Source organism: Temnothorax americanus, unplaced genomic scaffold (assembly GCF_048541705.1).
Source record: "Temnothorax americanus isolate GAGA-0224 unplaced genomic scaffold, ASM4854170v1 Scaffold38, whole genome shotgun sequence".
Taxonomy (NCBI): Eukaryota; Metazoa; Arthropoda; class Insecta; order Hymenoptera; family Formicidae; genus Temnothorax; species Temnothorax americanus.
In genome coordinates, this window is record NW_027509526.1 from 1,510,285 (window position 1) to 1,641,230 (window position 130,946).

Consider the following 130,946-nt stretch of genomic DNA (forward strand, 5'->3'; position numbering starts at 1 on the left):
GTACTCCACGCACGTGGAGTAGCAATAGAACAAGACTATAATTCCCGAAGATTATTTCAAAGAATGTTGCAAGACCTTGGAGAATTTTGCATCGACAAACTACGCAGTGCGCTATTTACTTAGTCTTACCCATTGTACGCCGCCTAGCAGCGTCGTTACGAACAAGGCCCCCGCGACCCGACGAACCCCGCGGCGCAACCGCGGACTTCCACGCGGCCCCCCGCGGACTCCCGCAGACCCCCACGCGGACCCGCGGCGCGATCGCGAACGCGAACGCGGACTCCTTCCCCCCCGCGCGGACCAGCGGCGCGGACCAGCGGCGCGGACCAGCGGCGCGGACCAGCGGCGCGGACCAGCGGCGCGGATGAGTCATCCTGGTGAGTCATCCCGGTGAATCATCTAGGTGAGTCATCCCGGTGGTATGCCAAGGTCACCCCTCCCCTCTCTTCTTCCCCTCGTAATCAGATACCCTTGTGTAACCCGATACCCCCCCTCCCCCTCACCCCCTGCGAAATCCGATACCCCTGTGTAACTCGACACCCCCCCTCCCTCTCACCCCCGCAAAATTCGACACTCCTGTGTAATCCGACACCCCCCCCCCTTCTTCTCATCTCCGCGAAATTTGATACCTCCCTTCCTCACCCCCCCTCGTAATCCGATACCCCCCTTCTTCACCCCCTGACCCTTCCCTCCGCGTAATCCGATACTTTCCTCTCTCATTCCCTGACCCCCCCCCCGCGTAATCCGATACCCCCCTCCCTTACCCCCTCACCTTTCGCGTAATCCGATACCCCCCTCCCTCACCCCTCCTCGGAGCCCCCGGAGTGGAACTCCTTTATATACACTACTGCTCTATACGTTTAACATTTTCGAGCCTATCTTCCTCTTTTAATAATACGGTCGAACTTTTTAGGAACCGTATAAACAACGTCGAATCTTTTGTTTTTCAGGGCCTTACAAATGGTTTCGCTACAATCCTTAATATACGGGATGGTGATAGGATGTCTCTCGATGCGTACCTTGTCACTTACAGAATCACCGCGTTTTAAGAGCCTTAGTCTTCGTTTTATGTGTTTGTTACAAAAATTGGTCGGGTAACAATTGTCCGAAAGGATCTCTTTAACTACACATATTCGACTCATGAAAACGCTCGGCAGATAGTAAAATCGCGCGGTCTACCAAATTGGATACGACATTGACTTTATAATTAATTGGGTGACTTGAATAGAAGTTAAGGGGCTACCTCACCCCAGTTTGGTTGAAGAAAAGGATTTTGCTTGATAATAAGACTTATCTTAGATTATTATGTACAATTATCAGACATGCCCATAAGAGGCTTTACTTCCTTGAAACCTTTTAATTAGAGGTGCGGAGTGGGGAATACATGCTTCACTGCAGCTGCACGCACTAAACTTTTTTGACGATTTGTGCTACTTCGGCTTGTGAAAATCGGCAGATTATATTTTTTTCGTTATTCTTGAATTATTTCCTTCAAAAAAAAAAAAAATTTGACCGCTCTCTAGAATGTCAAGGTGACGTTTTTTTTTTAAGTTTGTGACCTTCCCATTTCCTTACGTCACGCTCAAATTGTCAGATTATTGAAATGCACACTTTTCAGCATGTTTTAACCTACCTTACCTTAATTTGACGCGCTCGAGAATTTCTAACAATCGATTTTTTTTACTATTCTGATCGGCTGCCCTAGACGCGTGATCCTATATTAAGGGCTTATATATAGTGGAGGTACTCAACAGGGTGCAAGGTATCCCCCTATATGTTAATCTATCGCGCTTGAGTAAATCCCAAAATCCCCTATTGAGCTCACTTACTATTACAGATCGTAATGGTTTTCATGTTCTATTTATTACACTTAATTACTATTATACCATGCGCGCATAATTATATATATATATATATATATATATATATATATATATAATTATGCGCGCGCATGGTATAATAGTAATTAAATGTAATAAATAGAACATGAAAACCATTACGATATATATATATATATATATATATATATATATATATATATAATTATTTCTTTTCAAACTTTGTCCGCTCGGTAGTCGAACATTTATATACGATTTTCTACATAAGGAATAAAATGTTTCATTTCAATATATTATAAATCTACGTATATACGTACCACGCTTTTAAATAAATATATTTTAATGAAAACATTATGTTCCTTTCGTTACATTTTCAACACGTTGTAAATTTTATTACGTCATAAAAAAGACCCTAATTACTATTTAAAATTATATCCGAATTTATATACAACTATACTTGTGTTGGAAATACAACCACGCCTGCGCACGCGATACTACTAGGGATTTGCGCTTAATTTCCTTCGGGCGCTTTCGCCGAGCGTCGGGCCCTTTCGGTTCTGGAGCGGGCGCCGGTTACCCCGCGCAATCACTGGCCATCCAGCGTGCTACCGCGGCGTGTAAGAGTCGCGGATTCTAACTCTCATTGTTACTTCGACGTAATAAATATACATATCCGAAATTGAAAGGAATAATTATTTCTTGACCACAACCGCGAAGCAATCGTTCCGTGGACAAGTGGTGGCAACAACCAGACGTCACAAGAAGTCAAAATTAATCATAAATTTGGTCCTTCAAGCCGGATTCCGGCAGATTTCCGCCATTACGTCGAGGAACGTTCGAGAAGTTTTTGCACGAAGCAAGTCAACCCCACGACAAACCCCACGACACACATAGACGGGGCTGCAGGCTTCCACTAGGGAAGACTAGCTGCACGATCTGGCACGTCACGAAATCGTGCACAGATATGAGCACGGATTTCGAGCAACCACGAGAGAAACGTCGCGAGTCATCACGGCATTCACGAGAGACGACGCGAGCCGCCGAGACATCTACGAGACGACGCAAGCTGCAGAAACATCCCCTGCCAAAAATGACCGATTAAATCCGATTAAAAATTTTGAATCCGCATGAATCTGGATTCTTGATCCGGAAATCACGGATTTATAACGATTACACCGATCAAAACCGATTTAAACGGATTGGTATTCAACAATGTAATTTCAATCGGTTCCTATCGGTTTGAATCGTTACACGCAGAAAATTTTTCTGGAAAATACCAGTATACACGAACAAAATAAATACCATACTAATCTTGCACGACTAAAATATAGTCATAATATGCAAAAAATTTCAAGAAAATATAGGAAATTTAGAAAGCAAAGAATAAAAATATGGCTGATGGACAGAAAACGAGATGTCTGTTGCAGTCATGGCAAAAACACAAGTTGCTGTTATGGGCTGTGGCGGTCAGCTGTCTGCCACGAGCGAACTTGAGAACGCTGTAGAAACCCTGCCGAGCTACCCTAGATATAGAGGTCGATGTTGAATCTTAATCACGCGAGAATATACCGGCGATGCGCCGCGTAGCGGGCGCAAGCCGAACCCTCTCGCCGCGCGAGCCCGCGTTGCCGCTCGCGCCGCGCGCCTTCCGTCGTCTATAAACATATCAGTATAGAACTTTTTTTACTTTTCTCATATTTCCTTGTTAGTATGGCAAACTTATTTACCTTTAGGTTACAATTAAGATGTATCTGATCAAACTATTACTTTTCTTTGTCATATATTAATTTCCGGTTGAATAAGCGTATATTCTACCGGTGTGATGTAATTCTAGTACATTTTATTATGAGTATTCTACATTATTCGAGAAAAATTTTCTGCGTGTATGATATTTCATAACGATTATACCGATTGGAAACGATTGAAACGGATTCGTACTCAAAGATGTAATTTCACTCGTTTTCTATCGGTTTGAATCAGTCTAAATTGTTATGATTTCGTGAACTCCAAAATCACGAAATTATAATGATTTAAACGGATTGACTGAGACCGATTCAAACTGATAAAATCCGTGACCTCCGGATATATAAACAGGATTATTTACTACTTTATTATAATTCCATTCTTTGTACTACAAATTTATTACAATGTGCAGTATTTATTTAACCTTTCGAAAACACACTTTTTTTTCATTTACGGAGAATCTGACTCTACACACACTTTGATCGTCCACCATTTTAAATTGACGAGTGCAATCAGCTTTAAAAAATTCCCAGATGTACTTGAAAAATTGTTAAATCAATTAATATAAATAAAAAGTGCCATTGGAATTATTTACATATTTTAAAAAATTAAAAAAAAATTTGTTTTTTTTTTAAATTTTTTAAAATATGTAAATAATTCTAAGGGCATTTTTTATTTATATCAATTAATTTAACAATTTTTTAAGTACATCTGGGAATTTTTTAAAGCTGATCGCACTTGTCAATTTAAAATGGTGGACGATCAAAATGTGTGTAGAGTCAGATTAACAATGTTCTTTAAAAAAAAAAAAAGTTTTTTACAAAAAAAAATTAATTTTTTTGTTTAATATTTTTGGTTAAAAATTTTTTTGGCAAAAAAAAAGAAAAAAAGAGTCAAATTAACCCTGTGTGTTCTCGAAGGGTTAATCATAACATAAGAATAATATAATAATAATCATAATATATAATGAGACAATAACTATAAAGTAACATTCTAATGATATTACTGACGACTTACTATAATTAATACAAAAATATAAGAAATATATAATTAGAAAATATAAGAAAACCTGGTCATTTCAATATAAAAATTTTTTATTTCTTTTATACAAAGAATATGCAGCTAACAGTTAAATCCTAGTTGTAGTGGACATTTATTTACTTTTACTTGATCGATCTTTTCTTGCACGGTTATTTAAATAAAGAAACAAAAGAATTTTGAGTCACATATTTTCTACAAGTACGCTTATGTCTGACAATAAAGAAATTATTTGGATTTATAGTATTCACAAAGATATTGAACATTCCATAATTACATGTTATAATTTTATATACACATACGTTTAGTAGTAGTACATTAAGACACCTGCTGCTTGTGCTATATCGAAATTCATTGATCTAGAGAATTTAGTACGATTGGATATAATTCGCTTTATGCTCCCACTAATAATATCAATAATCGCTAATGATGTTAATTCAATAACTTACGTGTAACGTAGAAAGAAAGTGGCAAAAGAGTAGCTTCGCACTTACCTGAAACAAGAAAATCAAGATATTATGAATGGGAATGTTCAAATTAAGCAATAAAAAAATAGTAATATAATAGCACATACAAATAAAACATCTACAAACTTTTATAAAAAGTAATAAATATATATCTATAAATTAATTTCTCTTCCATGACAAACTTTTTAGCTTCAAGATTCGGTAAATGATAACAATAGGAATAAATAAAACAGCAATCAATTTAAATGCTGTTAACAACATGTGTTAATCAAATATTATTTTCGGTAATTATGCAGTATAGGGGAAGCACCTCCGATGACCTTGACCTTGACATATGTTGTCAAGGTCACCCTTCTGAGTGACCTTCAGAAGGTTTTAGCCGTCGCTCGTTTTTATTAAAAAATTATAAACAAAAAAAGTTTCGAAAATATAGCAGTTATTTTAAGTACTGAGATGCATAAACGACTAATATTACGTTTTTCTTTAAAGCAGAGAATACTTTATTTCGCGAGAAAGTCGCTGCTTTAACCAAAACACAACATTTAAAGCAGTAAATTGTTGATAAATTGAAATTTTTTTGTTAAAGCAGAGAATACTTTATTTTGCGAAAAAATCGCTGCTTTACCAAAACACAACATTTAAAGCAGTAAATCGTACCTATGTAGGTTAGTGACGCGCTTTAAAAGTATTTAAGTGTTTAAATACTTTTAAATGTGTCAACCTAACCTATATATGCACCTATATATGCTATATTTTCCAAATTTTTTTGTTAATAACTTTTTAACGAATAACGAGCGACGGTTAAAACCTTCTGAAAGTCACTCGGGGTCATGACCTTGACAACATATACCAAGATCATTGAAATCAGTAAAATCGCCAAACTTTTTTTGGTTAATAACTTTATAATATAAAACGACCCCCGACTAAAATCTTCTGAAGGTCACTCAGGAGGATGACCATGACATATGTCAAGGTCAAGGTCATCGGAGGTGCCTCCCCTATACTGCATAATTACCTTATTTTCAAATATTATTTTTAAATGTTGTTTACATATAGTTATAATTTCATTTTTTACAACCTTATTTTTATTATTATATTACCCAGGAAAAAAATTTTTATATATAAAAATATATATACCTAAATCTAAAATAAAATAATATATAAAATATGTCCAAATATGTATTTTTTCTTTTGCATAATATCTATTCGTATAAATAAAAAAATAATTTTAAATATAATTAACAAATAATTAGAAAATTGTTTATTTTTGTATTGTTTTTTTACAAAAAGTAAAATTGCAATTGGATTATACAATATTGTATATATAATTTAAAACAACCTGTCTTCGAAGCGCGGATCTAGCTCGCGGCCGGTCTGGGTTCGAAGGAGGCGCGGAGGAGCAGAAGCGTGACAGGGTCGACAGAATAAAGCGTATTACCTCGGTTTAATGCAAGTAACAAGTAACAAGACTTTATTCGGTAACAAAAGTGCTCGCGGTATTTACAATGGGTTTATGTACAGAATTACAATGGTTCGCGATATTCGCAACGAGTAAATCGGAGTGTGGTAACACGTGTTCGCGAGATACAATGAGCGGTGTGTCGCGGGCGGCGCGCGGTAACGCGCGGTTACGGGGCGAAGCCGGTACTTTCGGTGGTCTTGCGGCCGAATCGCGTTACAAAGGGTATTGGCGCGGGCGGCGCCGGTTTTTCCGGGCGGTGCAATAGATATATCAATAACAGATCTACCCCGGGAGCTCCGAGGGGGGAGCGGGGCGGGGGAGGAAGGACTAGAGGGCGAGGGGTCTGCCGAGGGGGGGGCGGCTGGGTGGCGGGGGGGGGCGGGGCGGGGGGGGAAGGACTTGGTGGCGAGGAGTCTGCGGGGGGGGGACGACTTGGTGGCGAGGGGTCTGCCGGGGAGGACGACTTGAAGGCGAGGGGTCAGCCGGGGGGGGAGGACGACTTGGTGGCGAGGGGTCTGCCGGGGGGGAGGGGGACGACTCGTTGGTAAGGGGGAGCGGGGGGGACGACTCGTTGGTGAGGGGGAGCGGGGGGGGGTCGGCAAGCGAGACATGTTTATTAAATATTAATAAACATATCGTATTGACAAGGGGTACCGCCGAGGGTGATCCGCGGAGGGGGGGGTTGTCGTCACTTTATTGGCGCGGGGGTATTACAAAGGCGCCGTTCGGCTGCTGGAATTTTATCGGCGAATATAAACAAAACAGCGAATTAGACACTTGACTCTGCAATGATCTCACCCTTCTAGAACATGCGAGCCGCCATTCGGTTACGGCGTCTCACTACAAAAGCGAGCGTCGATGGCCAGACGACGGTTTGAAGATAAAATAACCGAGGTAAACAATTGATAAAATTTGTCACCGATGACGATTTAACCGTTGCGGAGTCCTCTTCATGTTTTTTTTCTAGGAAGAGCCGCTGCCGATTACGATTTAACCGTCGCGGTGGTATTCGGTTATGGCGCGGCATATTACAAAATGCAAGCGCCGATATCCGGCTGCTGGAATGTATAAACAAAATATGTCTAACGATAATTATACGAACGCATAGCATCCGTTGTCGCCAGGATGATTATGGATCCACATCTTGTGGATCAGTCTTCGGCTAGTTTTCGCGACGCGAACGTTCATATTCGAGGGTGAAGTTTTTTGTGTCAAGTATTCAATAAAGAAGAATATTTTTTTTCACGATAAAGGAGATGACAATAATTCCGATATGGATCGCGAGTTAACGGACGACAGTGACTACTTCAGTGATGAAGACAACAATCATGAAGAAGTCATCGATAGAATAGTGCTAAATTTACGTGAAAGACATTGCGTAATATATTTTTATTATTCAACGGGTGGTGCACTTGCACTATGTGCTCCGTGTATGGTTGCTCTATGGGACCTTGATTTCGGCATGTACGCTCGCCTAAAATACTTCGTTGAGAGACGCGGAACGACGCATGGCCGGTATTGTTCAAGATGTCGTGAATCATTGTTTATGATATTTCCGCATAATATGTGCCCGATTTGCACACGATAAGAAAAAAACATTATCGCGGTTCTTAAAAGTTGATACTTGGAGCTAAAGTTCTTGTGGCGAGTAAGCGGTATAAAAAAACATTTTTTTCAAAAAAACAGTGAACAATAATTTTGAGGCAACAATGGATGTAGATTCGTCCGACGAGGATCGTCCGTTGTCGCCGGACAGCACCTATAACAGCGATGAAGACAATAACCGTAGAGAAGTTATGAAAAAAATAGTGTTGCGTCCCGAATTTTTAGCGTTGGATGGACGTACAAAGTGTTGCACAATTTATTTTTATTTTGAATACGGCTCAGATAACTTGTGTTATTCGTGTATGATTGCTTCACCAGACACTGGTGAGCACATACGTGAACGTCGAGAGCATGTAACCGAGCCGTACGACGTAATGACCATTCAATTTTGCACATATTGTCGTAATACTCCATTGTTTCAAATATATCCATGCAACATGTGCCCGATTTGCATGAAGTAATAAAAAACATTATCGCGAATGGGACATTATACATAACGTGCACAACATGGTGTGGATAATTGAAGAGGAATCTGTGGAGCCTCCAAAATCTGACGATGATTTAATAATGGAATGTATTACAACAGATATCACCGATGGTTTGCGTGAAGAAGATCAAGGAGTGAAATTGACGGATGTGCAACGAATATCGCCGGTGCAGTTTCTTCGCGATCGCGAACTCGGTATACGCGGAACCGGTCAACGCTTCGCTAGACAAAGAGTCGTTATCAATACCGATTCTCCTTATAAGTGGGATTCTAACGTTAGACGAAAAGTGTATCGACGGCTGCGGGACGAGTGCGTTAGCGAGGAAGAATCACGTGCAGCTCGCCGTGCTGACGTTGTGCCGTATCATATTAGACCTATTGTTGACTATCGCTATTGGGCGTCTAAATTTTGTTAACAGCTCTATGATTGTGAAGCAACATACATTAAGATTCATACAGGTATTGGAAAATACGTCGAATTGGTGGTGATGAACAATTTGATACGTATGTATATGTACCCTGACCGTCTCAATAATCCTAATCATCTATTGATGTTTCAAAGAACCTATGAACGTGATTTTGATGATATTGATAATTGGGAGAATAATCATGGATTTAATGTCCCCTACTTCAGTTCTGGTTCTTTTATGTCTGCGCACTATTGCATTCAAAGTGGCAAACGATATTGTTCAGCGTGCAATCGAATCACGTGCAAGTGCTCCATCGAAGAATGTGACGTGATTTAAAAAAAAGGCAGTATTAAAAAAAAACATGGAACATCTCGATAAAACGGAACGCGACCTGGTGGAAGGATCCAACCAAATCGCTACCTTGGACGAATATCTCGCATGTGAACAGCGATGCGAGAAGTTTATTGAGCAGCTCGAAGAAGACTGTCGTTCCAAACGTCCGCGGGTCTCAGACGGCTCTCAGACTGACGGAAACAGGTCATCTTTAGTGGCAAGAATCGCGCGACTCGATGGTGCGAAAACTCTATTACAGAGACGGTTCGTACATATCGGTGGTGAGCACGCGGCGGGCAGTAGTAGCGGTAACAAAAACGCGGAAAGACTCGTTTGGCGAGAGATCGATGCCGCATTCGAATGGCGTGTATTGACCGGTGCGGTGATAAATATCAATTACATCGAACCGCGAAAATTTCTCGAAGACGCCGAAGTCATCGTGCTCGATCGTGTGCGGAACGTCGTGCAAAGACACGCAAGTGTAAAGATAAACACCGTGTTCAACGGCGAGTTTGTGACGGGTGACAAACGTGCGAACAAAAGTGTCAGCACGGGAAACCGTGAACTCTTTCGTGCGTCCGATCTGCGCGAGTGGTACGAGCTACACGTTATCGAGTCTACTTTATCGCGTCTCAAAGAGTTTCAGGAACGCGATAGCGGATGGGCGTTGTCGCGTATACTCAATTTGACAGTGAACGTGAACAAGTACAATCCTTTGCGCGCGGGATGTTACATCAATTTACCGCAAAAAATTAAATCGAAAAAAGCGGTGATCAACGTGCAATCGATGGACAATGCGTGCTTCGCGTGGTCAGTGGTGGCTGCTTTACATCCAGCCGAAAAACATTCAGAACGGGAATCCTCGTACCCTGATTACACAACAGTATTAAATTTACAAGGCATTGAGTTTCCAATGACTTTGAAACAGATTAAAAAGTTCGAACGACTCAACGATATATCCATCAATGTGTATACCATCGAGGGAGAAAAGACGCCGAACGTTCTCCCGATACGGCTCACCGACCTGAAGAGAGAAAAGCACGTCAATTTGCTGTACGTGCAGGACCCGCGAGACGACAACGTGGGACATTTCGCGTGGATAAAAAATCTATCGCGTCTCGTTAGCTCGCAATTGAGCAGGTACGATGGTCGGAAATATTTTTGCGATCGGTGAGTACTTATACACTCCTTTTAATAAAATTATAAAATATTTTATTTTTTATTTAATAATTTTAAAAATTGTGTTTTTTCTTTTTGCAGATGTTTACATTATTTTCATTCGAGCGAGAAATTGGAAGCCCACGGAGTAGACTGCCGAGAGATAAACAATTGTGCCATCCGACTACCGAGCGAGGACGACAAGTGGCTGAGATTCAAAAATCACAGCAGGAAGGAACGACTTCCGTTCGTCGTGTACGCCGACCTGGAATGTACCCTCGAGAAGACGGATGCGGATCCGACAACGTCCACATACACGTCTCAACATCATCGGATATTTAGCATAGGATATTACGTGCGGTGCTCGTACGACGACTCGTTATCCGCGTATCGATTTCGTCGCGATAAGGATTGCGTCGCGTGGTTTGCCGAGGAACTAAAACGTTTAGCACACGACGTAAAAAACATCTTGTCCGATAATATACCCATGACGGATTTTACGCGAGACGAGTGGAAAAAATTTAACAGCGCAACGCACTGTCACGTGTGCGAAAAACCGTTCGAGCCAGACGACGTGCGCGTACGCGATCACTGTCACTTGACCGGTCGTTATAAAGGTCCCGCGCATTTCAGCTGTAATCTAAATTACACAGATTCGCATTACATTCCCATAGTATTTCATAATTTATCGGGTTACGACGCGCATTTTATTATCAAGGAAATAGCTACAGCCTACGAAGGACGCGTAGACTTACTTCCAATCACGAAGAAAAAATACATTTTATTTACGAAAAACGTCAAAAGCACTGAGGATAAAAACTACCAAAATTGTATCAAATTAAAATTCATCGACTCGTACAAATTTCTTAGCGCGAGTCTCGAAAAATTAGCATCCTTCCTCGATAAGGATAAGTTAAAAATTATACGTTCAAAATTTTCCGCGTTATCCGACCAAGATTTCGAATTATTGACGCGAAAAGGTGTCTTTCCGTACGAGTACATTGACTGCGTCGAAAAGTTGGAGGATGCGTGTTTACCATCGCGCTACTCGTTTTACAGTTCATTGACAGGCGACACCGTATCCGAGAGCGATTACGCGCACGCCGTCAACGTCTGGCAGCGGTTTTCCATTCAAACGCTCGGTGACTACAGCGATCTGTATCTAAAGATCGATGTCTTGCTGTTGGCCGATATCTTTGAAAATTTTCGCGATAGCTGCGTCGCGAGTTATGGACTCGATCCGGCGTATTATTACACTCTACCGGGGTTTACGTGGGACGCTATGTTGAAGCATACGGGTATCAATTTCGAACTGCTCACGGACATTGACATGGTCATGTTCATCGAACGCGGTATACGCGGTGGTTTGAGTCAATGTTCCGGCAGATACGCGCAGGCCAATAACAGGTACATGCAATCTTACGATACATCGAAACCATTGTCATACTTGATGTATTTCGACGTAAACAACTTGTACGGCTGGGCAATGTGTCAACCATTGCCTTATGCAGACTTTTGATGGGTCGAAGACGTCTCGAATTTCGAGTTTGGCGCGATCGCTTTGGATGGTTACATTCTCGAAGTCGATCTAGAGTATCCGCAGAATAAACACGACGCGCACGCTGACCTACCGTTCTGTTTGACGCGCGATAAACCACCCGGCAAACGGCAGGACAAACTTCTCGCCACGCTGTACGATAAGAAGCGTTATGTCACACACTACCGCAACCTACAGCAATGCACGTGCCACGGTCTTTGCGTCACAAAAATTCATCGCGTATTGCAATTCGCTCAATCTCCATGGCTTTGCAATTACATCGAACTCAATACAAAATTTAGAACACTGGCCAAAAACGATTTCGAGAAAAATCTGTATAAATTGATGAACAACGCGGTTTTCGGGAAAACGATGGAGAACGTTCGAAATCACGTCGATGTAAAATTAGTGACAAATTGGAACGGTAGATACGGCGCGGAGGCACTAATCTCGAAACCAAATTTTCACAGCAGGAGCGTTTTTTCAGAAAATCTGATAGCCGTCGAACTGCGAAAACTCGAGGTTAAATTTGACAAACCTATTTACGTCGGCATGTGCATTCTCGACATATCGAAAGTCTGTTTGTACAAATTTCATCACGAGTACATGTCTCCCCTGTATCGCGACAAGTGTAGAATTATGTATACCGATACGGACAGTCTGATATACTACATCGAGTGCGAGGATGTGTACGAGAACGTGAAACGCGATATCGCTAGATTCGACACGAGCGATTACGCGATCGACAACGCGTACGGTATAACGCTCGAGAACAAAAAAGTGCCGGGCTTGATGAAGGACGAGAATAACGGTGCGATCGTGACTGAATTCGTCGGACTCAGGGCGAAAATGTATGCCTTGCGAGTGGATGGTAAAAAAGACTGTAAAAAAGCGAAAGGTGTCAAGAGCAACGTCGTAGCCAGGTCGATAACGTTCGACGATTACACGAAATGTCTGCGAGACAAAATTGAAATGAAGCGACAGCAGGCTTGCATAAGGTCCGAAAAACACGAGGTGTACACCGTATCCGAAACAAAAATCGCTCTGAGTCCGTACGACGACAAGCGATACATTATACCTAATTCGACCGATACGTTACCGTGGGGACATTATCGAATACCTGTGTAAGGTATGTATTGTATAACGTATGTATTGTATAACATATGTATTGTATAACGTATGTATAGTATAACGTATGAATAGTATATGTATGTAACGTAATATATAATGTAGTAGTAGTAGTATAACGTATGTATGTCGTATAACGTATGAATGTACGAATGTGTGTGAATGTAGTATAACGTAACGTATTGTGAGTATTATATTATAGTATTGGAAAGAATATTATAATAAAGATATTACACATGTGTATTTCATATTTTTTTTACGTACTTTATATGTATTTCATATTTCAAACATTTTACATGTATTATTTTTTATATTAAGAATAAAATACAGTTTGCACAAATTAAATAACATTGTTCTTGTGTATCCAAGAGTTGTGCGATCTATCGAATCCCAGCCATTTAACGTAAACCTCGTCGCCCCTCTTGCGCAGTACTTTCTCCACGAGATACACGTCTGGATAAGTCGCGCGGTGCAACTCGTGCTCGTAGAACCCTCCAGAGACGGATTTTCCACGATAGTCCTCGAGTAGATAAGTTACGGGATTGGTACGCTGCACTTTAACGATCTTAAACACCTCGGTGGTCCAATTTGGTGTGTAGCCCTTCTCAAAATTTGTTTTGAATTTGCTAACGCGCACCGAGTCACCCACTTTGAATTTTGCCGGACCCGCGATCTTTATCGCGCTGTACACCGTAGCCAAGAGTCTTTCGGCTTTCGCGGGGGTAACGTCGACGGGTTGCATGCCGATAGTTCGATGCTTGCGCGCGTTGTAATCCGACACGAGTCGCGGCAACGCGTCGACCCACTTGTAATTTCCGTTGAGCGTAAACATCTTCCACATGTTGTTCTTTAACGTACGATTGAATCGCTCGACGACCGACGCCTTCAACACCGAATACGTGGAATAATGATTGATGTCGTGTTTTCTCACGAGACGTTGCACGTCGGTGTTGTAAAAATCCTTCCCCATGTCGGTTTGTAGATTACTAGGGAACCTCCCGCTGCGTCGAATTATCTCAGCGATAGCGTCGGCTGTCTCGCTGCCGCCTTTACCCTTGAGCGGCACGGCCCACGCGTACTTGCTCAACACATCGATGACGGTGAGTATGTAGTGGTAGCCTCCGTTGAAACGCGAGTACGGACGCATCTCGACGATGTCAGCCTGCCACAGGTCGTCGTACCCTCGCACTATGACGTGTCTGCGGGGAAAATTTCTTCTCGCCGGAGCGTGCAGTTCCTCGAAGAGTCGTCACTTTTCGATATTTTTATCCGCATCGGTCGATTTTAACGGTCTCATGTTTCGTTGTCGCCGTTTCTGCTTCTAATGCATCGTTCGTAGCAGTTTCCAAACAGTTTGTACCCGCTTCTGAACAGTTCGTAACCGCTTCTGAACCATTCGTAACCGCTTCTGAACCATTCGTGAATCGTTCGTTGTCGCTCGTCGTCGTCGTCGTCAGTTAACTGCTTCTTACCACTCATCGTCGTCGTCGTCGACGTTCTCTAGCCGTTTGTAGCCTTTCCTGTTTCCGCGTAGTTCGCAGCTGTTTCTAAATTGCTCGTAATCGTTTTTAAGCTGTTTTTGAACCGTTCGACAACCGTCCGACAAGCGTTCTCGAACCGCTAGACAGCCGTCCGACAACCGTTCTCGAGTCGTTCGTTGCCGTTCCTCGCGGTCGTTGATGAACCGTTGCTTCTCTTCACTCGACGCCTTTCGATAGTCGTTTCTGCTGAACCGTTTGTCCATTCTTGTTTGTTGTAGCGTCCGATTCAACGGTAGTCAAATGGCGAAGCTTGTTTATCGCAGTCCGTAACGCTTGCAGATCTTTCTCGAACGCAGTCAGCTTCTCGTCTGATTCTTTTCGTTGATTGTTCAATATTTTAAAGAATTGATCAACGTACAATTTGTTAACCGCGTCACCGTCAGTCTCAGATTGCGCTACGCGACGAATCTTGCGCGACTTTGCGTCAAAGTCCGTGGCGGCGCGACACAGAACGTTATTGCGCACGAAATTTCTCATTAATCCGCTCCACCGATGGTACAAAATGGCGTTCGTCGCGTCTCCGCTGTGCTCGAACAATCCAAATTTGTTGATCGGCATTTCGATGCTGATTGAACGGATCGCCGTCGCATGGTTTAATTTATATTAAGCCCGGCTTCGCGAAGTTCTTCGATGATCGACATGATCTCGTTGTCGTGGGCATTGTTGCCAGCTTGACGCGAAGCGTCGAGCAATCGCAGACGATCCACCAGCTCGTTGGGGTCGTCCCAGTGCACGTAGTCGATCTTATTGTCGGTTAGCGTCATCGCGCGAGGCATGGATAATCCCTTTCCGGATTTTTTTTTCTTGGATTCGGTAGACATCAACGGTGAGATTACAAATCGATACTTGAATCCCACGTTGCCCTTTAGTCGCCCGAGAGGATCGTGCTTGTATTTATGAGCACTCGTTGCCAACAATATGCTCCTGTACTTGATCTTATCGTCCTCCGTGTAGATCGCGTCATCGGGTATTTTTTTAAAGATCATCTCGTAAATACCGGGTGTGCCGGCGTATCGTACGCCGTCGATATAAATGTTATCCGCTTTGTCCACGTCAAAACTTTTATTACCGAGCATCAATTTATTATTGCCGAGATAAACGCCGTACGCTATGTCCATCGATGGACAGGCGCCCAAAACATCTGCGATGTAAATTTGGCTCAGTGGACCCAAGTGATCTTCCAACGATTCTATAAACCATTTTCGACCCTCCGACGTTTGCAACCGATTATGAACGGTCGTCCTGATCGAGTCGTCCGTGGTTTTAAAAACATTCGCGGTTTCAAGAAATTCGGGACTTGTACGTTGCACGGTTCGCGTCGGTGTAGAGGTTATCGGTGTAGAGGTTATCGGTCGTTTCGATTGATCAGATTTACACGGTGTCGATGACAGATCCGGCTAGGAGTCTGATCGTTTCTTCTTTCTTTTCGGTGTAGCATCCTCCTCCTCCTCCCCGCGCTGTTGAACGGATAGCGGTTCGATTTTCGCGTCAGCGTCGCTCTCCGTCGGCTCCTCTTTTTTACCGCGATCAAGCTCAAGTTGTCAACGATCTTTTTCAACGGCCCGATGAGAGGTTTAAAGTGCGTGTCCAACTCAATGTCCTTCTCGATCTTACCGGTCTTCAAAGCGCGAAGTTTTTTGCGAATCGAATTACTCGTCTTTGAAATCTCTTTCACGACTTTCTCGCGTTCGCAAATATTCTCGCTTTCGTCGATCGCAGCCATCGCGGAACAAAAAAGCGGAGTGTCGATCTCTCTCTCTGTAATAACGCTAATGTTTCACCTCCGACGAGGTATCGGCAACGACTTATCGCTTTTACGGTATCGCAAACACGTTAAATCCTTTTCTGTTTCGAAAGCGCGCTGTCCTTGTCTATCACTACGAATCCGTACTTTTGTTGCCAACAATCGTGGCACAACGAGCAAAATTTATCGTACGACATGTCGGTATTATACACGTGTTTCAAATTGATACCATCCTGTTTGAACAGGATCAGCAGATTCGCGTTGTCCCGTATCAGATGTTTAGGTATTCTCGCGTACGTCTGACAGAGATAGAAGGAGTCGACGCTCGAGTGCCTGCCCATTGAGAAATACTCTCTCACAGCGTCTTGCTTATCGCACGCCACGTCATCGAAGACGAAGATCGAGTTTGGACGTGCGTCGCTCGGTGGAATGACGTCACTGTTATTGGAGAACGTAAAATAGCCGATTTCGTCAATCGATGTCAACAAATTCTCCAAATATCGATATTTCGGCTGTTGCAGCAATTTCGAGTACACGTACACGTTTTCGAAACGTACACCGTGCGGACTTTCCAGCAAGCTGATCAGAACGTTGGTTTTACCGCAATTCGAAGGGCCGCAAATGATCGCGCGTATAGTAGTCGGTAACATCGTACCGTGCTTGCGTTTCTCCACGTTGCCCCTCATCGACCGTGATCTGTCGTCGCAATTCGTCACGCGAATCGCCAACGGTTGTCGCACGAATCTCATTTCTTTCCACACTGCCGACTTTCTGGCTGACTCGAACGCCTATTTATAGGCAAGCGGAACCGCGAATCGCTCAGTAGTAAAAATGTTCGTCCTACTGTCGAGATCTTCCGATATTCGCGACTTGAGCGCCGAACAGCTGCAATTTGTGCCGAAAGCCGTTCTGCTGCAAACGTGCGGCGATCACGTCCACTACGTGTGGGACAAGCTTCCGGAACATTTAAAGGCGGATTTGGAGGTTCAGACATATCGTCGCTGTTACGAACATTACAATGGACCGTGGCAGCGAACGCACATCGACGGTCCCGCGCCAATGATAAAGCATTGCGGCGAATGTCAACGAAAAAAAATGGTGGAGGCCTGTTAAATCGCGCGATGAACGCACTTCCGGTTGAATTACACATTCCCAGTTATCAATTTTGCGGTCCGGGAACTCGATTACAAGAACGATTGGCGAGAGGCGATCAAGGTATTAATCCATTGGACGCGGCGTGTCGCGAGCACGACATAGCCTATTCGCGTAACCGCGATCTCACCGAGAGACACGCGGCGGACGAGATACTCGCTGCGGAAGCGCAAAAACGCATTACCGCAAGAGATTCGACTCTCGGAGAAAGAGCTGCCGCTACAGCCGTCTGGGCGACCATGAAAGCTAAGACGAAGCTCGGAATGGGTTTGAAAACAAAAAAATCGAAAATTGCGAAGAAAAAAAATCTAACGAAAAAACGGATACTTCCGACTCCGACAGCGAAACGAGGCGGCGTATTGCCGATTCTACCGTTGTTGGGAGTTCTCGGCTCTCTGGCCGGCGGAGCGGCGGGAGTCGTAAAGGCCGTGAACGATAACAAAGCCGCGCGGCGTCAGCTGGAAGAGAGGCAACGTCACAATCGCGCCGCGGAAGGTCGCGGACTTTATCTCGCTCCGTACATATACGGACGAGGGTTGTATCTCGGCCCGCACAAACGCGGGCGAGGAGTAGCGTCGAAAATAAAAAAAAAACGTCAAAAAGACGTTAAATATGCCCGCGGGTATTACGACTAACGTACAATTGAATCGATTGGCAAGGCGTATGCGCGTACCGTTTTTCAGAGGTGTCTTCATGCGTGATTCGTTACCGATAGGCGGTGTACGTCGAAACGAGAGCGATATCGTGAATTTGGACGACGCAGCGGGTCCCGGTACTCATTGGGTAGCGTACGCGAAGAGGGAAGATCGAGTCGTATATTTCGACAGTTTCGGCAATCTTCGACCACCGAAAGAATTGGTGCGATATTTCGGGCCGAGCGTGACGAAGATCGAGTACAATTGCACGTCTTATTAGCGATACGATCAGAACATCTGTGGACAATTGTGCCTGCAATTTCTCCGGACGATCGACGCTAATTTAAAGCCCGACGGTGCGCCGTGGTGACTCAGTATTCGTTAACGGTTTCCGCCGACATGTCTATAACGTTCACGCTGACCGGGAAGAGCAGCATCTTCGCGGATCACTATTTTTCCGCCGTGGATCTGAGCGACGGTGACTACGAACTCGGTCTAACGTGCTTTGAGACTTATCACAGGATTCCAAACGTGAATTCTTCGAACAATAAATTTTATTTTGACGAGGATGACACGGAAATTACGATTCCCGAGGGATCGTACGAGATACGAGCTATAAATAAGTTTTTGAAACGCGAAATTTCACGAAAACGTCCGCGACGCGTAAATCGTTCCAACGATGATCGTACGTCGGTCGCGAATATCGCGCGAAAGGCGACCGCTCGCGCGAACGGCTACGAAGACGAGGCCGCGGAATACCCGATAATGCTCCGCGCAAATTACAATACGATGAAGAGCGAGATCAAATGCGTTTTCAGAGTGAACTTTAACAAACCAAACAACGTTGGATCGCTGCTGGGATTCTCGTCGAAGCGTATATTGAAGTCGAGACAATGGCACGAGTCGGACGCGTCGATTAATATTATCAACGTAAACATTACCGCGTGGAGTGTAACGTAACCGCGGGTGCGTACAGCAACGGCAAACGTGTTCACACGATACACGAATTTTCACCGAGCGTACCACCGGGATATAAGATATCGGAAACGCCGGCGCAGATCATTTATCTGCCGATCATCGCGCGAAGCGTTACGGATCTAACGATACGCGTCACGGATCAAGACGGACGATTGCTCGATTTTCGAGGAGAAGAGATCACCGTCAGATTGCACGTACGACGGCTACAGCGATAACGCGCGACGTGTGACATGCTCGTGTTGAACGACTCGGAGCACGCGACAAATAAGAATATTTTTACGACTGCGACGATCGACGATATCATCAAATCGACATTCGGTAGCGTTAAAACTGAGACGAAAACAGAGACGAGAAAGAAGCTCAACGCATCGAACGTTAAATTTTTACAATCTCTGGGATTCGCGGTACGAAACATCTGAACGATGACTGAAATTCTTAACATCGGAGGCGAGCCGGTCTTTGACGATCGCATCGTCAAGATCGAGACTCACACGTACAACCCGTACGCCAACACAACGTTCGAGTATAGCGACGAGATACGAATACCCATACAACAGCAGGATCTGTATACGTTGCCGTGCGAAAGTTTTCTCTACGTCGAAGGAACATTGACGGTGACTAGAGCAGCCGGCCAAGCCGATGACGTGGTATTGGGGAATAATTGCGTCGCGTTCATGTTCGATGAAATTCGATACGAGCTCGACGGTGTGGAGATTGATCATTGCAGAAACGTAGGAATAACCAGCACGCTCAAGAACTACGTAACGGTATCGTCCGACAGAAGCGTGATCCTGCAAAACGCGGGCTGGGAACCGCATAATAACGCGAACGGATACTTCAATTTCTGCGTACCGCTCAACCTGTTACTGGGATTTTGCGAGAATTACAAACGCGTGGTGATCAACGCTCATCACAAATTAATCTTGATACGATCGCGCACCGACAACAACTGTCTGATGGGAAGTCTCGTAAGTGAAAAATTTAAACAATTTGTAATCATTTTACGTCAAAATTGTATCACCGATAAATGTAACGCAGTTAGAATCTTGCGTGAATTTTATGATAAGAATTTAATTATTGATTGTGAACTGTTGGCGTATGCTGCAGATAATATTGTACACGATGCATTACATGAGAAATAAATGTATATATATATATATATATATATATATATATATATTAAAATGCATATCACTGTATCTAAAATTATCTTTCCTTCTCTCAATTATTTATTATAATGAAATGAAACGCGCGAACGGGGGAGCCGGGAGCGAGCGCGCGAGGAAGAGATAACGCGAACGGGAGCGAGAGAGAACGCGCGTGAGAGAGAACGCGAACGTGGGACGGGATCGAGAGAGAACGCGCGCGAGAGAGAACGCGAACGAGAAGACGGTCCTTTTTCGAGAGGAAAACGAAGAAAAGAAGGAAAAAAGAAATAACGCGCATCGTCATAATCGAATGGCGCCGCAAAAAAATGTGATCCAGTGAACCTGTGACCCACATGTTCACCAAAAAAACCTCAATAAATTGCCCTAAAAGACATGTCTGAAGAGGACATTGCGGCGGTATACATGCACAGCGGGGGTCTCCGAGAGACTCCCAGGCCAACTTTTTTTTTCCGGCGTTTTTCATTGTTTCTCTTTATTTTTTAGTGCGCTACCGTAGTACGTAAAAACAAAAAATATGTAAAAGAAGAAAAATAAAAAATGTATTTTTTTAAATATAAATCATGACTTAATTTCTTCACACGCATTTTCATTCGAGCAGTATATGCGACGTTCGACTCGAAACACTCGAGCCGCTTGGATATATCGTAAACTGCCATGCTCCGGCGACGCTCGCTTTTAAAGTGTGAAATGACATCTGTTTATAATACTATCCCCCTGAGATCCTCGCCTAGAACTCTTATTGACATCACTACTCACGACGGAAAAAAGTGGCATTCTGACTGCAGTCGCAGAGCAGTGCACGCGTTAGACGAGTCCGAATTTTTTGTGATTTTTAAAATTATTTTTGTGATGCCTCCGTACGATCTTCCTCCGTATAACGCGAAATACGTAAAAATCAGTGAAATTTTAAACGATTCTAATTTTAACGATTTCGATTTCGAGGACTTTGCTGGTGCTGGTGATCAGGAGGAGAGGCCCGCTGCTCTCCCGCGTCTCCCGCGTTTCCCGCGTATCCCGCGGACGCTCGGTGTTGGACGCGGCCGGCTTTTCCCACGCGGGCGGCCTGTGCTAAACGTTAGTATCGCGGAATTTTTTAAATTCCGATATTGATATTGACAATTTAGAGGATAGTAGTGATAGTGATAGTGAAATTGAAGAAGAGAGGTCCGCTGCTCCCCCGCGTCAGCCACCCGCGCCCCGGCTCCCAACAGCTCAGGTGGGCACGCCACCCGGGATCTCACGCGGGCGAGCGCTGAGGAACGCTCTCGGCCTCCCGGCTCTCGGACGCGGGCGGGCACAAATAAGTGACATTCGAGAGGAGAGGTCCGCTGCTCCCCCGCGTCAGCCACCCGCGCCTCTGCTCCCAACAGCTCAGGTGGGCACGCCACCCGGGATTTCACGCGGGCGAGCGCTGAGGAACGCTCTTGGCCTCCCGGCTCTCGGACGCGGGCAGGCGCAATCTTACGCCGATTCCCTCGCGCAGGGTCACGCGTATCGTCCAACGCCAGAGGACGAGAGATTGGCGGACGAGCTGGTGTTCGGCGTGGCTGAAATTGTGCACATCGCGGGTTCTCCTCCTCCTCCTCCCGTCAACCGCCCTGGCCGCCAAAATCCACGGGAGGCACTAGCGGCAGCATTGAGACGGATGTCGGTGGGCCGCGGCCATGGAGCCCCCCCTCGACAAAATTAAGGTATTTTTTTTCTTTTTTCTTTACCTAAAAATTGATAAAATGTAAGAGCGAGAGAGAGACCGCGCGCGAGGAAGAGATAGCGCGAACGGGGACCGGGAGCGAGCGCGCGAGGGAGAGATAACGCGAACGGGAGCGAGAGAGAACGCGCGCGAGAGAGAACGCGAACGAGAGGACGGCGCTTTTGTAATACCCCTGCGCCGATAAAGTGACGACCCTCCCTCCTCCTCCCCCCCCGGCGGTACCCCTTGTCAATACGATATGTTTATTAATATTTAATAAACATGTCCCGACATGCTCGCCGACCCCCCCCTGCTTCACCTCACCAGCGAGTCGTCCCCCCCGGCAGACCCCTCGCCACCAAGTCGTCCCCCCCCGGCAGACCCCTCGCCCTCGAGTCCTTCCCCCCCCCGCCCCGCTCCCCCCTCGGAGCTCACGGGGTAGATCTGTTATTGATATATCTACTCGGTACGGATCGGAGCGCGAGAAAATGGCGCGAGGCGGGGATCGCGAAGCGCAGGCAAGATCACGGTAATTATTAGGTGCGGTAGGCGACGGAGTCGAGCGTAGCGCGAGGTCGACCACCGAGAAGCGCTCGGCAGTGGCTACGAGCGGCTAGCTCGAGGAAAAACGGCGCGAGTACGGCCACCGAGAAGCGTTCGGTGGAGGCCGACTGCAAGCGTCGAGATGTGGAACGGTAAGTATTCGATCGAGAAGCGCTTGGTGGAGGCAGAGAAGCACTCTGCCCCCGTTCGGATATCCCCGGGGAGAAAATCGGTCGTTTGTCGAGACACGCTCGACGAAGACAGAGAATGCCAGAGGCGCTTTACCCTCTTTGCGGACGGGTTTTGGATAAGCAAAATGATCGAGGCAACTGGTCGTTTGCCGAGACACGCTCGGCGGAGACAGAGAATGCCGGAGGCGCTCTACCTTTTGTCGGACTGGCTTAGTATGGAAACTCAAGATCGGTGTGGTCGGTGAGACGGACGATCAGGAATCGCAAATTGTGCCAGCGACGCCGGGCTTATTCGCTCTGTGCGTTTGGTTGGAGGGGATAGCACGAGCTACGAAAGCGCTCGGGTGAGAGAATAGCGAACTCAGGGTGGAATATTTTCCTATTCAACTAGACGTATTATTATTAAAAATGGGTCATCGTAGTTGTTGCGTCATTTTTCACTTTTTTTACTACTGACATTTTTTAAAAATATTTAATTAACAGTAGTTATTATTTATTGTTTTCTGATATAAAAAATAGGAGTTCCAGTAATTAAAGTGACATAAATATCGCTGTGCAGTCAACCTCCAATTATATAGTAACAATCATAGATTATGCGCGTATAGCAATTTTTACTTACCGAAATTATTAACAGTAAAATGTAAAAAAATACACTGCATCTATTGCACAAGAAGCTTTGGTAATAATCAACATATAATAATAAACATATCTCATATCTCATCGTTGTTTCCACTTTTATTGCATGGCGATAGCGGTAGATGGCGCTGAAACGCACGGAGCGAATATACGCGTCGCGGCGGCGTTGCGGCGTGGTGGGGGTAGCGACGGCAATCGCGAGCGCCGGGACGGTGCGGCGGAACGATCGGTGATTACGGCGTCCCGACGCCGCGATCGCGCTCGGCGGTCTTCGGCCGCCTTCGGCACCGCTCGGCGCGGCGAGGCGGTTGCCGCGTGGCGTTAAGTCCGTTCGCGGATTTCCTACCAATACATGCTAGCGATTAAAATAATGTGGGCACACCGTACCCTGTCTTCGCCCTGCGGATGGTCGGCCGGGCGGTCTCGGCCGGGTGTTCGTGCCGGGACGATGCACTTTTGGGGGTGCATCGTTACAAATTATATTTTACATACAATTGTTACATTTATACACATATCATACTATTATATAAAACCCGACTGTTTATTATCTGTCCGTCCGTTTGTCCGCGAATTACTCATTCGTTAGTGGACCGAATTTTTACCAAAAGTATATAAAACAGGGGTAGATTTTTTCGGGGAGTGCATGATGTGTATAGTTTTTCGTTACCGATTTTCTGAAAACCGGTTTTTCTAATTTTTCTAATTTTTCGGGAAATAATTGACCAAATCTTAAAGAATTGTAGATCAAACAGGGGTAGAATTTTATAATTTTTTGTTACCGATTTTCTTGGAAGCCGGTATTAGAAATTTTTCCAATTTTTCGGGAATTAATTGACCAAATCTTAAAGAATTGTATATGAAGTAGGGGTAGAATTTTACGGGGAGCACCATGATGTGTTCAGTTTTTGTTACTGATCTTTTTGGAAACCGGTTTTTTTAATTTTTCCAATTTTTCGGGAAATAATTGATTGAATATCAAAGAATTATAAATGAAGTAGGGATAAAATTTTTCGGGGAGTGCTATAAAGTGTACTATTTTTTGTTACCGATCTTTTTGAAAACCGATTCCAAATGACTGAATGTCAAATAATTGTACATAAAGTAGGGGTTGACTTTCTTGGGGAGTGCTATAAAATATATAATTTTTTGTTACCGATTTTTTTGGAAACTGGTATCAGAAGTTTGATGAATTTTTCGGGAAATAATTGATCGAATTTTAAAGAATTGTATATAAAACAGGGGTAGAATTTCCCGGGGAGTGCTATAAACTGTATAGTTTTTCGTTACCGATCTTTTTGGAAACCGGTATCTTTTTGGAAATCGGTTACGAAATTTTCTCTCAGCAAGAAAAAGAGAGAGACTATTTGCGTGTCTTATTACATATGTCCTCCGGGGGGGGGAGTCCGGGTAACCAGCAAGCTGCCTCCACGAAATACCGGCCCGCGGGTCAACCGGAGGCACACCGGCCAGAACGAAGTCCAGTCCGCTGCCCAGGGACAAATTGAAGAAGTCGCTCCGCCGCCGAGGGACCGTTGCGGGCCCCCGAAGGATCCACCTTACGACGATCCTGCGTTAGAATATCGCGCGAGCTTCCAAGCTCGCTCTTGATTGGTTGGCACGCCCCTACGGAAGGGGGTGCCGCATCGATTCCGTTATCGAGCGAATCTAGGAAAACACTCTCTGGTCGTCCGTCGGCGAGTGCGAACGTTCTCCTTAAGATACGCGATAGCCGCCCCGAGTCGGGAAAATCTGTTACGCTGCGACGATCCTCCGTGCGAGGTGACGGCGAGGAATCCGAGGAGAAGGCATCGCATCGGTGAGGTTGCCCGCAAGTAATACTGATATGTATGCCACGACGCCGCCCTCCGGTGCACGCTCTCGTCCCTGGAGACCGCGTATCGAATGGCGATCGACAGCGAGAGCAAAGGGCCTCGGGATGGTATCGTGGCCGCGGAATTGAAATAAAGACGCGATTGCGAGCCTCTGGAGATCGCGATAGATTCGTGGCGAAATCCGTTACTGCGAGTCCGTTTCGTATAATGTCCGCGCTTGTGATTGTGTCTCGCGCCTTCCGTGTTCACGGCGTATCGGATTACCCCATTATTACTTAGGTTGCATTGTAGCCCGCGTCGGCACATTATTCGCGTTAATCGGCCGTCTGTGAGGGGCTAATTGCCTCAGAGAATCGTGCGTGTTAGGATAGTTATGTTCGGATGCGTTGTTCGGTGATTGCGTGTTATTATTGCTCGCGGTAATCCCGCACATTTTCCTCGCGTTTCTTCCAGTATTTCGCGCTACGCCGATTGCCTCGGCGTCTCGTTTTCGCGTTCGGAAATCACTGAGGACAGTGTATTGTATTCGCCCGAATGACTGGCGCTACCTTTGGTCATTTCTCGCGTTAGATTAAGTTTGTATTTTCGCGTTTGTTGTAGTATTCTGCGTCTCCTCGCGATCGCGCCGAAATTAATCTCGCATTATTGTGTTGCGTTCGGTCCTCATTACGTTGGGACGGGACGTGGCTTACGCCACGATCCATACTTGCGTTAGGTTTAAGATAATTGGCGACCGAATGCTCGTGCGACTCCCGGCGTTGCGTTCACGCGCTCCGAGCGTGAGGTATCGTCCTCTCGCGATCTTTCCTGCGAGATCTTATTTTCTATTTACGTGATTACTTCGTGTTTACTGTTGATGTTCCATATTAATTGTAAGTTTCATCATACTGTATCTCTCTGATCTAAGCGCCGCGCCTTCTACGCGTTACTATACAATAACGCAGTACTTCGTTCATTCTGGTGTCCGCGCTACCATTATTTTTTTTGTTTCATTTCTGACGCTCGCGCGATTGATTATATGATTTGTTTGATTGACCGAAGCCGAATCGGCCTTTATTGTTTTACGCGCGAATTTCTAATGAATAAATGTTATTTTGATTTATTAATTGCTTGAGTTCGGGACCTTATTTATGGCGTGTCACCCCGCCGAATATCGCGCCGCCCTCCATCACCACCGCCCCAGCTCTTAGGTCGAGCTAGCCGATTCCTCGCACATCCGCACGTCTCGCTTTGCGTCTCGTGTTGGTTTTCTTTCGCGATTTCGCGGACGCGCGTTGACGCGTCTGGCGCCCAACGGTAAATTCGTTTCGCGAAATGTCGGAGGTGCGATGGAATCGTCGGAGAGGCCCATCATCCCGCTCTCCTTACTCCTTTTGATCCGGCCACGGTCTTCTACTCAGGTCTGGAAACTCCAGTGGTGGGGGGTGTCCCGTTTTTCGACGATGAAATGAGTAGTTCTTGAATCTACCGATAGAGGCGCATGTTGAAAAAGATCAGAGTTTCGTAATAGCGGAATACGTTCAATCTTCGTGAACACGTGCGGGAGTATTAGAGCCACCGCACAAGACTCGTATGGTCTTGTAGCGTAACGTAACGTGAGCCCACACACAAGAAACATATCGAATAGAACCTCCGTTAGTGATTTAACAAATATGGTCAAGCCGTGTGCGGTGCCAAAGTGCAACAAAAACTCGAAGAGTTTGAACCTCAAGCGTTCACTTTTTAAAGTACCGGTGAATGAGATATTGCGCGATAAATGGAGAGCTGCGATCCCGGGATTAAAGGCAACGCAATTTGTGTGCGACAGACATTTCGATGCCGGTTGCATTGTAAGTAGTTAAACTAGGCGGGTTCCAATCCGGGAGCTCCGAGGGGGGTGAGGGAGGGGGGGTATCGAATTACGCGGGGGGTGAGAGGGTGAGGGAGGGGGGTATCGGGATTCCCCGGGGGTGAGGGGGAGGGGGGTATCGGGTTACACAGGGGTATTAGGTTACATGGTGATAACGCGGGGGTGAGGGATGGGGGGAAGGGGCGGGGTATCGGGTTACACAAGGATATCGGATTTTGCGGGGTGAGGGGAGGGGGGAGGGGCGTGGTATCGGGTTACACAAGGATATCGGGTTACCCAAAAATATCGGATTTTTCACGGGATGGGGGAAGGGGGGGTTGACCTTGACATACCACCGGGATGACTCACCGGGATGACTCACCCGCGCCGCTGATCCGCGCCGCTGGTCCGCGCGGGGGGGAGGGGGTCCGCGTTCGCGTTCGCTGTCGCGCCGCGGGTCCGCGTGGGGGTTCGCGGGGGTCCGCGGGGGCCGCGTGGAGGTCCGCGGTTGCGCCGCGGGGTCCGTCAAGTCGCGGGGGGGCCTCGTTCGCAACGACGCCGCTAGGCGGAGTACAATGGGTAAGACTAACTCGATAGCGCACTGCGTAGGAGCGTGTATTTTTGTCGATGACGCATCGAACCTGTCGGGACACGTTCGTCTTAAACAACATTTTTCTAGGAAAAAAGGGGGTGTTATCTTGTAGACTAAACAATTTCGCGCTATTTTTTTACGACGCAGTACGTAAAAAAACAAAAGAAGAAATGACGTCATCGGGACGATGATGGACCCGATAACGCATCGAACTTGTCGGGACACGTTCGTCGTAAACAACATTTTTCTAGGAAAAGGGGGTGTTATCGCGTAGACTAAACAATTTCGCGCTATTTTTTTACGACGCAGTACGTAAAAGACAAAGGAAGAAATGATCTTTCAAGATTCAATTGGAGCGAGAGAGAGGGCAAAGGGTATATAACGAGGGATGAAGCGCGTCGAGCCGCATTAGTATACGATTTGAGAGCGATACATCGGTCAAAGAGTATCGAGATTTATTGTGTGGTTAAACACGTTATCACGTACAAGTGCTGTGAAGTGATATAATAAAAGAACTGGTGCGAAAGTAATGAAACATGGATCAATTCGAGCAAACCGAACGCGATCTATTGGAGCTATCCGACCAAGTAGCTACCGTGGGTGAATATTTCACATGGACACTGCAATGCGCGGAATTCGTCGAGCAGCTCGAGACACGCTGTAGTGCCAAACGTCAGCGGCTCTCCGACAATCCAACGATCGGGCAGAGGCAATCGTTGGTTGCCCAAATCGCGCGACTCGAGGGTGTGAAGTCGCGATTGGAAAGACAATTTATCCATAGCGGTGGTAATTATGCGAATGCAGGAACCAGTGGCGACACGCGTGCGGCAGAACTCGTATGGCGAGAAATCGACGCCGGGTTCGAAACGCGAATAATGACCGGTGCGGTAAATTATACAGACCATATAGAACCGCGACAGTTTTTGGAAGACGCCTGCAGCGTAGTGTGCAAGCGAGTACGAGACATTATAAAAACACATAACTGTGTCAAAGTGAACACCGCGTTCAACGGGGAGTTTGTGGCGGGTGATAAACGTGCCAATAAGAGTATATCTACAAATAATATAGAACTCTGTGGTACATCGCACTTGCATGATTGGTACGAGCTGCACGTTATCGAGCCCACACTAGCGAAACTCGAGGAGTTCCAGGAACGCGAAAGTGGGTGGGCGTTGACTCGAATCCTCAATTTGACGGTGAGCGTCAACAAGTACAATCCTTTGCGCGCGGGGTGTCACTTGGAATTGCCTAAAGACATTAAAGTAAAGAACGCGGTAATCAATGTGCTGTCTATGGACAATGCGTGTTTTGCATGGTCACTGGTCGCCGCCTTACATCCAGCCGAAAGACATTCAGAACGGGAATCTTCATACCCACATTATTCAAGGGTACTGGATTTACGAGACATTGAGTTCCCAATGACGTTGAGTCAAATTAAACAGTTCGAACGACTCAACGATATATCCATCAACGTCTATATCATCGAGGGACAGAAGACGTCAAACGTGCTTCCAATACGGCTTACCGACCGCACGAGTGTTAAAAAACATGTTAATCTGCTGTACATGCAGGATCCGCGAGACAACAATGTTGGACATTTCGCGTGGATTAAAAATTTATCCCGTCTCGTGAACTCACAATTGAGCAAGAAGAAGAACAAAAAATACTTTTGCGATCGGTAAGTACTTATATTTTTTATTAATATATATATCATTTTTATATTTTGTGTATAAAAAAATTTATATTTTATGATTCTTTTTTTGCAGATATCTTCACTACTTTAGTTCGAGCAAAAAACTACAGTCTCACACTGTGGACTGCCGAAAGATAAACGACTGCGCTATCAAACTACCGAGTGAAGACAACAAGTGGCTGTGCTTCAAGAACCATAGCAGGAAAGAGCGACTTCCCTTCGTGGTGTACGCCGATCTGGAGTGTGTGCTGCAGAAGACACAACCGGAGACGGAACACGCGTCATACGCCTATCAACATCATCGAGTATGTAGTATAGCATACTACGTACAGTGCTCGTATGATGAAACATTATCAGCGTATCGATTTTGTCGCGATAACGACTGCGTCGCGTGGTTTGTCGAGGAACTCAAAGGATTGGCGCATCGCGTAAAGAACGTCTTGTCCGACATTGTATGCATGGTAGACCTAACGCGAGACGAGTGGGAGACATTTCACAGCGCGGCGCAATGTCACATATGTGAAAAACCGTTCGCGCCAAATGATAATCGTGTACGCGATCATTGCCACTTGACCGGGCGTTACAGAGGTCCAGCACACTCGACGTGCAATCTGAATTATAAGGATTCTCACTTCATCCCAGTAATATTCCACAATCTGTCAGGCTATGACGCGCACTTTATTATCAAGGAGATAGCTGTCGCGTTTGAAGGCTCAATCGATGTACTGCCTATAACAAAGAAAAAGTACATCTCATTTACTAAACACGTGAAAGACACCGCGGAAAGATCTGATTTGCGAAGCGATATAAAATTAAGATTTATCGATTCATACAAATTTCTGAGCGCGAGTCTCGCAAAATTGGCATCCTTCCTCGATAAGGATAAATTGAAAATTATACATTCCAAATTTTCCGCGTTATCCGACGACGATTTCGAATTATTGACGCGAAAAGGTGTCTTTCCATACGAATACGTGGACAGCGTCGAAAAGCTGGAGGATACATGTTTACCGCCGCGCGATTCATTTTACAGTTCCTTGACCGGTGACACCGTATCCGAGAGCGATTACGCGCACGCCGCGAACGTATGGCAGCGATTCTCCGTTCGAACTCTGGGCGAATACAGCGATCTATACCTGAAAACCGATGTCTTGCTGTTGGCCGACGTGTTTGAAAATTTCCGCGACAGCTGCGTCGCGAGTTACGGGCTTGATCCCGCATACTACTACACTTTACCAGGCTTTACGTGGGACGCGATGTTGAAACATACATGTATCAATTTTGAACTACTGACCGACGTTGACATGGTCATGTTTATCGAACGTGGTATACGCGGCGGCCTGAGTCAATGTTCCGGCAGATACGCGAAGGCCAACAACAAGTACATGGAGTCATACGATTTATCGAAACCGTCATCGTACCTAATGTACTTCGATGTCAACAACTTATACGGCTGGGCGATGTGTAAGCCACTGCCCTACGCGGAGTTTCGATGGGTCGAAGACGCGTCAAATTTCGACGTTAACGCGATCGCTTTGGATTCGCCTACGGGCTATATTCTCGAGGTCGATCTTGAGTATCCGCAGGATAAACACGACGCGCACGCTGACCTACCGTTCTGTCCGATGCGCGATAAACCACCCGGCAAACGGCAGGACAAACTTCTCGCCACGTTGCACGATAAGAAGCGTTATGTCATCCATTATCGCAATCTGCAACAGTGCACGCGCCATGGTCTTCGCATCACTAAAATACATCGCGTATTACAATTCGCTCAATCTGAGTGGCTCCGCTCTTACATCGAACTCAATACAAAATTCAGAACACAAGCCAAAAATGAGTTCGAAAAAACGTTATATAAATTAATGAATAACGCTGTTTTTGGGAAAACAATGGAGAATGTACGAAATCACGTCGATGTAAAATTAGTGACGAAGTGGAAGGGTAGATACGGTGCAGAGGCAATGATCGCGCGACCGAATTTTCACAGCAGTAGCGTGTTTTCAGAAAATCTGCTAGCCATCGAACTGCGCAAACTCGAGGTGAAATTCGACAAACCGATCTACGTCGGCATGTGCATCCTCGACTTGTCGAAGGTGTGCCTATACGAATTTCACCACGAATACATGTCTCCCTTGTACCGCGACTCGTGTAGAATCATGTATACCGACACGGACAGTTTGATTTATCATATCAAGTGCGACGACGCGTACGAGAACATGAAACATGATATAGTCAGGTTCGACAGTTTCGACACAAGTGACTATGCGGTAGATAACGCTTATGATATGCCTCTCGTCAATAAAAAAGTGCCAGGCCTGATGAAGGACGAAAACAACGGGGCCATTATGACCAAATTCGTTGGACTTAGGGCGAAAATGTACGCCTTGCGAGTCGATGGCAAAAAAGACTGTAAAAAAGGTGTAAAAAGCAACGTCATCGCGCGCACCATCACATTCGACGACTACACGCGGTGTTTGAACGATGAGATTGAAATGACTCGACCGCAGTCGTGTATAAGATCGAAAATGCATGAAGTGTACACTATTAGCGAGACGAAAATCGCTCTGAGTCCGTACGACGATAAGCGATATATCGTGCCGGATTCGACCGATACGTTGCCGTGGGGACATTATCGCATACCTTTATCATAGTAGTTATCAGAATAAGGAACAGTGAAGATTCATGTATGTATGTATGTATGGAATATAATGTATGTATGCATGTATGTATGTAATGTATGCAATACATGTAATAAAATGTATGTATGTATGTATGTACATATAAATGTATGTACGTAATGTATATATATGTAATATAATGTATATATGTAATGTATGTAAGAAATAGTCCTCAAGTAAATATCGTATTATATAAGAAAAAGGATATTAATAAGGATATCGCGCACATGTATTTAGTATTTAATATTTTTTATTATATACTGTATATGTATCACACACATATTTCAAACATTTTACATATATCATTTTTTATATTAAGAATAAAATACAGTTTGCACGAATTAAATAACATTGTTCTTGTGTATCCAAGAGTTTTGCGATCCATCGAATCCCAGCCATTTAACGTAAACCTCGTCGCCCCTCCTGCGCAGTACTTTCTCCATGAGATACACGTCTGGATAAGTCGCGCGATGCAACTCGTGCTCGTAGAACCCTCCAGAGACGGATTTTCCACGATAGTCCTCGAGTAGATAGGTTACGGGATTGGTACGCTGCACTTTAACGATCTTAAACACCTCGGTGGTCCAATTCGGCGTGTAACACTTCTCAAAAATTGTCTTGTATTTGCTGACGCGTACCGAGTCGCCCACTTTGAATTTTGCCGGGCCCGCGATCTTTATCGCGCTGTACACCGTAGCCAAAAGTCTTTCGGCGATCGCGGGGGTAACGTCGACTGCATCTGCAAAAAAAAAATCATAAAATATAAATTTTTTTATACACAAAATATAAAAATGATATATATATTAATAAAAAATATAAGTACTTACCGATCGCAAAAGTATTTTTTGTTCTTCTTCTTGCTCAATTGTGAGCTCACGAGACGGGATAGATTTTTAATCCACGCGAAATGTCCAACATTGTTGTCTCGCGGATCCTGCATGTACAGCAGATTAACATGTTTTTTAACACTCGTGCCTCGTGCGGTCGGTAAGCCCGAGTAAGCCGTATTGGAAGCACGTTTGACGTCTTCTGTCCCTCGATGATATAGACGTTGATGGATATATCGTTGAGTCGTTCGAACTGTTTAATTTGACTCAACGTCATTGGGAACTCAATGTCTCGTAAATCCAGTACCCTTGATAAATGTGGGTATGAAGATTCCCGTTCTGAATGTCTTTCGGCTGGATGTAAGGCGGCGACCACTGACCATGCAAAACACGCATTGTCCATAGACAGCACATTGATCACCGCGTTCTTTACTTTAACGTCTCTAGGCAATTTCAAGTGACACCCCGCGCGCAAAGGATTGTACTTGTTGACGCTCACCGTCAAATTGAGGATTCGAGTCAACGCCCACCCACTGTCGCGTTCCTGGAACTCCTCGAGTTTCGCTAGTGTGGGATCGATAACGTGCAGCTCGTACCAATCATGCAAGTGCGATGTACCACAGAGTTCTATATTATTTGTACATATACTCTTATTGGCACGTTTATCACCCGCCACAAACTCCCCGTTGAACGCGGTGTTCACTTTGACACAGTTATGTGTTTTTATAATGTCTTGTACTCGCTTGCACACTACGCTGCAGGCGTCTTCCAAAAACTGTCGCGGTTCTATATGGTCTGTATTAATTACCGCACCGGTCATTATTCGCGTTTCGAACCCGGCGTCGATTTCTCGCCATACGAGTTCTGCCGCGCGCGTGTCGCCACTGGTTCCTGCATTCGCATAATTACCACCGCTATGGATAAATTGTCTTTCCAATCGCGACTTCACACCCTCGAGTCGCGCGATTCGGGCAACCAACGATTGCCTCTGCCCGATCGTTGGATTGTCGGAGAGCCGCTGACGTTTGGCACTACAGCGTGACTCGAGTTGCTCGACAAATTCCGCGCATTACAGTGTCCATGTGAAATATTCACCCACGGTAGCTACTTGGTCGGATAGCTCCAATAGATCGCGTTCGGTTTGCTCGAATTGATCCATGTTTCATCACTTTCGCACCAGTTCTTTTATTATATCACTTCACAGCACTTGTACGTGATAACGTGTTTAACCACACAATAAATCTCGATATTCTTTGACCGATGTATCGCTCTCAAATCGTATACTAATGCGGCTCGACGCGCTTCATCCCTCGTTATATACCCTTTGCCCTCTCTCTCGCTCCAATTGAATCTTGAAAGATCATTTCTTCCTTTGCCTTTTACGTACTGCGTCGTAAAAAAATAGCGCGAAATTGTTTAGTCTACGCGATAACACCCTCTTTTCCTAGAAAAATGTTGTTTACGACGAACGTGTCCCGACAAGTTCGATGCGTTATCGGGTCCATCATCGTCCCGATGACGTCATTTCTTCTTTTGTTTTTTACGTACTGCGTCGTAAAAAAATAGCGCGAAATTGTTTAGTCTACGAGATAACACCCCCTTTTTTCCTAGAAAAATGTTGTTTACGACGAACGTGTCCCGACAGGTTTGATGCGTCATCGACAAAAATACACGCTCCTACGCAGTGCGCTATCGAGTTAGTTTTACCCATTGTACTCCGCCTAGCGGCGTCGTTGCGAACGAGGCCCCCCCGCGACCCGACGGACCCCGCGGCGCAACCGCGGACCTCCACGCGGCCCCCGCGGACCCCCGCGAACCTCCACGCGGACCCGCGGCGCGACAGCGAACGCGAACGCGGACCCCCTCCCCCTCGCGCGGACCAGCGGCGCGAACCGGCGGCGCGGACCAGCGGCGCGGGTGAGTCATCCCGGTGACTCATCCCGGTGACTCATCCCGGTGAGTCATCCCGGTGGTATGTCAAGGTCAACCCCCCCTTCCTCCCACCCGCGAAAAATCCGATATTTTTGTGTAACCCGAAATCCTTGTGTAACCCGATACCACGCCCCTCCCCCCACCCCTCACCCCGCGAAATCCGATATCCTTGTGTAACCCGATACCCCGCCCCCTCCCCCTACCCCTCACCCCCGCGTTATCACCATGTAACTTTATACCCCTGTGTAACCCGATACCCCCCTCCCCCTCACCCCCCCGGGGAATCCCGATACCCCCCCTCTCTCACCCCCTCACCCCCCGCGTAATCCGATACCCCCCCTCCCTCCCCCCCCTCGGAGCTCCCGGATTGGAACCCGCCTAGTTTAACTACTATTGTAAGAAAGTACGTGAGACGCGATGCAAATGGCCAGCTCCTCGCTGATGTAAATAAAATTCTAACATATTCTGTATTTTCGGAGCTGATGAGCAGTCGGCATTTGCGAATACTAATTGCATACGTGTTCTGATGCAGATTGCATATCAAAAACCTCACTTAACTTCCGATGCAGTTCCGACAATATTCCTCATGGAAGGTATTTTTTTATTCACCGATTTCATCTAAATAATATATAAATCTCAAGTTTCCGCTTGAATTAATGCTCCAATTATTATTGTAGGTGAATTTGACAAGTCGACTCTTCAGCAAAATAAAACAGAAAATGAGGCGTCGATGGACCTGGATTTATCACAGCAGGAACAGGAAGTTGCAATTACTAGTTGCGAGATGATAGCGCATGACCCATCGCAACAAGCTTCAAGTACACAAGATGTCAAAGCTAGTGAGATGATCCTCGACGCAACAATAGAATTGCAACAGCCATGCGTACCAATGCCAAGAGCATTTGTGATGGATGGAACAAGCAAGGACTCTGAAATGGAGCATGATCTTGCTTCAAACATCGAAGGTACGAAGGTACAAACAAAGAAATCAACGCTCTCCAATGTCAAGAAGTCGTCGCCGGCATCAACTGACCGTAAACTACGAGTTTTGACTGTTTCCAGTGAGTGTTATTTTAAAAAGTTGTTATTCGTCCGTTTTTCAATATTTTTCAATGTATTCTATTTTTACGAAGTCTTATTGTATACAGATATCAGCGATGAAAAAGACGTAATTACTTTGCCGCCAACATGGAGCATTAGTCAAGCACCTGTGAAGCTCAGAATAGAAATTATACTCTGTCAAATAAAGACGTTGATGGAAAACGATAAAAAAACTTAGCAGTTAAAAAGTATATTGTCATCGCGGATTGGAGCGGTTGCATGCAGTATTACGTTCACGGGAAAAAAGTACAGGCTAACGAAGCACCGTTACCGAACATCTTGAACGACGTATCTGAGCTACCAACCATTCTAGCCAAATTTGAAGAATGCGCGTATGCACTGGCCTCGGATCTGTAAATACTACGTTCGTAAAAACCGCAGAAGCATTTACAGATTATACTCATTCGTGACATCACAACGACTGCAGCCTAATAGTAAAAAGAAACAAATGTGATAGCTGCAAGAGATTTAAAAGCCTTGTATGGCAGCGGGAACATCGAGCCTCAAAAAACGTAAAGTCCAAACGTATTTCACGAGTCGTTGATGATCGAATTAAATTGAAAGTATTAAAGAAGAAGCTGCAGACACAAAAACGTTTGAACAACCGCGCAAAGTTGCGAATGAAAGTATTAACGAATGCGTTGAACGAAGCGCAAGTAGAAGTTGCAGCTCTGAAAATGGAATCAATCGAAGAAAAGTGCTTAAAGTTTAATATTCCAGATAAACAAAGAATCGCGATTAAAGAAATTTTTGTTGCCGCCAAAACGACAAAAACAGGTCGACGATACTCCGAAGATTGGCTTATGCAATGCATGCTAATGAATATCCGCTCACCGTCGTATTATCAGTTTTTACGGAACAACGATATTATTCCTCTGCCATGCACACGAACCATTCGAAAATACTACTCGATCATCGATACAAAATGCGGTTTCGACGCAAATTTCGCAAAGTTGATTAGTAAGCATCTCTCAGCCAAAAATCCAATGCAACGCCACGGCGTGTTGGCCCTCGATGAAATAAATCTTCGTAAATCGATAACGGTTTGCTCAAAAGATCTTACTTACTCGGGTCTCACCGATTTCGGAGATAACAGATCAAAATTGCAAGATATCAACGAACAGGCGAATCACGGTTTAACAATCATGTTCCAACCGTTAGCTGATAATTATTCCCAACCAATTACCGTGTTTGCCGCGAAAAACTCAGTGAACGGTGAGGAGCTTGCGAAAATCGTGATCAAAGCGATAACGTATATAGAAAATTGCGGAGCCAAAATTCATGGCATTATTTCGGATGGGGCCTCGACTAATAAAAGAATGCAGTCGCTACTGGGTGTTCAAAGTACGTTGGATTACACGAAAACGTGGTTCACTCATCCAAACGACGACGATCGACGAGTTTTTGTGTTTTCGGATGTACCACACGTAATTAAGTGTATTCGGAATCGACTGTACAGGAAAGGCCGTTTGAAGGTTGGTATCACAATAACAAATCATTGCGATACAGTTTTTTTACTTTTCATTTTGAATCTTGGTCCTAATGAATACTTTCATACATTTATTACAGTTGAGTGGCGAAAGTAATTATATTGCCTGGAAGTACTTCGTGGAGTTGTTTAACTTGGACAGCCAGCAGTTAGGGCATGCTCGAGCCTGTCCCAAACTCTCAATGCGACATATACAACTCGATAACACAGCGAAGATGCAAGTCCGCCTTGCCACACAAGTATGAGTAAAGCGATTTGTTCAGTTGCATGCTAAAACGAAGTTTCGGCCAAATTATAAAATCCGCGTCAAATCTAATGATGTTGAACAGATTTTCAGCAATTCCGTGGCTAATGGCTTGCAATTTTACTCGAGCTATTACCCTGAGGTACTCCGAGGCTATGAAGAAACGGCTAAGTTCTGTAAAAAGATAAACGACATGTTCGACGCTCTCAATCGAAAGATTCCTAATCAAGGTCTCGTCCCGGACAACGATGACTTCAAGGTTTATAACTGAATTCAGTACTTATATGTTATTCTACTTTTTAATAGCAGCTATCTTGTTTATTAATTGGTATATCTGATGATGAACAACATACTGTGTCATTTCTAGGTTTTAAATTCGTCATTGGATTTATTGAACGATTGGGAGCGAGCCGTGCGAAAGGGTGAAATCTCGGCTGACAAATTTTTAACTCCTGGAACAGCTCAAAGACTGCAACTGTCTTTACAATCAACGATGGATCTTTGCCGTTACTTAATCGATAATTGCGGCTTTAAATATTTACTCACTGGCAAAGTAAATCAAGACAATCTCGAGGTAGCTTCGCGGAAAACGATTATTTGAATCTGTGTGTAACGGCAGAATGTTGTCTATTTGAAATTCGGATATTCTTTTGTTAGAAATTTTTTGGAACGGTACGTCAGGCTGCCGGAAGTAACGAACATCCAGATTGTTCAACGTTTCTCCAGTTGTACAAAATACTGTCAGTATATTGTGTCATCAAACCGCCGAAAGCAGGCAATTGTACACACAACGATCTGACCTCGCCGAAAGTCTTGGTTTCTCTGAGCGAGCTGAAGGATATTTATGGCAGTAAGTCTTCGAGTCTCGTCGAGCGTCGGCAGCGTCTAAAAGAGAAGTTAGATGAGATTATTCGCAACGAAGACTGGGAAGCGGATGATATTATTCAACGCGATCATGATTATTCCCTTTCCCCTGCACTTGACTGCATCATATATTACGTCACAGGTTTCTATTTTCTATTATATTTCCAAAACGTTATCTCAAAAACATCATGGGCAAGCAATATTAGTGGGTGACAAGGTATAATTACGCTTCATCGCTTCGACTAACATCTTTTAGTATGCAGTTTAATATCAATTGCTTAAATCTTTGCTATCGCTTATTAATCTCTTTATATTAGTGGGTGACATAAGGTATAATTACGCTTCATCGCTTCGACTAACATCTTTTAGTATGCAGTTTAATATCAATTGCTTAAATCTTTGCTATCGCTTATTAATCTCTTTAATGCAGGCTTCAACATTTATATTCCGATGGGACACTTTTCAAAACGGTTCTCTCAATTCTCAGCGAAAATGATTTCAAGCATTTGCAAAACAATTATACTGATGTAATGTTTTGTAAACGCTATATGTTGTTCTCGCTGAAATACTCTTTTAATATATTATTTGATGGGATATTTCAGGATATCTGTGCAAGCAAGTCTTTCGTCGATTTAAGTCCTGTCCTATTTGCTCCGAGGCTATCCTTAAGCCCGATAAAAATCCCATACCTAAGTCAATGCTGGTAGACCTGCGATCTCGAGGAGGATTAATTCACTCAAACCTCAAATTTTTTAATTTGATTCGTTACGTCGAAGAGTGTTTCGCGAAGCATGCCTAATCGTCCGAAGTCTTCGATCTAACAATCGAGGAGGTTCTTTCAAATTATAATTTTACATTCCCGTGTAAAGATCATGCCTCGGAGATTCTCTCTTATGCACTCTGTTATTATGTAAGGTTGAGGATGCGCCAATTTACGTATCAAGAAAATCAAAAACTCAAAAAGAAATTTGTACCTTAAAGGAAATTGTCGAAATTGTGCAATCAATAAAAAAAGTTGAAAATTTAAACCATATCACCTGTCATTCAAACCATGTCACAACGGACAAGTACGCATGCGCATAGATGATCCTCCGATCGACACGACTAGTGCGGAGACGGAGCGAACTACCGAAAAAGGCTTTGTTTAGCGAGACACCCCCACCACCATCAAATGATGCGAGTTTCCAGACCTGAGTAGAAAACCGTGAACGCGACGCACCGAGTTCCGCTCACGCTAGCATCACGTGACAAGAAGGCGAGTGGAGGGGATGCGCAAGCACGAACGTGCAGAGAGACGATCCCAGCTATTTTCGACTATTTGGTCAAAAGTGAAACAGTTCGAGTCACGTACCGGGCATTCTGCCACGAGAATCTTTTATCGGGAACATGTTCAAGTTCCGTTTAATACTTATCGCTTATACCGTATTAATTATTCATGGTATATTATTGCCCTTGTCGTTGCTAGTGTCGTTTTCAATTCTAATGTCGTCTTCAACGCTCGTGTTGTATTAAGGTGCCTACTGATAGACGCGGCAAATGCCGCGCGCGGCAGCGCGGCAGTTCAGAAGGAACTAGCTTCTAGGGGCTTCTGATGCTGATGTCGCTTGCCGCGTCTGCCAGCGTCTGCCGCGTGAAATACCTCGGCAGGCGCGGTATAACCTGTATAACCTCAATTCCTTAGTACCTCAGTCGCAGTTATTAGAGTTGTCAGTTATCACGTTATCAGTTTAATCAGTAAATAATGTCTGCGAAAATGAAAATTCATGAGTGGTTGCAGTGCATTCATATAATTAACGAACAAAATGCAGAAGCAGACCGACGTGACAAGCTGCTCGGATCATTAGCTTTGTTATTAGCTAGAAAAAAGAAACGGATTAACAAAAAGAAGCGTTTCTGGGTTGCGCCAATTTTAAAAAAACGCTGTGAGTATGGTTTTTACCATGCCTTACTGCCAACACTAAAATTGGAAGATCTGTCGTTCCATAATTATTTTCAAATGTCAACCACGCAATTGGAAGAGTTGTTAGTCATTGTAGGCCCACATATGGAGAAACAATACGTCGTGCGAGAACCGATAGGTGCAGCAGAACGATTGACATTGACAATACGGTAAACATCTCTTGTTTTTACTTTAATTATATCAATGTGAATGTTGCATTACATCAATTATTATGTTTCAGATTTCTGGCAGCTGGTGACTCCATGTCTTCAATGATGTATCAATATTTGATAGGTTTGACGACTGTAAGCAATATTATTGCTACAACGTGCAAGACTATTTGGGAACACCTGTGTCCTTTGGTCCTTCCACCTCGACTATTCGAAGATGACTGGCGGAGGATCGCAGAAGATTTTGAAGATATATGGGACTTTCCGCATTGCATTGGGGCAATCGATGGAAAGCACGTAACCATTCAAGTAAGTTACACTTTTATAACGATTCTTTTGAGGCATTATTCAAATATCGAAAACTATCGGGAAATAAATAGAAAAAAACAATATGAGCGAACTCTAATTTTCTTGCAGTATGTAAAAAACGTGAAATAATCATTGTGTAATTTCAGTGTCCGGACAATGCTGGCTCCAATTTCTATAACTACAAACACAGTCACAGCATTGTGCTATTAGCTATTTGTAATGCCAATTACGTTTTCCGGTTCGTCGATATTGGTGCATATGGCAGATGAAGTGATGGAGGCATTTTTCGTGAAAGCCGAATGGGTCAACAACTTGATGCAGGGAAAATGAATATCCCAAAATCGGACAGTTTTTATAAAGGAGGACCGTCTTTGCCTTACTGCATTGTCGGGGATGAAGCCTTCCCACTAAAGTCATATTTGCTACGACCATTCTCTGGAAAGAATAACTTGTCTGCCGAACAGCACATTTATAATTATAGACTCAGCAGAGCCAGGCGAGTGATAGAGAACTCTTTTGGAATACTTGCTAGCTAGTGGCGAATTTACCGAAAACCCATCATTAGTAGCGTGGAAACTGCTATGAAGATTGTGCAAGCTACAATCTGCATTCATAACTAGCTCCGCAAGAGTGACATCGAGAACAGCTACATTTTACCAAATATGCTAGATAGAGAGACGGCAGAGGGTGATCACATGCAAGGTTCGTGGAGGATGATTATCGAAAATGGTTGTGCATTCGGGAACATCTCCAAATGTAGCACAAATACATTATACAAGTACTCAAGATGCTATGCTCATTAGAGATGAATTTTGTAAATATTTTAATAATGAAGGCTCAGTGGCATGGCAAAACGATCAATGATACTATATCTGAATATTACCTTGTTTCATTTGTAATATAATTCGTATATTATGTACTCCACAAAATGTTTTTTTTTACCACTAAATGCCCGTTTTCACCAACTCGGTTCAAAACTTAAATTCTAGTGACATTTGCTTAATCTTGATTTATCGCATATTTCCATTTCCACCATGTTTAGTTCAAAATTTAAACGGCAATAAACTGAGTTCATTTTGAACGCTCAATTTTAGCCGTTCAGCTACGATAAACGAAGTTTAAAAATATAACTAGTATGGAATATAGAGATTCAATGTGTGTATAGACATACAAAGAGGTTATAAACGTCGAAATAAATTATATTACAGTAAAATATTTTACGCGGTATCGTATATATCTTTTTATTTTCAGAAACTTATGCTAAATACCATAATTTATACCAATTGTAGAATTTGTTGTAATAACCATAATTTTACCATTAATGTTATTTTAACTTGTAACAGTATTTTACTTTGTTAACTTGTTTATATTTCTTGTTAAATATTCAAATATATAATATTATGATATAAAAAAATATAAATTTATATAAATAGAATAAATAAGATATATAAATTTACACATAAAAACATTTTACATAGTTACAAAAAAATATTTTTATTAATAGGAATGGCACATTACAATTATGCAGATATTTTATCTTCTTCCGATGATGAAGATATAATCAATATTTTATATCGAAGACCAAGAATTTTTAAAGAACGAGTCAATTATTTCATAGAATTAGATGACATTGAGTTTAAAATGAGATTTCGTTTAAACAAAGAAACTGTAATAACAATATTAAATCATATACACGGAGAATTAGTATTTAGGACTGAAAGGTATACGTAAGACGGAATATTTTATAAACGCAAGTGATTAACACATATACATATATTTTTGATTTTGCTAATGTTGCAAAATTTAATACCTTATCCGACATAGAGTAATTTTTTTTTGTTTGAGGAAATGTCTTTGCACAATCGCTATTGAATTGTACATTTTCTCCACGTATTTGAATTGGTTTATTCATCTTCTTTCTCAACACGTTCACAGCACTTTTTTCCTTTGTCTTTGTCCCTGTATTTACAATCTGTAATAATAATTAAAATAAAACTTTAATAATTAAAATATATAACTTTATATAATTTTATTTATATAATTTTTTTTAAGTATTTTTTTAAGTATTATAGTTATTATAAATATATAATATACTAACATAATAATAAATATAATGTTACCTTTCTTTGTGTAATACAAAATCATCCTTATCAGTAGGACATTCATTTTCTTCTGAGGATGTATCGCAATTAATTGCAATATCTTGTAACTGTAAAGTAATAATAAATAATAAATATAAGTATTAAAAGACACGGTAGTGTCTCGTGTCAAGTATGTGCGGAGCGAGACCGTCCCATGGCTCTATATATTATGTAAATGCTGCATTATTTAATTTCCAAATGTATAAATAATTTGTAATATATTGAAACCATTGTATATATATACAATGTATATGCATACAAAATGTCTCATAAAAAATAACCAATCTTTTTTATTGTTGTATCTAAAACAGACCTGGACAACTTCGAGCTCTGGAGCCACGACACTTCTCTCTTTCCATTCACGGAGAACGAGGGAAAGGGGTTTCTATGCTGGATGAAGATGCAGTGAAGAAGCTCCTTTCCCACTCTCTGTAGATGAGAAGTGTCATGGCTCTGGAGCTCAAAGTTCCCCAAGCCTGATCTAAAAAAAATACACACAATGACAAATAAATATTAAATATACATATAATTCAAACTATACTTTATATGGTTAGTACCATGATTATGTACTTTATAAAAGCTGCTAATAGAAAACCACAATGTTTAAAGTTTTCAAACAAATTAGTAGATTACAAAGATAAATGGGACCTTGAGAATATATATAATATATTTTAAATATTATATAATATACACACAAATTACCTGTTTACTTGAGTTTATAGTAGGTTTAGAAGGACCACTTTTTTCTTCAGATACATTACAATTTTTATTAAAATTGTTTGTATTTCGGAACTGGAAATAATAAGAATTTATGTTGTAACATCAAAACATATTAAAATAAAAGAATATGAAGAGAAACATATATTTTATTACTTATATTATGATTTTTAACATACCTGTAAATTGATGTTGTTTATTTTTTGCCCGCTTTGTTTAAATGGCATGTTTTTATTAGACATATCTCTTTTCATATCATCTAATTTCCTTTTTTTAATGCTTGCCAAGGCAGGAAATGATTTTGTGTATTCTGATGTCTCTTGGGTTGTACATACATACTAATTAAAAAAATATTTAATTATAAAATAAAATATATTATTCAACTGAAAAATTACAATTATAAACCTTTAGTACAGAATCTTCTGCATCAGATGAAGGTATCTCCTCAAATAAGTTTTCTAACGGTACAGTCGTATTACCTTGAGTATTACTGTCATCATTATTATCTTTCAATTCATTTTTACAATATGAATTTTGATTATTCTCTAAACAAAAAGATAATATACAAATAGTTTAAACAATTCTAAAGTTAATTTATAAATTATAATAATTTTTCATTAAAAACTTCTATTAGACGTATTTTTAACAACTTTTTTATAATTTTTTTTAAGAGACTAGCTGCGTTTAGTAAAAGTAGTATTTAATAAGTGCTTAGATCAAAAGCCTAGCTTGATTGATATTATCTGTGATTAGAATATTCTTCTGTACTTATTATGGATCTAAAAATTTACATCAATCATAAGCTATAATCATTAAGCACTACTAACAATACGTACTCCCTTTAAAATTTGATGAATGCAGCCTATAAACAACTTAATTACATAAAACTTCTATAGAATATAGTTATGGAACTTATAGAATAACTTTAAATATTTTCTCTATTACATAATCACTTCCTACTATAAATTTTATTAAAACTCACCTATATTATCATTATCAAATTCATTAGTCAAACCATCAACTGAAGGTTTTATTATAATATAAATCTTTTCCATTACAGGGTCATATTGACTTTCATGTGGTCCACCTCTTATAGTAAAACATATATTACTAATTTTACATTTTGTTATATAGATTTTTAGATAAAAAATTTTTCTTGATATAGTAATTTCTATAGTAATTTATAAAATTATAACATTAATCTGGTATGTAGCATGGTATTTATTAGGTTGACTCTCAAAAGGATATAGGTTATGATAGACAAACTTACCTGTTTTATATAATTTGCTTCTTTTTTCAGCATAGTATTTTCGAGTTCTCTTTTTTAGATTTTCCCAACAATTTTTCAATGTTACTGCATCACGAAATATATTTGATTCGCAATTAAATTTTTTACAAATCTCATCCCAACACTTTATTTTTTCGTTGGCGAATACTGCGTCAGTCTTTTTATTCTCTACTACATCTTTATATTTTGTTACTAATTCAATTAATAAGTATTTCTCATTATTTGAAAAATTTGTTCCTCTTTTTTTAGGATTACTCATTTTTAACTTCACGAAATTCTCAATTTTCACGATCTTCTTTACTGCTAGAAGGTTAGAACCGACGATCAACTTATGCATCATTTCATAAATTTACGCTCATAATCGACCAATCACAGGTTGTTAAAAAAGTTTTATCGCATAGAGTATAAGTTCACTTAAACGACGCCTCTCAAGAGTTGGTGGAATACAATTACATTTTAACTGAGCTCAAACCAACGTTCATTTTAATCGACGTTTAGGTGAACCTAGATTAATATCACTAATGGTGAAAACGGGCATAAGTAATCGTTATTTGTATACTACACGTGTAAAAATAATAAATTATAATTTTTAACAGTGCAAACTAATTTTCGACAATTTCTCTTTCCTACTTTCCCAAATAATCGTAACATGATATTTCTTGGTATCCCGGTTCAGTTAAATAATATTATTATACATTATTATTAACATCGTTGAGCAATAATTCAGTGTGTAATAACTGGTGAATTTTTAACATTATGTTGTGTTTGCGGACTTGCGACAACTCTCGTAACTGGCTGGCGACCATTGAAGTGAAGTTGTCAATTTCGTCAAGAACAAGAGTTGGCAATGGCATTGCTGGTCGTGGGGTCTGCAAGGCCACCGCTATCTGCTTCATCACGTCTTGTTCGCAGTCAGTATTTTTTCGTTTTCTTTTCAATTCTAAAAATGAAAGAATGATTTTATACATTCTGCATTATTAGGAAAAATTGATGTAGCCAGCTGTAATAGTACTAACAAGTGAAAGATAATACACCTTATGAGCAAAACATACCCTTCGATGCATCAACGGCATCGTTGACTTCTCCGTCCACATGGATTTCCACATCATCGTTGTTGAGGTTTTCATCACGACTCGGCATATTTGAAACTGTCCTGAAATGCAATAAAATGAGATATATTGATACTAAATACTAACTGTCTCCAATATTTCAGTGAATACTTTTGTGAAGTATACTAACTCTTTTTCCAAAAAAGTGTCCCGTAAGAAAGACAACATGTCGTAATACTGCCACTTCCTACGAGATGACTTACTTCCTGATCCACTTGGCAACTTCTCAAGGGAAATAATTTTCATGTAGCGATCCCTCAAGTGTTTCCATTTTTTCTTTACTTCATCGACAGAACATTCGCCTGTAATAATAAAATCGTACATTTTGTACTGTTAAATCATTTAAATTGTATTGTTTTTTTCTACATCGAGCATGCTAAAAGGAAGACCGTAACTGCCATGGACGTTGTCTACGCCCTGAAGCGCCAAGGAAGAACTCTCTACGGCTTCGGCGGTTAAATGTAGACGGAAGACGACAGTTTTTACTACGTATACAATCTCTCTCCTCCTCTACACACACACACACACACACGCGCGCGCGCGCGCGCGCGCACACGCACGTACCATTTGTCGCATCAGCCACTTGCTCCCAAAGCTGTTGTACAGTTCGTCTGTCACGTTTTGCTATATTTATTTTTTGGTTCCACAACAGCTCTCGTGCCGACACTTCTGCAATTATTAGTTCCTCAAGGTTTCGCCCCAGGCTCGATGTTAGCAGCTCTTCGCTTGTCGGAAGATGCGACTTTGTAACAAACAGTTCTGCTCCGTCAATCGCACTTCGACACACAATGTCTCCATTCTCTATAAGATATTAAAATTGTTACATTCGCTTAAATAATATTATATCATTCCTTTCATATTTTACTTACCACATTGGGGGTACAAATAGAGGGTGTTCTCGTCACAAACAATCCCTGGATAATTTGCCCAACATTCATGGGACGGTATTTCTTCTTCCTCGAGAATTGTCTCGCACATTCCGCATGTGTGTACTTTCTGCAATAAAAAAAATATCAATATCATCTGGTTTGTCATTCGAAAGTTCGGTTCCAAGTCATATATATAAATATTTATAAGAATTGAAATAGATAATTTGTTTGCACATGTTACGGTATGTTAGTTTTCCAAAACGTAAAAAAAAAATACTTAACCTCCAATCTTAATGATTATAAACAATCATATATATATATATATATATATATATATATATATATATTACTTTTATGATTGCTATCTTAACATTTTTTTATTAAAATCATTATACAAATATAAATATACACTAACCTTTGGAATCTCCACTCCGGCCATCGTTAAATTTCGCTCACTTGTGCGATGCCGCCGATGCCGCAAATGAAGTTGGATTGATCTAACTTCAATGCGGCAACGTAGGAGTAGTTCAGAAGCCCCTAGATTCTAGTTCCTTCTGAACTACCGCGCTGCCGCGCGCGGCATTTGCCGCGTCCATCAGTAGGCACCTTTAATCGTTCATGTTGTAAGGCATTTTGGTGCCATGAATTCACACACGTATCCGTAAAACTCAGTTATCATTCGAATCACGAATAACGTTAGTGAACTCGTAAAGGAAGAAAGACGAACGACGTATATATTCCGGGTTCAGCCAAGCCTTGACTTGACGATGGGCATTTGAGCGATATATAGATTGGAAGTCAAAAGCGGCCATCAATAACTTCGTTCCTCTCACGCAGCGAGACGGAATAGCCGCCATTATCCTGATTATCTGGCTCGCTTACAGCGAATGAGTTTCCCACTCTTAGTGGATGATTTTCCACATAAATAAATGTGGATTATCTATAAATAATTGGTGGATGCTGCAGATTTCACGATAAGGTAACATTTGGATTTATAATATCAACCATTCGGTTCTTTCGTCAGATATCTCCTTGATGAAAGTGATACTTTACAAGTAAGCACGTGCTAATTCAAATATTCGGTTACAGGATATAACGTTATTTTCTTATGATTATCTTCAAAGAAGGATTTTCATGATTAATTCTGATTAATAAGCAAAGGAGATAAATTCTTATCTCGGGATGTAAATTTAGTGGAATTCCAATTAATAATTCTTATTGATGCGCATACAAAGATTAAAGTTATCCTAAAGTTATATTCCTTGTGTTTCATATATATTAAAGACTTATATTTCGTTTACTTTATAAAACTCTCTAGCGCTTACTGTATATAACGAACGTTATGTTAATTCGATATATAATTACTGTTTAAGATAATACATTATAACTACTCGATACTTTTTAAAAGATATTATAAATTGATTAACGACTTATAACAATTCTAAACTGTGCGAACGAATAAGTTCTTTGCTCAATTACGTTATGTAAAATTACTCTATTGCAATCTTTCCGTATTTCTTTTGATTAATTATAAGGATGTATGCTTCAAATATTTACTGCTTTTAATAACGTATATGGAATAATTATATTTACTAATTGCAAGAAAGAAGTTTCAGAATTCATCAAAAGGACAATTACCAATAGACAGTTAACATATAACATTATCTAATTAGTTCTTGCATAATTCTTTCATTTATAATACTTCTTATTTTGAGATTTAATGTATTCAGAAATCTTTGGTTTCGTTATTCCATATTCGTTATCTCAACATGTATTAATTGTGTTATTCTCTTTATATGTGCCTTGTATTAATTATAATTGATATGTTTGCCTCGAAGATATTTCCTTGCAAAAGTTCTACAAAAGGAAGAGATCATTTCTTTCATATTTTAATTATTAAGAATATTTAATACATTGAATATCTGTTCATACTTTTTTTATCCTTGATTTTATTTTGAACCATTTCGTAAAGAGATCTCAGACTTAACTTATTATTGGTAATAAGGTTCTGTTAAACGAAGAGAATATTTTCTTTAAAATGTTTTGTATTGAAATAACATATTGATGATTACATTTATGTGTCTCGACCAAACGATACAATTAATCGTCTTACGAACTCATTACATCAACGATTCTATTTCTTAATTCGAACATCGTATCTCCTTCTCCATCATCCTTAGCTCACGCATTGTACGAGGCGTGTACAGAAGCAAAGTTATCTCTTTTATCTCAGTCCTTTTGGAAATCACTATGTATCATTTTATTGTAATGTGATTTAAAAACTAGATTTATATTAAAATACGATTTTTTAAAATTCTGTTATTGCTAAAAAACATTCAGATTTTTTTGTTGTACGTGACAGAATATATGTAGGTATATCAGAATTTTTCAGATTAATATCATTGTGTGTTATAATTGTCTAGCCATGGTTAGATCTCCTTGTACAGATCTTATAAATGTTTACACGATTTATCAACTGCCATGCCTACGAAATTTTATTGCACTGCTGTACGGTATTTACGTTGAATTTGTACCTATATCCTGACACTCAAAATACACTCATGGCTTTATTGCCCAACATAGCAATCACTATTGGTTTTCGATGAAATAACCACATGCACATTGTCAATATAACGATGATCGATAATCGAAAGTTTATTCTTTGTAAAGTAGCGATGCACTTACGAGATACAGCAGCTTGACACTTGCTCAATGAAAGAAAACTGATAATGATATTATTAACCTCTCCCACAATACTTTTAACATTCTTATTTAAACACATAGTCGAGCTTACTCGCTTAGTTTATCTACATATATCAAAACGGGTATCAAATAATAATTCAAATATGAAGAATAGGGCATATATAAAGCCGTAACAGGATGTTCGTGTTAAATTATTTTTATTTTTAATAAACAATATTTTTCCAACCATAATAAACTGCTCGCCGACATATCGTCAGACTTGCAACACAGTTCTGGTTGGCGTAATAAAATCCTCTCTTTCCCCCCTAATTAAATCGTTTCGATTTAATTTTAATGATAAGCATTTAAAACTGTAAAAAATTTATTGCGAAACATATTACCTCAGCCAAGATTCGAATCTGGAATTTCCCTTATTTCGTGAAGGGTGGATGTCATACCAATTCGACCACTGAGGCATGTGGTAATATTTATCGCAATAACCTGTTATTAAATAGTTCTTCAGTTCTTCAGTTTAATTTAATAATAGGTTACTGCGATACACAAACGAAAGATAAAAGTTAATTAGCCATGTAAATTAGATCCGCCAATTTATAAAGCCAATTCAACTCTCGGATCCTATACCTTTAGATAGGATCGCACTAATCTTGTATTAAAATTGCCTAATGAAACATAAGTCGCTAGTTTATGAAGTAGAATGAGTCGTGGCGGCTAGATCCGAGACAGAGACAAACGAACCTTTCATCCAATCTGAAGGACGACCTGGACAGGTCGCTCCATGCGCTCATGCTCCGACTGCGCCTCCTGCAAGACTGCTGCGGTGTCAGCAGTCTATTGCTGCTCCTTCGCCTAGTGGACGCCAGATTCTCTGCTTGAAAATACACTCTAGGCGTTTTCTGCTGGGATGCGTTCGGTGGCGTCGAGGTCGGCGTGACCGCTGTCGAGGTATAGAGTTCCGGCAAGGCCTCGTAGTCCCATGCTCTGGCGCCCATATCTAGCAGGGGCACCGACGAGGCTGCACTGGAACTACGGACCGGGTCCCGAGGCTTGCGGTGACGAAACAGGGCGAAGATCTTACAGCACCCCTCGTTCTCCTTCTCCTTCTTCTTTTTTTTCACTGCCGTCAGCTTCACTTTGAAATAATCGCAGGACGTGTGAGATCTACCGGCGACGTCCGGCCACATCGTTCCTTCGACCACATCGCCGTAAATATTCTCCAATTATTTAGCAGAATAGTTATAATTGGTTGACCAAGCACGATGAATGAATCCCAAGAAATATGTAATTGGTCGATAACACAGAGAAAAAGTTGACGAATCTCGTACGAACATCTTGAGAAAATAATACCTACTAACGCGCAATGATGCTGAATAGCTTATTATAAAAGATTTAAAGTTTGTCCGTCTTTTCTATTGTTTACAACATTCTTGCTTCATTTCGCGAAGCTATGTCGTAAATGCTTGTATAACTTTATAGCATTTCTGTGTTCATATTCTGAATAGTCCATTAATCTTGCATGAGCGTAGCTTCAATATATGTTATAAGTGTATTTCGTGCACTCATTGTTCCTTTAATCATTAAAATAAAATTTAAAAAGAAATCAATGTCGGTAGAAATCCGAAATTCTTACTCAAACATTGCAAAAAATAACCAAAGCTTTTCTGTTTCCAGTTTTTAAGAAGGCTTCAAAAAAAGATTCAATTAAAAAATGTTATTTTCTTGATATATATAGTAACAAAATTGTGGAGAAAATACGTTTACTTAAAGTTGTTTCGTTATTGTAAAAGTTGATTACGTTCTAGCCAAGAAGTATTATCTTTCTTAAAGGAGTAACTACAAATACTTGGAAAAAGTAAATTGATGAAGGAGAAACGAAGGTAATCTTTTGTGACCTATTCGTGATGAAAAAAACCCTGAAGCGATCTTGAGTAATTCCGATCTTGTACCCGATTCAACGAGTAAATTTATATTAGAAAGAATTTGTAAGTTCTGGTTCTTCAGAAGTGAAAGAAACGCTTGCTTCTCATTTTCTTTTTTGTCGAAATAAGATGGAAGACTTGCAGATGCAGTAATTTTGCGAGGTAGTTTCACATAACTAAAATATTCTCTGCCTTTTAACCGCTATAGTTGATATTATTCAACTAATAAGCTCTTAATATTATTAACAACATTCATAAAAATTCTGAAAAATGTCGTAACTCTAAGCATTAATTTCTCCGATGCTAATTTACATAATGATTCTAACAATAAACATTTACTTTTTAAAAGCAGTTTCTTAAAATTCTAACTTTCAACGAGTTTTAATAAATCTCATTAACTAACGTCTTAATATAATAAATACTATCAACAATATATACTTTTTTGTTAACTATGTGGATAACAATTTGCGTCGGCTACTTTTGATCATTAAAAATGCATCAAGAGCGTATAATAACAAACAAAGAAAAAGAGTAACTTGAGGTTTCGTTCTGTTCTTGCCTAAAACCGTTGTTGAATTTTAAAACAAAAATGAGAGTTTCATGAAGTTTACTTTTTCGTGCACCAGTACTTTTGACATCAAGTGACGCTCACATTGAAAATCATTATCGCAAGATAACAATAACGATTGATCGCAAATAACAATGGAACAGTGTAAAGTATTAACGCATCTTGCGTAACTACGGAAAAGTGTATTCGGCAATTCCCTTGGAATCGTTCAGTATTGATTCGCACTTCTCTCTCGCTCGCGAAATGAAAATACACTTACGTTAAAATATTTTGCGAGATGTTGAGTGTCACATTTTTTATCTTTTGAGCAAAAGTTAAAAGAGTTTTCTAGTACTCCGTTGGCGTGGTCACTTTTTATCAAAGTAAAGCAACGTTTATTTTAAACTTATGTTATTTTACATATTTTTTTATTAACGAGTTATTAACGATCGTAGTCACACGCACAGGAGCTGAACCATAAAAAGTATTAGAGTACCAAAACAAAATAATACACTGCTCATTTTTTTGGATAATCTCTCTTTTTACTACTATCTTTTTCACTGAACGAGAAATGCATGTTTTATATGATGAGAGTTTTGCTAGAGTCTCATTCTTCAAAATGATAAAATAATGTTTACTGAATGCACAACAGTCTGATTGATTGCTACTGTCGCCGCGACGGCGATCATAAAAGCATCTGGAGACGCATTCGTTTGCACGGCACCGTTTCCGTCTGACCTGAATGACGTCACATGATTGAAGGTCACGGTCAACAGATATAGCAACTATAACGACGAGAACGCGCACCTTTGCAAGTTGCGCGAGCTCAACTTTACTTATTAATATCTCGATGAAATTATATCATCTTACTTTAACGTCTTACTTAACGAACTCTTGAATGCTTATATCTTTTCATATATCTCAAGTTTAGATTGTTTTTATTGTGTAATTTATTGTATATTCATGTTAAGCTTCAGATTTTATCGATATATCCATAAATCCATACTCCAGTGTTTCAAATATTTTATTAGGTAGCAATTAAATTTCACATATGTGAGAATATTCACTTTTTCGCCTCTTAAAATGTCAGTTTAATGTGCGGCAAAAACAATAGCCGTTTTCCTGTTTAGACAACAAGATCTTTGGATCATGTAGAAACAGGGTGTGATTCTTCATGTCATGACATACATCTCACATTAAAAATACGATAAAACCACTTTTCTTGAGAATTTGTCAATAACAAGAATGTATTCAATCATTTAAATTTTATCTTTAATAATCTCTGTTGTCTCTATTTCATAACATTTCTTTACGTTTCGAAAACGTATCTCAAACACATTTCTGTCCAGTCACTTAAAAATTCTTCTTTATATATCAATTTATCATATAATTGGTATTCTATCGTAAGTATGGAATTCTTCGCGTATCAAAGAAATTTTTCAAAAATCATCAATGAGAAGGATACCGAAAACTTCAAGTTCTCGTTTGATACCAATTAATAAGCCGTAATACACTCGCCGCAGGTGGCAGGATCTCACGAGGATACCGTTCCACTGTCACTTCTGGAGACAGTTAAGGGAGGATCGTTATCCACCTCGTCGTCCTCCGATTTGCTGCACTCAAGAACAGGTGCCTGCATTGTTAGAATCTCAATGAGATCAAGACGGTATAAGTGGTGCGCTTTGTATCACTTATTTAAAGATGAAGCTTTCGAGAAAAAGGACGTAGTATCTTTGACGTTGCGATCCACACGCGTTCACGATACTTCCCAGCTAACATCGCTGTCCCTTGTCTCTTTGATTCACGAGTGTCACTAATGCGGAATTTAACGGGTGTTGTGCCGTACAACGACAAAATGCCGCATCGTCCTTGACATTCGTCAAGCGCGTCGCGACAACTGATATAAAAACTGGTACGACTTAATCACACCCTTAAAGAGACCCAGAGTAGCCTCGAGAAAAATCCAGTATAAATATTATAATTATCCCCACTTCCTCACGTAATACGTTACGTTCTTAAACTGGAACGACGTCGGGAATCGAACACCTTCGCAAAGAACGAACAGCCGAACGATCGTATTGTCTCAGCCGATAGTATGGCTTTTTTCGCGGCGTGAGAGAGGAAGACCAGCTCACAGCTCACTATCCCGTACTGCGGTACACGCTAGCGGTTTTCTCTCGCGCGCCACCCCCTTGCGCCCAACCGTCCAACCCCGGTATTCCACCTTTTCTCTCTAGCTAGCTCCATCAAGCGCGCTATCGCGCTCTCTCCCTCTTTCTATCATCGCGCAGGGTGTAATCGTCGTTTATCTCACTCACTCCTGTGGACGTTGTCCTTTTCCGTCTCTTCACCGTCCGTCGACACCGCCGTGAAAGGGAGCACATACACGCACATGGCGCTGCCGTTGTCAAGGCGACTGCGCCACTTTGTGGAGTACGTCGGAGATCTACTACACCTCTCATCATTACAGCTTAGCATTCCGTCATGTCCAGGCTGCTCATGGATCTCTCGTGTCCCGTGAATGACAAATGACCGTGAAATCGAGATAAATGACGATGACGCATGCGATTTATTCATTCTCTAACGTGGTCGTGTTTTCAGTTTCTTCATCGTTGTACTTCTTGAGAAAAATGACACTACCGAGTTGCAGCCAAAGACGATTTACAAATTTCTTATCAAAGAAAAACGCATGCTTTCGTGAGTCAGTCTTTTTCTCTCGATGCATTTCTAAGATCGAGAAGAAAGCTGTAACGTGAGACCGTAATGCATCTGTTTTTCTGAAATCACTTATGCTAACTATTTTTAGTCAAACGAATTTGTTTTTAAACAATTATTTTTATCAAACTGTAATACTGTTTTTCTGTTTCCTGATATTTTATTAATTAAATTATCTACTAATTTTTGTTTATTAACTTTTGTTAACCTCTGTGAATGAGCATCCCTGTTTAATCAGCGAGGTAACACGTACTCTATTAAGGGTATGTTTGCACTTTTGGAGCGGTAGGTTATATTGGTGTAACGGAACTGTGGATGAATGGACGGTTCGGAGAGACAGCATCGATTTGCACCGGGAGCCAAGCTAAACTTGCGTGACGAGCATGCGCTGTGCACAGGCGGAAGGCTTGAAAGTCTAAGTGACCCACGTGGTTCGCTACTGTATGCACCGAGAGTTTGCGTAATAAAAAGTATGAGCGCGAGAGACTAATGCTTTTATAGAAGTCTTTTCATGCTATTTGTAATCTGATAATCGTCATTTTTTTTAATAGAACTTCATGCTTGTAACACACTTTTACTTTTTATATACAAAAATTTAGAGATTAAAGATTTATGACACGCAAAATAAAACCGTGCTTGTTAGTGTTTATAAAAGATTAAAAGCTTTTAGGTACTTAAAAATTACATAAAGTACCCGGTAAAAAACTATTTATATAAAAATATACACAAACATACAAATTATGTATAAAACATGTCTAAATATGTTTTGAATTGTTTTCTTTTATTTGGATAATCTTTGTCTGTAGGGGAGACCTAACTCGACACAATTTTTTCAAAGGCAATTTTTAACAATTAATTAAAATTTTCAAGCAAATTTAATGGTACACATTTAAAGAGCGTTCCTTCAGGTACAAAATTGCTTAAGGAAATTTTGTTGTACGTCGCTTAGTTTTGCCCCCAGGAAAGGAAAAGTGACGCAAAGACAAATTTTCAAATTGAAAAATACCGGGGTAAACTCGACACAATTTTTTCAAAGGCAATTTTCAACAATTAATTAAAATTTTCAAGCAAATTTAATGGTACACATTTAAAGAGCGTTCCTTCAGGTACAAAATTGCTTAAGGAAATTTTGCTGTACGTCGCTTACAAAATTTGCCCGAAAGCTCGATGAAAGTGTAGACCATTTTCGAGAGATCAGAAAAATTACTTTTCACTATCAAAAACGCTTATGTTGCGTTAAAAATTACACTATAACTCAGAATGTTACCAAATTCCGTTGATAATACTGGCACATAAAGACGCATTTACAGTAGGAAAGGCAAGTTTCTATGATAGATTTAAATTGGCAAAAAGCCTAGTGTCAAGTTTTTCCCGGTCTTGAGTTAGCTCCGCGCGGTCTCCCCTATATATAAAATAAATAATAAAAAGAATAAAATTAAAAAATAATTAAAAAAAAACTTTGCATTGTTTTTCTTTACAAAAAGTAAAATAATAATTAGTTTATATACAATATTCATAATCATATATATGTACATATATAATTATATTTATATTATTACGTTTACATGTAATTACAAGTTTTCTCATTTTTTCAAAGTTTACTTTTTACAAAGAAGCAATACAAAAATTATTTTTTAAATTATATTTAAATATTTTATTATATTTTTTCTATATATAAAAACAGAGATTATTAAAGAAGTAGAAAACATACGGATATACAATTTTTATATGTGTACAACAATATATATTTATGTACGTTTTAATATATACAATTTTTTACTGATGAGTATTTTTCAGACCTTTTTACAAAACTATGTGCATCTAGAAAATTATATGGTTGTATATAAAGAATATAAAATAAAAATAAAAGGTAGGGGAGACCGGGGTTAAACCGTCAGTTTTTTTTGGTGCCGATTTTTAACAACAAAATAAATAATTTTAGTTAAATGTGGTATACCACTTTAAAGAGTGAACCTTTATAGGTACAAAATTTATATAGAAAATTTTTATCTACGTCGTTTTGTTTAACCGGTATAGAGCAAAAACGACAACAGTGGAAAAATTGAAATCTCAAAAATGCCGGGGTTTAACCGTCACCCCCCTCCCCCGGGATAAATCAGTTTCAGGTTTGATCGCCCATGAAATATTAGACATTTACATTGGATTCGCGTTCAACTTCAACATGCATTACTTTTTATAATCAGCATGCATTTATAATCACGTACCTCGAGATTTGGAGAGCAAATATTATTGCAGATATTACAAAATTTCCACGCGCAGAAAATTTCACTTTTCACCACGAAAACACGTTTGCCCTCGTAAAAATCATAACACGGCAGGTAACCTGCCGAAACTCCGTTGGTTACATGGGTACCATAAGCAGCGTTTACAATGATAATAGCGAGTTCGCACAATATACAGGTTCCGAGATATTTTATTTGACGGTTCAACCCCGTTGACGGTTTAGCCCCGGTCTCCCCTATTTTAAATATTACAGAATAATCTTAATATATTACGCTAATAATTAAATGTTGCTATTGTAAGATATATTACTATTGTTAACAATTAACATGATTTTATTACACACATGTTGTACATTTATTGATACATATGTACATATATTGATTAAGCCAAATATTCTCATAAGAGATATATATCATAAATAAAGTTATTTTCTCAATATTCTAACTTAACCATTTATTTATAAGGCATCGGACACATCACTTTACCATTTATGCGACAAACTATTGTTTAATAACATTATTTATTATATGGTGTATGACAGATTATACGTATTAAGTTCTCTTTTTTTGCATTATTTAATTCATTGAATTTTTAATTAAATTATAAATTTATTTCAATAAAGTCGATTTGTATGTAAAACGAAATAAAAAGGATAGATTTTTATTATCGATCTTTCATCTTAAAAAAAGATTCAAAGGTCCTAAATTTTTAATTGCTTAAGCATAGAAATATCAAATGTTTGACGAGAATATTATAAAGGAAACGCTTATATATAATACTGATTAATAAAAAGAACTAAGGATAAAAAGATAATATATGTATATGAATACTATAACTTTGAATACTGCAATAAAGAGGACTATTAAAAAGCAAATACAAAATTGCCAGATATGCAAATAGCATAATCGATTGATGCTGTTGAAGAACAGCGTGTAAAATAAAACTTTATAAGAATAATAACGGAGAAGACAAGCGTGCATAACGAGCAGAATACACATATATATAGCTTTATTTCAAAAATTTATCGATTCTCTGTTGCACATTCATTTTTTGGACAGTAGATTGTACCAATTGGATTAATGGAGTAGTAGATTTGTGTTTGCGCATTAGAAGCGTAATTTAAATAACAAAATAAACCTTTAAAATTAATCAGGTGAATAATTCAATAGCTTTTAATTTGTTCTCTTATAAAAAAGTACACTCAACTTTGATGGTTAACACCCAAATTTGAGTGTTAACACTAAACTTACGCCCAAATTTGAGAGTTAACACTCAAACTTAGATGTAAGTTTAGTGTTTGTCATTAAAGTTAAGTGTCAACACTTAAATTTAGGTGTAGATTGAGTGTTGACCATTAAGGTTTAGGTAAGTTGTGGGTTTAATCCTCAATGATGAGTGTATACATATATTGGGAGTTTATTCTCAACTTTTGTTTGAAAAATTTTTTTATTTGTCTAATATTTTTTGAGATATTTTCAATGAAAACTTGGTAACTTTTTCAATATTTAGCTTATGATATCTTGATAATTGTTTGCCAGAGAAAAAAGTGGTACAGAAAACTTTTTAACTTAATTTTATTTTAAAAATGTGCTGTTGCAATAGTATATACTCCAATTTTATTTTAATATTTATGTATGCATCTTCTTGGAATGTTTACAAATATTTAAAAAAATTAGACTGCTATTGCAACAGCATATTCTTAAAACAAAATCAAGTCAAAAAGTCCTCTGTACCACTTTTTCCTCTGGCAAACAATTATCAAGATATCATAAGCTAAATATTGAAAAAGTTACCAAGTTTTCCTTGAATATCTCAAGAAGTATTAGGCAAATAAATGAATTTTTCAAACAAAAATTGTTTAATTTAATTAATAGAAAAAAATGATACAATAAAAAATATCGGTTTTTATTTAAAAAAATTTGACTTAGGCCCTATATTGGGCTCAATACAGACCCTGGATCCAAAATCTAATAAGATCCGTCTATTGGCCTCTTTCAAACCTTTCAACTTTTATCTGAAACACTTTTCCAATAAACCAATACTTTCTGAGATAATTGGTGAAAATAATTGGCACACAAAATAAAACCTTATTATATAGTGTGTTGCATAGTGTGTGGTGATGTTCTCTTTTGCGGGTATGCATTATCGGCGAAAGCAAATTGAGAACATTTAAATATGGGGTTTATTATTTTTGGGTGTTACTTTCATTTGAAGGTTCATATATTTTTACAGTTTATACCGTCATTTTGAAGGATTAACCATTAATTGAAGGTTAACCATCATCCAAAGAAAAACCCTTAAAGTTGGGTGTGATTTTGGACCGCCAATTAAAGGTTAACCTTCAAATGATGATTAACCTTCAATTGGCGGTCCGAAATCACACCCAACTTTAAGGACGTTCTCTCGTCCTTATACTAAAGAAAATCGATTTTCTTTAGATTTTCTTGAAACTGTAAATATACGTTAATTTAGGTGTGCTTTATGCGTGGTATAAATTTCTCAGTACCTCTTTCGGTATAAAAAATAAAGATACTGAGCCTCAAAGTTTCAACTTTTACTAATGAAAAGGTTTTTCAGGCTAAACGGTAAGAGATACGAGGTTGGCCAAAAGGAACAAAGTTGCTCCTCTCGTCGAGTTCTATAAGAAAAAAATGCCAAAAATAAAAAAAATTTAATTAAAAATTTTTTTTTTGAAATTTTGAGGCTCAGTATCTTTATTTTTTATACCGGAAGAAGTACTGACATTTATACCACGCATAAAGCACACCTAAATTAATGTATATTCACAGTTTCAAGAAAATCTAAAGAAAATCGATTTTCTCTAGTATAAGGACGAAAGAACGTCCTTAAGGGTTTTTCTATGGTGTTTTTTTAATAGTTAACACCAAAAGTTGATTGTATTTTTTCATAAGGGTTTTGCTTGTATATTTTATACATTACTACACAAAAATTGTTTATACCAGAGAATAATATTTGCATAAATACTGCCTATCTAAAACAAAAAAATATTTGACGAATTTATTCCATAAAATTTGATATAGTCTTAATGCGATGTAAAACATGAACATTGAGAAACAATAAGATTCAAATTACAAATAATATAATAAAATATTTTCAACTGTAATATTTTCCCTTTTTTGCTTCCTCATAGAGGAAGCTTTGTTTTCGTGAATTTCGTATATGAACCTTTGATTGCGTATAAAGTTGGGTCTAATCAACCAAATTTAAGTGATTTATATATGAAATAGGGGTAGAAGAAACCAACGAAGCGATTGGTTTTTGAGTTTTTGATGCCAATATGTTCAGAGTGTTCTAAAATGTCGAAATATCGCATCAAAATCGCCTGTCCGTATGTGTGTATGTATGTGCAGATTTAATGTCTGTGGTTGCTCTAACTTTCGCAAATATTGAGATATCGGGCTGTTTTTTTTTTTAATCGATAGAGTATCATTTAAGGAAGGTTGGTATTGAATTTGGCGATGATCGGTAAAGGGGTTTTTTTTTTAATTTTAATTTTTTTAGATGTGCAGATTTAATGTCTGACTCACTGACTTATCAACGCCCAGCCCAAACCTCTGAACCGAATTTTTACCAAAAGTATATGAAATAGGGGTAGAATTTTCCGGGGGTGCCACTATGTGTATAGTTTTTTGTACCAATTTTCTGAAAAGCGGTTTTTCTAATTTTTCTAATTTTTCGGGAAATAATTCATCGAATTTCAAAGAATTGTAAATCAAACAGGGGTAGAATTTTCCGAGGAGTGCTATGAAGTGTATAATTTTTTGTTACCGATTTTTTGGAAGCCGGTATCAAAATTTTTTCAAATAATTTTTACCAAAAGTATATGAAATAGGAGTAAAATTTTCCGGGGAGTGTCACTATGTGTATAGTTTTTTGTTACCGATTTTCTGAAAACCGGTTTTTTTAATTTTTCTAATTTTTCGGGAAATAATTTACCGAATTTCAAAGAATTGTAGATCAAACAGAAGTAGATTTTTCTGGGGAGTGCTATAAAGTGTATAATTTTTCGTTACCAATCTCTTGGAAGCCAGTATCAAAATTTTTTCAATCTTTTGGGAATTAATTGACCGAATCTGAAAGAATTGTATATGAAGTAGGGGTAGTTTTGTTACCGATCTTTTTGGAAACCGGTTTTTTAATTTTTTCAATTTTTAAAAACTATAAGGAAGCAATGGGAGTGTCACTATGTGTATAGTTTTTTGTTACCAATTTTTTGGAAATTTATTTTTTTAATTTTTTGATAACACCAAATTTTAATTTTTTTTAATTATAATATTACTAATATATTTTAGTGTATTTAAAGTTTTATATATATATAAAAAGATGTCTTGACAGTATGAAATAAGGGTTGAATAAAAAGATCAGGATGTACAAGATTTATTCCAGGAAAAAAATATAAAAAAATTTAATATTTACCCCAAAAGAGAAAAAAAAATAAATATAATGTTAAAATGTTAAAATTTAAATAAATAAAATTTTGTTTTAGAAATATTTAATTGAAACTTGATGACATTTATAAGTATATGTTAGGCTCAAACTTTTGAGCCCTAACGGGGTGAAAAAAAATAAAACGTGTTTTCACGAATTTCTTAATATCTCTTTTTATCAAAAATATATGAAATACTCGAACTTTTGAGCCCTAACGAGGTGAAAAAGAATAAAACGTGTTTTCACGAATTTCTTAATATCTTTTTTTATCAAAAATATATGAAATAGGGGTAGAATTTTCTAGAGAGTGCCATGATGTGTACAGTTTTTAGTTACTGATTTTCTGGAAACCGGTTTTTTTAATTTTTCCAATTTTTACTTTATATATAACGTTTTAGACTTATTTATAAACGATTAGCGACATCATCCTTTGGTTTACCCTGGCGTTTTTTATGAAATTTTGAGATTGCTCGCTCGCGATGAACACATAACCTCGATTTTTCACTTAAAAAACCAATGGAGGTTAGGTGTTTATCGCGAGCGAGCAATCTCAAAATTCTCTAAAAAACGCCAGGGTAAACCAAAGGATGATGTCGCTAATCGGTAAGTGAAATATCGGAGATGCCGAGCTGCCCTAGATATAGAGGTCAATGTTGAATATTAATAATGCGAAAATATACCGGCGATGCGCCGCGTAGTGGGCGCGAGTCGAATCCTCTTGCCGCGCAAGCCCGCGTTGCCGCTCGCGCCGCACAATCGTGGACGACGGAAGACGCGCGGTGCGGAATTCATTTGAAAGTAATAATGTGGAAAATTGATCCAATATGTGATCATTGTTAAGCAAAAAAATTTAAAACTTAAGCACCTACAATGTGTTATTTAGGTGTAAAAGTTTAACTACCGTCTTTAAATCAACTCGACTCCTCATGGAATTCCTTTAAGAAAAACGACTCCGGGGCGAATCTCGGGTAACCAGCTAGTATATATATATATATATATATATATATATATATATATATATTAAGAAACTGGTTTTTGAAACTTTTTGGATTCTCCCTTGTTTAAAAAAAAGTTTGAATTTTTTTAGAAATGTCCGTGGTTGCTCTAACTTCCGCAAATATTGAGATATTGGGCTGTTTTTTTTTTTTTTTAAATCGATAGAGTATTATTCAAGGAAGGTTGGTATTGAATTTGGCGATGATCGGTAAAGAGGTTCTTTTTTTTTTTATTTAAAATTTTTTTAGAATTGTCCGTGGTTGCTCTAACTTCCGAAAATATTGAGATATCGGGCTGTTTTTTTTTTTAAATTGATAGAGCATCATTCAAGGAAAGTTGGTATTGAATTTGGCGATAATCGGTAAAGGGGTTCTTTAAAAAAAAATTTTACTTTTTTTTTAATGTCTGTGGTTGTTCTAATTTGCGCAAATATTGAGATATCGGGCTTAATTTTTTTTTAATTGATAGAGTATCGTTCAAGGAGGGTTGGTATTGAAAAATCGGTAACCCCTTTATTATTAACAATTTTTCATAATTTTATTATATTCTTCAGTCTTTTCTACCCCTATTTCATATTTAATTTTTTAAAATTTGGTTGATTAGATTCAGCTTTATACGCGATCAAAGGTCCATAATTTTGCTCGCATATAAAGCTAGAGCATATAAAGCTCTCATATAAAACTAATCAACTGTTGTTTTTTGAGTTTTCGATGCCAATGTGTATTAGACATCACTTTCTCTATGAGGAAGCCAAGTGCAAATTTTTAATTTGCACAATTTTTAGTAATAGTTCTGGTTTGCTATTATTTTTTAAACTTGAGGGGTGCCAGCGGTCAGATTAAAAAATTATTTAAAAATACTTAAAGACCAGAACTATCGTTAAAACCTATCAGGAACTATAAAACTCTTCAAGAACTATAGAATTCCGTGATAAAAATAAATATTTTCGAAACTTGAGGTGTTACGGGAAGTTAGCACCTCATTTTCTTAAATCGTTATATTTTTATCTAAATCTACGGAACTATTTCTAAAATACATCAGGAACTGTAGAACTATTGTGGGTGCAAATGGAACTCTTAATAAATTTTCCAATTTTTGAAAATGAGGTGCCAACTTCACAGATACCACACGTGCGAGTGTGTGTGCGTTCGTATATTTTATTGCAGTGTGACTGTGTGCGTATTGTTAAGTTATTCTGTGACGAATGTGTTCAACGTCAAAATTTTACTCTCGTAAGCGAATCCATCGTTTTTATATTATATGCTTTATATGTCAACTTACAAAGTATATGTCTTCTCATACAGTGGTCTCAGAAATAGTCAACACGCGAGAATGACTTGAGCAAATATGTGCTAAGTACACTTCCTCTAGAAGCATGTCGAGTAGGTCACAAATAGGCCAGCTGAAGAGTATGCTTAATCAGAATAGCATTGCGCGAATTTACGAAATGGTGAATTTTAATTTCGGAAGTTTTTACCTTATCAACGTTGGAATTATTAGAAAAATAAAAAAGTTAAAAATAAAAATTAATTAATTGAGGAGCCATAAATATTTTAGATATCAGAAGAATTTTTTTTTAATAAAAAGTTTGAACAATTGTTTTTCTGTGTCTACAATTATACAATTTATAATGAATAATGGTGGTATTATCTGAAAATTTAACACAATAAATTTAATTGTATATATTTCTATAATAAATATAATAATTTTTTTGTAAAAGCTTATATCAACATTGTCAATTGCGAAAGAAATATACCTACATAATAAAAATCATAATAAAATCACAATAAAAATTGTATAATATATAATATGAAATATATTAATAATTTAGGCCTGCGTTCCAAAACCACAATCTTAATACTCAAGCGTCGTTTTATCTATCTTTGTTATTGACAGAAAGTTAAACAAGGTCACAGCACGCTCATAACGCTAAGAGCGTGGTTCTGAAACGCAGCCTAGATAATTATGACGAGATAGGGAGTCACTCCCGATTTCAATAATTTTGAAGTATGTTATCAATTAAAGTCATCACATAGAGTAATATTGTAAAGATGTCGGCGCTCGTTGTTTATTAAAAAGATACTAACAAATGTAACTGAGAAATGTAACAGTTTGTGTCAGTATTAAGGGAAGTAATTTGCTGATATGTATGTGTATAAACGGTACATATGTAGACAGAAGAGGGGCTACCGCAAGCAGGGGTGAGTAGGGATGGGGCTTTAGTCCCTCCACTGCCTACATGTGTACTGTATGTACACACATATCAGCAAATTACTTCCCTTAGCACTGAAATAAATTGTTATATTTCTTGAACTTTTTTGTTAATAACAAACAATAACCGCCGGCTAAAACCTTTTAAAGGTTACTCAGATAGTGATAACCTTGATAACATACCTCAAAATTATTGAAATCGGGAATGGCTCCCTATTTCTGCATAATTATCAAAATTTATATTTCTTAAAATAGTAACTTATATTTTTATTAAATTTTTATTATCTGTCAAAATAAATATTTCCAAATATTGCTTCTTCTGATACTTTGCATTTAATTATTCAGTTTTTGTAAAAATTCTTGAAAAAATATTTAATTAATAGTATTCTGTTTAATTATTTTTAATTTATTAATTATAGTTTATCAAAATTGAATTATAATCAATTATTGCCTGTGTACGTTAATTAATCTTTTAATTTAATTTCTTTTGTAAGCTATATCTAGAAATATTTCTAGTGTCCCACGTATTTATCGCTTCATGTCCATGTACCAATATCTTTTGTAGTATTAAGATTTTACAAATACACACATACTTGTAAACAAAAGATTCTCAAAAATTATATAATATCTCAAAAATTAATTAAACGTCAATGACTGCTAATTAAACACAGCTCTTTCCAAATTTCAGTCAGCATATTTTTTTAAATGTATACTGTTACTGATGTTATTATCTCTTTAAATATATAATAATGTCCATGTCAGTTTAAACAAATAGATACATATGTAAATTACTAAGCCAAAATCCATTACATAAGATTTATGAAATATCGCTTTTATGTCTTTGCGGTGTACTATCTAAATTCCATTGACGCGAAAAAGCAATCAACATCGTTCACGATATCGTATTCGATAACAAAATTACGTACGCGCGAACATTTGATTGGGCAATATAACGAAGTAGTTATTTTCACGGTCGAAATTCAATTTATTTCCGTAGCAAAAAAAACGATAAAATCATTGGTCGCTATATGCAATAGATTAACTCTTAATGTGCAATATACAATATATTGAACTGTGAATACATTTATTGAATTAATCAGTGATGCATTAATAAATATCTTATAAAAATATCATACGTAATTAATTTGTTTGTATAACGCTAAAACGCTGAATAAATATCAAAATAATTTTAATTCAATCTTATTTCAAATTAATTTTAATAGAAATTTAAAAAAAATGTTTAAAAAATAAGGTTTTAATGTAATTTATATTTAACAAAAACAATACTAATTATTAATTACAATAATTTTTAAAATATTTTTATTAATTTATTAAATCAAGAGACACGGTAGTGTCTCGCGCCAAGTACACGCGGAGCGAGACCGACCGTGACTCTTTTACGCGACGCGACGGGTTGCGAGTACTCGAGATGTTAAGATCTCGATAACGAGTGAACGGATCAAGTTCTAAGTAGGCTTGATCGATAGCTTGGGGTCTAATTAAGGGGGGGGGGTTTCTTTTATAATATTCCGATACGTGCCCTACGAGCGGAGATATTGCGACGCAAAGTCGAAATGTGAAAATTTTTTATTAAGATACTTCTCCTCCTAACGCCGACGTTTTATAACATATATATATAACATATATAACATATATATAACAGAGAAATGTCACTTTCACTTTTTCGACGCTGGCAGCGCAGGAATCGCCAGTTTCGATATCGCACGCGTATTTCAATCGATCTAGTAGGTAAATTAGGTCGATAGACTAATCGGTCAGGAGAAAGATTTCTATTTAGGTAAATTAGGTAGTATATATATATATATATATATATATATATATATATATATATATTGAGCCAATTGCTTCATGTTTATCTGAAGAGAGAGAGAGAGAGAGAGAGAGAGAAAAAAGAGAGAATCGAATCGAATCGTTATTTATTACACGCTCTGGGATACATCCCCTAAAGCGTAAAAACATATGTACAGAAAGTAGACGTAGTGTAATAATATATAACACAGATATGACTGTAGTCGCAAAAACAAAAAAGAAAATATATAAAAGTAAAATAAAATAAGAGAAAATTAAAAATAGGGAAAGAAAAAAAACAACATTAAGCGCACAATTGGTATCAGCCGTGAGTTTATCCAGACATTGCAAGTAGGTGGTTGTACAGTTTTGATTTGAAGACCGGTAAAGAAGACGCATTGCGTATGTCCGGAGGTATGCCGTTCCACAGTTCCGCTGCAGAGCTACAAAAGGAACGCTTGTAGAACTCTGTGCGATACTGCGGAAGGATCGAGGTACCGAGCGGAGCCCTTATTTCACGCGTGACTCTGTCATGTTTGAACACGAAGTTTGAAAAGATGACCTCAGGTTTTTTCTTCGCTAGCACCGAAAAAGTTAGGCTCCCCACGAAGTACAAGCGTCGGAAACTGATCTTAAGCCAACCAAGTCTGTCAAAGTAAGGCGTTATATGTTCGTTCTACTTGGCCTGGAAAATAAAACAGACGCATCTATTGTAGGCTCTCTGCAAGTGAAGATTTTGTTCGCCCGTGATGTTAGTTAGGATCGTGCAGCCGTAGTCAAGTATAGGTACAATCAGGGCCGAGACCAGCATAATGCGAAGAGGAAACGGTAGGAGATGCTTGCAAAGCTTCAGTTGATACAACGCCGAGTTAACTCTCGTTATTGTTTTCGAAATCTGCTTTTCCCACGACAGCGAACAGGTTAATGTAACACCCAGATATTCAACTGAGTCCGAAAAAGATATTATGGAGTCATTTACATAGATGGATGGTAACGCGTCACTCTCCAGACTACTAATATAACGCAGCGTCCCCACAATAATCGCTTGCGTTTTCTTAGGATTAATTTTGAGCCCATTTTCAGTAGCCCACTGCACGACTCTCTTTATGTCCTCGTTTATCCTAGCAATCGCATCGGCAAGAAGGCCAGGCTGGACATGCAAATAAATTACAAGATTGTCCGCATAAAATTGATATTTACAGTGTTTTAATATCCCGCTGAAGTCGAGTTCAAGTCGAGTAGATATAATAAGAAGAGAAAGGGCCCCAGCACAGAGCCCTGGGGTACCCCTTGGTGAACAGGTCGGTCGGAGGACATTCCAGAAGGATCACGAACAGCCTGCCCTCTACCCGTCAAATAAGAGCAGAGCCATTTTAACGTTGAGTTTGCGAAGCCCAACCTCCTGAGCTTTTTAATTAGGCGATGAGGACAAACATTGTCGAAGGCCTTGGAAAAATCAAATAGTACCGCGATGGTGACTTTTCTCCTATCAGCGGCCAGTCTTATATCATCCAGAATCCTAATCAAAGCGGTCTGTGTAGAGAAGTCCTTCCTATAGGCGGACTGGAAAGGATCCAGGATATCATTCTCCTCAAGAAAATTCGTGATCTGGTCGGCCACTATGCGCTCCAGGGCTTTAGAGACAGCACATAGTATCGATATTGGCCTGTAATCATGCAGTTCACAAGGGTGATTCACCTTCGGAATAGGGCAGATAACAGCTGATCTCTACACACTAGGATAGACACCGTAAAAGAGACAGTAGTTGAAGATGTGGGTCAATGCAGGAAGGATGCAGGGTAATGCTCTGACGATTAAACTCCGAGGAAGCTCATCTCTCCCGGAAACCTCCGAATTACTCCTCTGCAAAGCCCCAACTATCTCCCCTGGTTCGATGTTATTCCAATAAAACTTTTGGTCACTGTATGCCACCTCTCCCAAGTCAAAAACGATGCTCTCTTCTGGATCAGAGTCCTTCGCGTGACCCGTAAAATAAGCATTCAATTCCTCAGGAGTGAAAACCAGTCTATCGTGCTGCGCTTTAGGTCTCAAAAAGCCAAAGTGCCTGAGTTTTTTCCACAAGATGTTGGGCTCCTTGGCATCGTGAAAAGTCTTATGAAAATATTCCGTCTTTGCCCTTCGTACCTCGAGCTGAACCAAATTTCTGAGTCGCCTATAAGTATTCTAATTTGATTCTGTTTTATTCCGTCTCCAGACTCTTCTCGTCCTGTCCCTGTCCCTCATCAATTTCCTTAAATCTGTCGTGAGCCACGGCGCAGGAAGATGTTTAGGGCATATAATGCGATAAGGCGCGTGTTTATCGTAACAAATCCTAAGGAAGTCGTTGAGGATCCTCACTTTAACGTCAATATTTGGGGTTAGGTACAGGTCATCCCAGTTCTGCGAACCCAGCTCCGTAAGGAAATCCTCAGAATCGAAAGAACGAAAATTACGGACCCGTACAGTTCGCCTTGGAATACGCTCGATTTTGACGTTGTAAGTGATCTCAATGAGATCATGGGCAGAAGAAAAGCCGACATCACGCTGATTATGACAAGCAAGCTTCTCCTCCTCGTCAATAATACAGAGATCCAGCCATGTAGAGGCAGTGCGTGTATTATGCGTTGGCAGGTAAGGCACAAGGAAGAAATTAGATGCCTGTACAAACGTCAAAATCTGTTCCGAGTCGTAAGTGTGAGAAGTGAGGTCGGCGTTAAAATCCCCGAACATAATAAAGTGCTTGTAATTAGCAGACAGCTCCGAGAAGGTGGTGAAAAAGTTGGATAAGGAGCCTGTATGTGGTGGTCTGTATACCACGGCTAAGAGGATCTTGGAGTAATTATAATACTGATAAACACTTCCACAACCAGATATTCGGGTTTTCCACAGTAATTGTTTACTTTAAATCCGAATGTAGGACACGTAGATATCGAATTCGAGGTATTAATACATGTAGACACCGAAAACTACGGAGCCCATTATGTGGACCTTGTCATCGGCAACGTGGGACACCTAGACATAAAATTCAACGTATTATTAGACCTGGACACCAAAAATATACACTTTATGAACTTTTTCCAATTTTTCTAAAGGGGTTTCCGATTTGTTTAAAAAAATGTACGTGATTGTTCTAATTTCCTTAAATTTTGAGATATTAGCTGAATTTTTTTAAAGATAAATTTTTGTTACTTTTTTAAAAACAATGCCCAAGTTTTTCTAATTTTTCGGAAATGGCAAAGACGTACGTGTATAATTTTTTATAATCAATTTTTTAGAAACCGGTTTCAAAATTTTCTAATTTTTTCTAAACATATTTTTAATTCAGCGAATTTTTATTATATCACGACATAATTTTAATTCTGTCACTAGGGAATTTTTAAGTCGATTCTTATGAATCAAGCTTGAATTCGATGTCTAGGTGTCCCAGGTTGCCGATGACGAGGTCCACATAGTGCGCTCCATAGTTTTTGGTGTCCAGGTGTAATAATACGTTGAATTTGATGTCTAGGTGTCCCACGTTGCCGATGACAAGGTCCAAATAATGGGCTCCGTAGTTTTCGGTGTCTACATGTATTAATACCTCGAATTCGATATCTACGTGTCCTACATTCGGATTTAAAGTAAACATTACTGTGGAAAACCCGAATATCTGGTTGTGGAAGTGTCTATCAGTAATTACTCCCCGGGAAATTCTACCCCTATTTCACGTATCCTTGATAAAAATTCGGTCCACTAACGAATGAGTAGTTCGCGGTCAGACAGACAGACAGACAGACAGACAGGCAGACAGACTTCCGGTACTTATATATATAGATGATTATAGATAATAAAAATTGGACAAATTAAAATTATGTCTAGACATAATAAAAATTGGATGAATTAAAATTATGTCTTGACATAATAAAAATTGGATGAATTAAATAATTCCGCATTTTTATTATGTGTATACACATAATTTTAATTCATACAATTTTTATTATGTGTACATAATTTGTTTTCAAATGAACGTAAAATGTATTTGTTATAATATCCATTATTGAACACCGATATGCGCGACAAAAGCTCTTGTTTATTATTAATTATGCTATTATTTATTATATATATTGTTATCCATATATATATATATTTTCAGTATTATTGTTACATTAGAAAAATTATTGGCATTTAGAATACGAATTTTTTTCCGTTAGTTTGTAAGTTTCATGATTAAAAAGATCATGTCGTATTATTAACATATACCTAAGATTTATAGAATAGTTATTAATTTTATTATACATCTCAATTGCGCGAATCTCAAATATGTTTTGTAAAAATTATGCATAATATTCCTATGCAAGGATACTTGTTTAACTATTTCTTCCTATTGCATTTAAGTATAGAAAAATATACAATTTCTATGTGTTTGCACTTTATATTTATTTTCTATATAGGCACACAGTTATATCGTCTCACATATTATACATTTTTATATATATCCGTACAAAATTACCTTTTTAAAAATAAGGTAAAAAAAAGGCGCCAAGTACACGCATAGTAGTGTATATGTATTATATTGTTACCCTGTTATGTTGTTACCTCGAAAAAAACAAAGTGGTAGTATTATACCTCCAAATAGCTTTACCCTGTACATACTGTTTATAAAATGCGTAATACTACAAAAATGCGTGATATCCGTACAAAATTACCTTTTTTTAAAAAAAAAGGTAAAAAAAGGCGCCAAGTACACGGATAGTAGTGTATATGTTGTTACTTCGAAAAAAAAGAAAATGGTAGTATTAGACGGTTCCCAGTCAAAATGTCTCTTCTAAATGATCTCATACAAAAAAATCTCGGGAAAAATATCTCAGTCCAAAGATATCTCAGTGCAAAATGTCTTAGTCCAAAAATATCTCAGTCCAAAATGTCTCAGTCCAAAAATATCTCTGACAATAATTAACTTCGAAAGTACATCATACAATATATATTACACAATATCATTGTAATGAATTACATCTTACAAATTTTTATTACTGTTGAGGATAGAAACCGAATCCGTTGCGAGGGAGGAATTGTTGGGCGCCGTATCTTTGCCAGCGGCCCTGATCGCGAGGTGAGGCGAAAAGAAAGGGCCATTACCGAAATATCGCACACGGCCCTGCCACGGAGCGTCGCCCGATAATCCTTCGCTCCCGTTCAATTTGTGCGAACTCATGCGAGTCATGCGCACGCGTTTACGCGCTTTCGTGCAATAGATCGATCACGGATCGATATGATTCGTCCTCCCTGTAACGCACCCGGCTCCCCCGCTGAGCCACCCTCATGCCGGAACACGATCATCCGCCGGCAGGCAGAACAGAAATCGCTCTCGCGCCGTACAGTCTAAATCCGTTCGCCGCGATCCGCATCCTCGAACGATTGCCGCGCGAAACGGAGGTCATACGCTCCACCAGCCGTCTTCAACGGGGAAGTGGACGACCTCAGTGAGCGAGAACGCGCTTCTCCTCACCGACTCGGTGCACGAAACCTTAATTTCTGAGCGGGACTCGTCGCTCTCGGAGCCGTCCCCCAGCGTAACGTTAAAGCGTCGCACGTGATACGCCGCTTAGTGAGATCACGCATAGCTCACAATCTTTGTAAAGACCTACTGTGCTTATTTGTGCTGTAATTAAAGACGTTAGCAAAGAAACAGCGGTCTTGATTTGAAAACTCCTCGCCGATCAGCGATACGCTTCGCGCCCTTGTCAGGGCGGAATCCGGCAAACATTCGTGTCCCAAGGCTCCCTTGGCCGAGCACGAAACATTCTGGTCCTTCGAGCCGGATCGAAGCCCTTCATTCGGCTACGAGGAATCATTTCTAAGTCATGGAGACGCTGTTAGAAGGTCAGTCTATGCGGTTCCGAGTCATCGAACGCGCATTAGACAACTTCAAAAAGCTGGGCAGAAAGAATCTGACCGCAGCGAAGATCCGCAATCGAATCCAGACGTTGAAGGAGGACTGGGAAGAGGCGAAGGGTGGACATCGTGCTCTCCTGGCTGCTGTCCCCGTCGCAGAGCGCCCCGGTTACGAGTACTTCCAGAGCCTGAGGTTCGAAGCCACCCAGGAGATGTATCAAACCGCATCCGATCACATGGCCGAGTGCCTTGAAGAACTGGAGCCGTACGTACCCCCGAATCAATCGTTCAGTTTCGGACAGCAGTCCCCGGGATTTTCGTCCGCCTATTCGATCTCGCATTTACCGCCGATGAAACTTCCTCCGTTCGACGGGAAGTATGAGGAATGGGAGAGTTTCCGCGATCGATTCACGTCTCTTATTCTAAATAATAAAGATTTGTCGAATTTTACGCGAATGCATTACTTAATTTCATGTCTAACAGACCGCGCTCTTGATTGCGTAAAAGACATACGAGTCACCGCCGATAATTTCGATATCGCGTGGGACACTCTAAACACGCGCTTTGAGAACAAACGCCGCCTGATAAACGTGCATATGACTGCGTTGCTCAATTTGCCCGCTGTCGCAAAAGAATCCGCGATCGAGCTACAGTCCCTCTCTGACCGCATTCACACCGCCGTCGCGGCTCTTAACAAATTAAATCGTACTCCTGAGGAGCTTTGGAGCGACATGTTAGTGAGTCTCGGGACGCAGAAACTCGACGCGGTTACAAAAAAGGCATGGAATCTCAAGTATAGCGAGGACCGGAATCCTCCCTCTTACGAAGCGTTTAATAAATTTCTAGAGAATCGAATTCGCGCTCTAGAAGAATGGAAACTCTCCCCTTCGCCCTCCGATAAAACGAAAACTGCAAATCCGCATAAAGTCAGTAGCGCGAACGTATGCGCGAAGGCCGTATCGCAGTGTTCGCTATGCAAAGCTAAACATGCGTTCAGCGCCTGTCCGCAATTCGCGGGGAAGAGTCCGAGTCAACGACGTGAAATCGTTCAACGGGAACGACGTTGCTTTAATTGCCTGAGCCAACATCACGCCGTCAAGGCATGCTCGAGCAAATTCCTCTGCCGCATGTGTCAAAAACCACATCATACGATGCTTCATGTTGACTCCGACTCTCCCCCGAAAACCGAGGCAATAACTCCGGCGAACGACCCACCGAGGGCCGTCGACGCAACAACAAGCGAAGTAAACTCACTGTTAGCGTCTTCACAGACTCCTTCGCGTTCTTATGTTTTGCTCGCAACGGCTTGGGTCACCGTAAGCTCGCCGCTCGGTAGATCTGTTATTGTTCGAGCTTTGCTCGATCAAGGTTCCGAGATGAGCTTCATCACAGAAAAACTCGCGCAGTGTCTCAGGCTGAAACGCGTTCGAATGCCGACCTCGGTTTCGGCTGTCGGCGGTGTACACGCCGGAACATATCAACACGCGGCTCAAATAAATATTTCGCCGAGAAACAAACAGACTCCGGCATTCTCTACTCACGCGTTAATTTTGAAATCGTTAACGTCATACGCGCCAAAGCGTATGACAACGGAGCATACTTTAGCTCACCTAGCAGATCTCCCATGGGCTGACCACGACCCCATGAGCGCAAATCCCATCAATATAATAGTCGGTGCAGATCTTTACGGCGTCCTTATAGTTGACGGACTTCGCAAGGGAGCGGTCGGACAGCCGATCGCTCAAAACTCAGTGCTAGGATGGGTGATCTCAGGGCCCATCCCACCTTCAAAGGTGGAGTCGCATATTACGTCGGTCGCATCATCGGAACAACCGCCCCTCCGGGTGAGCGCACATCACTGCCTTAATCTGTCCCTCGATCAAGAGCTTAGAAAATTCTGGGAGGTCGAGGAACTTCCGCATAAGACACATCTTAACCCGGAAGACGAGCAATGTGAGGAGCATTTTCGCCGCACCCACTCACGTTGTCCCGATGGCAGATACATGGTCCGTCTTCCGTTTAGAGCCGGTCCCCCTATCGAAATAGGGCGTTCTCGAGGTGTCGCCGAGCACCATCTCAAAGGCTTAGCTCGAAGATTAGATGCTCATCCGGAGCAGAAACGGGAGTATTCCGAATTTTTACGCGATTACGAAACCCTCGGGCATATGATCGAGGTGCCCGCTTCAGATGACGCGGACGAGCAACGCGTTTACATTCCGCATCACGCGGTCATGCGCGAAAGTAGTGCCACGAGTCATCTGCGCGTCGTCTTCAACGCGTCTTGCGCAACGTCAAACGGGTCCTCGTTAAACGACCATCTCCTGGTCGGACCCAAACTTCAACCTGATCTATCGGTTATCATCCTGCGATGGCGACTATTCAAGTACGTGTACACGGCCGACATGACTAAAATGTATAGGCAAATTCGTGTCGACCCGCGTGATGTAACGTATCAACGCATTCTTTGGCGCGAACGTCCTACTGATCCGCTTCGCGAATACATCCTTCTCACCGTCACATATGGCACCGCGGCCGCTCCGTACTTAGCGCTTCGCGTACTCGATCAGTTGGTAAACGACGAAGGACAGGCATTTCCCTTAGCTGTTCTCATACTCCAGAAAGGGAAATATATCGACGAAACTCTCTTCGGCGCGCATCGCCTCGAGGACCTCCGTATCGCCCGCGATCAACTCATCGCCCTCCTACGGAAAGGTGGCTTTGAGTTAAGGAAATGGGCCAGTAATAATTCGGAGCTTTTGTCGGACATTGATCCCGCGAATCACGGACTCGCGTGCAACAAAATTTTGAAAACAGATGAAAGTTTGAAAATCCTCGGGGTCAGTTGGAACCCTGCGCTCGATATCTTTCAATTTCAAACGGCTACCGACGCCCCTGCTCCGCAAACAAAGCGATCGATTCTCTCCGCGATCGCGAAACTGTTTGACCCGCTCGGGTGGGTGACTCCCGTCACGATTACCGCAAAAATTTTGATGCAACGGTTGTGGCGTCTTAAGTTCGAGTGGGACGACACGCTCCCTCATGACATATTGCGCGAGTGGAAACCGATTTACAATCAATTATCCGCGCTCAACGAGCTCCACTTGCCGCGGTGGACCGGTCAAGAGTCGGACTCTGATCGTTGCGAACTGCACGGCTTCGCCGATGCGTCTAACGTCGCGTACGCCGCCGCTGTCTACCTGCGTGTAATTTCCAAATCTGGCCGTATAACCATATCTCTGCTTATGGGAAAATCGAAAGTCGCTCCGGTGAAAACGTTAAGCGTTCCCCGGTTGGAGCTTCTCGCTGCGTTGCTACTTGCGCGCGTCATGACTTTAGTTCGCGAATCGATCAGGATCGATTCCTCCGCGTGTTATTGCTGGATCGACGCGGAAGTCGTGCTTGCGTGGTTACGTCAACACCCGTCGAGATGGAAGACTTTCGTCGCGAACCGCGTCGCGGAGATTCAGTCCCGTCTCCCCGATGTGACGTGGCGTCACGTGTCGACCGCCGAAAACCCAGCAGATTGTGCATCGCGCGGAATACTAGGGCACGAACTCGCAACTCACCCACTATGGTGGCAGGGACCACCATGGCTCAAGTTCCCCGCGACGCGATGGCCCGAGGGTCTTCCCTCCCCCCTGACGGAAACTTCCATTGAAGAAAAGATTGTCACCACGCACGCGGCGAGAGTCCCCACGCCGTGGGATCTTGCCTCACAATATTCGGATTGGGCCAAACTTATTCGAGTCACCGCGTATATCATTCGATTCGTCTCCTGTCGCGGGCACTCTAAAAAATTCCCCGCTCTTGAGCATCACGGACGCGCCTTATCGGCCTCCGAATGCCACCGCGCTCGCACATTCTGGCTCGGGGCTATCCAAGCCGAATTATTCCCTCACGAATTGCACGAGCTCACTCAGAACAAACCCGTCCATTCCAAGAGTCACATTCTCGCACTCAATCCCTTCGTAGATAGCGAAGGATTGATAAGAGTCGGAGGACGCCTGAGAAACGCTCCACTCTCGTATCACGCGAAGCATCCGATCGTACTCGCTTCTCACCCGTTAGTCACGCTAATCATTAGGCAGGCTCATCTGCGCGCCCTTCATGCGGGCCCGCATTTAACGCTTGCAACGTTGCGCCGCGAGTTCTGGATCTTAAATGCTCGCAGTTCCGTTCGATCCGTTCTCCATAAATGTGTGAACTGCACGCGCGAAAAGGCCGCCGTGCCGCAGCAGCTCATGGGAGATCTCCCATCCTTGCGCGTGTCGGCGCCTTCCCGTAGTTTTCTCCATTGTGGGGTCGACTACGCGGGGCCGGTGCTGGTTCGAGCCTCCGGGGGACGCGGCATTGTTTCGCGAAAAGCATATATCGCGCTCTTTGTGTGCCTCGCCACGCGCGCGGTCCACCTTGAATTGGTTGGAAATTATTCCACCCCCGCGTTTTTAGACGCCTACTCTCGATTTTGCTCTCGTAGAGGATTGCCGGAGTCAATGCATTCCGATAACGGAACTACGTTTGTCGGAGCCGACAAGGAACTAGTCAAGGCATACCGAGCGGCAGTAAACGATCCCAATTTCTTAAATGCCATCGCCTCCGATAATGTACAATGGCACTTCCTCCCCCCGTCCGCACCGCATTTCGGCGGTCTCTGGGAGGCCGGCGTACGCAGCGTAAAGTACCATCTTCGCCGAGTTCTTAAGAATCACACGCTAACATTCGAAGAGCTTACGACTCTACTATGCCGGATCGAAGCCTGCTTAAATTCGCGTCCTCTCGCACCGTTAAGTGATACGTTAGACGATTATGAAGTACTGACCCCCGGTCATTTCTTAATCGGGTCCGCGCTCACAGTCAATCCGGAACCCTCGTTATTAAACGTCAACGAGAATCGCTTGTCACGCTGGCAAATCATCCGTCACATCACCGAGCGGTTTTGGCGGCTGTGGCAGACGGAATACGTTAGCACCTTGCAGCAACGCGTCAAATGGCGAAGATTACAAGCGCCAGTGAAGATCGGGCAACTCGTCTTGTTACGAAATGCCACTTTACCTCCCTGTAAGTGGGAGCTCGGTCGCGTAACACAGTGCCATGCGGGCGCTGACGGGCTGATTCGCGTGGTGACCGTGAAAACACCGACCTCCGAATATAAACGTCCGATCGTAAAATTATGCCTACTCCCGATCGACTGTGAGGCGCGCGCTGACTGACCTCTCCGGCATAAGCATTGTAAATGAACTTGTCACGGCGGGCGGTACGCTCGGTATCGCCACGTCTTGTTTTTTTTCAAAAAAAAAAAAACCGCATGTAATTAGCTTGTCTTACTACTCTAAGTTGATCTAGTTATAAGATATATTCTATCTTCCCGTATCGACCTATCGACCGCCACGAGCACATCGCGGATTTCGAAACGTATTTCGAGGCGGGCGGTATGTTGAGGATAGAAACCGAATCCGTTGCGAGAGAGGAATTGTTGGGCGCCGTATCTTTGCCAGCGGCCCTGATCGCGAGGTGAGGCGAAAAGAAAGGGCCATTACCGAAATATCGCACACGGCCCTGCCACGGAGCGTCGCCCGATAATCCTTCGCTCCCGTTCAATTTGTGCGAACTCATGCGAGTCATGCGCACGCGTTTACGCGCTTTCGTGCAATAGATCGATCACGGATCGATATGATTCGTCCTCCCTGTAACGCACCCGGCTCCCCCGCTGAGCCACCCTCATGCCGGAACACGATCATCCGCCGGCAGGCAGAACAGAAATCGCTCTCGCGCCGTACAGTCTAAATCCGTTCGCCGCGATCCGCATCCTCGAACGATTGCCGCGCGAAACGGAGGTCATACGCTCCACCAGCCGTCTTCAACGGGGAAGTGGACGACCTCAGTGAGCGAGAACGCGCTTCTCCTCACCGACTCGGTGCACGAAACCTTAATTTCTGAGCGGGACTCGTCGCTCTCGGAGCCGTCCCCCAGCGTAACGTTAAAGCGTCGCACGTGATACGCCGCTTAGTGAGATCACGCATAGCTCACAATCTTTGTAAAGACCTACTGTGCTTATTTGTGCTGTAATTAAAGACGTTAGCAAAGAAACAGCGGTCTTGATTTGAAAACTCCTCGCCGATCAGCGATACGCTTCGCGCCCTTGTCAGGGCGGAATCCGGCAAACATTCGTGTCCCAAGGCTCCCTTGGCCGAGCACGAAACAATTACAAAATATCATTATAAAAAATTAATATTACATTTAATTAGTATTAGGACAGTTGTAAACCCATGTGACAACTCGTCTCGCGTGGAAAGTGTATGCGTGGAGGCAGTAGGTTCTGCCCCCTGCGGGGGGCTCCACTATTATTAAACTAGACACATAGTGTGCCTTCAAAGTACATGCGTGGACTTTCCACGCGTGAAGACAAAATTAATATTACATTTAATTAGTATCACATTTCATGAACAGCCATACATTGATAATAAATTATTCTAATCAACTGAATATACAAATAAAAACAATAATATAATAAATCAACTTTACTTGAGATATTTTTGTTCGATACATTATTGTGAGAGATATTTTTGGACTGAGACATTTTGAACTGAGATATTTTTGGACTGAGACATTTTGGACTGAGATATTTTTGGACTGAGACATTTTGGACTGAGATATTATAGACGAGATATTTTTGCTGAGATGCTTTGGGCTGAGATAAAATGAGGGGTCACCGTATTAGACCTCAAAAAAGCCTAAGAAACAAGTGGTAGACGTAATCTTTATCTATATCTCGAAAAATCTCGAAAAAATCTAAGCAGTAGTATCTTTATTTCCGAAAAATTATAACCCAAGTGATACACCACAAAATTATGTTACTTTATCAAAAAGATGAGTCGCGCTTCAAGTGATCTATTACAATTATAAAAAAGAAAAGATATCTCTTTAAATTACAGCGCCAATTACAGAGAGAACATATATATATATATATGTTCTATATATATATATATATATATGTTATATTTTGTACTCTGTTACCTTTATAATTCTTTGTGACCACTAAAAAATACACATGTAAACTTTGTATTTAAATATCTTGTATTCCCTTGTTAAATTTGAATAAAATTTTTTAATTTTATAAAATTGTTATTATACATTTTTTCTAATTGACACAATGTAAAGATTTTTCAAAGTAATGCAACAATTATTTTTTGAGGCAATATATATATATATATATATATATATATATATGTTTTCTCTATATAATTGGCGCTGTAATTTAAAGAAATATCATTTCTTTTTTGTAATTGTAATAGATCACTTGAAGCGCGACTCTTCTTTTTGATAAGGTAACATAATTTTGTGATGTGTATCACTTGGGTTATAATTTTTCGGACATAAAGATACTACTGCTTAGATTTTTTTGAGATTTTTCGATATATAGATAAAGATTACGTCTACCACTTGTTACTGAGGTTTTTTCGAGGTCTAATACTACCATTTTCTTTTTTTTCGAGGTAACAACATATACACTACTATGCGTGTACTTGGCGCCTTTTTTAACCTTTTTTTTTTTAAAGTTAATTATTACATTAATATTGCTTGTTCTTACTTTTACTTTAAATACTTCATCATAAATTGTTTAAGGATTGTTGCGTTTAAATGTCTTAACATAACACATATACTGCTTTTCAGTAAAGTATCGCATTAGATAGGTATTTGAGAAGATAATATAATCGATCCGTATTTAGTTATGCGTAAGTATATTACATGGTTTTATTAACTTAAAAGCATATATCATATTGTTAGAATTCTGAAATTAACAATATCATGCAGAATATTATTTTTAATAAATCTTAAATATTTAAAACTATAAATGTTTAATTATTAATATATCACATTAATTCTTTCTTATATGTTTATATTATTTTCGCTCGGAATTTGCTCGCCAGACCAGGGTGAGAAAACGTGGAGACACTGGTTGGTTTTACATAAAGCTCTTTATTCTCACTATTCACAATACAGTTTGATGGAGGGAGTGTGTGTGTGTGTGTGTGTGTGTGTGTGTGTGTGTGTGTGTGTGTGTGTGTGTGTGTGTGTGTGTGTGTGTGTGTGTGTGTGTGTGTGTGTGTGAGTGGGGGAGGGTGTGGGTGTGGGTGTGGGGGTGGGTGTGGGTGTGGGTGTGGGTGTGGGAGGGGGTGTGGGTGTGGGTGTGGGTGTGGTGTGGGTGTGGGGTGTGGTGTGGGTGTGGGTGTGTGGTGTGGGTGTGGGTGTGGGTGTGGGTGTGGTGGGGGTGTGGGTGTGGGTGTGGGTGTGGGTGTGGGTGTGGGTGTGCGTGTGGGGTGTGGGGTGTGGGTGTGTGGGGTGGGTGTGGGTGTGGGTGTGGGTGTGGGTGTGGGTGTGGGTGTGGGTGTGGGTGTGGTTGTGGGTGTGGGTGTGGGTGTGGGTGTGGGGTTTGGGTGTGGGTGTGGGTGTGGGTGTGGGTGTTGGTGTGGGTGTGGTTGTGGTGTGGGTTGTGGGTGTGGGTGTGGGTGTGGTGGTGGTTGTGGGTGTGGGTGTGGGTGTGGGTGTGGGTGTGGGTGGGTGGGTGTGGGTGTGGGTGTGGGTGTGGGTGTGGGTGTGGGTGTGGGTGTGGGTGTGGGTGTGGGTGTGGGTGTGGGTGTGGGTGTGGGAGTGGGTGTGGGTGTGGGTGTGGGTGTGGGTGTGAGCGTGGGTGTGGGTGTGGGTGTGGGTGTGGGTGTGGTGTGGGTGTGGGTGTGGGTGTGGGTGTGGTGGGGGGTGTGTGTGTGGGTGTGTGTGTGTGTGGGGGTGTGGGTGGGTGTGGGGGTGTGGGTGTGTGTGTGTGTGTGTGTGTGTGTGTGTGTGTGTGTGTGTGTGTGTGTGTGTGTGTGTGTGTGTGTGTGTGTGTGTGTTGCTTCACTGAGCCGCAGTGTATGTACGTGTGCAGGATTCATGCGCGGTCGGACAGAGACGGACTCGCGGACAGACGCGGAGGCGCGGTTGCCTGACGGATTCGCGGGCAAGTACGGAGGCACGGTTGCCTTACGGATTCGCGGACAGGTACGGAGGCACAGTTGCCTTACGGATTCGCGGGCAAGTACGGAGGCACGGTTGCCTTACGGATTCGCGGACAGGTACGGAGGCACAGTTGCCTTACGGATTCGCGGACAGGTCGGATGGTCAGGAGCTCAGTCGGAGGCGCCCGACTAGCGGAGGCTTGTGCGATCTCTGTGGTCAGGGGAGGGCAGGGGCCTGGTCGGTCAGGGGGTCTGGTCGTTGTGGGGGAGGCAAGTGTCGGCGTTGTGGCGGCGCACACTGGTGGGGTGGCGGGTTTTGGGGCCGTAGGTCTTCGGGCTTCGGCGATGTTCGGCCGTGGTTGTCTTGGCGCCGGTTTCCCCGTAGTTCCCCTTGAGGCTGTCGTCGCGTGGGTGGTGGCCGGTCGAGCGGCCTGGCGGCTGGGCGGGGTCGGGGCCGGGTGTCCGGCGGGCGATCTGGCTGGTGGTCGGTCAGCGTCCGGTGGCCGTTCTGTGAGCCGCAAATTCGCTCGTACGCGGGCGGCTGGTGGACGCCTGGTCGGACGTGCCGGTACCGTCTCGAGGAAGATGGCGGCGCGGCGGCGAATCTTGGCGTCACCCCGTTGAATTCGGGTCCCCACATTGGGGGCCTGACGGCGGGGGACGGCTCCTGGGCTGGTGGTCGGCCCCGGATCGATCGGTTTCTCCCACAAGTCGTCGAGGTCGTATCTCCAAACAGCTCTCGGAGCTTCGCGCGTCGATCCATGTTAGCGGGATAACTTCCGGAAGACGACTGGAAAGCGTTTTCCGACTCAGAAATGCGGGTGCCATGTTCGCGAAAGCGCTTCGGGCGGTGTTTACGCGCTCGTTTGGTGACACGGGGCGCGAGGTTCCGGCGCGCTTTTCAGATCTTGTACGTGCACGTGTCTGTGCCAACGTCCCCGGGTATCGCGCAAGTCGACTATGACGGGCGAGATAATCTTCCTTACCTCGAGCGGGCCGGTATAGCAAGGGGCTAGTTTGGCGTTGAAGCCCGTAGTTTTCATCGAGAGCGGGTACTTTCTCTTCCAAACCAGATCCCCGACGCGGGGTCGCCAATTTCGTCGTCTCAAGTTGTAGTGAGCCTTTTGCCGTTGGAAACCTCGGGCCAAGTTGACCCGTACCACCTCGTAGGTTTCTTCCAGCCGGTGTCGAGTCTAGTGAGGGGCTGCATTTGCTGCATGGCGGCGGTCCTCCGGGTGTGGGAGGGCAAGCTCTCGTCCATGGTTGAGGTGGGCCGGGGTGTATCCGGTGGCCTCGTGTCGGGCGGTGTTATACGCGAACTGCAACGGCGAGAGGTGTTCGTCCCAATGCCGATGGTTCTTTCCGACATACTGAGCGACCATGGTTTTTAGTGTCTGGTTGGTGCGCTCGACCGGGTTGCAGTGGGGCGCGGGGCGCTCTCACGGGGGTAGTTTGGTGCTTGATCTGGAATGCCCGTAAAACTCCCTCGAGTTGGTCCGATTTTAATTGCGTCCCGTTGTCGGAAATGATCTGGTCGGGGCACCTGTACTGGTATATGATCCGGTCAAAGATTGCCTTAGTAACGGCGGGAGCGGTAGCCCGATGTAAGGGCTTAAGTTCAACCTACTTCAAAAATCGGTCTTGCATAACTAATAACCAGGCGTGGCCCTGGGTGGATCGGGGCAACGGGCTGACGAGATCTAGGGTCACTTGCCGCCAGGGCTCGGTAACCGGTGCCGTGTGGAGGTTCCCGGCTGGCTTGGTCGTAGGTGCCTTGTGCGCCAGGCAAGTCGGGCACTGCCGGACATAACGGGTGATGTCTTAGAACATCCCCGGTCAATAGAACAATTAGGCCATGCGGGCTATGGTCTTGGCGACCCCAAAGTGTCCCGCCGTGGGATCTTCATAGTGTCTTTGCATGGTCCAGGCCCGTTCCTCTTTCGGGATGTATTGTTTCCATTGGTCCGCTGGGTCGACCTTCCGGAAGTCCACATTATGTAAGATGTGGCGAAACAACCGGCCATTCTAGATGCGGTAGTACCATTGGCACTTCGGGGCAGCCTGAGCACCGCACACCTTTGGCTGGCGTGAGAGCGCGTCGGCGACTTTGTTGAGGCTGCCTTTTTGGTATCGTACGTCGAAATCGTACTGTTGCAGTTTGAACAGCCACCGGCCCAGCCGGCCGGTGGGTTCTTCCAAGCGTTACAGCCACCAGAGGGACTGATGGTCGGTTACCACGGTGAAAGAGTACCCCTCAAGGTATCCCCGCATTTTCCGTATGCCCTAGACAATTGCGAGGCACTCCAATTCGGTGGCGCTGTAATTCTTCTCTGCGCTGTTGAGCGTTCGGCTGGCATATGCCACTATTCGCTCTCCGTCTTCCTGGTGCTGGGTTAGCACGGCCCCCAATTCGTACGAGCTTGCGTCCGTCTGGAGTACAAACCGGCGGTCGAAGTCCGGGCAGGCCAATACGGGGGCGGAGGTCAACGCCTTCTTTAGGCGCTCGAAGGCGCTCTCCTCCTCCGGGCCCCAAGTCCACTTTACGCCCTTTTTGGTCAGGCGAGTAAGCGGGGCTGCCGCTGTCGAGAAGTTTGCCACGAAACGCCGATACCAGAAGGCCATGCCCAGGAATTGTCGCACCTTGCGTACGGTTGTTGGCGCTGGCCATCGTGCCATTGCGCTCATCTTATCCGGGTCAATCCGAAGGCCGTAACGGTCTACAACGTGGCCTAAGTACCGGAGTTGGTCTCGGCAAAAATGACAGTTCTCCAGGTTCAAGCGGAGCCTAGCTTCTCGGAGTCGGCGGAACACTTTTCCCAGTAACCGGAGGTGCTCCTCAAAGGTGCGACTGACCACGATGATGTTGTCCAGGTATACGAGGACGTGTGGGGCTAGTTCCGGCCCCAGTATTTTGTGAGTAGCCTCTGGAAGGTAGCCGGTGCGGAGTGAAAGCCAAACAACATTACCCAAAATTGCATAAGGCCTTTTATCTGGTACCGTAAAGGCGGTGACTGGCCGGCTATCGTGCGCTAGTGGTATCTGCCAATACCCATTCTTCAGGTCTAGTGTTGACAGATAACGGGCTCCCTGGAGCTTATCCAAGGTGGCCATGACTTGCGATAGAGGGTACGCGTTTTTTTCTGTGACTCCATTCATTTGCCGGAAGTCAATGACTCCCGTCTTTCTTTCGGACCAGCACAATGGGTGAACTCCACGCTCCGTGGAAAGGCTCAATTACGCCTTCTCCTTCTCGTTCCATCTTCTCCACCTGCCTGCATGGCCGGGTTCCTGGGTCGGTATCGCTGCTTAATGGATCGGTCGGTCTTGACCCGGATATGGTGCGATATTTGGTCGGTCGGGCCGCGGATGCCCTCGAATAGGGCGAGTTCCCTGGCTAGGAACTCCTGGAGGCGACGTTCCTCGTCGGGGGTTTGGCAGGCCAATCCCTGGGCTACGGCTCCGCATACGAAGGTCTGTGCGTCTTTGCGCGGTGCGGTCGCCCGTAGCACGATTCCGGTTTGGGCCCACAAGTCAACGCCGATGAGTACGGCGCCCTGTAGCGATGGCATGATTAGGAAGTCGTGCTCGAGCATCTTCCGGCCAATCTTCACCGGGAGTGTCATAGTCCCGGGTATCGTGGTTGAACCTCCGTCTGCCAGATGAACGGAGCTTGTCTCTTGTCGGATCGGGAATCCGAGATTCTCCGCATAGCGGGCGGTGTCTGTATTAATAAAGGACACCTTGGAGCCAGTGTCGATCAACGCCCGCATAGCGCGGTGTCGTATGCGGACGGAGATGTGCGGCCGCGGCTGGTAAGTTACTTGGACGGTGGCAAGGTCCGGGTGGCGGCGGCTCCGCCCCCGGCCCGTACGGCGTTTCCCGATGTCAGATGGCAATCGCGGGTGAGGACGCCGTCCTTGCCGCATCGAGAGCAGAACTTCTTGGCCGGCCGTCTGCAGTCTAACCGAGTGTGTCCGCGCTGTTTACATCGCCCGCAGCACTCTTCCCGGTTGTACGTTGTACTGGCGACGGACGGAGTGGTGGCCGAGGCCTTTCGCTCTGTCTTCGGCCCTAAGCAGAATGGCTGTCTTATAACCTTAAGGCAGTGTTTTATGCCTTAAGTCTTTGTCTTATGTAACGCACAATACTGTGTTAATGTTTCCTGTCTTGTGTAGTATACGCGACGTGACGCCACGTTTTAAGGAATAAACGTAAAACGTATGTATATGTAAATAACAATTCTATTATACAATTAATGATGAATATTTTATAAATAGTTATGACATAATACATTCTAAACTTATAAATATGTAATAATAATATTTCATATTCGAAATATATTTCAATAACTGTGAATATAACCTAATTTTTTTGTTCAAAGAAATTTATCTAATGTACTTATAAATAAAATGTTCTATATACTTAATTAAATATTATTTGATTTAATAGTATTATATGTTTAAACATCTTGTTAATTATTTTTGTATAACCTTTAACAAAATCTATATGTATGTACGTATATTATCTAATGTTATATATGTATATCCTTTTATTATTATTTTATAGTAAAAATGGAAGATCATCACTATTTTGAATTTAATAATACATATTGTACAGACAATGAAGTGTCAAATGAAAATGAGAATAATATTTCTATAGAAGAAAAAGACAGTGATGCTTTTCTAATTAAATTATACAGAGAACGACCATTTCTGTACAATATATATATATATATATATATATATATATATATATATATAAAAGACACAAAGATTTTAAAAACATAATAAAGATAATGCTTGAAAAAAAATTTCTAAAATCATGCAAAATAAAAATTATGGTAAATATCAAATATTTTTAATTAATATCTTTTATTATGTCTTATAGCTAATATATATTATGCTAATTATAATGATAAAATCTCAACATTTTTACAGGCAACATATATACACCTGATTATTGTCAAACTAGATGCACATCTCTAAGAAATCAATATAATCGTAAGAAACGAATAATAGATAGTCAATATAAGAGTGGAAGTGGTGCTTCAACTCATAAACCCTTTGCATTTTATACTCGATTATCTTTTTTTGACAATTATATCAAGAGACGAAGGTTTATAATAATAATTGTTTAAAAATCCGTATTTTAATAGTATAATATGTATATATACTTATATATTCTTGGTAAATCTGAAGAATAGCGGCCTCCTCACCGATTTCGTTCAACTTGGGCTTAATCGACGCGTTTTTGCACGAAACGACCGAATCTGGCAGAAAAAAGTGTCGCTCTGCCCCGCGAAGCGAGATATTAACGGTTAAAGTTGACAGGAATCAAGTTATAATTCCTGTCATACCGACGAGATGTAGCGACTACAACCATGCCCTGCGGCCACACGCGCATGCTCAGTGGTTGCACGTGCATGTAATACTGCGCCAATTTTAAATGAATCAATTGTGCAGAATAACCAAGCATTTCGATTCAAGCAGTTAGGTCTCACGCTGGGAGTTTTATTAGTTTAATTATGCGTGGGAAGCACACACACACACACACACACACACACACACACACACACACACACACACACACACACACACACACACACACACACACACACACACACACACACACACACACACACACACACACACACACACACACATGGGGGGTGCGAAGGGGGGCTTTCGGCTACCCCCTCCCCCGCACCCACTCCGTTGGTAGGCAGCGTGGACCTCGCTTTACAACATAAAGTACATGCTAAGTTGTAAAACGAAATTATAAAGTACATGCTTGGGGGGGGGGGGTGGTGCAAGGGAGAAAAGTCTTCCTATTCACGTGCGCTCACGCATGTAAGCCCCCTTGCACCCCTTCATGCATGTGCTTTATAATTTCGCTTTACAACTTAGCATGTACTTTAAGTTGTAAAGCGAGGTCAACGCTGCCTACCGGCGGGGTGGGTGCGGGGGAGGAAGGGGCCGAAGGCACCCCCCCCCCCCCATGTGTGTGTGTGTGTGTGTGCTTCCCACGCATAATTCAACTAAAAAAACTCTCTGCGTGAGACCTAACTCCTTGAATCGAGATGCTTGGTTATTCTGCACGATTTAACTGTTTAATGATTTTTGTTAAAGCAGGGCACACACATACGTGTGTATGCCCTGCTGTAACGAAAATCACAACTTCTATAAAGCAGGGCGTACACACGTGTGTGTGTGTGCCCTGCTTTAACGAAAATCACAACTTCTATAAAGTGCCCTGCTTTAACGAAAATTACAACTTCTATAAAACAGGGCATACACACGTGTCTATGTGCCCTGCTTTAACAAAAATCACAACTTCTTAAAACCAGGGCATACACCAGCATACGCACGTGTGTATGCCCTGCTTTAACGAAAATCACAACTTCTATAAAGCAGGGCATACACCAGCATACACACGTGTGTGTGCCCTGCTTTAACGAAAATCACAACTTCTATAAAGCAGGGCATACACCAGCATACACACGTGTGTGTGCTCTCCTTTAACGAAAATCACAACTTCTATAAAGCAGGGCATACACACGTGTGTGTGTGCCCTGCTTTAACGAAAATCATTAAACAGTTAAATCGTGCAGAATAACCAAACATCTCGATTCAAGCAGTTAGGTCTCACGCTGGGAGTTTCTTTAGTTTAATTATGCGTGGGAAGCACACACACACACACATACACACACACGGGAGGGTGCGAGGGGGGGCCTTCGGCCCCCCCTCCCCCGCACCTACCCCGCCGGTAGGCAACGTGGACCTCGCTTTACAATATAAAGTACATGTTAAGTTGTAAAGCAAAATCAAGAGACACGGTAGTGTCTCACGCCAAGTACACGCGGAGCGAGACCGACCGTGACTCTTTTACGCGACGCGACGGGTTGCGAGTACTCGAGATGTTGAGATCTCGATAACGAGTGAACGGATCAAGTTCTAAGTAAGCTTCATCGATAGCTTGGGGTCCAATTAGGGGGGGGGGGGGGTTTCTTTTATAATTTTCCGCTCCGTGTCCTACGAGCGGAGATATTGCGACGCAAAGTCCAAATGTGAAAATTTTTTAACGTCATAATCAGAAACGTTACTTTCACTTTTTCGACACTGGCGGCTAGCGGCGTTAGTATCGCAGTGCAGTGCAGTGCAGACAGTGCGTTCGTTTAGAGGCTGTCAGTCAGTTCATCTGATCAGTTAACCTATCTCGATCGATCGAGAGACACGGTAGTACGCGCGGAGCGAGACCGACCGTGTGACTCTTTATTACGCGACGCGACGATTAATTCAAGGTAATTGTTTTATGTAATTATCCTATATATTGAGTCAACGGAAAAGAAGATTCTCTACGCTTGGCAGTAAGTGCGGCTAGGGAATTTTTAAGTCGATTCTTATGAATCAAGCTTGAATTCAATGTCTAGGTATCCCAGGTTGCCGATGACGAGGTCCAGATAGTACGCTTCATAGTTTTCGGTGTCCAAGTGTAATAATACGTTGAACTCGATGTCTACGTGTCCCAGGTTGCCGATAACGAGGTCCACATAGTGCGCTCCGTAGTTTTCGGTGTCTACGTGTATTAATACCTTGAATTCGATGTCCACGTATCCCAGGTTGCCGATGACGGGATCCAGATAGTGCGCTTTATAGTTTTCGGTGTCCAGGTGTAATCATACGTTGAATTCGATGTCTAGGTGCCCCAGGTTGCCGATGACGAGGTCCACATAGTGCGCTTCGTAGTTTTCGGTGTCTACGTATATTAATACCTTGTATTCGATGTCCACGTGTACCAGGTTGCCGATGACGGGATCCAGATAGTGCGCTTCATAGTTTTCGGTGTCCAGGTGTAATTGTACGGTGAATTCGATGTCTAGGTGTCCCAGGTTGCCGATGACGAGGTCCACATAGTGCGCTCCGTAGTTTTTGGTGTCTACGTGTATTGATACCTTGAATTCGATGTTCACGTGTCCCAAGTTGCCGATGACGGGATCCAGATAATGCGCTTCATAGTTTTTGGTGTCCAGGTGTAATTGTACGGTAAATTCGATGTCTAGGTGTCTCAGGTTGCCGATGACGAGTCTACATAGTGCGCTTCGTAGTTTTCGGTGTTTACGTGTATTAATACCTTGAAATTGATGTCTCGTCATCGGCAACCTGGGACACGTAGACATCAAATTTAACGTATTATTACACCTGGACACCGAAAACTATAAAACGTACTATCTGGACCTCATTATCGGCAACCTGGAACACCTAAACATCGAATTCAACGTACGATTACACCTGGACACCGAAAACTACGGAGCGCACTATGTGGACTTGTCATCGGCAACCTGGGACACCTAAACATCGAATTCAAGGTATTAATACACGTAGACACCAAAAACTACGGAGCTCACTATCTAGACATCGTCATCGGCAACCTGGGACACCTAGACATCGCATTCAACGTATTACACCTGGACACCGAAAACTACGAAACGCACTATGTGGGGTTACAGAGCAAAGGGTTACAGATTATTATTTTTAAGAAACTAAGTAAAATATTAAATTGTTGTTTTTTTTTTAGAAATAATAGTCCATAACACTTTTAGCTTCATACCTTGTTTATACTGTTTATAAGATTATAAAGTATATTGTTTATAAGATTAAGATGCGTAACACTACAAAAAGGCGTGATTACCGTACAAAATTACCTTTTAAAAAAAAAATGGAAAATAGCGCCAAGTACACGAATAGTAGTGTATATGTATTATGTTGTTACCCTGTTATGTTGTTACCTCGAAAAAAAACAAAGTGGTAGTATTATACCTCCAAATAGTTTTACCCTGTACATACTGTTTTAAAAATGCGTAATACTACAAAAAAAAATGATATTCGTACAAAATTACCTTTTTTAAAAAAAAGGTAAAAAAAGGCGCTAAGTTCACGCATAGTAGTTTAACTATATGTTGTTACGTCAAAAAAAAAAAAAATAAAGTGGTAGTATTATACCTCGAAAAAATTTAAGTAACAAGTGGTAGACGTAATCTTTATATCTCGAAAAATCTCGAAAAAATCTAAGCAGTAGTATCTTTATTTCCGAAAAATTATGACTCAAGTGATCTATCAAGACACATCACAAAATTATATGTTACCTTATCAAAAAAAAAGAGTCGCGCTTCAAGTGATCTATTACAATTACAAAAAAGAAATGATATCTCTTTAAATTACAGCGCCAATTACAGAGAGAACATATATATTGCCTCAAAAAATAATTGTTGCACTACTTTGAAAAATCTTTAAATTGTGTTTAAATTTAACAAGGGAATACAAGATATTTAAATACAAAGTTTACATGTGTATTTTTTAGTGGTCACAAAGAATTACAGAGGTAACAGTACAAAATAAAAAGATTTTATTAAAATACATAAATTTTTCTTGTAAAAAAACTTGGCGCTGCTAGACCTCGAAATTTTAAATAAATAAATAAACTTATCCTCTACTTAATTATAAGCCGCATTATCCGCCGTCCGCGTCGTCACGCACACCCATATCACTCACTCGCACATCCACGCTGATAATCATTTAATATTACTCTCATCGCATTTTTCTCTGAATTATTTTTATTTATTGTTGTCCTTATTTATTTAAAATTTCGAGGTCTAGCAGCGCCAAGTTTTTTTACAAGAAAAATTTATGTATTTTAATAAAATCTTTTTATTTTGTACTGTTACTTCTGTAATTCTTTGTGACCACTAAAAAATACACATGTAAACTTTGTATTTAAATATCTTGTATTCCCTTGTTAAATTTAAACACAATTTAAAGATTTTTCAAAGTAGTGCAAAATTATTTTTTGAGGCAATATATATGTTCTCTCTGTAATTGGCGCTGTAATTTAAAGAGATATCATTTCTTTTTTGTAATTGTAATAGATCACTTGAAGCGCGACTCTTCTTTTTGATAAAGCAACATATAATTTTGTGATGTGTCTTGATAGATCACTTGAGTTATAATTTTTCGGAAATAAAGATACTACTACTTAGATTTTTTCGAGATTTTTCGAGATATAAAGATTACGTCTACCACTTGTTACTTAAGTTTTTTCGAGGTATAATACTACCACTTTCTTTTTTTTTTTGACGTAACAACATATAGTTAAATTACTATGCGTGAACTTGGCGCCTTTTTTTACCTTTTTTTTAAAAAAGGTTATAAAGTACATGCATGGGGGGGGAGTGCAGGGGAAAAAAACCTTCCTGTTCACGTGCGCTCATGCATGTAAACCCCCTTGCACCCCTCCATGCATGTGCTTTATAATTTCGCTTTACAACTTAGAATGTACTTTAAGTTGTAAAACGAGGTCAACGCTGCCTACCGGCGGGGTGGGTGCGGGGGAAGGAAGGGCCGAAGGCCCCCCTTCGCACCCCCCCCCCCGTGTGTGTGTGTATGTGTGCGCTTCCCACGCATAATTAAACTAATGAAACTTTCAGCGTGAGACCTAACTGCTTGAATCGAGATGCTTGGTTATTTTGCACAAATAATTTATTTAAAATTGGCGCAGATTTACATGCGCGTGCGACCACTGAGCATGCGCATATGGCCGCAGGGCAAGTTCAGTATTGCTGCATCTTGTCGGTATGACAGGAATCATAACCTAATTCCTGTCAACTTTAACCGTTAATATCTCGCTTTGCGGGGCAGAGCGACACTTTTTTTGCCAGATTCAGTTGTTTCGTGCAAAAACGCGTTGATTAAGCCCAAGTTGAACGAAATCGGTGAGGAGGCCACTATTCTTCAGATTTACCATATTCTTATATTTTTAGAACATGCAGTAATATAAAACCAAATAAAGCTTCAACATCTACATCATCTTTAGAACTGTCAACAGAAATTCCACAATTTAGTTCAAATGAAGTATTTGATACCAAAGAAAAATCAAGTCATTTTATGCACGAAACAAAAAATAATAATTTTAATGGTGAAAATAATAAAGAAAATATTTTAGAAGATACTCGTAAAACACACGTAACACATAAACGCAACATTGACAAAGATTCACCATCAGTCGTATTACATACAAAATCTAAATCTAAAGAAAGTAAAGTCGACGAAACAAAGAAATTAGACAATATGTTTACATCGGTTAACCAGAAAATCATGAATGTTTTAAATAACAAACGTGAAAACAATAATGAAGACGAAGCATTTGCACAATTTATTGTTGCTCACTGGACAAATCTTCCACAATCTGAAAAAAATATAAGAAAGAAAATGATAACAGATGCTTTATTTTCTTTACTATAAAAAATTTAAAAATTTTTGTTTTTAATGATTTTTATTTTTTTTATAAAGTATTTTTATTTTTTATTACAGAAGTATTTGTTATTAAAATATGTGATACATTACTATATGTGGTATTGTAAAAAAGACTGTTTTTTTTAAGTAAGATTTTAAGTTTAAAATAATATTTTCAGTATAAGAAATAATGAGAAATATTTTCATATTTATAAAATATGAGAAAAAAAATGGTAACAAATTTATTTTTTCTATTATAAAAAATGTAATATTTTTTGTTTTTAATGATTTTTATTTTTTTTATAAAGTATTTTTTTTATTACTGAAGTATTGTTTAATACAAATGTGATACATTACTATATGTAATACTAGATTTTTCGCCCGCGCTTCACGTAGGCTCAAAATCTATTCCCCTCTCCTCAAACTCACTCATTAATTAGAAGAACTTTTGATATTCTTTCTCCTCAAACTCTAACCTACATCTTCGAATTCTTTTTTAAAAAATAATAGATAATATTATAGATGCAGATTAGCATATTGTCAAATATTTCAAAAATGTAATCCCTTATATTAAAGTCTTCAAATTTTATTTTTGCTCACGCCTCGCGCGTTTTCACCCTCCGTTGACCCACCATTATTAACTTTCTTTCATTTTCTTCCATTTTATTTTTTCTTTTCAAAATCATCAAAAAATAAAAAAAATGGCACCGGTTTTAAGAAAATCAATTTTTAATGAAAAATTATCCATTAATAAAAAATTAAACATCCTCCAAAAATTAAAAAAATTTGGACACGACTTATTTGATATATAATTCTTTAAGATTTAGTCAATTAATTCCTGAATTATTGGAAAAATTTTGTAACCGGTTCCCAAACAAATCGGTAACGAAAAATTATACATTTTATAGCAATTCCCGGGAAATTTTACCTCTATTTCATATGTAATTCATTAAAATTCGGTCGATTCCTAAAAAATTGAAGAAATTTTATAACCGTTTTCCCAAAAAATCGGTAACAAAAAATTATACATTTTATAGCAAACTCCAAGAAATTCTACCTTTATTTTATATACAATTCTTTGAAATTCGATCAATTAACTCCCGAAAAATTTGAAAAATTTTGTAACTGGTTTCCACTAAAATCGGTAACAAAAAATTATCTATAAAAATTATCCATAAATAAAAATTCAGCTTGATATCTCAAAATTTACGGAAATAAGGAGCAAAAATCGGAAACCCCTTTATTATTAGCAATTTTTCTATAAACTCATCGTAGCCATCCTCAAAAAATTAAAAAATTTTGAAACCGGTTTCCAAAAAATTGATTATGAAAAATTATACACGTCTTTGCCATCCCCGAAAAATTAGAAAAATTTGGGCAGTTTTAAAAAAAATAACGAAAATTATCTAAAAAAATTTAGCTAATCTCAAAATTTGAGGAAATTAGAACAATCACGTACATTTTTTTAAACAAATCGGAAACCCCTTTAGAAAAATTGGAAAAAGTTCATAACCGGTTTCAAGAAAATTAATTCATTATTAAAAAATTATTCATTAATAAAAAAATAAACATCCTCCAAAAATTAAAAAAATTTTGACACGACTCCTATTTCATATATAATTTTTTAAGATTTGGTCAATTAATTCCCTAAAAATTGGAAAAAATGTGTAAACAGTTCCCAAAAAAATCGGTAACAAAAAATTGTACACTTTATAGCAATCCCGGGGAAATTCTACCTTTATTTCATATATGTAATTCTTTAAGATTCAATTATTTCCCGAGAAATTGGAAAAATTTTGTAACCGGTTTCCAAAAAGATTGGTAACGAAAAATAATACACTTTATAGCACTCCCCGAAAAATTATACCCCTGTTTCATATATACTTCTTTTAAATTCGGTCAATTATTTCCCGAAATGTGTGAAGGCTTCAGGCTATTGGCTGCGCCGTGAAGTGTACTGGCGCGCATGCGTTTGTTACAGAACCGCATGAGACTTAGTATAGTTGTAGAACGTCGTAGTTGCATCGTGTGACATAGGCCGTCTAAGAATTATGGAATCGCGTACATGTGCCAGATGTGAAAAGACGATCGCTAATCAACTACTTGAGTGTGTGGAGTGTAAGAGGATTTTCCATCCTGGTTGTGTCAAACCGTATGCTACAACAAAATATGAGGATACGTGCTGCAAGTCTCTTGCGGCCTCATTAGACACACCTCTTATACCTATCTCTGAACCGAGTGCACACTCTTTCGATTTTACGAGTGGATCGTCGGCCACTCAGGGACAAGCGCAGTTGCAGGAGCGGATCGCGACCAATGTGCTGCTGCAAAGACTATCTGACCAACTGAGGGAGTCAGACGCCAAGCTTTCGGCTTTTATTGAAGATCAGAAGCGTATTAATGTCGAGATTAGTGATAAACTGAATAGACTTGATCTTATTGCTAACACGGTTGCCCAGAGTGCGTTGCGCATCGATAAACTTGAGCAGGAAAGTTCTGCTCTTGCTTGTGATATCCGTGACTTAAAGGCTGCACAGTCTGTTCCGCACACTCGAGATAAAAACGAAAACAAACTAGTTATCTCGGGAGTCCCTAAAGGGTTGTCGATCACTCCTTTGGAGTTGGTCAGTAATGTATTTAAAGTATTAGATATTCCCCAGACCTCTCTAGCCACGTTCTCGGCATTAGACCTATGGCGCGGAAACCGCAAGTGACCGTAACTTCTGACAGTCCTTCGAGCCCCGTAGGTACAGACTCGCTCATAGTCACCCTAACTTCTGGTGCAGTCCGTGATACAGTAATAGCCAAAAAGAAAGTAAAACGGTCTCTTAAACAGCGTGAGGTCTGTGACGTTGACTCTGACCGTAACATTTATGTGAATGAGTTGCTGCCTAGGGCCACGTATGATTTGCTGCAGCGGACTAAACGTGCTGCTGGAGATAAGTCTTATAAGTATGTCTGGATGAGAGGATGTCGAATATGTGTCAGATTATCTGATGGCGCTCCGATTATCTTTATTGACTCCGACTCAGACCTCGCCAAGATTGATTGACAGAACCGAACACGTTGCGCAACATCCCCTGCTATTCATCACGCTTCAGCATGCTGCCTCTGCGTAGCTCAGTTTAATGCGAATTCACTTCGTGGTCACATAGACTCAGTAAGACTGCATTTTAATTCTAATGTATACCACATTATCTCCGTGTCCGAAACATGGCTAAATGCTGAAGTTGCTGATGATCTCGTGGCCCTGGACGGTTACATTCTGATCCGACATGATCGCGTTGGTATGAGGGGTGGTGGAATTGCCTGCTATATTCACAGCTCAATGAGGGTTGCGGTTATTGCCACTTCTGCAAGAGGTGATGTGAATGCTCCCGAATATCTCATTTGTGAGATCCGTCTACCGAATGATGAATCTGTTTTATTTGCATCGGTTTATAGGAGACCAAAAGGCCTTCTCCTGAGTGAGTTTACTGAGGCACTCCTTAGTGTATCGCACCTATATAAAAATGTAATTATTGGCGGTGACTTTAACTGCAACCTTCTTACAAGCAACTTTGAGGCCGACTATTTCCGCAAACTCATGTCAAGTATGGCGATGCATATAGTACAGTCGGAGGCTACGCATCACACAGCCTCCGCCGACTCGTGGCTTGATGTTTTAGCGGTGGATGACAGCGAAAAAATAATGTCGTTCACTAAATCTGAGTGTCCGTTCATAGTTGGTCATGACCTTATAGAGCTGTCGCTTTCTCTGAGCACTAAACTGGTAATTGAGCGTACCATTACGAGGCGTAAATATAGATCCATTGACTATAACGAGTTTTGTGATCATCTTCACTCTGTAATTAATGAACCTTTATCCGTCGTGACCAGTGGAGCTGGCGTGGAGCCAGATGACCGGATAGGCGTCGTGGATGCTGAGGGGCTTTGTGTGAGATTGTCGGACACTCTACTGCGAACATTAGACGTGTTTGCCCCTAAGCAAGTGTTTACGGTTAAGAGGCCCCCGGTACGATGGCTCACGGATGAGCTAAGGGCTAAGATTCGTACTCGAAATCGGCTATACAACCAGGCGAGGCGTTCCGGTGGTTTACTTGACTACGCCACTTACAGACTTTTCCGAAACCAACTTAATTTAGATATCAAACGTGTTAAAAGTGAATTTCAGTTTAATACTCTCAAAGATATCACTGACCCTGCTAAACTTTGGAGAGAACTAGCACGGTTAGGTCTTGCAAAGTCAACTTTGGTCTCCCCTTCACACTTTTTCACATCCAATCAATTAAATTCATTCTATGTTTCGGTCTCTAATGCTCAGCCACCTTGCTTGTATACAGACTTTAGTACTACTGTTGCTTTGATGACTCGATCATCCGAGAGACCAGAGTTTGTGTTCTCTGCAGTAACACCCGATATGATCTTCAAACTTATCTCAGGTGAACCACTCCATTCCTATGCATCTGGTTCAGATGGTATACCGCTCTGTGTTCTTAGGATTGCATGGCCTGTAATTTCGTCGCGTCTCACTGCTTTGTTCAACTGCTCATTAGAAACTTCTTCTTTTCCATCTCAATGGAAGCGTGCGCTAATCCGCCCTTATTCGAAGATTCGCATTCCATTGTCCCCATCTGATACAAGACCTATAGCCAATCTACCAGAGCTGTCAAAATTACTGGAAAGGATTGTTGCCTCACAAATCGCCGATTACTTAAGCAAGCATAACATCATTAATCCTAGACAATCTGCATATTGACCGTGTCACAATACACAGACAGCGCTTCTGCGGGTGTGCGATGACATCAGGGAAGGTATCGATAGTGGCCTTATCACAATTATGATCCTCTTCGATTTTAGTAAGGCGTTTGACACCGTTCCACATCTCATACTACTTATCAAGTTGAGGGAGATCGGATTTTCTGATGCGGTTCTTATGTGGATTTTTTCGTACCTAACAGGCCGTTATCAGTCTGTGGTTGATGACACTGGGAATTTCTCGGAGTGGCTATATACGTCATCGGGTGTTCCTCAAGGCTCCGTGCTCGGGCCACTTTTATTTTTTTTGTTTATCAACGACATAGGAAAGGTGCTGCGGCATGCGCTGCACATGATATTTGCTGATGACATTCAGGTTTATTTCTCATGTTTGCCGGCCAACATCCGTCATGGATTAGAGTTAATCTCAAAAGATGCAAATGCTATCTATGATTATGCGGAATCTAACGGACTGAAACTTAATCCGGCTAAATCTAAAGTGATGATCTGTGGCAGTAATGCTTATGTAAGGAATATTGATCTTAGTCTTTTACCTCCCATTATGGTAAACAGTGTACCTATCCCGTTCGTTAGTGAGGTAAGAAACTTAGGTGTTACTTTCACACCCACTCTGTCTTGGAAGAAGCATATTTCGCATGTATCGCAGAAAGTGCACCATGCGTTGTACAGTTTAAAATTTAACAAGAACTCCTTTTCCACTGAACTACGAATTAAACTAGTTACGACGTTGATCAAACCACATGTTGACTATTGTTGCCTCGTCTATAATGGCTTGAGTAATGAGTTAAATATAAAGTTGCAGAGACTTGTGAATTGCTGTATACGTTACATATTTAATCTCAAGCGTGATGAACATATTATGCCCTATAGGCGTCGACTCGGATGGCTCTTGGTTGAGAATAGGAGATTGTATTTTCTCGGTTGTCAAGTTTATCGCATGTTGTTCCTACAATCTCCAAACTACCTGAGCGAGCTTTTCACTTCACCTGATTCGTCGCTTAAGAGATCAGATCGCCGTCCCAGCTCGTCACGGACCTTTTATATACCGACATGTAGAACAACAACTTATTGGAACTCTTTTCGTCTCTCTGCAATACGTTTTTGGCACTCGCTTCCTAATAATATAACATCCGCGTCCTTTCTTCCGGTCTTCAAAAACCTCCTCCGCTTGCATTTGTTTGCATCTGAATCTGGTTAAAGCTTCGCTTTTGGTTTATGGGTTAAGATTTGGTGGTGTGATGACACCACTACCTAGTCATATAAGTTAGTGGCTGTGTTATACATATATATGTTGTAATATTAGTTTAAGGTTATATTATGTCAGTGGTTTAACATGAAGTCTGCATTTGTTAGTTTAAGTATGAAATGCACTGAACGAGCCATTGTAGTGCACTTATTGCTTCTCTTGTTAATTATGTATCTGCAATTTATATCTTGCCCGTTAGCAAAGGGGGGGCATAAATAAATTTTTAATCAAATTCAAGCAATCAATCGAGGAAGAAGAGGAGAGAGAGAGAGAGGGCGAGAGAGACGAGAGAGAGAGAGCAGAGAGAAGAGAGACGAAAGGAGATAGAGAGAGGGAGAAGAGAGAGCGCGAGAGAGAGAGAGAGAGAGAGCGAGAGAGAGAGCGATAGGATAGGGAGGCCGAGATAGGGTATGAGAACCTATAGGATAAGTATCCAAGGGAAATATCTATTCTCTCCCTATCATCTCTCCCTCTCTCTCTCTCTCTCTCTCTCTCTCTCTCTCTCTTCCTTTTTTCCTAGTATCTAAGTAGCGTTAGTGTTAAGTTGCGTGTTACTGCGTTTAGTTTATATCTTGCGAGCTTTATTAAGTTGCGCTAATTATGTTTAGTTATATTTCATTTATTATGCTTTATGTGACTGTGCTTGTGCTTGAGAGAGCATGTATAATTTTGATATTTAGTATTATCCTGTATTTGCCCTTTAGCCTATGCTTGGGCATAAATAAATCAAATCAATCAATCAATCTCTCTTTCTCTCTAAAATGCTGTAAATTGAAAAATACTACTTTTAATTAACCCGATTTCCAAAAAGATACTGGTTCCCAAAAAATTCGATAACGAAAAAATATACAGTTTATAGCACTTCCCGGGAAATTTTACCCGTTTTATATACAATTCTTTAAAATTCGATTAATTATTTCCCGAAAAATTTGTCAAACTTTTGATACCGATTTCCAAAAAAATCGGTAACAAAAAATTATATACTTTATAGCACTTCCCGGAAAATTCAACCCCTACTTTATGTACAATTTTTTGAGATTCGGTCATTCAGAACCGGTTTTCAAAAAAATCGGTAACAAAAAATAGTACATTTTATAGCACTCCCCGGGAATTTCTACCCCTACTTCATATACAAATCTTTGAGATTCAATCAATCATTTCCCGAAAAATTGGAGACATTAAAAAAACCGGATTCCAGAAAGATTGGTAACAAAAACTATACACATCATGGCGCTCCCCGTAAAATTCTACCCTTATTTCATATACAATTCTTTAAGATTCTGTCAATTAATTCCCAAAAAATTAAAAAAATTTTTGTACCAGTTTCCAAAAAAATTGATAACAAAAAATTATACACTTTATAGCACTTGTCGGAAAATTCTACTTTTGTTTCATATATAATTTTTTGAGATTCGGTCGATTATTTGCCAAAGAATTAAAAAAATCGGTTTCCAGAAAATCGGTAGCAATAAACTATACACTTTATGGCACTTCCCGGGAAATTCTACCCCTATTTCATGTACTCTTGGTAAAAATTTGGTCCACTAACGAATAAGTAGTTCGCGGACAGACGGATAGACGGACGGACGGACGGACGGACGGACGGACGGATGGACAGACGGACGGACGGACAGACAAACAGTCGGGTTTTATATAATAATATGATTGTAAAAAAGACTGTTTCTTTTAAGTAAGATTTTAAGTTTAAAATAATATTTTTAGTTACATTGTTTTTTAAATCTAATATAATTTTATTATTTAGTGCGCAAAACAATATTTTTGTTTAAGATTTTTTATTTATGTGATAGGTGATCTTAGATAGATGATCTGATATGTGCATGATTTGTATGTGTTAATTAATAGTTCTAAAGCACTTTCCTTATTAACTATGTTTATTATTTAATTGCTTTATTTGTATACATTTGTTATGTATATCTTGCTAATTATATAATTACTAGCATGCCCCGCCGGGCTTCGCCCCGGAGAATATGTAATAAAACACGCAAATAGTCTCTCTCTCTCTCTCTCTCTCTCTCTCTCTCTCTCTCTCTCTCTCTCTCTCTCTCTCTCTCTCTCTCTCTCAGCAGAAGCAGACGTGTGAAACATCGCTCCGCAAAAGTGTTAATTTTTGAGTGGTTTAAAAGTGAGGGAGAGTGTTAAAAAGTTGTGTAACGAATATCTGCATAGACCGGGGGTAGCCATATGAGTGTTATCTAGCCGGAATATGTTGATACATAAGCACGAGAACTGCATTTCGTACAGAGGTCATCGAAGCCTCGTACGACAGGTAGACATCGGCGACGAACACAAAACGCTGACGTGTGAAAGTGACGTGTTATAGTGACGAGTCAATTAACTGTCTCTGCCGATATTAGCAGAATGAACGAGGAATACGCCGAGTATCGATGCTCGGCATGTAAGAAGGCGATTAAGAGCAGAGCCATTAAATGTAAAATTTGCCCAAAGCTTTTTTACCATCCGGGATGTGTAAATAAGCATAAAATTATCGATAGAAACCAAGAGTACGTGCCGTGTAAAGGCCCATTTGAAGAATTCGTAATTGATAGTGAGAAGGTGCCGGCCGCAGGGAGAGACAGGACATCATCTACAGGATCTACAGGATCTACAGGATCTACAGGAGCGTTCACAACATCGAACAGTGGAAGTAAAGGATCAAGCATGGATATAAAAGTAGACTGGATTATAAGAACTGTCAAAGAAATAAAAGATGAAACGCTGCGTAAAAATGAAATTAAAATAATGATTAAGGAGGTAGTTCATGAAGAATTAAGTAATGTTAAACAAGAGCTGGAAAACTTGAAAAAAATAATACAGGGAATAGAGTATGGATCGAAGGCAGGAACGCAAAGAAGCTACAGTGAAGCGGTTAAAGAAAAGAAGAAAGAAAGTTTTATAATTGTTAAGCCGAAAGTGCAACAGGAGAGTGAAGACACGAAAAAAGTGATTAAGGAAAAGGTAGATATAAAGAATATGGCAATGGGAATAACGATATTAAAAAAAGGAAGCAAAGGAGTAGTAATCATGGGATGTGAAACTGGAGAGGAGGCAAAAAAGCTGAAAGAGACAGTTCAGGCTAAACTGGGAGAGAATTATAAAGTAACGGAGTCATCTAAGTCAAAACCAAAGGTGAAAGTTATTAATATAAATATAGAAGAGATGAACTTAGATAATAATAAACTTATAACTACGATAAAAAAGCAAAATAAAATAGATACAGTAAATATGCGAATTGTGAAGAGAATGGTCAAAGTAAAGAATGATCAAAGAAGAGGAAATGAAGAAAGATCAATAATAGTGGAAGTAGATGAAGAAACACATGAGATGATATTGCAGAAAGCAAAACTAAATGTAGGATGGAAAAAGTGTCCTGCATTTGATCACATCAGTGTCAAAAGATGTTTCAAGTGCTGGGGATATTTTCATATCGCGAAAAATTGTAAGAGAGAAGAAACATGCTACAAATGCGCGGGGAATCATAACTCGCGTGTTTGTACAACGACGGAGAAAAAGTGTGTGAACTGTATGTTCAAAAATCGAACATACAATTTGAAGATAAATGACGACCATGAAGCTGTTAGCCGGGAATGTCCGACCTTTATAAGGGCGTTACAGGAAGAGAAGAGGAGAGCAGGCTGGGAAGAGAAATAGCAACGACAGAAGAAAGAAGAAATTTTACTGTATACAAATGCGCAGAGCTTGACAGCGCATAAGGATGAGATTCAACATCGGATTATGAAGAAAATATATTCTGCGTTCTTAGCATTTTCGGAGACCGGATTGACCGAGGATATTGAAGACAGTAAAGTGAACGTTTCTGGTTATAGTATAACTAGATGTAATGCTGAGAATAGAAATACAGGAGGCGTTGTTCTATATGTAAGGAATGATATTGTTTACGAGACAGTGTTAGTAAGAAAATTAGAATCGAATTGTTGGTGTGTCGCGGTAGAAGTAAAAGATAAATTATATAAAGGAGTGATAGTGGTAATATATCACTCACCTAGCGCATCGCACGGGGATTTTATAAGATTTTTTAAGGATATAGTAGAGGAGTTAATAATAAAGGGAGAATGCATGGTAATAGGAGATTTTAATATAGATCTTAGGACGGACTCGTTTTATGCGAAGAAACTGCAAACGACAATGTTAAGTCTGGGTATGAAGCAGTATGTAAATGAACCGACGAGAATCACGAAAGACAGTCAAACAATTATAGATCTAATCTTTGCTAATAATAATAAAACAGTGCAAGTAATTCATGAACCTAAAATTACGGACCATGCGTGGCTGGAAGTTGAGTTGAGTGTGAATAAAAGTGAAAGTAAATATAGAGAATTTAGCGCTAGGAATTACAAAGAGTTTGATGAAGAAGAATTTGTTATGTTAGTAAAAAATAAATTACAGGAAAGTCAGGGTTGGCAGTGTGTATGTATGGGTGTGAGTGAGAGAGCAGAAAAATTTGTCAATAGTATAGTAGACGCGTTAGATATAATGGCACCGAAGAGAAAATCTAGAATTCCGAAAGTGTGGGAAGGGAAAAAATGGTTCTCAGATGAAATAAGAGAAGCTGCGGATAGGAGGGATGAGGCATTTAGGCAAGCAATGTATGCCAATACAGAACAAAGCTGGTTGCAATTTAAAGTTAATAGAAATGCAGTAGTAAAATTAATTAGGATGAAAAAAAAAGAATATTATGAAAATATGATAGATTTTAATAAGGAAAATCCTACGACTATGTGGAAAACTTTAAAAGAAATTATTAGAGGCGAGCCAGTATATGCAAAAGAAATAGAAGATATAGATTTTGAAATATTAAATAACATAGATTATAGTACAACAAGGTGCAATATAGCGGATAAATTTAACTTATATTATATACAGAGTATTAATAGTATAATAAAATCTATAATCGAGGATAAGCCTACAGGCGCAGGTAAAAGAATTATTTATGCTATAGAAAATATGGAAACTATGGAAAATTTTGAGAATATCACGATAGAACAGCTAGAGAAAATTGTTAAGGGACTGCCACAAAAGAAAGGTACGGAAGAGGGAATAACTAGCGATATATTAAAAGCAACGTTTTGCGTAATAAAAGAGGAATTTGTTGATATAATAAATAACTCTCTGAGAGATGGTTGCTGTCCAGAAAGTTGGAAAACGTCTACAATAATACCGATTCCAAAAGTAGACAAAGCCAAGAAGGCGAGTGAATTTAGGCCTATTAATGTGTTACCTATATTTGAGAAAGTGCTAGAATTAGTAGTAAAAGAGCAAATTGAATTATATTTAGAAAATAATAGTATTATAACTGAACATCAATCGGGCTTTAAAAAACACTATTCATGTGAAACAGCGATACAAACTGTTATAGACAAATGGAAACTGATAGTTAGTGAAGGGAAAATGGTGGGGGTAATTTTCATGGATCTGAAGCGAGCGTTTGAAACAGTAGATAGGGAAAAATTACTAGGAAAATTATATCAATATGGAATCAGAGGTAAGGTTCTTTAATGGTTTAATTCATATCTAACGAATAGAACTCAGAAGGTGAGATTTAATAATAAATGGTCAAAATTAATGGCAACGGAATATGGAGTTCCACAGGGATCTGTATTGGGACCTTTGTTACTTATACTTTACATAAATGATATAATCAAAGTCTGTCCAGAAGAGTGTAAGATAAAAATGTTTGCCGATGATACTTTAATATATGTAGAGGGAGAAAGTAGCGCAGAACTAGAAAGGAAAATGAATTCGATGTTTGTTATAGTAGAGAGAGAGAGAGAGAGAGAGAGAGAGAGAGAGAGAGAGAGAGAAAAGTGGATGAATATAAATAAGTTAAAAATGAAAGCAGGGAAAACGAAATATATGATAATTAGAAGTGTAAGAAAAGAGCTAAGAGGTAATATTATGTTGACATGCTTAGATGGAACTGAGATAGAGCGTGTCGAAATGATGAAATACCTAGGTATAATGATTGACGATAGGCTTAGATTTAGAGATCACTGTGATTATATGCTAAAGAAAATAGAAAAAAAACAAGTTTTCTTAATAAAATAGGTAGTTATATATCGGCTTATACCAGATGCACGATATATAAGACAATCATAGCTCCTCATTTTGAGTATTGTGCAACGTTATTAATTGACATGAGTGAAACGGAGCTAACCAGGCTGCAAAAAGCGCAAAATCGAGCTATGAGAGTCATACTGCAATGCAATAGATATACCAAAGTGGAGCATATGCTGCAAGCGCTGCAGTTTATGTCCATAAGACAGAGGCTATATTATAATGTGTGTACATTTATCTTTAAAGCGGTGAACAACATGCTACCGGAACAATTAAAAGACCGTCTAGAATTAAAAGAACACTGATAGGCAAACCAGACAAACCGGCGATATAGCAATAGTGTTTCGTAGGACGAGAAATGCGCAAAAAAGTATTTTCTATGAAGGAGTAAAAATGTATAACGCACTGCCAGCCGAAATTAAAAGATGCGAAGAACTAAAAATGTTCAAACGTGTGCTAAAAGAGTACGTTCTGTTGTATGTATAAATATGTAGTATGTAAAAATAGCTGAGAAAGCTAATAAAGGTCATTCATTCATTCATTCTCTCCCTCTCTCCCTCTCTCGCTCTTTCCCTCTCTCCCTCTCTCGCTCTCTTCCTCTCTCCCTCCCCCCTCTCTCTCTCTCTGGTGAGTACAGCGTGCACGTCTGTCTTATTGCTCCTGCTTTGACCGGATATTTTTCTGCCGTGAGTTGCCTTCGGGCTATTTTGTTGCAGGTGTGAGCATCTTCTTATATAGCTCGTCACGAGCTACTATCATTTTCTCTGCCACTGTCTCTTAATTCCTGGAAACTGTGTGACGAGTGTTTCTCATTATTCTAACCAAATTTCTGAGAATCATTCTCGAGGATCATTGAATCTTACTGCGCATGAGCCTGCTATCTGTTCTGCCCCCTTCTGCACTTTACTCTCGAGGTGCGCATGACGATCTGCTGGGGCCTGTTGCGTTCTGGGTGTTGGCTGACCTGAGTCTGGAACGGCTGGTGGTGCTGTCGAGTGGGGGTTGGCTGCCCTGCGAGCGTTCGATCTTGATCTTCGATACGATTGTCGCTAGTGATTGTGCGCGGTGAGAGTTAGCGTGCATTTTATCCGGTCGCTCTACGGTTCAACCTAGGCGTCGTCACTTGCGTTCTTGACGAACTTGCGTGTAATTCTTGCGTTGTGGTCACTGTATAATTACACATGCAGCCTACGTGTTATAAGTGCAGGAAATCAATTGCCAATAGGTTGATTGAGTGCAAAGAGTGCAGAAAGGCATTTCATCCCGGTTGTATTAGATCCTATTCAGTGTCAAGGTACGCTGAGTCCTGCTGTATTTCTCTCTTAACATCATTGGATATACCCCCTCTTACACCAACACCTGTCACAACCGCGCTTTCATTTGAGTTTGAGAACATGCCTTCTTCTGCTCTTTTTAACTATGCTAATAAGAATGGATTTAAACTCAACCCGGCTAAATCCAAAGTCATTATATTTGGAAGTCAAGCGTATGTCAATGCAATTAATCTTAGTAATTTACCACCTATCCTTGTTAACAATACGCCTCTTCCATTAGTGCATGAGGTGAGAAATCTTGGGGTTATATTTACTTCCGATCTCTCTTGGGCGCGACATATTTCATTGATTTCACAAAGGGTCCATCATGTGTTGCATAATCTCAAGTTTAACAAGGGTTCTCTTTCCACCAATCTTAGAATCAAACTTGTCTCTACTCTGATTATGCCCCACATAGACTACTGTTGCCTAGTGTATCATGGCCTGAGCGATGGGTTGGATACTAAATTGCAGCGACTAATTAACTGCTGTGTTCGTTTTATTTTTAATTTAAAACGTGACGAACATATTACGCCTTACAGGCGTCAGTTAGGTTGGCTTTCTGTTAGGAATAGACGCTTATATTTTCTGGGATGCCAGATGTATCGTCTTCTTCTACATATTTACGTAAACTGTTTACCTCTCCTGATCTTTCTCTTAGAAGGTCCAATCGCTTGGCTGCTTCCTTCACTTCATCTTTCCATATTCCTGCTCATAGAACTGTCACGTACAGAAATTCATTCCAACTTTCCGCCATATATTTTTGGCACTCACTTCCTAGCAGTATTACATCAGCATCTTCCTTAGCATCATTCAAAGGTCTTCTGCGTCTATTTTAATTTTCATCTGAATTCGAGTGACCACTTCGCTTACGGGTAACCCATGCCATGTTCCCTCTATTTTTGTCTTCGTTACATTTAGTCTTAAATTAGTTTTAAGTTGCGCTAGTTATAAGTTCTTGTTGAATGTTTGCGTTGCATGTAGGCTGAGAGTGAGCCTGTGTATGCTTGGCATTATTATTATTATTGTTATTATTATTGTTCTGTATTTCGATTTTTGTATTTTACTTTTTGCCCTTTAGCAGTTGCTCGGGCATATTAAACTATATCTATCTATCTATCTATCTCTCTCTCTCTCTCTCTCTCTCTCTTTCAGCAGAAGCAGACGTGTGAAACATCGCTCCGCAAAAGTGTTAATTTTTGAGTGGTTTAAAAGTGAGGGAGAGTGTTAAAAAGTTGTGTAACGAATATCTGCATAGACCGGGGGTAGCCATATGAGTGTTATCTAGCCGGAATATGTTTATACATAGGCACGAGAACTGCATTTCGTACAGAGGTCATCGAAGCCTCGTACGACAGGTAGACATCGGCGACGAACACGAAACGCTGACGTGTGAAAATGACGTGTTAAAGTGACGAGTCAATTAACTGTCTCTGCCAATATTAGTAGAATGAACGAGGAATACGCCGAGTATCGATGCTCGGCATGTAAGAAGGCGATAAAAACGGAGGTGATAGCATGCAAGTCCTGTGCTAAGCTTTTCTACCATCCAGGTTGTGTATCTAAACACAAAATTTATGATAGAAACCGCGATTTGGTGTCGTGTCCTGGCCCATTCGAGAAGTTAATTATTAGTGATGGTGATAAAGTAGCTGATATAAATAAAGCAGTGGCAGCAGCAGGAAGAGCAACGGCACCTGCAAAAATGAGTCCGGCGCCAAGCAGCGGGAATAAAGTAGCAGCCGCGAGTGGAACAGAGGATATTGATAGAAAAATAGATTGGCTTGTAAAAACAGTGAAAGAATTAAAAGATGAGGCAGCATGTAAAAAGGAGATCAAGTCAATGATAAAAGAAATAGTCCGTGAGGAGATGGGAGGCATTAAACAGGCATTAATAGAAGAATTGAGAAAAATGTTGACGCAAGGAGCATGGACCGTCAAGTGGAGCGACAAGAAAATATAGCGATGTGATTAAAGAAAGGAAGGAAGAAAATATCTTAATTATAAAACCAAAAGTACAACAAGAGAGTGAAATTACGAAGAAAACAATTAAAGATAAAATTGATATAACCAAAATAGAAATAGGAATTACCAAATTAAGAAGGGGAAGTAAAGGGACAGTGATCTTAGGATGTGAGACGGAAGAAGAGAAGAATAAGTTAAAGACGACGGTACAAGCGGCAATGGGCGAGGAGGTCAAGGTCTCTGAGCCACAGAAGAGGAAACCAAAGATTAAAATAATTAATGTTGGTGGAGAAGAAATGAAAATGGAGGATGATAAACTGATAGATACAATTAAGAAGCAGAATAGAATTGGCGAAGAATCCTGTATGCACCTAGTAAGGAAAATATTAAGAGGAAAAAATAAGGATACTGAGCAAGGATCCGTAATAATTCAAGTGGATGAAAGCACTCATAATTCACTAATAAACAGAGGAAAAATAAATTTAGAATGGCAAAAGTGTCCTATATTTAATTATATTAGTGTTAGAAGATGTTTTAAATGCTGGGGCTCTTACCATATTGCCAAGAATTGCACGAGACAGGAAACATGCTATAAATGTGCAGGAAATCATAAGGCGAATGAATGTACGACGGCGAAGAAGAGGTGTGTAAACTGTACTTATAAGAATCAGACGTACAGTCGTTCACGGAAAGGTTGCAACACTTTTTTTTGGATGGGTTTTGGAACGCACGAATATTTAGAGACTGCGAGCCACTGCGTCTAGGGAGTCGCCGTGACGGGCCGTGACCAGCAGTGAGCTGTAAGTGAGAGGTTAAGACAGCTGTCAAAAGAGCACATACAGGGTGTGTATACACAGCAAAAGACATCTTACAGCGTAACATCTGATAACAGGTAGGAACAAGACATCTTAAATAACGTATACTTTTTACGATATTTTAATTTAAATAAATAAATAAATAAATAAATAAATAAATAATTAAATAAATAAATAAGTCTATTTGAATTAAAATATTTAAATTAAAAAATAGAGTAATTTCAAGAACTTTCAAGTCTTAAATTATTTCTCTTACATATTTCGCGACGCTTGATAAGTCTATCTAGTTAAGATATAATATGAGCTAAACGATTTGTTATATATTTCTATGCGTTGTAGAATTTTGCCAAAAAGGACTTGAATAAAAGAAAATTTTATTTTGCAATAAATATTCTAATATATTTATAATTATAAGTCAGATATGATTTGCTTTACAAAGATGCAGACTGTAGTAACCATCATATATATTTTTGCAGATAATATAAAGAAACGAGGAACTGTCTCCTTGCGCAAACGTATATAGCACACTCTTCTGCATGTTGACAAGTGGATGAGCATGAGTGGATACATCTATTTATGGCTTCCGTGAACCATTTCCAAGGAAAGTCCCACGACCACCTGCAGGTTGAACGATAAATAAATATATTATTCAGAATAAAACATGAAAATTTGTTAGCCTAACTGGCAATAATTTTAATATTAATACAACAACGTTTCGACCTCTACTTTGGGTCCTTATCAAGTTATAAGTTATTTAGCAATGATTGAATTGCGCGTNNNGTTTTGAATCTAATGTTCGCTATGTGTTATACTTCCTGACCATATAGTTTAACGATGATAATAAGATTCAAAACCTGACGCGCAATTCAATCATTGCTAAATAACTTATAATTTGATAAGGACCCAAAGTAGAGGTCGAAACGTTGTTGTATTAATATTAAAATTATTGCCAGTTAGGCCGACAAATTTTCGTGTTTTATTATTTTATCACTGGCGAACAATTATTTTATGGATTATTCAGAATTTTTTTCTAACGAACAATTGTCCAAGGCGAATAGATTCGCAGAAACTTATTTCAATCAAAATCCAAACACTTTGTCAAGCATTATAAAGCTGATAGAAAAGCGTAAAAATAATCTTAAAGAGGCCGTATTTATTTTTACAAACCGATTTGGGAAAATGAAAGAGACCAATTGATCTGATCAATCAAAAATATCAAATGTGACGCAAGATATATAATTATCTGCATAATTTTTCTAATAATATTATTTTTATTTATTATTACCGTTTTGTAAATAACATTTTATTCAGTTTTAATTACTTCTAATACGTCTTAATATTTTTCGAGTTCAACGAGTCCTGAGCTGAGCGTTGAATAGCGGCCGAAGAGGACGACCACGACGGCTCGCGCCGCCATGGAAGCCTCGCAGCAAGGAAGATCCGCGGGAGGCCAAGGCACGGGACCGAGCTCAGATCCCCGAGACTGGCGCAAGAACGCCGATCGGTTCACCTCGCCCAGGCCTGGCACGTGAAATAATGGCGTCGCTTTTTAATATTTAGTATTTTATTAATAGACTGGAAGTTACTGATAAAATTATCTACGACATATTACTGTTGTGTAATTAACAAATTATTTATATAGTATTATAGATTTGATGTTGTTTAATATCCTTCGTAAAATATTGTTTATAAACGCACTAAAGGTACGATTTATTACATTTGATATAGAGCGAATACATTTTTTAAATTGAATATATAATAATACTTTTTGTAGACATTATGTAATAGTATTATTTGCTAATAGAATACTTAAATTTCAATATAAATTTGTATTATAATCGTTGATAGACTTTGAAGAAAAGACATGAAATAATAGCGTCGTTTTGTAATAAAAAGCTATATTTCTAAACAGTAGTTATTATTATCTGTAGAATAAACATTGTATTTTCTGTTGAATCTTCAAAATTTAATATTGTTCGACAATCATCTGCATTCTCCGACTCTACTGCACAACTAAATATCTCTTCCAATCTTCTTGAACGCCGGAAAATTAAATACAGTATCCAAAGTATTAAATCCAATTATAATATCGATATCCTTTTGTTGCTGTAATCGAATTTCCTGCGACTGGCGAACAATGTTCGGTGGCGGACTGCAAATTGTTGAACTTCTTGCCGTTTATGTGCAAGCATTGTCAGGCCACCTTCTGCAAAGAGCATTTCAATATGGTATCGCACGAGTGTTTAAAAACGGAGACCGCAAAATTCGTTGTAGGACAATCGGCAAGTTTCCTGTGCTCTAAGGAATCTTGCAAGGATGCGTCGTTGATCGAAATGCCTTGTATCAAGTGTAAGCGGCATTTTTGCGTGGCGCACAGGCATCACGGAGCTGAGTGAAACGGAGAAGACACAGAAACTGAAGAAATGGCAGATACCAAAGAAACAATTTGCAGAAACGAAAGCTATAGTAGATTAACAAATCGCGGACAGTTTGAGGAAACCCAAATATACAACACTGGCAAATAAAGTACTATTACATGTTATATATAAAACAGAAAATATATGTTTTAACGGAAAACGTAAGCATAGATGTGTATTATACAAAGAGTGACCGCAAAAATAGCCTCTTTTTTAACCCTTGAATTTAGATTTCTACTTACAAGTACTAAATGATAATCTATAATGAGTCATGAATCCTCAGAAAGTTTTAGATTTAGCTGGCTTTTTATTTTTAAGATATGGAGGGTCAAAGTTGTTGATTTCACCAACTTCACAGGCCCACAAAAAGAGAAAAGTTGTTTACGCCATGGACTAGACCATGGTATTCCCATGTATTTTCGCCTACTAAAACCGAATATGACCTCAGTTTTGCCCCTACAAAACACCTTGTTTTTGGTTGTAGAAAAAAAAACAAATTCTTACAGATCTGAAAGATTAAAAAGTGAATCTCCAAAGCTCGAGCCGCTTGTCCGGTCTGTAAATGAAGACACTGTCGATCGGCATCGACCTGGAGGGATTCACCTCAACCCATCGCCACTGTGTAATACGTGAAGAAGCCCAGCTTCCACGAGGGTAATGAAGATGATGAAGAGAGGCGGTGGGCAGCAGGCAGCATGCGTAGTGATCGGCAGTGATATTAAAATTTTATTGTGCTATTTAAACTTTTCTAATTTAAACATTACTTTATACATTATTAACAGATGATGGATCTTATAACAGACAGCACAAAGTTTTTGGATCGTTTAGCAGGCAATACCGAGCATTTCAGAAATGCGATGACTAAAGCTGGATTCATTGTCAGCGGAAAAAAAACCCTTTTCCTTTTGTGGGGTTTTTGTTGGGTTTTTTTAAAATTGAAAAAATTTTGCAGAAAAAGAGGGGTAAATTTTTTTCATTAAATAAAAATTTTTTAAAGAAAAACAAATCAATGAAAAAATACAAACCCCCCAATTTTATCAAAGTTTAAAAATTATTCTTTTAATTCCCCGAGAATTTTTTTTTTTTTTTTTTTCAAAAAGGGAAAAAATTTACGTTTTTGGATTCGCTTCCCTGGTCCAAAAGTTAAAGGGGGAATACGTTTTCGATTAGCCCAGCGCACCGACCAAGAATAGTCTACGGTAGGGTTTTAACAAAATTTTGGAAAAAAGAATTGGGTAATTTTTAAAAAAAAATTTTTTAAAATAACGGAAAAAAAAAAAAATTAAAAATATTGATTCTTTTCCCCAAAAGGATATTTTTTTTCTTTATAAAAAAAAATCGCTTTTAACCCCGTATAATTAAGCTTTTTGGTTTATAAAATTTAAAAATTTAAGAATAAGTGATGCGAAGTTGAACTTTAATTTTTAAAAACAGTGCAATAACAAAAATTTAATCAGTTTAAAAATAAAGAGTACCTTTTTTTAACAAATTTCCCGGCAAGGTTTTTAAAAGGGTTTTTTAAAAATTTGAATTGGGTTTTTTAAAGTTATTTGGGGTTATTAAACATTTTTATAAAAGAAAAGGTTTTAAGGTTTTTTTTTTAAGGGGTTTTTTTCCCAAAATTCCCCCCCGTTAATCCACCATTTTCCCTTTCTAGCAAGGAAGCGGTACGTGAAAGTCCTAAAAAGGGCCCCCTACTTAAAAAGAAAAAAAAAATTTTAAAAATTTATTTTTAAAGAATTTCCCCAAAACAAAAACACGAACGAAAAAAACGAAATTTGTAAAATTTTTTTTTTTTTTTTTTTTTTTTAATTTAAATAATTAGGGGAAATTTTTTTATATACCAATTTTAAAAAGTAAATTTTTTTGGGGGAAATAACGGGGGGTTTTTTAACCTGTGAAAAAAAAGGAAAATTTTTTTTTTTAAAGAAAATTAATTTTCCCAACCTTTTTAAACCCCAATTTGGGGGGAAAAAGATAGTGCCTCAAGTGTCCCCAAAAAAAATGCAGATCAAAAAGGGGGTAGTACTTCGGTTCCCTCCTTATGAGGAATTATCCATCTGGGCCCCTATGATAACGCAGGGGATTTATAATTTATCCCCAATTTTTAATTTATTTGTTTTTGTATAATTATGTGATTGTTATATTTATCTAATTTATAAAAATTTTTCGAAAAGATGAAAAAAATAAAATTTTTTTTCGGGTTTGGGGATAAACCCCGAAGCACACCCACCCAAAAACTGGAAAAGGCCAACCCCCGCGGCGGGGGGAAGAGTATTTTTTTACTCGCTGGGCCCCAAAACATTGGGGAAAAAGGCCCCAACCGAGACCGCGACGACAAGGAAAAATTTTGGGGGGACGACGGCGGTGACGAAAACGGGGTTTTTCTCGGGGATCGAAAAAAACCCACCCTCCCCCCATGCGAGCATAAAAGCGGCCCGGGTTTTGGTTCGCGATCAAAAGGAAAAGGAAAGTGGCCGTGGAGGGGAAGGGGGAGTTTATAGGTATATTCCCCCAAATTTTTCTCTATAAAAAGAAAAAAAAATAAGCTCAATTAAAATTTTTTAAATTTTTTATTTTGAATTTTACAAAATAAAGGCATTTTTAAAAAGCCAAAATTTTAAAATTTTTGTTTTTTGCAGTGAAAAATTCAAGTTCAACATTTAAAAGGGATTAAAATTGCAAAATTTTTAATTTTTATTTTAATACAAATAAATTAAAAATAGCGTTCCCCTGCAAATTTTTTTTATTTAATAAAAAAACAAAATTTATATTGGAGAAAAAAAAATTCAATTTTTTTTGGGCCCTTATAAAAAAGTTTTTTTTAAAATTTTCCGCAAGTTCTTTTCCAATTTTGGGGTTTGGGAAAAACCCCCGCACGATCAATTTTGGTCGAGGCGCTGCGTAATCTGAAAAGTTTTTTTTCTTTTTTTTTTTTGGGACCCCGGGGAAGGTGGAAACCAAGGTAAATTTTCCCCTTTTTTTAAAAAAAAAAAAAAAATTTTGGAATTAATAGAAAAATTTTTTAAAACTTTGAAAATAGGGTTTTAAATGTTTTAAAATTTTTATTGAATTTTATTTTTTTAAAAAAATTTTATAATTTTTTGAAAATAATTTTAAAACCCCACTTTTTTTGAAAATTTTTAAAAAAATTTTTTCTTTCCCCCAAAAACGGGGAAAAAAGGGAAAGGTTTTTCCCCCTTTTACAATGAACCGTTTTTGTCTTTTGCATTTCAAAAAAGCCGGTTTGCCCTAAAGTAAAAAAATTTGTGTTTCCCGTTAAAAGGGGGTTTTATCATCTGTTAAAAAATGTATTTAAAAAAAGTTTAATTAAAAAATTTTTTAAAAGCCAATAAAAGTTTAAAATATGCCATACTGGATTTTGCCTGCTCCCCCCCCCCTTCTTATATTTCATTCCCCGGGGGGAAGGGGGTTCTTCACGTATTACCCCGGGGGGATTTGGTTTTTGGGGGTGAACCCTCCGGTCGTGCCGATCCCCCGTTTTTTTCTTTTTTAAAGAAAAGGAAAAACGACCGAGCTTTGGAGATTCACTTTTAAAATTTCGATGGTAAGAAAAATTTGGGGTTTTTTTTAAACCAAAAACAAGGGGGGTTTTAGGGGCAAAAAAACCTTTTTTTTTGGTTTTGTAAAAAAAAAATCCTGACTGGGAGGGGCCCAAAAATGAGGATATTCGGTTTAGCAGGAAAATAATGGAAAAAAACCCCGGTTTGTCCATGGGGTAAACAAAAATTTTTCTTTTTGGGGCCCCCGTAAGGTGGGAAAAACAACTTTGACCCTCCAATTTAAAAATAAAAAGCCGCTAAATCTAAAACTTTTGAGGGTTAAAGCTATTTTAGTTCATTTTGAACCCGAATTTTAAATCTAAAAATTAAGGGTTTAAAAAAAGGTTTTTTTTGGGGCATCTTTTTTTTAAAACCATCTTTTTTTAATTTTCCCTTTTTTTTTAAAAAACCCCAATTTTTGGGGTTTTTTAAACATGTAAAGACTTTATTTCCAGGTTTTATATTTGGGTTTCCCTGTCCGCGGGGTTTTTTAATTTTCTATAGCTTCGTTTTTTTCAAAAATTTTTTTTTTTGGTATCTGCCATTTCTTCAGTTTTTGTTTCTTTTCCCTTTCAATCAGCCCCTGATGCAGTGCGCCCCGAAAAACCCCCCCTTTCACTTGGGAAAAGGCATTTCGTCAACGACGCATCCTTTTTAAGATTCCCTTTGAGCCAGGAAGTTGCCATTTCCAAACGAAAATTTTGGGGCTCCGTTTTTAAACTCGTGCATTCAAAATGGGGAAAAACTTTTGCAGAAAAGCAACGCCATTATTTCACGTGCCAGGCCTGGGCGAGGGTGAACCGATCGGCGTTCTTGCGCCAGTCTCGAGATCTAAGCTCGGTCCCGTGCCTTGGCCTCCCGCGGATCTTCCTTGCTGCGAGCAGGCTTCCGTGGCGGCGCGAGCCGTCGTGGTCGTCCTCTTCGGCGCCTATTCAACGCTCAGCTCAGAACTCGTTGAACTCGAAAAATATTAAGACGTATTAGAAATAATTAAAGACTGAATAAATATTATTTACAAAACGGTAATAATAAATAAAAATAATATTATTTGAAAAATTATGCAGATAATTATATATCTTGCGTCACATTTGATATTTTGATTGATCAGATCAATGGTCTCTTTCATTTTCCCAAATCGGTTTGTAAAAATAAATACGGCCTCTTTAAGATTATTTTTACGCTTTTCTATCAGCTTTATAATGCTTGACAAAGTGTTTGGATTTTGATTGAAATAAGTTTCTGCGAATCTATTCGCCTTGGACAATTGTTCGTTAGAAAAAAATTCTGAATAATCCATAAAATAATTGTTCGCCAGTGATAAAATAATAAAACACGAAAATTTGTCGGCCTAACTGGCAATAATTTTAATATTAATACAACAACGTTTCGACCTCTACTTTGGGTCCTTATCAAATTATAAGTTATTTAGCAATGATTGAATTGCGCGTCAGGTTTTGAATCTTATTATCATCGTTAAACTATATGGTCAGGAAGTATAACACATAGCGAACATTAGATTCAAAACCTGACGCGCAATTCAATCATTGCTAAATAACTTATAACTTGATAAGGACCCAAAGTAGAGGTCGAAACGTTGTTGTATTAATATTAAAATTATTGCCAGTTAGGCTAACGAATTTTCGTGTTTTATTCTGAATGATATATTTATTTATCGTTCAACCTGCAGGTGGTCGTGGGACTTTCCTTGGAAATGGTTCACGGAAGCCATAAATAGATGTATCCACTCATGCTCATCCACTTGTCAACACGCAGAAGAGTGTGCTATATACGTTTGCGCAAGGAGACAGTTCCTCGTTTCTTTATATTATCTGCAAGAATATATATGATGGTTACTACAGTCTGCATCTTTGTAAAGCAAATCATATATCTGACTTATAATTATAAATATATTAGAATATTTATTGCAAAATAAAATTTTCTCTTATTCAAGTCCTTTTTGGCAAAATTCTACAACGCATAGAAATATATAACAAATCGTTTAGCTCATATTATGTCTAATTACTCTATCTAATTACTCTATTTTTTAATTTAAATATTTTAATTCAAATAGACTTATTTATTTATTTAATTATTTATTTATTTATTTATTTATTTATTTATTTATTTATTTAAATTAAAATATCGTAAAAAGTATACGTTATTTAAGATGTCTTGTTCCTAACTGTTATCAGATGTTACGCTGTAAGATGTCTTTTGCTGTGTATACACACCCTGTATGTGCTCTTTTGACAGCTGTCTTAACCTCTCACTTACAGCTCACTGCTGGTCACGGCCCGTCACGGCGACTCCCTAGACGCAGTGGCTCGCAGTCTCTAAATATTCGTGCGTTCCAAAACCCATCCAAAAAAAAGTGTTGCAACCTTTCCGTGAACGACTGTACACATAATTTTAATTCAGCCAATTTTTATTATGTCTAGACATAATTTTAATTCTGCCGCTAGGGAATTTTTAAGTCCATTCTTATGAATCAAGCTTGAATTCGATGTCTAGGTATCCCAGGTTGCCGATGACGAAGTCCAGATAGTGCGCTTCATAGTTTTCGGTATCCAGGTGTTATCGTACGTTGAATTCGATGTCTACGTGTCCCAGGTTGCCGATGACGAGGTCCAGATAGCGCGCTCCGTAGTTTTCGGTGTCTAGGTGTATTGATACCTTGAATTCGATGTCCACGTGTCCCAGGTTGCCGATGACGAGGTCCAGATAGCGCGCTCCGTAGTTTTCGGTGTCTAGGTGTATTGATACCTTGAATTCGATGTCCACGTGTCCCAGGTTGCCGATGACGAGGTCCAGATAGCGCGCTCCGTAGTTTTCGGTGTCTAGGTGTATTGATACCTTGAATTCGATGTCCACGTGTCCCAGGTTGCCGATGACGAGGTCCAGATAGCGCGCTCCGTAGTTTTCGGTGTCTAGGTGTATTAATACCTTGAATTCGATGTCCACGTGTCCCAGGTTGCCGATGACGAGGTCCAGATAACGCGCTCCGTAGTTTTCGGTGTCCAAGTGTAATAATACGTTAAATTTGATGTCTAATTTTAATGAGGTTTGTTAATTATTTTGGCTAAAATTTGGGAAAAACGAATTCGTAATTTCGACCGGCCAACATGTCGAATTAACACCTAGACACCGAAAACTACGGAGCGCACTATGTGGACCTCGTCATCGGCAACCTGGGACACGTGGACATCGAATTCAAGGTATCAATACACCTAGACACCGAAAACTACGGAGCGCGCTATCTGGACCTCGTCATCGACAACCTGGGACACGTGGACATCGAATTCAAGGTATTAATACACGTAGACACCGAAAACTACGGAGCGCACTATGTGGACCTCGTCGTCGGCAACGTGGGACACCTAGACATTAAATTCAACGTACGATTACACCTGGACACCAAAAACTATGGAGCGCACTATGTGGACCTCGTCATCGGCAACCTGGGACACGTGGACATCGAATTCAAGGTATTAATACACCTAGACACCGAAAACTACGGAGCGCGCTATCTGGACCTCGTCATCGGCAACCTGGGACACGTGGACATCGAATTCAAGGTATCAATACACCTAGACACCGAAAACTATGGAGCGCGCTATCTGGACCTCGTCATCGACAACCTGGGACACGTGGACATCGAATTCAAGCTATTAATACACGTAGACACCGAAAACTACGGAGCGCGCTATCTGGACCTCGTCATCGGCAACCTGGGACACGTGGACATCGAATTCAAGGTATTAATACACGTAGACACCGAAAACTACGGAGCGCACTATGTGGACCTTGTCATCGGCAACCTGGGACACGTGGACATCGAATTCAAGGTATTAATACACGTAGACACCGAAAACTACGGAGCGCACTATGTGGACCTTGTCATCGGCAACCTGGGACACGTGGACATCGAATTCAAGGTATTAATACACGTAGACACCGAAAACTACGGAGCGCACTATGTGGACCTCGTCATCAGCAACCTGGGACACGTGGACATCGAATTCAAGGTATCAATACACCTAGACACCGAAAACTACGGAGCGCGCTATCTGGACCTCGTCATCGGCAACCTGGGACACGTGGACATCGAATTCAAGGTATTAATACACCTAGACACCGAAAACTACGGAGCGCGCTATCTGGACCTCGTCATCGGCAACCTGGGACACGTGGACATCGAATTCAAGGTATTAATACACGTAGACACCGAAAACTACGGAGCGCACTATGTGGACCTTGTCATCGGCAACCTGGGACACGTGGACATCGAATTCAAGGTATTAATACACGTAGACACCGAAAACTACGGAGCGCACTATGTGGACCTCGTCATCAGCAACCTGGGACACGTGGACATCGAATTCAAGGTATCAATACACCTAGACACCGAAAACTACGGAGCGCGCTATCTGGACCTCGTCATCGGCAACCTGGGACACGTGGACATCGAATTCAAGGTATTAATACACCTAGACACCGAAAACTACGGAGCGCGCTATCTGGACCTTGTCATCGGCAACCTGGGACACGTAGACATCGAATTCAACGTACGATAGCACCTGGATACCGAAAACTATGAAGCGCACTATCTGGACCTCGTCATCGGCAACCTGGGATACCTAGACATCGAATTCAAGCTTGATTCATAAGAATGGACTTAAAAATTCCCTAGCGGCAGAATTAAAATTATGTCTAGACATAATAAAAATTGGCTGAATTAAAATTATGTGTACACATAATTTTAATTCATTTTTATTATGTCAAGACATAATTTTAATTCATTTTTATTATGTCAAGACATATAATAAAAATGAATTAAAATTATGTGTACACATAATAAAAATTGGATGAATTAAAATTATGTCTGACATAAAAATAATTCCGCATTTTTATTATGTGTACACATAATTTTAATTCATTTTTATTATGTCAAGACATAATTTTAATTCATTTTTATTATGTCAAGACATAATAAAAATGAATTAAAATTATGTGTACACATAATAAAAATTGGATGAATTAAAATTATGTCTGACATAAAAATAATTCCGCATTTTTATTATGTCAAGACATAATTTTAATTCATTTTTATTATGTCTTGACATAATAAAAATGTCTTGACATAATAAAAATGAATTAAAATTATATGTCTTGACATAATAAAAATGAATTAAAATTATGTGTACACATAATAAAAATTGTATGAATTAAAATTATGTGTACACATAATAAAAATGCGGAATTATAATAAAAATTGGCTGAATTAAAATTATGTTTAGACATAATAAAAATTGTATGAATTAAAATTATGTGTACACATAATAAAAATGCGGATTTATTTTTATGTCAGACATAATTTTAATTCATCCAATTTTTATTATGTCTAGACATAATTTTAATTTATCCAATTTTTATTATGTCTAGACATAATTTTAATTCAAAATTTAAAAGAAATATGTGTTTAAACATCATTTTCATTCGGTGCATTAAAATTATGTCATAACATAATTTTAATTCTCAATTTTTAATTATGTCTAGACATAATAAAAATTAGATGAATTAAAATTATGTCTAGACATAATAAAAATGAATTAAAATTTTGTGTACACATAATTTTAATTCATCCAATTTTTATTATGTCTTGACATAATAAAAATGGGTTGAATTAAAATTATGTGTACACAATTTTAATTCATTTTTATTATGTCTAGACATAATTTTAATTCATTTTTATTATGTCAAGACATATAATTTTAATTCAACCCATTTTTATTATGTCAAGACATAATAAAAATTGGATGAATTAAAATTATGTCTTGACATAATAAAAATGAATTAAAATTATGTCTTGACATAATAAAAATTGGCTGAATTAAAATTATGTGTACACATAATTTTAATTCATTTTTATTATGTCTAGACATAATTTTAATTCGTCAATTTTTATTATGTCTAGACATAATTTTAATTCATTATTAAGAATCGCAATTTTTCTGAAGACAATTATTTTTTGAAACTTTTATATTGAGTATAATTTTATTTATGCTATTAAAAAGTAAAACGGCATGCCATAGCGACCGGCCATTCTTACGCATTCGGCGGCACGCAGTGTTTATCGCGTTCTCGCGACCGACCATTTTTGCGCACTCGGTAGCTCGTAATGTACACTGTGGAATAGGCGCGTGTGAAGAGGAACGACATCGTTCGTTGATCTTTTTTTCATTCTTTCGTTTATTTAACTTAATATAGACGGATACACATTGAATAGAAAATGATTAAATACAATACAGATAGATGAATGCAACGTAGAGAAAAAATGAGTAATACGAAAAAATACAAATATGTTATACGAAAAAATACAAATATGTTATACGAGTAATACGATAAAAAAATACAATTGTGTTATACGAGTAATATAAAAACAAAATACAATTATGTCAAACGAGTAATATAATTTTTTTACAAATTTACGAAGTCGATGCTGGACAGACATTCGCGTCGCTCGATCCACCGGTCGCGCAGCTTCAGCACGTTCTCTATCGCGCAACACCGTTAATGACGTCCGCACTGAAACGCGCGATCGGGGCGAAGGAACTCCAGGCGATCGACGTCGTCGTACTCGTCGTCGATGGACGTGATCGTCGCGTTGAGGTCGCGAACGGCGTCGCCGAGAATTTCCTCCAGCCACCTCTTCTTTTCGAGCCCCTTCACGTAGATTCGCACGCCGGGCATCTCTTCTTTCTCCCACGTTTCTTCCAGGCCGTCGCACACCGCGCGTCGAATTATCGTCCTCGCCAGACGGTAGTCCACGTCCCCGTCCTCCCAACGGAGGCCGTGGTGATTCGCCATCAGCCAGCTGGCCCTTTCCTTCTCGGCCCTCGTCAGCAGATCCCAACTCATCAGGGCGCGAAACACGTGATGGGCGAGTACGCGCGTCTCGCTTCGCAGCACGGCCACCTCCTTCGTGAAGAATTTCTCGCCTACCACAAAGCCCTGCAGGTCGACGAAGATCGTCGTCGTTGTCGTTGTCGCCGCGGCCATCGAGTCGACGTGTGTTGAAAAAAAAAAACAGTAAAGATGTGCTTAAACCGCTCGTTCCTAACGGTCTGAGGAACGATGAAAAGATCCTCGATTTTTATATGTGCCTCGTTTCCGGGAAATGGTTTTTTTCTACAACCGCATTTTTATATGTGCCTCGTTTTCGGGAAATGGTTTTTTCTACAACCGCATTTTTCCGTTAGATAATTTTGCGCACAACGTTGGTCAGCGGACTGTACTCGATGACGCGATCGTGAACGATGAGACAAAAGGCGGTGGTTTTCTCTCAATACATACGTATGTTTAGAAATCAATGGACAAAATTTATTAAATGTGATTTTAATATTAATTAAGATGAATCAACCCGAACTTTTTGTACCATTTTTATTTAGCAGTCAACCATGCGAAAGCTTTTTTCGTCACTTACGATCAATGAGTTCTACTTGCTCAACAATTGTCAATTGCAGTCTCCTGGAAAGTATTCACAGAATTAAACGTATACAGTTACAGAGTGACATATCGTCAATGAGCTCTGTTGCAACTGAGCAAGGATTCAGCTTTCCGCGTGCTAAAAAGTGTAGTTCAACTTCTGATGTAATAAATTTATCACTTCCAGGCATTGAAGAGATACAGCAAACTATTGAAAAAGCGAAACTAGAAGCATTTTCAGATATTTCAATGTTAGGTATGAATGTTGACATATCAAAGTCATTAACATAAAAAACATTGAAATCGGCGATATTATACGTTTAGAAAAAGATGATACTAACGATCCTTCATTATACAATCAGGATAGAGATCAGACTTCTAATCACAATTCTGATGCGCAAAGTATGCTGGACAATGAATCTGATGATTTTAACTTATTAGAAGATTTAACTGTTTTATCGTGTATTGAAGGATCGTTGAACCTTCGTGGTTACGATAAAAATAAAACTGACATCAAATCAGACAGTCCTTTTACCATTGTAAAAGATGGACAGAATAACGAGATTGTTGTTCGGAAATCTTCCATATGTTGGTTATTAAACCGAAATAATTGTAATTTAAGCAGTGATAAATTACAGCGTGTAAGAGAATGCGAATTTTCTAAGTATCGTTTGATGACTCGAAAGACTTCTGGTCTTAGTTTTTGTGAAACTCGCGAGGAAATACAGATTGGAGACTAGTGCTTATTTAAAAATATTGAAATAAAAAAATGCTTAATAGGTTTTGTCCTTGGATTTGCCTACATAGAAAAAAAATTCTGGAAGGCAAGAGAATACTCCAGTAACACTGCGCGAATTAAAGGCAATAAAAATATTGTGGGAGTACTGTGCCATTGGTACTCTGTAAATAAGGAAGAATGCTTAAATCCAGAGCAAATTGAAATACAAGAATACATAGACGTTAAACAATATGTTATAACTATTTCAGCTCCATGCATGACTGATTTAAACTTAAGGCTAACCCATGATGTTTTTGAAAAGATAAAAAAGTATTTATAATTAATATATTATACTTTTATATAACTTTGTTATGATTATTATAACAAGCTACTTTGTGAATTAAATAAAATTTATGAATACTATAAAATACTTTTTATTTTTTTACTTTTTCATGATGTACATTTAATAATACAAAAATTACTCGTATAATATTATATATATTATTATTTTAAACTTTTTAAAGAATTGGCATGTTGCTTCAAAAGTTAAATAAAATCTAATCAATCATATTAAAATTATTTAAAGCATTAATTAATGATTTCTATTTTATTATATATTATAATTTAAAATTATGATAAATTTGTAACATTATTTACATTAAAATTAGCAATAATAACGAGTAATGCTATTGAAATCATTTGTAATCACAATAAAATTATTTGTAATCACAATGAAATCATTTGTAATCACAATAATGTCATTTGTAATTACTGTGATATCATTTGTAATCACAATAAAATCAGCTGTGATCACAATCGATTTCACACAGTCGTATAAAATCCGATAAAATCACTTTAGTAGTTGTAATCACATCGTAATTAACTGTAATCAATTGTAACCAACTGTACTTTGTAATCACGTGTACATCTAATAGCTGAGTGAATAGCCCCTCGACTAAAACACACTATCAGGCTGTAGGACCAGCTTACAGCACAACCAGTGCCTATACTGGCACTGCCACCACCACTGGGCTACGGACGGAGAGTGCGGCCGAAAAAGCTCCTTTTTTTAAATGCTGCGCCAGCGACTATGTACTACCAGCCAACAGTGGCTGCAGCATGCACCACTACTGAAACACACTATTTTATTATCTAAATACTTGAAAAGGAACCAATCTGATAACTCCAACAGTTTCTCAGAAAATATTACCATTTTTTTGGTCTTCTAGGTGCACATGCTCCCTTAATGGGCCAATTGGAATTTGTAAGAGATAACTTAACGTCATAGCTATTGCGATAAACAACAAAAATTGATCTCCTAGTATTAAATATAAATATTATGTAGTGCAAACTATTCTTACGCAATTATTTAAAGAAGAAGCATCGGGAATTTATTACTCGCATATTTACGATTTGATCTTTATACCAATTAATTGCTGATGTTTCAGTACGAGGCTGACGGGGCGCGTATTTTCCGGGAAGTAAAGGGCCGGAAGAGATTTGATTGTGTTGCGAAACATCGCGAAAAGAAACACCTCTCCTGGCCCAGACAGGTTTAAGGCTACCGTCCTAAACAAGCTGCCACCCGCCATGTTGGAACGCTTAGCTCATTGTTTTAATTTAACATTTACTTGAAATACGGAATCTTTCCGCCTAGTTGGAAGGTGGCCGACTTGGTCCTTATACCCAAGGGAGAGGCCCCCCCCTTTAGAAGGTGTACCTAACAAGGGAGGACGCGAGGACCGGGAAACGGATCTGAATGAAACTTTTTCCCATAATAGCCCTTCACTAATAGTAAAACATAGTGAAGCGCTAGCGCGCAACTCTCAGCCGTTTTCGAGAAAAAAATTCGTGAAAACTTTGCGACGCAAGTCTACCGGTTCGCTAGCGGAGATCTTCGATGAAGCGGCGTAGCCGCGCAGCTAAGGCGCGTGTCTGCTACATCGCTGGCCCGGGTTCGATTCCCGTTGATCTTTTGCAAATCTTTTTTTTTTTACTTTATTTTTTTCCTTATTAGCATTAATGATAAAAATGTTAAATTGAAGCAAAATAAATAAATTTAATAATTTTAATAAAAAATAAGCAAAATAAAAGGAAATGCGTACCTTACTTTTACAAAATGTTTTCAATACACAGTAATTAATAATAATTATTTCTCGCTGCTTCTCAAATGTTATAAATAAGTTTGAGGACAATAATTAATTGTAAGTTGGAGCACTTTTGAAATAATAAAACATAATAAATTATTTTTTATACTATTTAATCAATGAACAAGAATATAAAGAAATATATGTATATATACTGATATTACATAGAAATATATTGTTTTTCTGTAGAAGGCTTTTAATGAAACTTATTCATTGTCACTTTCGATGCCCTGCGGATATCGTTCACAATGTCCTACATGATAATTATCGTAAAAACATTTAAAACAAAGATATATCATACACTAGGCACATCTTATAAAAGAAATTTCTTTACAGACGCTACAGTTTTGCTTTCCAAGCATTATTGGAAAGCAGATTTCGTTGACATTTGAAAAACAGGTTCTCTCTTCCACTAATTTTGCAGCATACCAGGCATATTTTATCATATTTGTGAAAGAAGGAGCGCTTAATTGATGGTGAACTAGAGAATGAATTTTTATAGCATCTTCACGAGATGCTATTTCCCTTTGTTCTTTTATTAACGCAGGAGCATTTTGCAATCTTTTTATCAAATTCTTTACCTGTCGATAAAAATAAACGTCGCAAGGCTGACAAAATGGGGTGCATTTTCCAGGTATAACTTTGAGGGTGCACGTTGCCTTCCCGTCATTTCCGAAAACTTCGTCATGCAATTAAAACCGTACGTAACAGACAACAATTTTCTTCTAATTATTGATTCTTGGGGAGGACAGACTGATGCTCCTTTGCATGACGAAGTTTTTTTGTTTCGGAGGAAGAGAAAAAATGCCTCGGGCATTCCCAGGGGCCGTCCCCCGGGATATGTGGGGCTTGCACCCACTAAAAAACCTCTCCCAAACATACAGCACGCTGGACATACAGTTGCGACACGCGGGAGACTCGAGGTATTACATCACGTGCTTCAACAGTTTGAGGTAAGCTGCGAAACCTCAACTACCCGTCGGCGTCTTACGCAAGGGTAACACAGAGGCCTGAGTATGGGGCCTAAGGAGGAGGAGGATCGTGTACCGATTCTCGAGGGGAGCGGGCGGGACTACTTGTACACCGTGACGGCGTTCCCGTGGGAAGTCTGAACTACGAGGTTAGAAGGAGTCTCCTGCCAGTACGCGGAAACAACGGATGGCTGCAGGCTGTTGCCGAATGTCACAACCGCGAGATGCATGCCACCAACGGCAACATAACTGACCGCACGATCGAAAATGGAAGGGATACTCGGGAAGACCTGATGAGGCACGATCGTATGATGGGCTGGGATAGCGAGGTCGTTAGGTGTACAGGGCGAGAAACCTGGGACCAGCTGGCGAATGAGATGGAGAAGTTCTCCTTTCATGCTTTCTACTGTGATTCGAATCACGGGGGATCTTCCACATATGTCGCTGCAAGCACCCTCCATGAGCCCGCTTTCGGCAGCTTGGCAGACATAGAGCGAAATGACCAAGAAGAGGCCCAATCTCTGGACCGCGACCAGACTTTGCCTCAGCGCGTTCTGAGAAGCGGGCATGGATACCAAAGTATCACCACTACTTTGCGTCGACCAAAGACTCCTGCACTTGCACGAAGCGCCAGTACCACAGTGACGGGCGATAGCACCAGGAGTGGAACGGGCTCCACCACAACAGAGACTAAGCCAGAACCCGTAGAGGAGGAACCGGATAGAGACCTTGGGTCACACCAATCGTGGATAGGAGTCGGGACAGATAAGGGAAAGAACCACGGAAAGATAGTGATGACCGACCTAGGTGAAAGCATGAGCCATACCCTCAAAGACCCGGAGGACAAGTCAGGCCAGATCAACCCGGCGATGTCGACGGGCATATATAATTACCTAGTCGGCGGTGGAGGGCTGGCAACTGCGACCTCCATGGGACGACACTCTGACTGGCGGGAATTGGGGCTGCGGGTCACACTATATGACGACCTACGCGAACGGAGGTTCACACAGCCTACCGGGGTGGACTGGGCTGTCGCCCAGAGACGAGAGATAAAAACAAAGTACATTCCCTCCAATAAAAACGGATGGGGATACTCCGCAACCGTATTGAGCTGGCGATACGTAGATCTCCACCTGAGACAGGGCACGATAATTCCTGTAGGCGGGGGGCAATTCTGGGACAACAACAGCCAAGATGTAGTCGTAATCGGCATAGCTGCCAATTCGCCAGAGGCGGGATGTGGCCGAGAGATGTGGATTCTCTCTCACCTCGACTATCCGCTGATATACGGAGTGGACTCATTCTAGATTGCCACGACACGGGCGAACGGGAACCTCAACTCAAGCGAGGTTCAGTTTGTGAGGACATCTAGCTTGGTGGATATTCACAGTAATCCCCGCAAGATTATGTTCGTGACTAATACGGACTCGATCAAAGTGCTACATCTCGGGGGGCAAGCGTTCCGTGTGACCGAGGTAAATCGATATGAGGAGCCGGTGCGAGGTCAAGATCCCGGCGTCTACCCATTCGACATGTGCATTGACAACATGTTAGGAAAGATACTGCGAACCCCCCAGTGTCTGAGGGAGGTATTTGACAATCACGCGGCTGCCTGGTTCCCGGGAGGCCTAAACTGGATGGAGGTGGACAACATTGCCGTCGTCTTGAAGGTACGCTGGCATAACCGACCAACAGCCGAGATACCGGAGGGGGCGGAGGGCGCAGGCGAAAACAAGGTCTACCGCTACATCCCAAATGGCCTCGGGCGGTACATTGGCCTACCTAACCGGGGGGGACATTGACTGCCAGTACTACGGATGTGCGGATTCGGTCACAACATTTGACCAAATCTTTGTCGACAGAGAGACCGCGCGCAGCAAACCGGCCTTATTCATCGAAGGTTGGGACGCGGCAGCTGAGTTGGGGCTGGTCGGAGATATGGCAGTGTATGCCGCCTTTGATGCAGAGAACCATACTATGGTACACGAGCGTATACACGCCGGCGGTATAGACAGCCTGCATAGGGCTGGGTACTGGAGGAGAGCCGTGGAAAGCTACAAACGGCAAAACGGGCTACGCGACGAGATCTGCAGCCCGGGAAGTTACGACAGGCTCGACAACTACTGGACTATGTTCGTTGAACCCAGTGTCAAGGGTGATATGACATTGGCCCAACTGACCAATATTATCTGCAAGGATAACTATAGCATATGGTCGTGGGCTATGAACGAAGAACGAACCATCAACCCCTCTTTAACCGGGGGCAGGACGCCAAGCAGCTGGTGGCGTTGTAATCTGAACGAGGATTTTGTACCGTTCAAGATGAGAGGAGGCGACCAGCACAAGGCGTACAATTATACCCTTAACACTTGTAGGGTTGAGTGGAGCTACGACGTATGGGAGCCACAGGACAAGGGAGAGGACGATTATCACCTAGAGACAGCCTTGATGCGCCTCAACCTCGAACGGACGAACGAGGGCATAGAGTACATGGCACTACCTTCCCGCAAACGCCTCACGTCCTACGGCTACCATGTCGAAACATTGGCTAGCGCTCGACTGGCTCGGAGCTGTGGCTGGCGGAAAACGTACAAATCCGTAGAGGGATTGTCAGTGAAGAAGAAGTGGGGGTGGGGTTTGAACGTTGTGATTCGCGATTGGGCGAATGATTCCATAAAAAAGATCTGTCTGTCTGCCGCTTCAGCTTCTTACTTGGAGGCGGCCTATTTCCTAGACGGCATGCAACTGTTCAGAGGACCAGAGACACAACCGAAGACTGGGAGCAACAGAGATTATCTTTATAGACCCAGTACTACTGACATCACCAAGGTGTTGGGGAAAGCACACGCGGCGTCATCTTTGCAAGGTCGGAGGACGTCGCCGGGTGGGCCTACGACGAGTGGTGTAGTAACTCAGAGCATGGGACGCAAACTAGAGGATACAAACGATGGGCGTCAGAAAGGCTCGGCTCCAGACGGAAAGGGGGTTCCTGCCCCCCCAACGGCACTCAAGGAAGGGGCGGTGACAAAAGCTGTAGATCCAGGCAGAACTGGAGCGTCTGTGAGGACCACAGAAGAGACGAGCTCCAAGCATGGCGCGACCACTCGAGAGGCTGTGGGGGCCTCCGGGGCTTGCCGAAAGACATCGTGACAGGGACGAAGAAAAGGAGTGTGGTTATGGTCACTGGAGAGACCGAGCCGAAATTGGGCACCTCGGCAGAGGTTGCCGAATGGAACCCGGATCACCGGAAAAAGCAGGACGAAACCTAAACTGGGGGACGCCTGAAGCTGTGCATCCGGAAGAAACCTGGACCAGACAAAAATACAATCGTATGTTAAAGGAGGGGATTGGCCTCCAGGGGGTGGGGGAAGTCCTCCGGAGCCCTTAGGGACCCGGGGGAACCCTCCACTACGGGTTTTGCGAGCCCGGAGTGCCCGAGCACAACAGTACCGTAATCCACGGCATTCCGCAAGGTCTGCCGTGGACCGGGGAGTCCTTCTCCTCAGGACTCGCGAGGCAGACTACCTCTATAAACAATTGTCCGGTCGGTCGGGACCGTGAGGGGACAGCTTTTGCTCCCCCAACCGACCTAAGGGAAGGAAAACCCTGACAGAAAACCGGGGGACCAGTCGCCCTGCTTAGGAGTCCGTCCAGTCGGGTCACCCCGGGTCTAGGCCCGGTACATCCCTGGCTGCGCGGACTCAAACGGCTGGTAGGGGTTGGCGGCCCCGGGGTGGGGTAGAGTCGACCGTGCTCCCTTGGTCGGGGGGTCAAAAAGCCTGCGCCCCGCCTTGGCGGGAGCGTGGCGGTCCGGGGCAACCCGGGCTGTTGCGCTGCGGGTCTAGATCGCCCTTCCAATGGGAGTACGAAGATCTCCTCTTCTAGGAGAGGAGATAACCGCCTCTCATCCGCCCAGTACGTGGTGCTGGGTTGGGTTGGGGGGTAGGCCCGCATCAGGGGATTGCACACCAGGGATGTGATCCCACGGTTCCCCTGGTGCGGAGGGCAGTCCCGAGCCGCTCCGACGTAATCGGAGGCCGGGGTCGGGCTGCCTGGGTGGGAGACCCGCCGGGCCGCTGGGACATATTCCCAGGTCGGGGTCGGCGGGTGTCACCGGACGTAAGGGCCGGTGACGAGTACGGAGTCCGTTGGGTCGGCGGTGGCGTGGGTGCTCCGGTGTTCCCGTTCGTGCGTGGCGGGGACCGGGATCGAGCTTGCTTCGGCCGGGGCTGGGATCGAGGTTTCTCGGCCGGCCACCCCCCGTTGCGCGCGGGCGGGGGTGGCGGGGTGCTCGCGTTGGCGTCGATCGGCGGACGGTGCCTCAGGGGTCGGGGGCGGTCTCTGGGGGTCCTTAGGGACCTTTGGGGGGCGCTCTCGATACGGGTGTGGCGAACCCGGGGATACCCGAGGGCTCGGGTGGGCTGGACTCGTGAGGCGGGCGAGGCCAACCAGCCTAGGGGAAGGACACCCCGAATAACAAACCAACATAAAACCTCATGGAAAATGTTTTCTGGGGATAAGACACTTACAGGGCCAGAGGGTTCGGACGCCTCAGGCCCGGTGGGTGGGGGATGCTTTACGGAGC

General features: G+C 40.6%; 13 protein-coding genes and 2 long non-coding RNA genes across 18 annotated transcripts; 10 read left to right on the forward strand and 5 right to left on the reverse strand.

Annotated features, from left to right (window-relative positions):
- The first annotated feature begins 9,381 nt into the window (after positions 1-9,381).
- LOC143902163 (uncharacterized) lies at positions 9,382-10,771 on the forward strand. Its single transcript, XM_077414860.1, has one exon. It carries the CDS (start codon positions 9,412-9,414, stop codon positions 10,555-10,557), a length of 1,146 nt encoding a protein of 381 aa, XP_077270986.1. The 5' UTR covers positions 9,382-9,411; the 3' UTR covers positions 10,558-10,771.
- Positions 10,772-19,678: 8,907 nt separating this feature from the next.
- On the forward strand, positions 19,679-22,115 carry LOC143902125 (uncharacterized). Its single transcript, XM_077414827.1, has 2 exons — positions 19,679-20,224; positions 21,909-22,115. Exons 1-2 carry the CDS (start codon positions 19,679-19,681, stop codon positions 22,113-22,115), a joined length of 753 nt encoding a protein of 250 aa, XP_077270953.1.
- Positions 22,116-28,273: 6,158 nt separating this feature from the next.
- On the forward strand, positions 28,274-32,084 carry LOC143902127 (uncharacterized). The gene is made up of 3 exons (XM_077414828.1): positions 28,274-29,298; positions 29,504-30,175; positions 30,620-32,084. The coding sequence occupies exons 1-3, from the start codon at positions 28,274-28,276 to the stop codon at positions 32,082-32,084; spliced, it is 3,162 nt and encodes a 1,053-aa protein (XP_077270954.1).
- Positions 32,085-35,262: 3,178 nt separating this feature from the next.
- On the forward strand, positions 35,263-36,220 carry LOC143902138 (uncharacterized). Its single transcript, XM_077414839.1, has 3 exons — positions 35,263-35,313; positions 35,403-35,931; positions 36,019-36,220. The coding sequence occupies exons 2-3, from the start codon at positions 35,601-35,603 to the stop codon at positions 36,147-36,149; spliced, it is 462 nt and encodes a 153-aa protein (XP_077270965.1). The 5' UTR covers positions 35,263-35,313; positions 35,403-35,600; the 3' UTR covers positions 36,150-36,220.
- A 4,073-nt stretch (positions 36,221-40,293) lies between these two features.
- On the forward strand, positions 40,294-42,303 carry LOC143902081 (uncharacterized). The gene is made up of 3 exons (XM_077414787.1): positions 40,294-40,677; positions 40,749-40,986; positions 41,133-42,303. The coding sequence occupies exons 1-3, from the start codon at positions 40,310-40,312 to the stop codon at positions 41,253-41,255; spliced, it is 729 nt and encodes a 242-aa protein (XP_077270913.1). The 5' UTR covers positions 40,294-40,309; the 3' UTR covers positions 41,256-42,303.
- Positions 42,304-42,421: 118 nt separating this feature from the next.
- On the reverse strand, positions 42,422-45,194 carry LOC143902082 (uncharacterized). Its single transcript, XM_077414788.1, has 7 exons — positions 45,115-45,194; positions 44,827-44,933; positions 44,250-44,389; positions 44,024-44,182; positions 43,830-43,919; positions 43,107-43,195; positions 42,422-42,958 (listed from the first exon to the last, which is right to left on the reverse strand). The coding sequence occupies exons 2-7, from the start codon at positions 44,897-44,899 to the stop codon at positions 42,952-42,954; spliced, it is 558 nt and encodes a 185-aa protein (XP_077270914.1). The 5' UTR covers positions 44,900-44,933; positions 45,115-45,194; the 3' UTR covers positions 42,422-42,951.
- A 615-nt stretch (positions 45,195-45,809) lies between these two features.
- LOC143902079 (uncharacterized) lies at positions 45,810-48,355 on the reverse strand. Of its 2 annotated transcripts, XM_077414786.1 has the most exons (6): positions 47,526-48,355; positions 47,111-47,237; positions 46,806-47,042; positions 46,372-46,543; positions 46,185-46,285; positions 45,810-46,072 (listed from the first exon to the last, which is right to left on the reverse strand). In XM_077414786.1, exons 1-6 carry the CDS (start codon positions 47,547-47,549, stop codon positions 45,822-45,824), a joined length of 912 nt encoding a protein of 303 aa, XP_077270912.1. In that variant the 5' UTR covers positions 47,550-48,355; the 3' UTR covers positions 45,810-45,821. The 2 variants fall into 2 exon arrangements, with proteins under 2 accessions (XP_077270912.1, XP_077270911.1); XM_077414785.1 differs by lacking the exon at positions 47,526-48,355 and having other exon boundaries at positions 47,111-47,330.
- Positions 48,356-50,105: 1,750 nt separating this feature from the next.
- On the reverse strand, positions 50,106-55,014 carry LOC143902083 (uncharacterized). Of its 2 annotated transcripts, none has more exons than XM_077414791.1 (2): positions 53,769-55,014; positions 50,106-51,378 (listed from the first exon to the last, which is right to left on the reverse strand). In XM_077414791.1, exon 2 carries the CDS (start codon positions 50,992-50,994, stop codon positions 50,491-50,493), a length of 504 nt encoding a protein of 167 aa, XP_077270917.1. In that variant the 5' UTR covers positions 50,995-51,378; positions 53,769-55,014; the 3' UTR covers positions 50,106-50,490. The 2 variants fall into 2 exon arrangements, with proteins under 2 accessions (XP_077270917.1, XP_077270915.1); XM_077414789.1 differs by having other exon boundaries at positions 52,557-55,014.
- A 12,362-nt stretch (positions 55,015-67,376) lies between these two features.
- LOC143902128 (uncharacterized) lies at positions 67,377-69,219 on the reverse strand. The gene is made up of 4 exons (XM_077414829.1): positions 69,164-69,219; positions 68,433-68,873; positions 68,135-68,366; positions 67,377-67,850 (listed from the first exon to the last, which is right to left on the reverse strand). The coding sequence occupies exons 1-4, from the start codon at positions 69,217-69,219 to the stop codon at positions 67,377-67,379; spliced, it is 1,203 nt and encodes a 400-aa protein (XP_077270955.1).
- A 3,321-nt stretch (positions 69,220-72,540) lies between these two features.
- Positions 72,541-77,781, forward strand: LOC143902129 (uncharacterized). Its single transcript, XM_077414831.1, has one exon. It carries the CDS (start codon positions 72,541-72,543, stop codon positions 77,779-77,781), a length of 5,241 nt encoding a protein of 1,746 aa, XP_077270957.1.
- Positions 77,782-85,632: 7,851 nt separating this feature from the next.
- LOC143902164 (uncharacterized) lies at positions 85,633-92,858 on the forward strand. The gene is given in 6 exon segments (XM_077414861.1): positions 85,633-85,782; positions 86,131-86,283; positions 86,322-86,345; positions 86,348-86,404; positions 86,502-86,679; positions 92,378-92,858. Coding segments are annotated over 5 exon segments (888 nt in total). The 5' UTR covers positions 85,633-85,782; positions 86,131-86,135.
- An 8,263-nt stretch (positions 92,859-101,121) lies between these two features.
- LOC143902130 (uncharacterized) lies at positions 101,122-102,543 on the forward strand. Its single transcript, XM_077414832.1, has one exon. It carries the CDS (start codon positions 101,254-101,256, stop codon positions 102,541-102,543), a length of 1,290 nt encoding a protein of 429 aa, XP_077270958.1. The 5' UTR covers positions 101,122-101,253.
- A 6,375-nt stretch (positions 102,544-108,918) lies between these two features.
- On the forward strand, positions 108,919-110,658 carry LOC143902072 (uncharacterized). Its single transcript, XR_013258256.1, has 3 exons — positions 108,919-109,137; positions 109,537-109,684; positions 110,409-110,658. It is a non-coding gene; the product is annotated as an uncharacterized LOC143902072 (long non-coding RNA).
- A 5,495-nt stretch (positions 110,659-116,153) lies between these two features.
- LOC143902136 (uncharacterized) lies at positions 116,154-117,443 on the reverse strand. 2 transcript variants are annotated; one of them, XR_013258266.1, is made up of 2 exons: positions 117,224-117,443; positions 116,154-116,869 (listed from the first exon to the last, which is right to left on the reverse strand). It is a non-coding gene; the product is annotated as an uncharacterized LOC143902136 (long non-coding RNA). The 2 variants fall into 2 exon arrangements; XR_013258265.1 differs by having other exon boundaries at positions 117,198-117,443.
- Positions 117,444-122,385: 4,942 nt separating this feature from the next.
- On the forward strand, positions 122,386-123,605 carry LOC143902159 (uncharacterized). Its single transcript, XM_077414856.1, is given in 2 exon segments — positions 122,386-122,824; positions 122,827-123,605. Coding segments are annotated over 2 exon segments (813 nt in total). The 5' UTR covers positions 122,386-122,450; the 3' UTR covers positions 123,266-123,605.
- Positions 123,606-130,946: the final 7,341 nt, after the last annotated feature.

Excerpts from the sequence above, each read along its gene's own strand:
- LOC143902163 (XM_077414860.1), top strand. The coding sequence starts at position 9,412 with ATGGAACATCTCGATAAAACGGAACGCGACCTGGTGGAAGGATCCAAC.
- LOC143902125 (XM_077414827.1), top strand. The coding sequence starts at position 19,679 with ATGACTGAAATTCTTAACATCGGAGGCGAGCCGGTCTTTGACGATCGC. Across the intron at positions 20,225-21,908 it reads ACTGTCTGATGGGAAGTCTC|GGTCACGCGTATCGTCCAAC; the intron begins GTAAGTGAAAAA and ends TCCCTCGCGCAG.
- LOC143902081 (XM_077414787.1), top strand. The coding sequence starts at position 40,310 with ATGTCTGCGAAAATGAAAATTCATGAGTGGTTGCAGTGCATTCATATA. Across the intron at positions 40,678-40,748 it reads CGATTGACATTGACAATACG|ATTTCTGGCAGCTGGTGACT; the intron begins GTAAACATCTCT and ends ATTATGTTTCAG. Across the intron at positions 40,987-41,132 it reads GAAAGCACGTAACCATTCAA|TGTCCGGACAATGCTGGCTC; the intron begins GTAAGTTACACT and ends GTGTAATTTCAG.
- LOC143902138 (XM_077414839.1), top strand. The coding sequence starts at position 35,601 with ATGGACCTGGATTTATCACAGCAGGAACAGGAAGTTGCAATTACTAGT. Across the intron at positions 35,932-36,018 it reads ACGAGTTTTGACTGTTTCCA|ATATCAGCGATGAAAAAGAC; the intron begins GTGAGTGTTATT and ends TATTGTATACAG.
- LOC143902127 (XM_077414828.1), top strand. The coding sequence starts at position 28,274 with ATGGATCAATTCGAGCAAACCGAACGCGATCTATTGGAGCTATCCGAC. Across the intron at positions 29,299-29,503 it reads AAAAAACATGTTAATCTGCT|ATATCTTCACTACTTTAGTT; the intron begins GTACATGCAGGA and ends CTTTTTTTGCAG. Across the intron at positions 30,176-30,619 it reads CTGCCTATAACAAAGAAAAA|CTGCGTCGCGAGTTACGGGC; the intron begins GTACATCTCATT and ends TTTCCGCGACAG.
- LOC143902079 (XM_077414785.1), bottom strand. The coding sequence starts at position 47,276 with ATGACAAACCAGATGATATTGATATTTTTTTTATTGCAGAAAGTACAC. Across the intron at positions 46,544-46,805 it reads AGTGGCTGATGCGACAAATG|GCGAATGTTCTGTCGATGAA; the intron begins GTACGTGCGTGT and ends TTATTATTACAG. Across the intron at positions 46,286-46,371 it reads GACACTTTTTTGGAAAAAGA|GACAGTTTCAAATATGCCGA; the intron begins GTTAGTATACTT and ends ATTGCATTTCAG.
- LOC143902130 (XM_077414832.1), top strand. The coding sequence starts at position 101,254 with ATGAACGAGGAATACGCCGAGTATCGATGCTCGGCATGTAAGAAGGCG.
- LOC143902082 (XM_077414788.1), bottom strand. The coding sequence starts at position 44,899 with ATGGAAAAGATTTATATTATAATAAAACCTTCAGTTGATGGTTTGACT. Across the intron at positions 43,920-44,023 it reads TAAACAACATCAATTTACAG|TTCCGAAATACAAACAATTT; the intron begins GTATGTTAAAAA and ends TATTATTTCCAG. Across the intron at positions 43,196-43,829 it reads CTATAAACTCAAGTAAACAG|TTACAAGATATTGCAATTAA; the intron begins GTAATTTGTGTG and ends ATTACTTTACAG.
- LOC143902129 (XM_077414831.1), top strand. The coding sequence starts at position 72,541 with ATGGAGACGCTGTTAGAAGGTCAGTCTATGCGGTTCCGAGTCATCGAA.
- LOC143902083 (XM_077414791.1), bottom strand. The coding sequence starts at position 50,994 with ATGTGGCCGGACGTCGCCGGTAGATCTCACACGTCCTGCGATTATTTC.
- LOC143902128 (XM_077414829.1), bottom strand. The coding sequence starts at position 69,219 with ATGATCTCATTGAGATCACTTACAACGTCAAAATCGAGCGTATTCCAA. Across the intron at positions 68,367-68,432 it reads TACGGTGTCTATCCTAGTGT|GCCAATATCGATACTATGTG; the intron begins GTAGAGATCAGC and ends GCATGATTACAG. Across the intron at positions 67,851-68,134 it reads TTTCCAAGGCCTTCGACAAT|CCTGGCCTTCTTGCCGATGC; the intron begins GTTTGTCCTCAT and ends TTGCATGTCCAG.